This window comes from Stylophora pistillata, chromosome 6, assembly GCF_964205215.1.
Source record: "Stylophora pistillata chromosome 6, jaStyPist1.2, whole genome shotgun sequence".
NCBI lineage: Eukaryota > Metazoa > Cnidaria > Anthozoa > Scleractinia > Pocilloporidae > Stylophora > Stylophora pistillata.
The window spans coordinates 24,111,358-24,213,857 of record NC_142524.1 but is presented as its reverse complement, the minus strand read 5'-3'; the positions used below and the strand labels follow the sequence as shown (position 1 = coordinate 24,213,857).

At 38.3% G+C, this 102,500-nt stretch overlaps 3 protein-coding genes and 9 long non-coding RNA genes across 19 annotated transcripts; 7 read left to right on the top strand and 5 right to left on the bottom strand.

The window, feature by feature from the left end:
• Window positions 1-7,933: 7,933 nt before the first annotated feature.
• On the bottom strand, window positions 7,934-8,809 carry LOC148728913 (uncharacterized). The gene has a single exon (XM_088725054.1). It carries the CDS (start codon window positions 8,807-8,809, stop codon window positions 7,934-7,936), a length of 876 nt encoding a protein of 291 aa, XP_088581180.1.
• Window positions 8,810-11,964: 3,155 nt separating this feature from the next.
• Window positions 11,965-14,331, bottom strand: LOC111329833 (melatonin receptor type 1B-B-like). Its single transcript, XM_022934593.2, has one exon. It carries the CDS (start codon window positions 14,263-14,265, stop codon window positions 13,261-13,263), a length of 1,005 nt encoding a protein of 334 aa, XP_022790328.2. The 5' UTR covers window positions 14,266-14,331; the 3' UTR covers window positions 11,965-13,260.
• Window positions 14,332-15,939: 1,608 nt separating this feature from the next.
• LOC111329832 (uncharacterized) lies at window positions 15,940-17,481 on the bottom strand. The gene is made up of 3 exons (XR_002694750.2): window positions 17,327-17,481; window positions 17,061-17,231; window positions 15,940-16,271 (listed from the first exon to the last, which is right to left on the bottom strand). It is a non-coding gene; the product is annotated as an uncharacterized LOC111329832 (long non-coding RNA).
• Window positions 17,482-19,868: 2,387 nt separating this feature from the next.
• Window positions 19,869-25,399, top strand: LOC111329825 (uncharacterized). Its single transcript, XR_002694745.2, has 3 exons — window positions 19,869-19,973; window positions 20,050-20,214; window positions 25,116-25,399. It is a non-coding gene; the product is annotated as an uncharacterized LOC111329825 (long non-coding RNA).
• Window positions 25,400-31,366: 5,967 nt separating this feature from the next.
• Window positions 31,367-35,179, top strand: LOC148728912 (uncharacterized). 3 transcript variants are annotated; one of them, XR_015988753.1, is made up of 2 exons: window positions 31,367-31,554; window positions 34,838-35,179. It is a non-coding gene; the product is annotated as an uncharacterized LOC148728912 (long non-coding RNA). The 3 variants fall into 3 exon arrangements; XR_015988752.1 differs by lacking the exon at window positions 31,367-31,554 and adding an exon at window positions 32,310-32,479; XR_015988754.1 differs by lacking the exon at window positions 31,367-31,554 and adding an exon at window positions 33,262-33,601.
• Window positions 35,180-39,473: 4,294 nt separating this feature from the next.
• Window positions 39,474-42,866, bottom strand: LOC111319774 (uncharacterized). Of its 4 annotated transcripts, none has more exons than XR_015988783.1 (3): window positions 42,787-42,866; window positions 40,217-41,180; window positions 39,474-39,691 (listed from the first exon to the last, which is right to left on the bottom strand). It is a non-coding gene; the product is annotated as an uncharacterized LOC111319774 (long non-coding RNA). The 4 variants fall into 4 exon arrangements; XR_015988782.1 differs by having other exon boundaries at window positions 40,217-41,545; window positions 42,787-42,801; XR_015988784.1 differs by lacking the exon at window positions 42,787-42,866 and having other exon boundaries at window positions 40,217-40,699; window positions 40,971-41,817.
• LOC148728911 (uncharacterized) lies at window positions 40,695-50,688 on the top strand. 2 transcript variants are annotated; one of them, XR_015988756.1, is made up of 4 exons: window positions 40,715-40,729; window positions 46,439-46,566; window positions 48,510-48,744; window positions 50,439-50,688. XR_015988756.1 is itself a non-coding variant. In XM_088725499.1 (3 exons), the coding sequence occupies exons 1-3, from the start codon at window positions 40,710-40,712 to the stop codon at window positions 50,523-50,525; spliced, it is 342 nt and encodes a 113-aa protein (XP_088581625.1). In that variant the 5' UTR covers window positions 40,695-40,709; the 3' UTR covers window positions 50,526-50,688. The 2 variants fall into 2 exon arrangements, 1 of the variants encoding a protein (XP_088581625.1); XM_088725499.1 differs by lacking the exon at window positions 46,439-46,566 and having other exon boundaries at window positions 40,695-40,729.
• A 3,112-nt stretch (window positions 50,689-53,800) lies between these two features.
• On the bottom strand, window positions 53,801-55,393 carry LOC111329831 (uncharacterized). Of its 2 annotated transcripts, none has more exons than XR_015988771.1 (3): window positions 55,244-55,393; window positions 54,481-54,679; window positions 53,801-54,025 (listed from the first exon to the last, which is right to left on the bottom strand). It is a non-coding gene; the product is annotated as an uncharacterized LOC111329831 (long non-coding RNA). The 2 variants fall into 2 exon arrangements; XR_002694749.2 differs by having other exon boundaries at window positions 54,481-54,884; window positions 55,244-55,381.
• Window positions 55,394-61,931: 6,538 nt separating this feature from the next.
• On the top strand, window positions 61,932-63,250 carry LOC111329830 (uncharacterized). Its single transcript, XR_002694748.2, has 2 exons — window positions 61,932-62,169; window positions 63,078-63,250. It is a non-coding gene; the product is annotated as an uncharacterized LOC111329830 (long non-coding RNA).
• A 3,726-nt stretch (window positions 63,251-66,976) lies between these two features.
• On the top strand, window positions 66,977-68,368 carry LOC111345198 (uncharacterized). The gene is made up of 2 exons (XR_015988811.1): window positions 66,977-67,882; window positions 68,130-68,368. It is a non-coding gene; the product is annotated as an uncharacterized LOC111345198 (long non-coding RNA).
• A 2,506-nt stretch (window positions 68,369-70,874) lies between these two features.
• LOC111329828 (uncharacterized) lies at window positions 70,875-73,265 on the top strand. Its single transcript, XR_002694747.2, has 2 exons — window positions 70,875-72,782; window positions 73,027-73,265. It is a non-coding gene; the product is annotated as an uncharacterized LOC111329828 (long non-coding RNA).
• A 17,741-nt stretch (window positions 73,266-91,006) lies between these two features.
• LOC148728910 (uncharacterized) lies at window positions 91,007-92,745 on the top strand. Its single transcript, XR_015988807.1, has 2 exons — window positions 91,007-92,020; window positions 92,244-92,745. It is a non-coding gene; the product is annotated as an uncharacterized LOC148728910 (long non-coding RNA).
• Window positions 92,746-102,500: the final 9,755 nt, after the last annotated feature.

Genomic DNA, 102,500 nt, shown 5'->3' with positions numbered 1-102,500 from the left:
CAGGCAGTAATGTTACTGAGGTGCATGATAAGTTAATAGCAAGTGCCGAATTAGCCTCCAGATGGTATAGATCGAATTTCTTAAAAGGGAACTATGACAAGTATCAGACAATGACACTTGGGAATAAAAATAATGATATGGATAGTATTATAATTGATGACAATGAAGTTAAATCTACCAAGTGTTTAAAACTTCTTGGGGTATATATAGACAATAGGCTTCAATTTGATGAACACATTGCTAACATTTGTAAGAGGAGTAGCCAGCGTGTTGGAGTCCTGATGAGGCTCAGGAATATGATACCAACAGACACCAAGCTGAAGTTGTTTAAGGCAGCCATTCTTCCGTATTTAACATACAGCCATCTTGTCTGGCATTTTTGTAGGGCGAGTGATACTAGAAAATTGGAACGTATTCAAGAAAGGGCACTTAGGGCAGTTTACTGTGATAAGGGGAGTAGTTATGATAAATTATTAGACATGGCTAACCTAAGTACACTGCAGAACAGAAGACTACAGGATATAGCCATTCTTATGTATAAGGTAAAGAACAATTTATCTCCTAATTACATATGTAGCCTTTTTCAAATTCCACAACTTAGGTACACACTGCGTAATAATGATTTTGGTATACCTAGATTTAATACTGTCACTTTTGGAAAACATTCGCTTAGATATATGGGACCCAAAATATGGGCAATTGTACCAAGAAATGTAAGAGAACTGACATCCATATCATCTTTTAAATGTAACATACGTAGAATAGACCTTGTTTCTAAATTGACTGATAGTAAATGTGAAAACTGCCTTTTATGTAAGACTTAGGTTAGATTTTAAATTGTACATATATATTGTTTTATTTTTAAATTTCTCAAATTTTTAGGTAGTATTTAGTGTCCCCAGTTAGTGGTTGTATAACTGCTATTTTAGATTTGACACATAAATAAAGGTTGTTGTTGTTGTTGTTGTTGTAACAGATAGAAAGTGCGGTTTCTTGCCTTAATAGGCACATTATAGGCAGTGATAGGGCAGGCGATAGGGCTACTTAGTAATTTCACGTCGTTAGTAGCAACCAAAAAGGCATAAATGCAAAAAAGGTAACATTCAGTTGATGTTCCCTTTCGCTCTTGCTATCAGTCACTTGGGGTAGAAAGAAAAATCCGTTTTACGCTCGAGTAGTCTTCTTGATCCGCAACGTAGAACGCAATGTGTAAAACTTGGAAACATTCGTTCAAGTCACGGGAATTTAATGTCGGGCGTGCCTCAAGGATCCGTGCTGGGCCCTCACCTATTTATTTTTATACTTGCTGAGTTCATATCTGTAACTAAACACGTTTGTTGTTTAGAATGCTTAATAAAGACTTTATTATTATTATTATTATTATTATTATTATTATTATTATTATTATTATTATCATTATTATTATTATTATTATTATAAACGACATGTTCTACAATGTAAAGAAGGCAAAATTATCAGCCTGTGCCGATGACAAGCAACTTTATTTTAGTCATAGAGAAGCATTGACAGTACAATACACTCTAAATTTAGAATTAGCCGTTATGTCAAGCTGGATTAGTAACAACGGTCTCATTCTCAACGCCAAGAAATGCGAGTCCCTTCGAATGAAGAAGATATTAGTTTCTCGGTAAATGGGACAGTTATAAAGCCAAACATCAGTTTCAAGCTACTTGGTGTTCACATAGATGACAACCTGAACTTTAGTAAACATGTTACATCGTTATGTAAGAAAACAAGCAAAGAAATGGTGATCATAAACAGGTTTAAGAAGCTGTTGAGTACTAAAACAAAACTTTTGTTGTACAAAGCCTATATTCTACCTCATTTTACCTATTGCTCTACTGTATGGATGCATTGTGGCAAAACAGCAGTTGGCAAACTCGAAAAGCTAAACGAGCGTGCTATAAGATGTATTTTTAATGACAACATTAGCACCTATGACGAATTACTTGTAAAGGCAAATATGCGAAGCCTGCAAAATAGAAGGATTCAGGACATGTGTATACTTACATATAGAGCTTCTAGAGTGGGGTCGCACATTTTCAGAATTTTGAAGGTGTAAAAAGTTTTTGGTCAGTAGAGATTTAAAAATGGGAATATTTTCGGGGAAAAAGTTGGTCCCGTATCACCAAAAAGTGACCATCATTTCTTTTGTAAAATTGGCCATGCTCAGAATAGAATGAAATGGGGTAGGGGTTCTGAGAGGCCGGTAAAATTGACCCAAGTTTCCCCCACCCCCCCCCTTCCCCCTGCAAGTACGTTCGCAAAGTTTAATATGTAAGTAGACAGCCCCCTCTTACAGAAGAACTTCACATTGCTACAGTTACACAATAACAGAACTGTCTTATACCCGTGAAAAACAAATCGTGGCTTCTGTGACATGATGCATTCCTATTTTTTTCTATAATCAAAGCCATTTCATGTGTTATGTTTTCTTTTCTCTTTCTGGTAGAATGCCGTATACTCGTCCATCAAGTCTATCGAGTGCCTCTCCAGAGAGATCTTTTTTTTTTATTCCTCTTCATCAAAAGTGAAAGATGTGGTCCTGAAGAATTCTCGTTATCCTTTAAATGACATCGATTTCCTATTGATAATCAGAAAATTAAAGTATTTCTACAATCAACCCACTGGTGCTGTCTTAGAGCGACTTGCTACCCTTGTGCAAAGGTAAGTAACCTTACAACTACAGTCGTGCAGGTTTTGCGATGGTACAAAATAATTACCCCTCACCCACCACCCCAGCAATTTACATTTTTTCTTTGGATGGTGTGATGACAACTATTAATACTCCTGAGTGGAGGGGGGCATTTTGGGAGAACATAAATGTTTTTCCCAATTACCACTGCCAGAGCCTGAACCCAATAACCCAGAGAAGACACCTAGACAGAAGTATGATTCAAAAACCATATATTCCACCCCCCTCCCCCCTTCTCGTTGAAAATATTTATGAAATCATTTATAGCACTGACCGCGTTTTGAGGTACAAATGATGGCCTGACTATGCGTACATTGTCTTAATGCGAGCTAAAAATTCGGCTATGGACACTGCCATTTTGAATTTACCCAACAACCTGGCCGCGCAGCTCGCTCATGACTCAAGGAAATCTTTTTACTCGAGTACTTGGCGATTGGTTTAAACGAGAATAAACTTCAGATAAAGGTATCATTAATTAAAAAGAAGCAGTTAATCAGAGCACAGCTGTTGGTGAGCTGTTTAGTTCACCCTCAGGAATCTCAAACCGTAGCAAGAAGCAATTTTTTAAAAGTATTTTTAATGCTAAGGATAACATTTTCTAACCCACTGCTTCTCCGGTACTAACCTAGATTATCTTGTTCCTGTTCCATTCGTTTAATAGACATTCCAGTGATCCTGCCACAATTTCCAGTTGGAATGAGGTCGTTAAGAAGTTGACAGCTGACAAGAATTTGAGCACCGTGGCTGTTCACCGTTTTCTTCAAGAAACAGGTTGTCCTAAATGTTACGTGGAGAATGCTGAGTATCTTGAGAAATTTGACCCGCACGGAATTTACCCCACCACCATATATGGAAGATGCAGCGGCGAAGTTCTGGCTAAACCAGACGCATCAGTTGTCGCCATTACCTGTAGATATACTTTAACGACCACAGCAAAGATAGTCTATGATGTTCTGAACGCAACCAATCCAGAGCTGAGAGCTGTATACCAACCCATCGGAAGTCCTAACTCATTTGCCTTTTGTATCATTTACCTCATCCCCCATGGGTGGCTACATTGTCTATGTTTTCAAACAGTTTGACCTCGCGTACTTACACACATCCGATGAGTCAAACCCAACGAAAAGCCACGGTAATATCACAAGTAGTCTTTGAAAACCATGGTTGTCTTTTGCTTCTATCAAGAACGAGGTTGTCCTACATGTTAAATGGAAAATGCTTGGTATCTTAAGAAATTTGATCCACACGGAATTCACTTGGAAGATGCGGTGGCAAAGTTAAGGCCACTTAAGGTGGCTCGTACCGATTTTCATCTTTTTGATGGTTTGTAACTTTGAAAGAATACAACAGAAAAACTGACCAAGGCCAGTTGAACACTTTTACGGGGTTGATTTATATAGTCATTGGTTACCCAAAAATAGATGTCATTTCGTCACTAGCAGTTTCCATGGCAACGCTTTCATAGGCTTATTCAGACGCATTTTTTAGCTTGTGGCTTAAATAATTCGAAAACTAACCCGGTGACCCCATGATTTTTTTCAGTGATTGCTTTTGGCACTTGAAAAGGAAAATGCACAAAGATTTTTAAAAAATTCTACGGAGCGGAATTTCAGAAAATCTAGAAAAAAGGCAATTTTCAGACATCGCAAATTTCCTTCCGTAGATTTTTCTATTTCTTTTTCTGATGATTCCTTTGGAAGTTATTATCATATTGGAACACTAAAAAGAATGGGTCACCGGACTTGTTTTCATGCAATAGCTTTCGTGAGTTTAGCAATTTCCACGCGCGTTCTCGCGCATTTAAAAATCTGGATTATATAAGATCGATATTTGCTTATGATCTATTACAGCTACCGCTGACAATTGCGTGTGCTCGTGCGCGCGCCTATGATCTGATGTTTACAGACGTCTACTGCTAAGAAAATCATTAAACAGCTGTCAAAGACAGCCTCCCGGGCTCATCTTAAAAATCCTACACACGACTTCTGGCTATATCATATTATTTTCCTTTAAGTTTCAAAGTCTTCTTCCACTTCAGGTAGATTATCCTTCACTTGAGTTCTTCTTTTTTCGCCGTCGCAAGATTTCATATCGGTTGAATACTTCTTTTAAATGTGGAGTGAAGCAACCTTTACTTCTCCGAAAATCGTCTTCTTCATCTTAGTTTCTATCTCGTGCATTTACAGTGGCCGCTCAACGCATCAAATACAAGCTCTTAGGTAAACTTCTCACGCAAGTAGAAAAAAATTCCTCGCGCCGCCATCTTTGATTTTCGTCTTTTAATTAATCTCGCGCTTCTTTCGCACGTTTCTCCCGCGCGTGACGCATGAGTTATCTGTTCCCCGCGCGAGGAAACTAGTACGAGCCACCTTAACCGCCTCCCGGTTAGCTCAATTGGTTAGGGCGCCGAACTGTTGCGCGGGAGGTCGAGGGTTCGAGCCCTGGCCGAACCATCACTCAAGGTCTTAAAATAACTGAGAATGTGCTACCTTTCTATAATATCAAGAAATAACATTCTAGTCATCGCGGATAAGGACGAATAAACCGTAGGTCCCATCTCCTGCATCTATTAATTTGTTAATTTGGTTAGGCAGTGGACGTTAAAGAACCCACTCACGAGATTATTGTGATGTGGTAGAATGCTATAAACTTGTATTCGGGCTGATTGGCCTTCATTTTTGTGATTTTTTTCAGTTTGCTTCAAAACGTAGGGTCCAACCATAATTACAAACTGCAGGTTAAATTGGAAAAATGTAATTGTTATACTCTTTTTATTGTCAAAATCATTCGTGAATGGAATGACCTGTCCGCCAATGTCGTTGAGATAGGTAACTTAACACGTTTCAAAACAGCCTTTAAATTATACATGCGTATTTCTTAGGTTTTTACCCATCTTAGATTTTATTATATGCATACATTTTAAAACTTTATTTCTTTGGAAGTTTATTTACTTAGGGTTAACCTCTTAAACTTCCTTTTTAGGGTATTATTTGTGTTGTTTATTCTTTGATACCTTAGATAAAGTATGTATGTATGTATGTATGTATGTATGTATGTGGTCTGGCCTGGTTACTGGAAATTGGGGGGGGGGGGGCGGGGGGGGGGAGGGAGCATCATCATAAGTTTCCTTCCATTGATTGTAAACTGTAGATCCAGTCCGGCCAAAGTCCCCCGAAGAGTGTTTGATGCGCATTTGATGATGTCCATATGCTAATTAGCGCAATAGAAATGATAATTATTATATATTAACTACAGTTTTCGCACCAATCGCTTTTTATTTTTTTTTAGGACGTTTATTCTTTCCACAGACTAATCTCCAGGCCTTGTCTTTTTTCGATAACTAGATGCGTGGCAATCATTGATAAACACGTGGAAAAGATCTATGGTACAGCCATACAGACCTACTTTGATGAACACTCGATCCATCAAGCTGATCAAGCTTGTCACCCCCGCGGAGGAAATGGGCAAAGACATCACTAACTTGCAAGATGTCTTGGTGCAGCTGAAGGCAGTAGGTGTCAGATGAAATGAGCCTCTGTTGGTAGTCGGAAATGGTGTATTGCACGACGTTATTGCTTGTGCAGCCTCTCTGTACCATCGTAACACACCCTACGTAATGCTATACACAAGTGTCGAGGCCACCATCGACGCAGGATTATCACTACGCACAGGTTGCGGTGGATTCGGCTTCAAAAACCTCTTCGGCTCTTATCACCCCCTGTTTTGACGTTGACCGATAGAAGCTTTTTCCGCACGTTGAAGCTCTGCTGTATGCGTCATGGCATCGCTGAGATAGTCAAGATGTTGGTGGTTAAGGATGAAGACCGCTTTGGTCTGCTGGAGCAGAATGCCACTGTTATTTTGTCGACCAAACTTGGCACAGTGATGGAGGATTTTAAGTGAGATCACAAAGCTTTTCAAGATATTTGTGATCTCACTGTCGGCAAAGCTCTTGAAGAGTAAGTTTGGTTACAAATGTTCCAGTTTGTATGTGTCCACGATCAACTTAAGTCTTCTTCAAGGAGGGAAAGGAGGAAATTCACTGCAAATTATGTTGTACGATATCTTTTTGACACTATTGTAATCAGGAGAGTCGTCGTTGGTCTTAAAACATATAAATTTATTCAAAAATTTTTCTTCTGCGAATTTTCCCGGAAATGTTGATTTTAACTTAAAAGGAAACAATTATCTGAACTAGTTTCGATAACTGTTTTGCTGGCTCCTCAAAATTAACAGGCTGTTATCAAGAAACAAGGATAATACTATACTTACTGCATTTGTTGATTTGTTCAGTCATTTACTTACCTGTTTGATCATTAATTTTATTTTAAGTTACATGAGATCAGAGTACGGTAACATGTTTGAGACCCATTAGTGCCGACCACACCATTTATGGTCACACATGAAGTGCTGGTTATGAGCTTCCTGCTCGGATGCTTCATGGTCATGCTGTGGCCATTGGGATGGGCTTCGGCGCATATCTCTCCTTCTGTAACGGCTGGATCCCACAGCACGAGTTCCATCGGATTTTAAGGTTCCTCAGCGACCTTGAGCTGTCCTTGTCGCATCCCATCATGAAGGATACACAGCTGGTCTACAGAGGGCAGAAAACTATGATCCAAAAGCGCTGGTAACCTTGCTGCACCAGTACCCAGAGGGCTTGGAAAATGCGGCTTGTTACGGTAATATCCAAGCCGCCAGAAAGGTACAACTCGTACAACCCAACTACTCTACTGACTGACATAATAGGGTTACGGAGCGATACCAATAACTAGTATAAAAACTACCCTCTTCACTTAGCTACAGAGCGATATTAATACCAATACAATAACTATCCTCGTAACTTAGAGCCCTCCATAAATATTATAACTTCAATCTCAGCGCATACATACATACATACATACATCCTTTATTTGGTAAAGCAGGTTGAGGAAATGGCAGCTAATGCTGATGTGAACCTGCTATCTACTAATAAACAGCTAAAAATATATACGTCTCCTAGTATGAATAATCATACGTATCAATAATACATTATATATACGGGTAGGATAAGTAAGTAAATATATATATATATATATAAATATTAGTATCAGTCAAATTAACTCAAACAATGCATTTAAAGGAAAATAATTACAAAGATAAAATTTACATTAAAAAATTTTAGATAAATAATTATTGTAATAATAATAATAAGATAACAAGATGGCAAACTAGATATCAGTAGTACTTAAATTCGTCACTGATATTGTTGGTAGCAGTGGAGTTTGAGCCGAAATTAATTTGGTCAATGCATTTATAGAATTTCTTAATACTAGCCTTAAAAGAAGAGTAACTAGGCTTAGACTTTAACTGACTAGGTAGGCAATTCCAGACAATACTAGCGCGATGAGTGAAAGAATTGTGCAGGGCTTTGGATTTAGGACATTTAAGAGCAAATCTTAAGTTATCTCTTAAATTGTACGAGGTCTGGTGCTTTGTAAATAAACTGTTTATGTTATCAGGAGCTAGGTTGTGAAAGGCCTGGTATGCAATACAGGCAAGTCTTCTCTTATACATGTAATGTATAGATGTCCATTTTGCTATGCTAAGAACTTCATGTTTTGGGATATTTGTGCTGATCTTGTGAATCAGTCTGGCAGCACGGATGTGCGAATCCTCGAGGTCAGCCAACAAGTTGGAAGATCCCCACAAAGATATACAATAAGTTACGATTGGCAGAATACCTTTGAAGTAAATAGAATCCAGAGTGGATCGGTTGAAGGTCCTCATCTGTTTAAGCTTAGAAATCTTTGCATTGAAGTTTGAGTTTACCATTTTAATATGAGGAGACCAATTAAGCTTGTTGTCAAGTTTGACTCCTAAGCAAGATGAGCTGAAAACACAGTTGATTGGCTTATCGTCTATAGTGATTTGTCTAATTGGGCCGATGAATGGTATTTTTGAGATAAACATGACTTCAGACTTGGCTGGATGGATGAACATGGAATTTAATTTAGACCAGGTAAATAGTTGATGCAAGAGAATTTGAATTTGGGTTGAAATAGAGTCAATAGAGTTTCCAATGATGTAGGCAGTGGAGTCATCAGCAAACATTTCTATCTTTGAGTCAACAGACAAAGGTAGGTCATTTGTAAAGATGCTGAAAAGTCTTGGGCCCAATAAGGAGCCTTGGGGTATGCAAGAAGTTACTCTCATTTTATCAGAATTTGTACCATTAATAGTCACAAACTGGTGGCGGTTATTCAAGTAATTAACAATCCAGTGAAGTGAGTCCCCACATAGACCAGAGGCTTAAAGTTTATCAGGTAAAATTTGATGAGACACACAGTCAAATGCCTTTTGGAAGTCGATAAAGATTACACCAACTGATTTTCCTTCATCTAAGGCAAGCCTCCATTTTTCTGTCATGCTAAGAAGCAGCAACTCAGAGGACCTACCCTTCCTGAAGCCCCATTGGGAGGTAGTAACTAGTTTATGTTGGTTCAGAAAAGAGTCGAGTTGAAAGCAGGCAATACTTTCCAATAACTTACTTGGTATATTTAGAAGTGAAATTGGACGATAATTTCCACAATCCTGAGTATTACCTTTTTTGTGGATACAGTGGACTTGTGCTGTCTTCCATTGCGATGGGAAATTGCAATCATCAAAACTCTTCTTTGCAATGTTAAGAAAGTTATCAATGAAGGCATCACCCAGCATTTGTAGTTCTTTGCCAGAGATTTTGTCAGGGCCACAGGCTTTACCCACTTTAATGTGATGCTTGAAACAATAAGACAGGAGTTCTCTATTAGCGGTAAATGACTGTAAGGTAGGGGTAATTCTGTAGATGCGATTGGCTGGTTGAGTGGAAATGTCTCGAGGTGACGAACTGTTAGTATTTGGCAGAGTTGAACATATATTGGTAAAATAGGAGTTGAATTCATTTGCTTTTGAAATATTATCAGTTGGAAGTAAACCAGATTGGGATTTCACTGGGCCAATGGTAGAGCACTTGTTGACACCTTGAAAGGATCTGACTAAGCTCCAGAATTCTCCACTGGATTTAGCATTGGTAAGTTTGTTGTTCCAGTAAGAAATTTCAGCTGACCTTAACAATTTAGTGCAATAATTTCTTTGTTTCTTGTAAGCAAACCATTCAAGAGATCCTCTTGGTGTTTTTTGGGCTTTAAGAAGAAGATTGTATCTCTTGTTTAGCTCTTTTCTCAGAGGCGAAGACATCCAGGGCAGACTATTAGATCTAACTTTAGCCTTTCTAAGAGGAATATGTTCGTTAATGATGAACTTGTAAAGGGCTTCCCATGCCCAAACACAATCGTCGATATCATCAAAGATATCACAGATAAACCATGGGGCAGAAGCAAATTCATGCTGTAGGGCTTTGATGTCAACTCTTTTAAAATCCCGGACTAGCTTTAATTTAGGTTTCATAGAAATCCTTCTCAAGTTAACAGAAGCATAAACCAGGTGGTGATCAGATATTCCTGGATTGCAAGCACCATGACCAGAAATCTTGGAGGGAACAGAGGTAATAATCAAGTCAATCAGAGAAGATGAATCGCCGGTGATTCTGGTGGGAACATCAATAACATTCTTTAAGTTGAATTTACAAAGAAGGTTTGTAAATTTTCTTTTCAAGGAAGCATCACACGAGGACGATAAATTAACATTGAAGTCGCCTAATAGGATGATGTTGGAACGTTTCCGCCATAAATTTTCCATTACCACGGGAAACTCATTGAAGAAAGACGAACAGTCAGGAGGTCTGTAGATTGAACCGATCAACAGTCGCTGAGAATGAAAAGATAAATCGATCCAAGTAGCTTCCAAGCACGAATTAGAGGACAAATCACTTGAATCATAAGCATTTAGGACTTCAGAAAAATAAATCAAAGATCCTCCGCCTTTCCGACCATCCGACCTGTCACGTCTAGCGATTTTATAGCCAGGAATATAAATATCTACATCCTTAGTTTTGCATCGAAGATGAGTTTCGGAGATGGCCAAAACGTCCAGTTTTAAGGCGAGTAATAGTACCTTGACATCATGAATCTTGCTCAGAAGACCATTTACATTCAAGTGGCCTATTTTAAGGCCTTTGAAAGACGACAGTTCTCCATGTAGAATTGGGTAGAGTCGATCTGAGATATCTTTAGACTTTGCGGACTGAGACCTGGTAAGCGGGCCAGGATTTAATGAGATGTCGCCAGAAATAAATAGTCGAATCTGTTGGAAGCAGCTGGTAAAATTTGCATAGTATTGCAGCCTTGACGAGAAGAAGCCTTTTGCATGTGGAGAGGAAACAAGATGGCGGCCACAAGACCAAGGGCAATCGAACACATTATTTAACGAATCTTTTCCGGTGGCTGTCGAAATAGCCGTATAGAAGCTAGAATCATCATAGCAATGCTGTATCAAAGTTCCATCTGAACTCCAGAGATGATAAAACGCTAAAACTATAAAAATGTTAGACGAGCTAAAAAGCACACGTCCAAGTGTCATGCTGTCACGCTGTCACCCCCTGCGCACTACCGCACAACTCACAGTTCTCTTGAAAAACTCTTAAAACTTGTCGATGTCCACAATACTTTCTCCAGTAGCCTTCCGCACGGCTTACAATTCCAGTAAATAATTCCAACATCTCTATCCGGCTCTCGCTCCTCTGGGCTCTTCACAACAGCAACTCTAACTCACTAAAAAGGCCGCACTTTAACTGATCGCGACTCTTTATATACCTTTCACAAAAGTTCCCGAATATTCTAGATATCTGTAATACCGCTATTTTTAGTAACATTACACTACTATGACATCATAAATTTAAGCCGTTAGGCGTAAAATATAGTTGACCGTAAACGTTTTTTGTTCTGACTAATGCGTCATTTTGAAAGTGTCGGCTAAATAGACAGTTATGTCTTGTCTTGCGGTTTATGTGGTTACGACTGTTACGCTTTTTATCTTGGAGCTGAAAACAAAGAAACTTTGTTCAGGTCTCGCAGTCGTCATATTCTACGAAACGGAAGTGTCTGTGTCTACTAACTATGGTCTGCGTTTCGCACGCGAGATCTATTGACAGACATCGGACCACTTTTAGAATATTCAGTTTTTTCTTTCAGTGTGCTAATAATGGCGGTTAACTTGCATCGAGAGATTCCCTCCATCTTGCGCGCTCGCAGAGCTAAATAGGAAGTGCTCCTGATATTGATTAGCATTGTCAATAAATGACTTAAATCATTATCCGCGACAACAACATATTCAGGGGAACCAATAGGGGCTTTTTTAATAAAGGCTATTACAAACCTCGTGAAAGTAAGAAGCCGAAAGCTCTGAATCGTCTACATATCAGGCCCAGTCATAAAGTTATAAAAGAGTGTAACTGTTAGTTTAGCCAGAGTTAACTCTGGTTTAGCAAACAAAGTCGGTGCAATGGTTAAAGACGGTTCGCCGAAAATCTCATTTTTGTTTTCCGCACTGCTTTATCACATGCGACCGACTCAGCTTTATTGTTTGTTATTTCCATATCGAGGTCAATTCATTAAGTCACGAGGAGTTTGTTAGCTTAGCAAGCAAACTCAGTGCAGGTGGTTAAAGTGTTCGCGAACCGCCATTCTACATTTGTGTTCCGCTCTGCTGTATTGCGTTTGACCAGATCAGTTTTGCTACTGACACTTGCCTGGGTTTTTTTCTGGGTCTCTCTGTTTTTTCTCTTTTTTTTTCCTCTTTTTTTAAAAAAAAAATGAGATTGAACTACATAGAAATTTGAAGCTGATTTGGAGGTGTGCCGTAAATCTAAAATTTACTCAATGCGTATTTCAACTTAAACATTGTAAATTCTAGTGCTAGCTGACAATTTGCCCACCGTAACAAACTTGTAACATTGTTTCATAGCGGACTGGTTTTCACGTGTTACCGGAATAATCCGCCACACGATAAGGCATTATGTCTCTTGACTGTCCAAGATTTTTGTGATACAGGCATCGGTGTAAGAATCGTGAGAAGTTTGGCTTCTATTTTGGCGTCGATTCATCAATAACCAGTTGGCAAAAGGAAATTCGGTTTTGAAAACTTCTAGAATATTCTGATCTGACTTGCATAAAAAAATAGAGTTTACCCATCGCACCAATTACAGTCATTCAGTACGGATGATTGTGTTGTTGCAATTATTTTTCGGTTTCTTTGATCCTTAATGTTTTAAATGAATTGTTTGCTCCCTTCTTTCTCATCCATATAGGTTGTTTACAATGCAAGTTGTTCTATAACGCTAATTATATTTTGCAGAATTCCAATCTTATTATCATAAGCAATCTATGATTGGGGATGAAAGACAGGTGCTTCAAATATCTATTAATAGCGCTTCTATAGGTGACTCTTCAAGCTTTGAATTAGAACATCGCTTTTCTAAGCTTTGGGAGTTTACAACCGTATGCTCTGATCGTCCTTTGCAAATTGTCAGTTTCTTTTGTCTTCTTCTTTACCCACCATTAAGTAGGTAAAAAATTCAAGTTTCCTTGCCGATTTTAACCATTTAAGCTTAATTACAAATCGTAACTTCACACGGTTGAAACCGCCGTACTTGTTCGGTTTGTCTTTGAATGCAATGGTTCTACGACCACTTGCGAGCGACAGAAGGTGCAGTGAATAATTTTGAGATATTCCCTCCGAAAGTTCTTATTCATCACACCATAAATAATAGGGTTCAGCGCACTGCTAATTGTGCCTAAAAAGCTGTATGCCACATAAGCTTCTCGAGGAAGAGACCATCTCCCACGAATCGTGTCCAGAATGTCTATCAGCAAGATCGGGGTCCAACACAGATTAAAAAAGACAACGATTACAAACAGCGTGCGGGTGATCTTGATTTCTTCCACATTGACCGTGTTGCTTGACCCGTCTATGGTTTGGAAGTTGCTGTTATGGCTACGCACAGTTTGGAATATTCTAAGGTAGCAGAAGAATACCACACAAGTTGGCAATCCTACGTACACAGTTACTAAAAATATTGTAAAAGGACCGCTATCGATCTGAAGATAACAGAAGAACTTAGCAGGATGAAACACCATTCTGTAGCCTTTTAAGAGGTACGGCAATGGCGCCCACATGCAATAGAACCATGAAGCAAGAATCATGATTTGCGTTTTCTTCTCAGTGAAGTATCGACGATATTTTGCTGGGCTAACGATTCGAAAATATCGGTTCACTGCTGTCAATGCTAGCGTTTGTGTCGAAGTAACAGCTAAAGTTACCGCGACGTATCCTTGGTACTGACATATTGTGTCGTTGAAAGGCCACCGAGATTTCACCAATGTGGTAAGGGCTATAGGACACGCTGAAAGCGCCCCTAAGAGGAAGTCGGAAATGGCAAGAGACGCAACGAACATGTTTGGGATCGTCCTCATTCTGTGGTTTAATGCAATAACAAAGAGAGTTGCAAAGTTTCCAACGAACAACAACAATAAAATAAACGCATAAAGCCCAGACTCCAGCACAGCAGTGATTTGGCTTCTTGAATTGAATTCATTCAACATTTCTTGCAACTGTTGTTCTGCCAGATCCATTCTTAAAAGTAACTGTTTGGAGCGTCTCAGTATTCAATTTCTACTCGAACCTGAGCTCCCGTTGCCGGTAATTTATCTTACTTAGCCAATTTATACAACTGCATCGATTCTTGGCAGGTGATCACATACATATGCTTGTTACGTGGCAACATCAATCAAATTGTTCCAACCTTAATGGAACAGTTTTTGTTTCATTACCAAAACGCGATTGTTAGTATTTTGAGTAAACTATCGGGAAGATGGCCCCCGTGGTAAATACAATACAACATTTAGTCTCTATTTCTCAGTATCTAATTTGATTTTCTAAGCTTTATTGTTCTTAATCTTACGGCAAATGGAATTCCTTGGTGTAAACAAAGTGCGCTAACGCGCACCAATTAGATCTGACAAGGAAATAACACATTAAAGTAATTAATTAAGAAAAGCGTTTCTGGGCAAATGTATGTATCTTCGATGAAAAAAATTCATTCAAAAATTTCTTTTTGCAGTCAAATGGCGGTTAACGGGAGTGAAAAAAATGAGAAATAAAAAATAGGTGGAAAAAAAAAATTTGATAAAGGAAGAAACTAAAAAATAGAAAAAGGAAACGAGGCAATTTAGTTCATGGCTCTCTACTCTTACTGTTTGACGAAGCGACTGTTGGTAGATTAGGATCTTACCCACATACAGAAGGATTTGGATAACTACTGCCTTATACAAGTTGAATTTCATACGCAACTTAGGGCCTGATTACATGAGCCGAGCTGGCTCGGTTAGCCGGGCTGATTTCTTTTGTTTTCACGCTTTGGTGAACACCAAAACAAAAGAAATCAGCCCGGCTAACCGGGCCAGCCCGGCTCATGTAATCAGGCCCTTAGTGTCGTGTTCCTCACACACAATCTATGTCAAAAGATTCTTAACAACCTAGTCGCTTTTCTAAATGTCAGTTTTCGCCCTCCATTCTCTCTCGGTTATTTCTTTAAACAATTAACTACTCAGAAACGGTTTCTTGAGTAGAAGATTTTCTTTTTTGCGATAACCAGTCAAATGGTTATTCGTGAGCCGCGGGCCCACCAAAGAAGCCTTAAAAACTACAGTATTTTTCTTCAGTTTTTTAAAGGAAACGCTGGGCTGTAAAAACTTCCTCCCGTTAATCTCGGAGGAAACAACGAATAGCAATGACTAAGATTTGGATACTTGAGTGAAAAGAACACTCAGACCAAACTTTGTCGCGTGCAAACAATGCCAGCTTTTATATCAATTCCAAACGAAAATACAGTCCACTGGGAACAAAATCTCGCGCTGCAATAGGTTAGTGTTGCTAAAATAAATCAAATAAAGAAAAAATTAAAATTTACTCTTTTTAAATGAAACTTTCGAGGATGAAAATGTTCGAACTGCAGTCGGGAAACTTTTTTCTTCTTGCGACTGTCTTTTTCATGAAGCCCTCAGTGGCCTAACCGAGATGCCACATCGAACGTTCACGGACAGTTGTTGCAATGGCGAAACCATCTTGTTCATATTTCAACTGGGGTCTAGCATTTGTAACGTCTTTTGTACTCTAGTCTCCGTAATGGCTGATCCTAAACAAGGGGAATGCAATCACAGAGGTATGCCACGCGAACTTTAAAGCAAAATTTCGTTCAATTCTGAAGAAATACATTAGGCGTACATTAAAATACATTCTCTGCAGAGTTTCTTTCATTTTTAAGAATTAATTTTTTATTTTTAACAATACTTTGAGTCAAAAATGCATTTTTTTTGTAAGATCACAGTCATACCTGGCCGTTAAAGACCCAGGAATTACTCATAGAATGCATTGATCAAAGACAAAAGTCTAAGAATTTCAAAATATGCTCTATTATAAATATTTATGTCTGAGTTGTGTTGTGTCCCGTTTCTTTTCCCACTTTCTTTCAGATTTCTTCAGTGCCAAAGTCGGCCGGTATCTCTCGATTACTAACATCGTTTGGCACGTCACAGACAACCCTGGCGCGTGCGCATAACTCTCTCTTCTCGACGATCCTCTGAAACGGTAAGAAACAAGACAAGTATGATACTGTGCATTTCGAACGAGTGACGTAAATCCGAACCCAAAGAAATCACACCAACCAATTAGGAAAAAGGAAGATATTACAAGGAACCAATTAAAACCCAAAGTGGAAACAAGCACTCTGGCTGAATCGCGGGAAAATGCAGGTGACCAAATCATGATTTGGAATCTGATTGGTTGGAAAAGCTGCGCGAGTTTTCTTGACCTTGAGGTAGAACAACATCAGCCTCCCCACTCCCCCTCAGTTCGATACAAAAAACTTCCATAAGCTAAATGAAGATGAATGAATAAATATGACTGAATACCATTCAGTCTTGACTGAGTGTTAAGCTTCATTTTCTTATCTTCAATCCTTAGGACGGATACGAAATACATATTAATTCAGTATTATTCCACTACTACGTCATATTAGCAAATAAGGTCATGAGAACGCGAAAAAAATGTCATGGAAAACAGGGCAAAAATAAGGAGAACAAAATGGCCGCACTGAACGATCCAAACTTTGAACTTTGTGTTCAGTTTTTAGGCTTGACTTTTAAAGAAACAAACTATTAAGTGCAGCAGATACTTTTTGTTCACGTTCAAAAAAAGAAAGCACCTCAATGGTTTAGTTCGTGTTTTTTTCGACATTCGCGTAGTCCCTATGCGATCGATTCGATGCAAAAGTCAGAATCCGGCACTCGCAGCAATTGAGCTAACCGGAGGGGGGGGGGGAGGGGGGCGGTGTAGGGTGTTGGGAACAAAGCTCAAACAAATGAATTACCTTAGAGTTTCTTTTTCCAACCCGTCTTTGACTCGCATTAAACGGAGGATTTCCGGCGTCCATCATTGCAACAGCAAGCACCATCAGAAACAAAACACAAATCAGTTTTTTGTCCGCCATATTGACTGTTTGTACTCTGCTGGAAAGGACTCTTACCCCTTGTTCTTGGCTCTGCATGCAAAAAACGTTTTTGTGAAGAGCCGATCGTGAGCGCTGATATACAATTGCAAGCAACTCAAAAGTAGAACAAATTTGTTGCGACTTACAGTTTGACTTCTCTGACGAAGAACTTATTGGCTTAGCACTGAAAAAGCCTTTACTAAAACTGATGAAACTTCGCTGTTTTTATACCTGTTTAATAAAGCCAAGGGATTGATTATAACAAATCAGTACCCTTTTAAGACGTCAAGTTGGCGCCCACTAAGTTATCCATCCGTTAACTGTGATCAGGTCAACAACTTCAAGCAATCCACTAATACTGTTTTAAATTGTTTTCAAGTCAAACGCTAGCACACGCACAGCATTAATCAAGATCCATGGTTGCTTAGGTTACTTTCAGCTTCCTCAAACCAATCTTTTGCCTAACCACTTCCCAAAACTTGACCAACCTGGATGTATTTTGCTCGGATTGTGAAGTTCTGTCTGTCTGATCATTTAAATAGAGTTTAGCTTTTGTTTTACAAAACGCCATCCTATGTTAACTTCAATCTAAACCAAACATTTTACTAAAACGTTGAAATTTGTGAACAGTGTCCAGAGGGCTTGAAGAGGCAATCTATCTGATGTAAAATAAGTAATCTCCGATTACACAGCCGGCCTGAAAGTTTTTATTCAATCTACTCCTGTATCACACAAGAAAAAAAATAAATCAAGAGAAAATAAGAGAACATGAGATTCTTTGTAATCCTTTGCATTTTATTAAAAGAACTCTGTAACAAATAAACAACAATCAGTTTCTTCTTGGCCAAAAATAGCCTCATTTGCACCAATGCGTTTCTGCTACTTTTTCTTCTGAGTTAAACCAAATCGAAATTTCAACAACTAAGAAAACGAGAAACATGTATCTCAGCTCATTCCTTACTGATAGCGATGCCACCACTGAGAACAGCAAGATGCTATCACGGCACTTTTACGTCTGTTTCCATGCTTAGATTTATTTTAATGAAATTTAACGCTGCTCATTTCAAAATAAATATATCGTCACTAATCAATAAATTATTCAAATTTAATGTAAGTGAAATCATTAAGATCCCTGGTATCGCCGAATAGTCTCTTTTTGATTTTGCTTCTTTTTATTCTCAAACGGGTTCACCTGTCCACCTTGAGCAGCACAATGCTATCACGGCACTTTTACGTCTGTTTCCATGCTTAGATTTATTTTAATGAGATTTAACGCCGCTCATTTCAATATAAATATATCGTCTCTAATCAATAAATTATTCAAATTTAATGTAACTGAAATCATTAAGATCCCTGGTAGCGCCGAATAGTCTCTTTTTGATTTTGCTTCTTTTTATTCTCAAACGTGTTCACCTGTCCACCTTAGAAACCCAGCGTTCTAGAAACGACTCGTTTTCAAACACGGCTTCTTTGAACACCGTTTTCGTTACGGTTTTTATAAGCCTTTTCGGGTCTAGACGATGGACTGAAAAGAATAAACTTTTGTGGGTTTGTTAGCGAGTGTGCAGTAGTGTAGATGGAAAGGGCGAACACTTGTTTTTTTTTTTTTTTTTAGTTTTTCAACTCCTTTGCCGGTTCTCAGAGTGAACAAAGGAACCAGGCAAAGATATGATTCTTATTTTGAGTAATCAACAACAACGAAAAAGTAATTCGGAAAAAACTAATAATAGATCGAAAATTGTACTAGATAAAGAAAAAGTCCCGCGTTCCAATTTCTTCAATGAAGAAGTCTACATTTTTCCTTTTCGTCCTATACGAAAAAAAAAAAAAAAGAAAAAATTCCGTCGTTTTGCGAGGAGAGGGAGGACAATGAAAGGTTCCTTTCTCATTCCCCTTTCTTTTTAAAAAATGGCAGAAACAAAGATATCCTTCATTGGAAAATAAATACATTCTTGTGAGGACAGCTGAAAACGATACGAAACCGATGATGTTATTTTGTTCTCAAAGTTCAGGTTTGTTTAGCCTCAGCAAGTGTCAAAACGCATCAATGTTATTGAGTCCTTTTTCTATCATTGCCAAGAAGAAAAAAATGACTCACAATGATTGTGAAGATTCTTCTCTATATTAAATCATGATATTTGAAAATCTCCCGTTTTGTATTAAACCCAGTGTAAATGCTTTAGAAGCAATTTTGGCCCAGACTTTAGACAAAAAGGGGCCTTGAAATTTTTTTAATTGCTTGGAGAAGAACGAGTTAAGTTTTCCAGAATCAATCATCAGCTTCCTTGACCGTGATGTTCACTAATTTCAGCGTCTAGATAAAACGTTCGGCTAAATTAGAGATGTTTAAAAAAACGTCATGTTCAACGGCGAGATAGTTTAAATTTTGTTTGAATACAAGTATCTCTGAATTTCATGATCAAAGTTAAAAACTACTAATATATCCACTAACGTTTAAAGAAATGGTCAAAAGCTTAAGTTCAGATTAACGTAATCCGACATCTTTTTAATGACACGCGCTAGCGTTTAACTAAAGGACTATTGAAATCAGTATTAATAGTATGTTTGGCTTTGTAGTAATTTTTTTTTATGTCAATTATTATTTTTTTTTTAAATCCATGATAAACATGATCAAAATTATCGCATGAATTATTTTAGGGCGCCATCTGGGCCTTTAAAGTAGACTGATAGTTGTATCATTAATTTCGGGGCCTTTCAATAACATGTATAAATGCAGTGATCAGTCTCAACCTTAATACAAAATCGTTTGCTTTCTCGTCAAAGAAGTCATCTGTAAGTTGAAGAATTTCTTCATTCAATTTGACTCTCATGTTTCATAACTAAGTTCTTCACAAAACGCTTTTTGCAGAACAAAGAAGTTGGTCTTTGAATCATTTCAAACAGAACTGAAAACGCTGCAATGGACAAAAGAAAATTTTGCTTTGTGTTTGTGATGGTCCTTGTTATTGCAATGGCCGCTGCTAATCCGCCTCCGTCTAATCTTCATAGACGATTTGGGAAAAGGAATTCTAAGGTAATTCAGTTGAACCATTCTTTTAAAGTTAAATTGTGCATTATGTTATCGGGATTAACGATAAGCAAACAAAACGAAACAAAACAGCAACAAAACCAAATCCTTAAACCATTGCCAACAGCAACAGCTGACAATTATAGAGTACGATTATCACACAGCGATGGAATAAACAAACACGTAGTGTAAGAACGGCAAAAGGCTAGAGTGTTTGAATGACTTATCTGCTTTAACTTTGAGAGAATGGCAGAAGTAGGCGAAAGGCTTCAGCAATATTTTCCTGCTAATTCTAATCAGAAATCATGATCAATGACCACATGAATATCGCCAAACTAAGGGCACAATTCTAGTCGTAGGATTAAGGATATACACACGCACCCAAATTCAATCCAAAGCATTTTCCACAACAGATTTGAGAAGAGTGCGTGTGGTATCTGAGTTAGATAAGTGCGATCTAAGAACGGTAGATGACTTTATCTAATGACTCTAAGTTATAAACTATAACTGAAGTGATAGAAGACCTCATCGGCTGCTTTGAATTCGCTCTTTTAAGAAATTAATATAGCTAAGGCCACGTACAAGGTTAGAGCAATGTTTTCCTGTTAATCCTGATTACCATTAAATGGTGACGCTATCGTCGCCAGACAAAAGGCTTAATTATTGATATTGATTAAAGCATATTTTGATTGTGTTGCGTTGAACTGAAACCAGATAAAGTACAAATGCTATTCAGAAACAGTAGTAAAATTAACAGGAACCAATGAAAAGTGAAATTAAAAAACAGAAACTAGCAAAATACTAGACGCGTGGGAAATAGCCAGTGACTACTGAGCGATTGGCTTACGTTTCAAAACGATGGGCTGACGGGAAGGACTGTGTGTGTGTGTGTGTGTGTGTGTGTGTGTGCGTGTGTGTGTGTGTGTTTGTGTGTGTGTGTGTGTGTGTGTGTGTGTGTGTGTGTGTGTGTTTGAGGGGGGGGAGGGGGGTGGCAGAGTTTATCATCTCAATCAAAGAGAAAAGAAAACGATTCCTATTCCACACTAAATTGCAAATGTTTCTTGCACGTCATGATTTTAGTAAATCTTTGCGGAGAAGTCTTTTCGTAGTCGTGAGAAAATCAAGCGTCAAGTGATGACCTTACGGACTAATTTTGACCATTTTGCATTCTTTGCTATAAAAAACTTTTAACCGTAAACAACATTTGTCCGGGTCGGACATGTAAAGCGATCGTAACAGCGACAGAAACCAGTCTTTAAACGAACTCGATGAGTTTACTTGTACTTCAACATAACAAGCCTCAACCATAGATTACAAGCTGGCAAGCCGTAATAACCTGTTCACGATGAAAAAGTTAGAGTTACCCTACGGAACAAAATCCTGATCACGACAGAGCTAAATAACAAAAAGGAAAAACAATTTGACCGAATAATTGGGACGAGGCAGTATTAAAAATAGATACTTTATTATAAACACCTTGCAGCCATAGGCTGAATTACGGAATATTTTCAAATACAGATGATAAAAATATGAAATATTACAACTTCGTCATTAAGAAAGAAGGAAAATTATCTACATCTTATAAATATGGTTAAAAATAAAACTGTTTTTCCAGCGCTCGGTTTTGCATATGGGACGAGTGAAATAACTTTTGCGCCTCAGTGCGTATCTGCAACTCTTCCTTTGGGGGAGGAGGCTGTGGAGTCTATGGGTGGGGTTACGGACTATCTCGTCAAACAGATTGGTTGAAATCTTTTCTCTCCTCTCGTGAAGTTTCGGTAGGCCAGCTGTTTCTAGTGCTACACTATATGACAGGTTAGGATGGATGATTCTGAGTGCCCTTTTTGGATCCGTTCCAAATCTTCGCTGATGTAGTTTGGTAGAGAACGGTGGAATACAGGACTTACGTATTCCAAGACAGGCCTAATACATGTCACACAGAATTGCACAAGTTCGCTTGGTGCAACTCGGGATCTCTTGAGTTGTCTCAAAATTAAGTAAAGACGAGAGGAACATTTTCTACTTAGTTCAGAGGTGTGCATGTTCCACTTTGAATCGTGGCTAATGGTCACGGCTAGCAATTTGGCACTGGTGACTAATTCAAGGGGTTCGCCATTTAGGACTAGGGGTTCAAAATCGTGGTTGCTGTTAGAGAATCTAATTCGTAGTTCTTTGCACTAGGCCTCATTCAGTTGGAACCCATCGATGTTCGCTTGTCGTGAAAGGTCATCCGCAGCTTCTTGGAGTTTGCTCACACTGCCCTTAGTAACTATTTCGGAACAAAATGTGTCGTCCACGTATTTCCACAAGTCAGCTGGGGTGTCCAAATCATTAATCATGATGAGAAATAACCAGGGACCTAATTTTGCTCCCTGGGGGACGCCGGATGGCACAGAGCGCCATTCAGAGTGACAATCTTGAGCAAGTTTAACTCTTTGTTTCCGGTTCATCAAAAATTCGACAATCCAGCTTTTTGGCTTGACTCGAAATATCATATGTTGCTAGTTTTTGAACGAGAACACTATGGTTGATAAGGTCAAAAGCCTTACGGAAGTCAAGTAGGACTACTCTTGCCGTGGAACCATTTCCGTCGGTTTTAACAAGCCAATTATGCGTCATGTTGACCAGAGCATGTGTAGTAGACGATTTGGGAATAGATCCCAATTGACGAGGGTCGATACTTTGTAACACGGCTGGTTTAACATATTTCTCAACAATGTGGTCTTCAGCGAGTTTGGACAAGATAGGCGTGAGAGAAATGGGACGGAGGTGCTTGTTAATATCATTAATGGACCTTTGTTTTGGGACCGGGACTACATCAGCTTCTTTCCAAGAAGGTGGAAGGCGGGATTCGTAGAACGAGGAGTTAAGGATCACAGAGACTGGTCCCGCCAAGAGATCAGCGTTTTCTTTTAATAACCATACCGGGATGCCGTCTGGCCCTTGTGCTTTGGAGGGGTTGAGTGCGGACAGTTTCATAAAGGTTGAAAACTCCGATATCGTATTTACAGCATGACTTTCGTTGTTGATTAGTGGTGGATCAAAAGGACTATGGGTAAGAGGCTCAAAACTCTGCATTGGAGTCAGGAACGCTGAACTGATGTAATTCACCAGATCACCAGGTGAAAAACCTAGGTGTTGCAGTGATTTGCTGGTGTCATCACGCGTTTCTGAGGCAGGTGACATGCCGCTGAGCTTTTTGACCTCTTTCCACCACACAGATGGCTTGCACTCCCTCAAATAGCTAACCTTTGCTTCGTAGTACTTTGCCCGGCAGATCTTACGCTCGCGATTCACGCAATTTCTAGGCGTTCGAAAGGTGTCCATATTTCCTTTTGCAAGGGCACGCTGGCGTCGTTAGATCAAGTTCTTGAGTTTATCGTTCAACCACGGTGGCTCGCTTCGATGAATAGTTTTGGATCGCAGGGGAATAATAAAGTCTAGGCCCGTCTTAATACTATTTTCAAAAAGTGACACTTTCTCCGCGCAGGTCCCCACGGTGTGAAGGAGGCGTGGTACGTCAACATTTTCGAGGTACATTTGCATTGCGTGTCTTTTACTAGGTCTCAAACCCTCGAGATGATTGTTTTCTTTGATTGCGGTGATTTTGCTCGAAGCTTGGGCTAGATCTCCACTGAACTGTGATCCGAAAGGCCAATATTAGGTCACTCGATGGCTTTATCATAGAACTCATTCATGTTCGTTAGAATACGGTCCAAAAGACTTTTCCCTCTGGTTGGAAAGTGAACAATTTGTTTCAACGGATTGAAATTGGATTTGAGAATCGCTTCGTTTAGGTGGTTTAAATCGCCGACAAGAAGAATTCCACTGTTTGGATGTTGGGACTCAATTGATGTAAGGCATTTGAACAAATAATCTTGCATTTGCGAGTCAGAGGCTGACGGTGGATGGTATATAACTCAAGATATGATACTAGAAAAACCTCTAGGGAGTCGAGTTGGTCGCAGCTTTGCCCACAGGACTTCTAAGACCGGATTTTCGTCGACCTCGGAAAAATCGAGAACAGAAAAAGGGATAGTTTCCTTAATATACATACACACACCGCCGTGAGAAAGCAACGAGAAATCCCACCTGCGAAGAAAAAGCACGCTATTTGTTCCGGTTTTTGTAACCGGTTTTTTTACCGGAACAACTGGGGACAACTGTTGAGGAATGGCCTCAACGACATTATTTACTTGAAATTTCTATTTCGAAAATTGTTTCGGACTATATACCTCCCTCCCACCCAAAAAAAGAGAAGTATACCTCCCATGCACCTATTGCAACATAACTTCAACTCAGAGGAGTCCTCATTTCCCAACTGTTTCACTCCAGCTTTGCATCTGAAGCATTGTTACACACCTCCAAACTGAATTACATTCATTGATAAAATAAGGATTCCTCGCATACTCCCCTGGTGGTTTTTTTCCAGGTCTAAGATAACAAAATCTGTTGGCTCGGTCTCGAAATAAAATGGCCAACCTGGAAATTTTGTGCTTTTGTCCTATTTCATAAGAGAGCTTTCTCAAAACCCTTGAAAATAGGAATATTCATCAAATTATATGATTATTTTGATTTTGTTCTGAATCTGATGCTCCACTGAGTTGGAAAAAATGGGCAATACCACAAATATTGTGTTACAATAAAGTTTATCTGGTCCCTCATAGGGCTCTGTTAGATTCATATTATCCCTGTGATTGCCAGTTAATTGGCCGTCAATTTTTCATGGTTCCCCTTTATTATCTGTTGGCGACGACTTACACCCCTTCTTTTCCCCTTGAAAACCATGTCATACCCCCAAAATCCTCCGCCCCTCCGCCCCTCCGCCCCTTAGGCGACAAAATGAAAGACTGGCATCTTTCTAGTTGAAATGTATAACACCTTTGTCTTGTTTCGTCCCGTTTCAGGTTATCACTGAGAGGAGAGAGTTGTGTGCAAGGGCAAGGAGTGTGTGCGGCCCTGAAAACGATTACATCGATCAAACCGATCCGGTCGACCTTGGCAGTGAAAAATTTTGATAACGAAAAACCACCTTGACTTTCATCTTACCTCGTACCCAGGACACCAACGGCCAGGCATGAGTGTGCATGAGCTAGGGGCTAAATTAATTCTTGAGTTGAACTGTCGTTCCAAATAAAATAAGATATTTGGAGATAAAATGAAATATAAATGAAATATAAATGAAACATGAGGTTCTCAGTTGTATGAAATATTTGTTTCTACGTGCATGTAACTTTCTGGGCAAGTTGTTTAAAGAGCGGATAACAGTATACAACGAATAAATCGCTATTCAGCGGGTAAATGCTACCGAAACGTACCGCGATATCCACTGGATAAAGATTTTATTCAATGGATAGCGTTATCCAGCCTTCCAACAACCGAGGCAAGGACTATATCTTAGAGAGAGGGTCGTGAAGGGGGGTACCGAATCCCAGTTCCCAGCCTAAATTTGGCCCAAATCCCAGTTCCCAGGCTAAGTTTTGCCAAAATCCCAGTTACCAAATCTAAAATCCCATTACTAATGATTATTTACAAAATCATGCGCATAATTAAATTAAAAGCACTGATTGACGCTATTTGGATACACGTACCTTCACCTGGACTGAAGAAAATCTCTCATTCTGCTGGTGAACACTCTTTCTCTTCCAGCCCTTGTTGACATAACCATATGAAAACCAATTCTATCATCTGCACAATCCTCGTCTGACTCACTCTCTCCGCTTTCACTGCTGCTGTAGTCATCACGTTGATTGGTGCAGGTGATAACCTCCACAGGATGTTCATCAGTCTGACTTTCTTGACTTTCATCCGGTACTGAGCTTTGTGCATGAGGAAATACAAACTTACGTATATGTGCACGATCCTTCGCAGTAAAGCACTATTTAAGCAATAGTGAAAATCAGACCTGAAAAAAATTCAGGCCTGTACGGGATTCGAACCACTGACCTCTGCGATACTAGTGCAGCGCTCTACCAATTGAGCTAACAAGCCAACTGGGTCTGATTTTCACTATTGCTTAAATAGTGCTTTACTGCGAAGGATCGTGCACATATACGTTTCATAACCGCGGTTCATATATATGTATTTCATATGTTTGTTGAAATACAAACTGCAAATCTAATGGATTAAGTGATGTCTGTGTTTCGTTCAGATTCAAAGGCAGTGTACCAGCTCTGTCCATGGTATTGTCTTGTCGTACATTGCGCTGCCTTACACACTTGCCGAATCGTTTTTCCCACAATCTCATTTCTGCTTCTTCGTTTCTGGACAATCTTTCTCCAACTGGTTTGGGAATTTCAACACTTACCAACTGGCCAGCAGCAGAAGGTTCAGCAAGGTAGTATGAGCTGGGATGTGTGTAGTAATGTGCAGACCATGGTGTCACTCTTTTTACTCCTTCTTCAACGGATTAACCAACAAGGCTGTGTTTTTCGTGCAGGTCGAAGAGTCACAACAATTTGCATCTGTTGAGGTTGAAGATGAACTCTCGAACACAATGTTTACTGTACCTTTTTGAAACGATGCTACTAGCTGGATCGCTTTAACGAATAACGAATGTGACTCACTCGCTCTAAGCATTCCATATGTCTCATCCGTTCGCAGTATAAATGCTGCTTTCTTCTGGTTACCTGGTTCGACATGGTCCACATAGTACAACTCGATTGAATGGTCCGAAAAACCCCGCTTTGCAGCGGAATGTTCAATTTCACAACTGTTTACAACTGTTTTTTCTAATTCCTTTGGACTACAGTTTAATTCCAACAAAAGTTTAGAGTTTTCAGTGTTATTACGGCGTTATTTGCATCGACGTACTTGATTTTTAGTACCATTTTGCGAGAAACCTTTTCCGAAACAATTTTTATCTTCCCTTCACAATATCTTCCCGCCATATGCAAACTTGCAGAACTTCTCCGCTGACTAGGAAAACTGACAGAACGTAACTATGCAACCGTGTAAGCCTGGTAGCTAGACCGCGGGCGCAAAGGCGAAAAATACTGATTTCACGGTCTCTACTGAGGAGTGCAAGGTCTTTTGCTATGAAATTTTATTTTTCTATTTCAAAATATTGGAGCAAAGATCGCTGGAGAAAAGAAATCCCATTCCCATTTTATAATTGTTCATCCCATTCCCAGTGGCTAAATCCCAGTCCCAGTGAGTAACTCCCATTTTCCCAGTCCAAAATAAGGCTAATCCCAATTTCCATTTTACCCCTTCACGACCCTCTAGAGAAAGAGGACGGAAAAAGATTACTTCCCTCTGGATTAATCTGGTTTTACGAAAAACCGAGAATAGCAGCCAAATTCTAGCCAGAACTAGGACCCTGATGAGTTCTACTATGGCATTAGTTGTCTGTGAGCTGTAAAATGTGTTATTCCAAGTTGGCTAAGGAGAAATGGGGGGAGGGAGGGTGGGGGAGGAGGACCCACTGAAACACAAATAGTTCAGCTGGGATTTGGATCCAGCCTCTCTATCTTAGAAAGTCTCAGTTAGATGGAGAAGGTTTCACATTTATTTAAACTTTATTCAAGATTTCTTCGGGTACATTTGCTCGATGAATCAAACATACAACTCTAGAAGAATAGGACAAAAGTAAGATATTTGTCCTCAGGAAGCTGCACAGTCCTTTGGAATTGGCGATGAAGGGCGTCGTTTTCATGTGTCAAAGTTAATCCCAGTGTTCCGTCGATTGTCATCAGTTTTGAAGCCTCAGATTCTTTTTGTTCGATGAGCGCCCAAATCTTGGCCACTGGTATCCGTTGTTCCCTCCAGGGGTAGCGATAGGTAGCTTTGATAGCCTAATATTTCCTAGAAAAAGAAGAGGAAAATGACAACTATTATTTAAGTTTTGTTTACAGACAATTTTGAAAAATAAATTTAAGGTAGGAGATTCTGGGAATAGTAATTCTAAACATATGGCTAAGGAGCCCAAATTTTTAGAGAGAAGCTTATCAGCTGTCATTTTTTTGTACCAATTAAAGTGGATCCGAGCAAAAGAAGCGAAACGTCGATTCAGGAATGTTACTTTATGATAATTTTCCTGTTAACACCTGATCGGTCGCCGCTGACAGTTACTCAATGTTCTGCGAAGCCTTTCAGGAATGACAGCTATGTGTGTTACTCTGGGTCTGGTTACCGGATCAAAATTCATTTCCCTTCTGCACAACTTTAATTTCTTCCTGGCATTTCCTTGTCCAAGTGTCCGCTCTGCTTTGTCAGTATATGTAATAGGACTACTTGCTGTCTAATTTGGAAATAATTGGATGAAAAAGAATCTGAGGGTAGCCAAATTTGGCAGTCCTCAGTTTCTTTTAATTCAATTATATCCAAACTTGAGCAAGCGTGTCTTCCTCTTAGTTATTAATTACATAGCTAGTCAGTTGTAATTGAGCATTTCTTAGTCAAGTTTGTTACAAATTTTTGATTTTTTAAGACTGTCTAATTAAAGATTAATTTGGATAGTTTCAAAATATCCAAATTAATTCTTAAAGAATAATAGCTATGCTAACTTACCCATGATATCTTGCGAAGACAATAATATATTACACGACCTTCTGCAATGTTGCCATTACGACTTTGGAATTTCGAAGAAAACCCCTTTTTTAGCACTAAAGCTCGTTACCAATCTACAGGCATTGTAAAACATGGAATAAAATGATTTACCTATGTGTCGTTCCAGCAGTACATAGAGTCACCTTTCTCTGCGGTGAACTCGGACGAGTCAAGTGCCCTTTTCCCATATCGCAAAGCAGCAGCGAATGCAGCCGATTCTTTTACCAGGGTTAACGAAAAGATAAGAAAACAGATAACACTAGTAAAAATTCTATTCTGACCATTCTTTTGGTGTAAATTTGCCTTCTTGCTGGTGATTTTAGTGAACTGTTCTCTTGTGAATAGCGATAACTGGACACAACGATCACTTTTTAAGGGTCAGAAATACAAGCGGTTTTGTTTTAATAAGCACGAATTAATTTGAAAAGAGGTGAAAAAATCTTGAAAATCTGATCATACTTTAAGATTTTTCTTTTCTGCACTTCTCAGTTTGTCTAATTCAAGCTCAAAATAACTTTTGATTCGTTAGGATCAGATCGGATCACTTTATCAACTGGGTCAATGAATCTTTTTCACTCCAAAGATCAAAACATTACTATGCTATCAAACGAGTGATGATATTAAAGAAAGAAAATATCATGTTTCACCCTTCAAGGGCAGAAAAGTGAAAGAAAATGATCTGCGATAAATGACCACAAAAAATTGGAGAACAGTTGCAGGCTTTGAAATAACTAAATCACAAAACAAACTGTCTCTCCTCACAAGAGTGTGCTTGGGTGTACTATAATCATGATCCAGATGCTTTAATGAACGCATGCGCCGTGAACTGTAGCGACGCTTTCAAAGATTGCTCATGTTGTTAAGAAAGAAAAAAAATGGAATTAAAATCATATCTTTCTTCGGTGGCATAAACTGATTTCTTTGACATGTACTCAGTTTTATCTGTCTCAAGATGGATAAAAGTTCAAAGCTGACCGAGCGATTTCGACGCGTTGCGGTAATTTCCATGTGGGGTATATAATTCCTTCAAGCAAGCCGACAAGGGTATTATAAATGATAAGCAGATCTGCAAACGTCTTTCTGGTAGCAACGTATTGCAAGATACGTCAGACCTTTTTACTGAGGTGTGAGGCAGGGAGAAACTCATGAAAATACGAAGTTTACCGTCCGTGCTTACCAACTTGTTCTGGAAGAGATCAAAGTATCATTCGGGAAATATCTCGTATTATCCAATCAACAAGGAAACCAAAAAAGCAGTTAAGAGGGTCAGTTAAGGTGAACTAGTTTTGTATTGGTTCGTAACGCGTGCGTTAAGTATTTAAAAAAAAAAACTGTTTCTTTATTTTATCTCTGTGTAACTCAGGATATTCCTCTCCAAGAACAGTCACCGTGCAATAATCTCCTTATTTAATAAATGTCCTAGATGACAAAGATAAACCTACGTGGTACGAATGGTTCTTGATGAGGGAAGGTGTTCTTTGGTAAAAGAGGGCGGCACTGCGGCAAAAGTTTCATAACCCCGTCCGGATGTTGCGGAAAAAATAAATCGTTTTCAAGGTGGTTGATGAGATTATCTTATGCAAATATAAGATTACACTGAGAAACAGAAATAGTTTAATTTCCTACCTAGTTAAAAGGATTTTAGATAAATCCAGCATGTTGTATTTGAAAACTTTTTCTGTCCAATTCAACCTTTAAGAAACGTCACAACGTCCAGACAAGCGGTTCAAGGGTCATCGTGAAAGGAACACGCTCAATAATCTGGAACTTCTTAAAAAAATAAATAAAAGGATCGTAAGATTAATCTGTGCACCATGTTACTTGTTAGGATAAACTCTTATTAATCTATTTATCTCAACGATAATTGTCTTTCACATTGAATGAAATATTTATGAGATTAAGAAACCTCTCTAGCCATGCAATGTAAATCGTAATTCACATATCCTTCAGATTTGAGCTAAATTCGGCTTTATTAAATTGATTTAGTTTTGCCAGTCTTAAAAAATGTATTTTCCCATCAGGATAATTTGAGCCTCAGGGAAAAGAAACTTTCATAAAAGTGGTTGGGCAGCAGCTGCCGCTAAAGCCCTTAGGCATCAAAATTAAACAAAACCGTAATTTTTTCCTAAAGATTTCGTAAGACCGCTTTTAGGTTGCTTATATTCTAGACTATACGATTAGTTTTTTCCTGACGTTTAAAAAAAAACTTTACAGTTTTATTTTAAAGTGTAGCAAAGAGAGATAAAATAACAAAGCTTAAATTAAAAATTTTCAGCTGAGATGAGCTTAAGAGGTGAAATACATTTTTGTTCCTTTGATTCTTCTCGATACATCCAGGATGACTTTCCATGACTTCCGTGAGCTGTATCATAAATTCATGACTGAGTACCGTAGGTGGCTGACGTCGCCATTGGTGGGTCACTACAGGAGCATCATCTCACACGAAGTTGTAAGCATCTAGTACTGTGGGCGGATATACCAAAATAAATTAAGCGGCTTCTTTAATGCTATCAAATGGTGGTAAAATTAACCTCTGTTTCTTATCAAAAATGTGACCCTATTCGGAACTACGAGAGCCTGCGGCAAATGGGCAAAAAGCTTTAAGAAAGAGTTGAATAAGTTTCAGTTCGTCACACAGTGAAAGCATCTGCTGATTGGAAAGTAAAATCGCGTTGGCAACATTTTACCAAAATGGGAGGAAAATGCGTGAACTTGATTTTCTTCATTTTGTTTTTATCTCCAGCGGTGGCATATTTAGGGAGCTACCGGTTTGGCAAACGCAACATGGTGGAAAAGGTAGCTTTTACAGATTAACGTTATGTGAATCCGTTCTAATATTGATGCGTGATGTAAATCATCTTTAAAATCAGCTCTAATGCCCTTACATCCTTCCTTATACAGTAATCCGATTTGATTCTTGCAAATCGCGAGACTTTGAGCAATATCGTGGTGTCTTGTTTAGAACGAAAACGAAGCAACATCATGGGAAAGGATTGAATTCTCCCTGCTGGGTGAACAAGAGGGTAGACTCCGGCTAGACTCAGGAAAACTCAGCAGGTTCGATAAAAAACTGGAGCTTAACGCTATTGTCGATTCCCTTACATCCAACATCCCGTTGGGCCTAATCATAAAGGTTTATAAAGGAAGATTGGAATTCAATTTCTTACAAATTTGCTTTACATCCCAGTAGTCAAACAAGCAAAAGGATGAGAAAGAAAAAGAATAGAAAAGATGGAACAAACGTGTACAGTGCAGTCTTCTTTCCAACCCACTCCAACAAATCTTTAGCTAGCTTTTTTGCCACCAAGTAATAACCCATTCAATTAAGTCAGTTTATTTTTTAAATATTCATTGGATGATGTTAAGACACAGCTGTCTGTTAGGAGGTATTTAGCAATACGAAGGCTGAGTTGAAACCTCCCCTTTGACTCAATCAAGCCACGTGTAATTAAATTAAACACTTTCCCTTATCGAAAAGTCCCCGCTCTCTCAGCTTGAGACTCGTAAAGCCTGCGGCGAAGAGGAAAGAAGGTTTAAAATGGGTCGTATATGCTTGTGTTCGCCACATGGTGAATGTGCTTCTATTTACGATCTAGTTGGCAAGAGTGTCTTAAACATGTCTACAAAACTACCTAGTTTGATTTTACTTGTCCTGTTTTTATCGTTAACTATGGCATTTTTACCGAGCATACGGCATGGTAAACGCGGTCTGCTACAAGAGGTATTTACTGGCATTTAGGGCTTAATTTAACGTCCAGTTCTCGATTGTTTTCAATTTGTGAGTGCATAGCTTCGTAATCTTTGCTGCGGCGACATGTTTACCAAAGGTAACCTCATCACTTAATGAAACACTTCATCACTGTCGAAAGGTGATTTTGCGAAACCGTCATCTGCGTTAATTGTGAATTAGAGGAAATTTAACTCGTTTAAGGATTCTGAAGAATGATTTAAAGCTTAATGATTTGTAACAAAATGTTTGTTTTCTTCGCCGACTATTAGATTAGACAGATCTGTCTTCATAAAGTGACGTTCAAATTTAACAAAATAAGAAATTTAATTTTTTTGGACACAGTCAAAATTAGTTTGTTTGTATTCTCAATATTGCTGTGTTCACTTTTTTTTCTAACACACATACTTTTAATCTTCAATTGAATGAAACAAAACATAAAAAAAAAAAATCACGATAGACCATTTTTCTATTAGCAAATATAACTTCTCTTTGGTGGAGAGATTCCAAGCGTATTCCTAGCATTTGTGTACTTTGAAAGATTTTCGTTGTCTATGTTTGACTTGCGCTGACTCTGACAAATTCGTTTCATACCATCATTAATGTTGATAATTCTATCCAGGAAGAATACACAATTAATTTAATCCTTTTTGAAGCGAAGAAATTACGAAAGAGCCAAAAGAGCGAATTCAGTTAGCGTTGTTTTGGTGGAAAAGAAACGTTCATTTGATATGATCCGTTTCTCGTTTTTCATGCGCATTGGATTAGCTCGATGAAAAGGATTATGAATTTTAATACGCGTGAGATGATTCAAGCTATCCTTTTAAATTCAGTTTAATCAATAGCTACCGTGTCATATTCCTCTTCTAACTGATAACGCTGATTTTGAGCCTCAGAAGTCCTTCAACAAACAGGGGGAAAACTCAACGAACGGTCGAAAGAGTTGTCTTCCTCAGCGATACAGTAATCGCATTTGGCTGATATCAAAATCGTTTTGGAAAAAATATTAACATGGATACAAAATGTTTGCCTTTGATTTTTATTCTCCTGTTTTTGACGTCAACTATGGCATTTTTATCAAACGTTCGCCATGGGAAACGAGATTCAATACGAGAGGTACTTACTGCGAAGTAAAACTGTACGTTAAGTTAATCAAAGTGGCACCATCGCATTTGATAAGCAATTTTAATGATATTTTGGTTTAGAATTAAAGGAGGAGGCTCTTTGTATCTTCAGGGACGGTTTCTCACAAAGATATTTCGTGTAACTCAACATCCTCAAAGACAGTTGATGTTTGTACAAGCACCATTTTGTCTGCGTTTCTGTGTTTACTTCTAAATTTCGCTTTAAAAATTTAAGTAACTATGAATCGATAAACGCATCAATCACACCAAGCAATTCTAGTATTCCTGCCGTCAAAGCAATCTATGTTGATTACTACGCAATGCGCTGTTGGTTCGAACTTCAAGGTTTGTTTTATGAAAAATTAAATTTGCTCTGCATTGGGTATATAAGATCGCTTCGTGTTTTCCCTTGCTCTCCATTCTTATAGGCCACTTAGTTTCAATTCTGTCAAAACATCAGGTGTGCACAATTTCATTTTCTGAACGCCAGGTGATAATCTCTCTACAGGAAACTGCAAATTTGCTTGTTTTTGTTCCTGTTAGAACTTGCGTTAATTTGTTTGTTTTTACTTTTCGATGAATTTCTTTATTCGGTCACACTACGCAGCTTTACGCTTTAAATCATATTTTCTTAAAATAAATTTTCTTAAATTAATCAGTAATAGTGAAAAAGATACACGTAATGAAAAAACGCAAAGAAAAAAAAAATAGAAACCGTTTTATCGAAGTGGAATCATTGGCATCTACTATTACAAAGAATTATTTTGGTTTATTTTTGGTGATTGCCGTTGCCTCACTCGTCTTTCTTAATCTTTCTACAGCCTGACATCAGTATGCATATTCTCCATACTGTTCTCTATACATTTCTTATGGTGCTGACAAGGAGAATTTGTTTAACAATCAGGAGCTTCTTTAGTTGATGATCATTTCCTTTATTCCCTTGCTGTTAATGTTTGTTGATCATCTCTATTAGGGCTCAAAAGGGTTTAACTCGTTGAAAACTGATCAAGTGGATTTACCCTTTTTGTTCACAAGGGATAAATGAATATGTTGGAAAATATTTCAACGAGGCAATGTTTCAAAGGAAAAAACAAAGGTTCCTTTTGTATTAAATCTGAAAGAAATATTCCAGAGGGTTCACATTGCGTCAAAGTCACCGTATGTCAAATCATACATAAATGCCATTAAAGTTTTTGACCTCCCTTCTTTCAATCTTTTTATTTTTAAGATCAATGCACAAGATGACTTCAAGCAATTTTGTCAATTAGCCGAGAAGCTCTGTCACCAAAACAGTGACTCCATATCCGTGGCAAATAAACCAACAGGAGGAAGGCATCATTTACCAATTATTGAAAAGAAACATGCCAGCGATAAAGACCTATTTGGATCAGCGGCAGAGAGGCAATGAGGACACGCGATGACGTCAGTCGCTTTCGATCTGAAGGAAGCTGACAAACCCTAAAACAACATGACATTACCATATTTTGATTTTTGATTTTAAATTTAATTAGATCTATTACTGGTACACGAACGATGTTCAAATAAATCAGCCTTTATTTCAAAAAGGAAATTGGACCGGTGTGGCTTAGAGTTATATCAAATTTCTCGGTGCGCTGCACGAAAAATCAGATCCTCGATAAAAAAGAGCGCCAAACTTCATCCAGAATAAGATATATATACTAGTTTTAATTTTTGACCATGAATTTTTTTTTTCGTTCTAGTTTTGTGGTGGTTCTCTTTCTCTCTAAAATGAATTTGGATTAACGCATTTAAACATACATTGTTTTATGGAAAAGAATCCAAAATGCTTTTTAATTCAAGGAGAAAGGACAAGTGAAATTCTTTGACGTTTTTATCTTCCGAGGAGGAGCAGTTCCACCTGTGTCACTACTATTAAAGGGGCTTACCTTAAAAACCGAAGCCAACACGCAATTATTATACTGAAACAAAGCACTTTGTTAATTGTCTTTAACCAGAGAATACCGGTGTGTGGGTCAGTAGGAGAGATTAGATGACTTGACATCATGAAAAGATGCAGGCATTTCATAGCTGCAGGACAACAGGAAAATTGTTAGTGTTGGAGGATGATCCTAAATTTTCCGTTACGTTGCGAGATAGATTAATGCTTAATTGTAGTTCAAGCAGGGAACAACTTTCATTGCCTAATGAGACGAAATTCCGCCTGAAGCTTCTCGCAAATAACCGATCATGGCACGAACTACGAACTAATTATTTTTTTTTAAGTGACTACGCGACACGGTAACGTGGACTTTTCACTAAGTGGCTGGGGAAATGCTCGTAAGTCGCACAATCTGTAGTACACTTGCCTAATGTGGAAAAATGTTGCAAATAAACCTTCTTGACTCCTGAAATGCCTAAAAAAAATCATATTGGTGGGTTGCCACTCAGTAGCTGCTCTCAAGACGTTTCCTATTTTTCATCTTTTCGCCAATTAACCAAAGTGTGACTAGCAATTATTGTTTCCAATCTCTCAAATTGAACCCTCCATACGGAGGCTCGAAATGGTTTTAATGTCCAGCGGAGAGTGGATTCAAATGAATGTATATCACGCGCGAACCTCCCGTGAAATTTCTTGGTGCGAATTGTAAACAATAATGGCGGCCGCAAAGAAGATTTCGCCAACGAATCCACTCGTATCCGGATATTTATTAATCCACAACAAAAAAGTTGCGGATTAGCTTACCGTCGACACGCATCCGGCGAATACGGTCGATGAATCCGCAACTTTTTGAAGACACTTCCCAGGGTGAAGTTTTGTAAATACTCATTGAAAACGGCATCGTGTGGAGAGCCGAGTCCGATACTAGATCCAGTCTTTCTCGCGCGGATAATGCTTGCCAATGGGCGAGGCATAGGATATTGCTCAAGAAAGAGGTTCAAAATATCAGAGTACTTTGTTTTACATGATTCCCAGTCAACTTTTTTGATGGTCTTTGCCGCTCTGTACCTCGTTATGATTTTAAGCATTTACTCGACTTCATCGTCTATCCAATAAAGGACTCTGTATTGCCTTTTGTTTGTTTTTGACCTGAGTGTAACATGTAGTATAGTCAGCCAGTCTTTAAGACTTCCAAGGGACAGGTGTTTCAACTTTAAGTAAACAATCACAAAGCCTCCAATCAGATTTTTCGCAGGTTAAAGTTTCTTGATAGAGCGCATGCTCTATTGAAGGAAGCATTGAGATATCTGCATACGTATCGGATACGTGTGGACGGACTAAAACGATTCAAATGGGATACTTGTGGACGCGATTTTTTTAAATCCGCCTCGGGAAAGTTGCAGATTAAAAAATATTTGAATACTAGTGTACAGGGCCTAACATCGCCGGACTTCATTTGTTTTAAAAGATGAATATGGCCAATTACCTTTTTCCTCCTCCATCGGGAAATTTTGCACACAATAAGTGCGTCGGGAAAGGTATAGGCGTCGCAATGACAAAACTCAGACACGAAAAAAAAAAAAAAAAAAACCAAAGAAATGGAGAGCGAAATCTTAACGATGGTGCTATACTCGCTATCGCTGATGTTTTAAGAAAGTTACTCCACAATTGGTGACCTAGTTAGAACTGAAAAATAAAAAAATGAAAAACAAAGTTATCATGCTAAAGCTCCCGAATCCCGAGTCTGAATCCCGAGTCCGGAGTCCTGAAGCTCTTTTTTCTTTGAATGTCGCATGCTTATGTCAGGCGGAGGTACTAATTCATGAATGAGGGAAAACATGAAATCGATGTTACCCAAACGTTACCTAAAAAACAGCTTATCCGAAACGAATCGCATCGCCTCAGTTTAATGGGCCAGTAGGAACTTTTAGCTACGAAAAGCTTGTGTTCCCCAAATTTTTTCGCTTGCCTTCTCTTGGGAAATAGTTTGGATATATCAACAAAGTTGAAATGGCAAATTGGCCACCGTAACGATTACAAAAGCTGACGTTTCGAGCCTTAGCCCTTCGTCGGAGCGAATAGAGGAATTGTGGGTTGTGTGTGTTTTTAAAGGCAGAAAATGGAGCTACGTTATTGGTGGGAACATGGCAACGAGAAAAACATGAATAAATTAGTGGAATGAAAAGCGTTCGTTGATCCCTGTGGGATTTAGACTGCCGGTTTGAAAGATGAGCTTTTGTTCAAGATTTTTACGGCTTTCTGTGCTACCTAAGTGCAAGGAAAGACCGCAGATTGCCATATGTTGCTTAGAATGATTAGGTAAATTAAAATGTCTAGCGACTGGTTTCAATGTGTCCTTGTCATTCCTTTCCACGTCTCGAAGGTGTTCTCGGAATGGGTCACCTAGTCTTCTGCCTGTTTCGCCGATGTATATCTTTTTGCAATAAGTGCAAGTTATGCAATAGATTACATTGGCGGAGGTGCACGTGAAGTGATCGGTGATCTTAATGTATCGTTTAGGTCCCGATATTTTATCAGTGTTGTGAATGAAAGGACACGTTTTGCATCGTGCACGAGCGCATTTAAAAGTGCCTGGTTGGTCATTAGTCTCAAAAGAACTTCTGACCAAAAAATTGCCTATGTTTTTGTCGCGTTTGATTGAAATGAGCGGAGGCTGCGAAAAGATAGTGCTTGTCTCTGGATCGTTTTGAAGTAATTTAAAGTTTTTAAGAATGATGGATTTAACTGAGTGGTTGTGAGGGTGAAACGTGAGAGTGAATGGAATGCGGTCGGAATCTCCCTTATGCGACGTTTGTAGTGCTGAATGTCGATCAATAAGTTGAGCGCGGTGGTAACCCGCTTGAACGACAGAAACAGGGTAACCACGTTTATCGAAGAACTGGCACATTGACTCTGATTTGTGGTGGAAATTAGAGTCATCACTAAATAAACGACGAAGTCTTAGAAACTGAGAAAAAGGAATGGATTTCTTAACGTGAAATGGATGCGAAGACGAACATAACAAGTAATTATGCGAGTCTGTAGGTTTGTAATACACACTAGTGCATAAACCGTTACCTTCAATTGAAACTTTGATGTCTAAAAAGGATAAAGTATTGTCAGAAATTTCTCAGGTATATTTCAGAACAGGGTGAAAAGAATTGACTGCGGTTATGAATTGAGTGAGCTCCTCTCTGGTAGAGGAGGTAGCGCCGATACAGTCGTCGATGTAGCGACCGTAGAGTTCAGGTTTGGACCCGTTGTATTGGCTGAAAAATTGATGTTGGACAAGACCTACAAAAAGATTGGCATGGCTAGGTCCCATTTTGGTGCCCATGGCTACACCATGGGAAAGCCTATTTGAGGTCTTATGTTTTCTCATCGCTTGTATTTATGCGCCCCGTTAAAACCTACCTTATTGCCTAAAACCAAACTCTGCAATATGCAGTTCTTACAATTTTCAGTGGGCCTAGTTGGTTTTCTGAAGCAATATCTTAGTTTCGGAGTCTCCGACATTCCCCGGATGTTTTCCGAGTCTCAACATGATTTTCAGTTGGTAAACCTCCTCGAGTATGGACAGAATGTAAATATGGCAGATTACCACAGGTCGGCCTGGGTACAGTTGTATCAAAGCGAGGCTAGTCAGTCCTTCGTATTGACGAATTGCATTAATCTACTCACGGTTTTCTCCTCATTTGCGAACGTAGAAACTTAAAAAAAGAAACCTTCTTTCTTATGAAAGATTTTCCTCCCTTTTGTCGGCGTCCAGGAACACGTAATAGAACAGAATATATCGACAAAGAGATTAATTCTCAAGAGACGTGTTTTCAAAACAAACCCTAAAGCTTGGCTGACCTCGTTTTCGTAAAACTCAACCCGGGCTTACTGAGTAGTCAGCCCTATTTGCAGTCGGTCTATGCCCCTTTAAAAACAGAGATGACCCAAACATAATGAGACGACCACGTGACGTATGAGGAATGATTTATTGAAGAGATAACTTTACAATTCTGTTTGCATATCACAACTATTTGAGTTAAAAGAATTTGACATTGCAATTGTTTTGATTTGCACTCGTATTTATTCGCTCTCAAAAGCTGGTAGTGCGGGTTCATCTTGAAGTTCTTCTGCAGAATTACAAATCATCCTGGCGCGAACACAGTACTCCCTCTTCCTGATCAGACTCTGTGTTAAAAAAAAAAAAGATAGAAATAGGTAAAATCATGAAGGTATGTAATAAAAGGTACAGGATGCTAAAAAAGTGAAAAAAAAAAAAAACTAGTAAGGTATCGTCGTGAATCTAAGAATTTCTCTTGAAAAAAGAAACGGAAAGGTTTAAATTGGGTCTTTTTTGGAAGGAATTATCATGCGAAGAGCTCCTCATACTACAATAAAGAATATTTTATACCATTTGCCTGGATCAGCAAACAAAGAATATGGAATGTGTTACCAAATGAAATTAAACGTTGGCTCTCAGTTTTAGGGATATTTTTGAAATGATGAGGAGGCAAGTCTAGATATGATGTTCATTTTACCGCAGCGTTGTTATCATTAAGCCATTTAGACAGAAGGAAAAAGTTGGCGTCGGCTACGACTGAAATTTTTATGAGTTGTTACTGACCAAATGTTAACGTCCATATCTCTTTATCAAAAATATTGTGTCTTTAAAAATGACAGAAAAATAGCGTAAAAATACGAATAACGAATTACCATTGAGTCCGTTCTCTTTCCATGGCGATTAGGTTGACCCGGTCCCGCGGCACTGACCATTGATACAACCAGCATCGCTAGAAGAAAAACACAAACTGCTTTTCTATTCATTCTCGTCGATCTTGTGTAATCTTTTTTCCGCAAGGAACTTGGTACATGAAGAGTGACCTCTAAACTTTTCAGTCTCAGACCGATCCTTTTAACAGGGAACAATTCTGTTGTAATTCAAACCACTCGGTCGGAACTCCCTTATTATTACACGATCCACAAAGGCCGAAAAGTAATTACGCAGCAATTATGGAAGGTCAAAAGTGTTTATCTAGCGCCTTGAAAATTGCAATGTCGATTGCTTTTGTGTTCATCACCGCATGCAAAACAGATTCTAATTGTCCTTGATAACCGCTTCGCTGCCGACCACGCTAAAAGATGGAGAACGACGCCATCTGAAACAGGACGGATCCTTAACATTTCCCTTGACTGAGGCTGTCAGTCAATGGATAATCAAGTTCAAAGGTACTAAATGAAATAACAGAAAAAGAAGAGAAAAAAAAGTTAGATTATAATTTTGATCTTTAAAAAAAAAAAAAGAAATGTTTTTGATGTTGCGAACAGGTGGTAGGTACACTAAAGATCGATGACTAAACAGCAAGATATTTTGTTTCCATAGTGTTATTTGTTTTGAGGTCAGTCGTGAGTTCATGCGTTTGATGCAATGTGTTCTCAAAAAATTAGGAAAAGTAAACAAACTGAGCACCTGTATTGGTGGGAGTGGATGAAGTTCATCCAACTTGAAAGTTGGCGTACTCTGAGCTGCTTCTCGGCTGGCCATAAATGCATGTAGAGCTTTCTTTGAGAAAATTGATTGTCAGATGCCCACAGATCTTCTGCTCGTATTTTGCTCAGAACAGCGGTTTATCCATTGTATATCGAATATTCTCAACTGCTTTTCGGTTCATACAAAAAGCTAAAACAAAGGATATAAGATAAAGGATGTTTTCGCTCACAAAGTATTTTCGAGCTTTGAGCAGTACATGGTGTAAGGCAGTTTTTTGCCAACTACTCAGCTAAGCTGGAAATCTCTGAGTTTCTCGTGACTCTATCCTATTTTCAATGAGTGTATTATTATGTTTTTTTTTTTCCGAAATTTCGTTCAAGAGAATTTTTGTGAGCACAGTCCAACACAGGTTCAGATTTTCTCACTCTTCACGGTTCAGGATGTAATTTTGGTGTTGAAGTTTCGGCGCGGCCATTTGATCAGACGACTCTTCTTCTTCTTTTTTTTTCCGGAAATTTTTCTCGGTGATAATGACTTCTGGCAGAATACTATTCCTGAAAGTAGAGAGTGATTATAGTCAAAATTCTGTCAACAAAGTGGTTTCAAGTCCACCCCTAACGGAGCAATTTCTTTAGATTGGTCAATCGTGTTTGATAGTGTTTTGAGCATGCTGCGTGAAACGACCTCTCGTGAATAAAGTCTAATCCAAGCTGGAAAATGTTATATTTGATTGCAAAGGAAAGGCCACCCCTGGTGAGATAATTTCTTTCGTTTTAAGCTGTTGTAAATGATAGTCTTTGAAAACACCGTACCTGGCAATGCTTTGTGAACTATGTCAAGTCTGAGGGCGTAATGCTTCAGTAAATGGAACTCTAAAGAACTCAAACACAGAAATATAATAATTCATTTGGTTCTTTGGTACCATCTCAATCTATTTCGAGTTTATTTCCTTCGTGAATCTGCTATGAGCAGATGATGACAAACACAGTGCTCATGAATTAATTACGATGAATTGACTTCTTCATTTGTTTTTGCGTTCACCATATGATTCCAGAAGGCTCTAGAGCACGAGGTATCTTTCGATCATGTAACCGCAAGCACGTTACTGACGGTTAAATCACCTTAAATCGAAATTCAAAATTTGACCCATTATTGAAACGTTTTGTCGAGACGAGCGGAAGCATTTTTAAATGTCGTAAAAACCAATAGACTGTATTCATTCAAGCTTTCAAACGGCATCATATTTAATTTGATATGAAATCTCTCTTTCACGCTCAATAGAGTAGATTTGGCGGCGGTTGTCTCAATGATCATAGAATATAAAATAAAACTACAAATTAAAGCTCGTGATGTATGGCTGTTGACATAAGTAATTTGTCCTCTTCCTAGTCTTAAATTGAAAGACTGTTTCAGCCGTGTCTAAGACGATAAAAATCAAAAGACAATTGGTGGTCGATTAAGACTTTCTTCTTAAATACGCTGTTCAACATTGTTTGGGTCTACTAGCTGCGTACATACAACGGGCTAAAACAGTGTTTCTATAAAAGGAAAAGTTTGATTTTAATTTCTCTCTGATTCTGCCGCTTTTCAGCCGAATAGAAGAGACACTTTTTTTTAAGCAATAACACAGTTACGCAACATTTAGTTGATATGCCATTCATCTTTAAGCGATTGATATTCTCTCTTTTATCAAAAAGGATTTCTTTTTTCCATTAAAAAGACCAGTGAAGACTTTATAACTAAACTGTAGTCAACACAAGGAATATCTAAATTTCCTTTGATAGTAAAAATTTACCGCTTCATTTCGTAGCAGCTCCGAAAACTTCGAAAAGCCGCTTGCACCCTGCAACTCAGTTATCATCCTCCGCAAAGCGCCGATGTCGGCGAACGATAAAGCGATGAAAGCGCTTTTATAAAGCACACAGCCTATTTTTCTGCTATAATTCAAATCATTTTCAATATCACCTTGTGGCGGTGTAATTAAGATGATGGTCTTGGCCTAATTTAGCTTTGTCACCTGGTACATGATTCCAAATTAACGTTCTAACGACTTCACAAAATAAACAGGAAGCAGCGGTAAGCGAGTTTGATTGGAAGTCACGAACTTTTCCGGTTATTTTGGACAATTTATTGAAGAAAGGGTCGTAATCAAGATTAACTAACCTCCAGAATATGCACATAAAATACTAACGTTAATAGTTTCTATTGTTGAAAGAGTCGGTCCATTGTCTTAACTGAAAGATTATTGAGGGAAGGAAAGAGAGGGAAATAATAGATCGAGCCGAACACATATCACAAGAATTCACAGAATCCCACCGACAAAGTTTGAATGGAATACGGATTTAAAGTAAAATTTTCCCCAACGGTCAACGACAAGAGTTGAAGAAATGATACTTGCCTCTTTGCAAGCAAATTGTGAAGATATCTGTTTTATTGCTCTGAAGAGGTGAATAACTGGAGAAAGAAAAAGCTTTGTTCGTGTAAATCTGGTGGGGATGACTGTTCCTCCCTTCTCTTCCCCTGAAAACCGTTTTTTAAAGTCAGGCCTTTAAAAATTTCATGCCATTTGTTAGAGTTGAATTCTCAAAGTTGCACTTGGTTTGCGTATCCATCGCGGTTTTTGAAGCGAAATTCAGTTTCGCCTCGGTGCTCATGTCAAGAATGAGAGAAATTAAATTTAAAAAATCTGCTCACAAATGATAGATTTAGGTTCCTTCTCTTTTCGAGCTACGACGCATTATGGAAGTTTAAATTGTAACCTAACAGAAAACCAGTAATTAAATAAACTTCTTGATCGTGAGGTCGCAAGTTTTCTTTGTCATACTTTAGCTTCTTTTCGCAAATTATCAGTATAAACGTTTCAATTTATTTTTGCAAATTTTGCGTTAGAGCGGTTGTTTTTAAAAATTCCCATTGAAATTTTGCGGGGGAAATTGGGGTACGATGGGCTAAAATTGACCCAGATGCGCATGCCCAGGCTACGTTTGACCGCTGTAATCGTTAGCGTACTGTAGTGTGGCTTCCTAAATCTACCTCCTAAACTTACCTTAAGTATACGGGCTCGCAGAAGGTTCGCAAACAAAAAAAAAAAAAACCGGAGAATTTATGAAAACTATTTAACGTACTTATATGTCCTCTCACCTGTTAGCTGTAAAAATAAGGAACATTCTTCAAGTCAATAAAACTCTCTCTGCAGTAAATGGTTTGAACCCGGGGGTAACATGTGAAAGTGTAGTGAGATCGTCTGGATGAGTGTAATCCTGAGAAGGACTGTTGTCGGTGGTGGTGACTGGCGTTTCACTTGACTCTGATGATGACTTCCGCACAAGTTGTCGAAACTTCAGTCACCACCACCGAAAACAGTCTTTCTCAGGGCTACACTCCCCCGGACGATCACAGTACACTTACACAAAACTCTCTCTATAAATATTTAGGGTCAATGATTTGAGTCTCACCAAGGTTCATCTTTTTCATAGTACACCTGTTGCAAAAAGTTTACATTTAACCGAAAAAAAAAAAAAAAAAAAAAAAAAACACTAGACGCTCGAGGAGTGTTCACTCGGGCTTCGTATCGAACGTTTTACTTGAGCATTCCCCACGCGTAGAATTTCTACGAAACTACATCCGGGACCTGGGTGCGGAATTTTCGATATCGGTCACTCCAGTGCCACTTGTTGACGGTTATTTGTGCCAACAGTCGGTTTAATTACTCGTGTGAAGAACGACATTTTATTAGCCTGTGTACAGCCGCTCCCTCCCCTCCCCGCCAAAAAATCGGGACGTCTCTCTCCTCGATTTTTTTTAGCAGAGGGAGGAGCTCAGTGTACACACGCTATAATTTCGGCTCCACTACGCAGTACATCATGAATTAGAAAAAAATCATTAGGTTTATTTCGGCTTTTTCGGCCGAGCACCGCACATATAACAATACGTTATACAGCAACCTCTATTACATTCAAACATGTGGTGGAAAAACTATAAAACAGAGCTGAGCGACAGTTTACACAGATTACTGTCAGAACAGAGACCAGAAAAAACCTGTCGGAAAAACCTCAATGGGGAATAAAACTTGGTAGGAAATCTGGTTAGGATCCCATGACTCATGCTCTGAAAAGCCCATCCTACGAAGGCTACACGGCTGGAAGGTCTTTGCCCTTATTTACTAAACATGTAGTCCAAAAGAGCACGGAAAACTCTAAATAATTTTAGGAAACGCAAACAAGCTAGGAAGCCCCTGCGAAATTCGAACTGTCAATAGTAAATAAAATATATACTAAAAAATAAAAAAATAAATAAAAAATTACGTGAGCAAGACGAGGTGTCGGCCTAGAATGCTATCCGGCCACTTGATAAGCATCCCTATTATAGCACTCCATTCTAATGCCGCGCTTCAACTGCCCCAGTAACAACTGCTCCCGTGCCGCAGAAATGTTTAGTTTCCGGCTAATTCGTATCCACTCAAACGCCTGAAATCCATTTCTATTCACTCGCTGGGGTCATTCGTAAAATTTGTTATAAATCAGTACGCTCTTAGGTGAGTGCGACACCACGCAAGTTTGGACGTCAAAACTTTGACGTTTCCGATGACAACGGGAATGTATCAAATGGAAACAAAGCGCGCAAAGACTCGACTCGGCACTTAAACGGCGCGTTTTGGCTCGGTTGTGCTTTCGAAGTTTTCTACTTTTCTGAGAGAGACGTTTTAACATCTTCACTGGTACTCTACTTGGTTCACGATCACGTTGATAGCCATAGCCTTCACACAAAACAAGACTGAGTACAATTATAATATACATCGCAATTTAAATAATATCAACTAATTTAAAATTGTAAATTAGCCACGTTTGGAGCATTAGCCCTTCATCATTCGTTCTGACGAAAAGCTAACGCACAAAATGTCAGCTTTTTAACTATTTACGGTGGCCAATTTACAATTTCAGCTCAGTTGATATTGCCAAAGTACCTTGTTACCGACGGAGCACCACAGTTTCTTCAGAAACTTACCTCCTTCATAATATACATACTTTGTATAACGAGATCTGAATTATTGTACTTTTATCGACACTGTGGCATCATTAATGTTCATGTACATTAGTCATACTGACAACTTTTTCTAGTAGATCACATCCATTAAGAGTATTGATCATGTCTTCTACTAAGTACCTACAACTCCATGCGAAGAGCAAACCAACATTCATGGTCACTTGTACAATTGCTGGGGGTTTTACAACTCGCTCGGCCCCAACACTCGCTCGGCCGAATTAACGGGAGGTACCAAGGCTCTTCTCTTTATTTTATTCTTTTCCAAACGAGTTGACTACCACTACAGCGACGCTTCCTTTCTCTCCTAACTAGCGAGGAGTACTAATATTTTAAATAGGAAAACCATAGACGTATTTTGGTTAGCTGACCGTGAGAGTTTCCATAGTGTATCCGTTATTTTGCAGAGGGGGAAACTGGGTGGCTTGCTCCGAAGTACTTGGCGAGCACCAAGAAACCAATTAAACGCCAATGATCAAGCTGCGCACGAGAATCGTACCCACAAACAGGATCTTCAGTGAGAGCAAAACCCAAGGTCAGTTTTACCAACCCAAACATGACCACCTATGACCAATTATTCTCAACCATCATCCCAAGCGATTAAAATTTCTGACACGGTAAGAAGGAAATCCGCGACCTGAGCCTAGTTCAAGCACACACTAAAAATAAAAGATCAAAACTATAAATCTACCAAAACAACACGTAGGCGCAAAAGCAATGCTTAACAAAACGAAAAGCTAAACTGAAAAAGTCTTAAAATAGCAACTTCTAATTTACCTCACAACACAGTAATAATAATGATTATGTATGAAACAACAAATCGTACTTTACAAGTATTGAACCCAATAAAAACCAATAAGAGAAACTGGATATTTAACGGAAAAGCTAAGCTTAGATATTTAACCTCGCTATTCAAGTCTGTCAGTACCCTCATCCAATTCGCTGTTATTAGCGCCACCTTCGAAGTTGTGTTCACGAACATTCTGGTTTTTTTCAGCAAGTGAGGTGTTCGTCCCAGCATCATAGTTTGTTGTTAAATCGGCTGTCACAGTTTTGCTAGTATTTTCGTAGTTTGAACTCACCTATGGCTCATTTGTTATCTCGTGAGAATTAACTAGTACGAACTTTGCACATTTGGACTTTCAAGCAGTATAGTTCGTGGACCTGCCCATTCCGAAAACGCTCGACATCATTTAGAGTGGGCCTACCATGGACGGCGTGCGCGTTTGCATGTGAGATGAGCGTATAAGACGGGAATCTTTGCAAAGTGGTCTTCAAAAAACACAGCATTCTGTAAATTATGCTTTTTTGCGAAGAGCGAGCACATGATAACACAAGTTGTTGCACTCATTCTCAGTTTCCGCTGTTTACGTAAGGAACGCCTGTGACCATGACCCCCCCAGTTGGCGACCAAGAACGGCTTGCATTTTAAGACTCTGGCTTTCCTATGAAAGCCCGGGTAATAGGAAAAAAAAAACATTTGCACATGAGTGTTCTCAAATTGAAACTAATTAGAAAGCTTAAATTTCCGATATGGTTGTAAGGGTTTTTATTGTAACATTAACTATTTAATAAGTCGGCTCTTCTAAGCCCAAAATGGTCAGCTAAAGAATGAATGAAACCACCAGTAAATCCATTAGCAAACTAAAACAGCAAAGCTTATATTTCCGAATGAAGAAGAAAAGGACTGAGTGATCCATTTCCTTTGTTGCTTTGTTATTTGTTTTAGCCCTGCGTGATACGACTCGATCGCGAGGTGTGCCTTCATTTACAAGAACAACTAGGTTTCTTCTGACCTATTTTCATTTAAAATAAAGGCTGGCCATACGCCCAAACCTGTACGAAAAGCGAGCTTGAGTTAATTTTTCCGCTAGATTTTTTGGCCCGTTAAATCGTCAAACTACATGGGTACCGCCGTCACGTGGATCAACAAAAATTTCGTGACCATTCACGGTATTTGTTGAATTGAAAGGAATTTTAAGTGGTATCGAAATGGTTTGCATTTTGCATTATGATGCAAGGAATATTGACAAATGGGACAAAAAGTGGCAACGTTCAGATTTAGGTTTGGAAGATTACCTTAGCGTTTTTATATATGAATGGTCAGATAGGCGTAATGGGATCCTTGTGCTTAGACGAGAAAGCCATGCCATTTGACTCAAATAAATTAAATCAAAGTCTTATCAGACTGTTAATGAAATCTTCATCGTAATTAAAAGATAACGGCTTGAGCTGAAGCGCAGCGATGCGTTGGCGCCTTGCGTTCTGAAATTTCTTCAGTAGAGTCTGTCGCTTTGATTTTTTCTTTACTGATGACAGATTGTAAAAAAAAAATTGTTAAATTGCTCAATTAACTGAACAGAGAGAGTAACTCAAGAAGCGTTGGTATCGCCGCTGGTGGTTTATTTGTAAAACTTCCTGAAAATAAACAAAAGCATGTGTTCCGCTACTTATTTAAATACGTAATTGTTCCTAAAGGAACACTTTCAGATTCGAGGGGAGTGGAGAAAAAGCAAGTACGCCTGAGATCATGGAGTCAAGATATGTTCTCGTTCTTTTGTTGGTTTGGTTCATTTTTAGCACCATCTTGCTGGATCGAATTGAATCCTATCATATTAGAAGGAAAGCAAGAAGACGACGCAGAAGTGGCAGAAAAAGCGTTATTCCTTCGTTCTCTACTGAAGAAAGCCAAACAATAGCGCCTTGGAAATGGGTAAGTGTACCTACGAGTTTAAAACAGAGCAAATACTTACTTGTGCTTAAAGCTGAAAAAGATAGGATTGATGCATGCCCAGCTGTCTTGGCAATAATTTGTCGTTATATGTAGAAATAACGCCCTCGTGTTATTTCCTGCCAACATGAATCGTAGACAAACGTGTATCGGTGTTTTAAAGTAAACCAATTAAGTGATGTATCTGAAAAGGAAACCTCCAATAATTGGCCTCTCTCACAAAATCCCGACCAACTTGATATGTGCTTTGGACTAATTTTGGTTTCACGACAGTAGAAGAAAGAGAGAGTTTACTATTTGGCGTACTAAGATGAAACATAATTTTCCTGCTTTCCAAGTTTTAATTAGCACTTTAAGGAAATTTCACGGTTGCCTAAACATTCTATAGCCTGAGGCAAAACGGAAGTTTTAATGGGCAAGAATTCAAAGTTACGTGGCTTTCGAGAAAACATGCACTTCCACCGAAAGTGGTTATATGATCGAAGTTTGTCAAGTCAGTGACGTGCTACCCGTGTTAATTCACTCAATCTCCTGGCTTACTCTGCAGAATCTTTTTTATTTGTCATATATTCAGGCAGAATAAGTAGTTTAATCATGTACCAGTATTCATACGACATTTCCATCGCATGTCAACCACAAATGCGAAATTCATTAAACTAGCCTCGTTCACTTTTCGATTTTATAGCGTATAATGGTTCAAAAAGTGGATCAGCGTTGCCAAGAACAATAATGTTCGCCGGCAAGTGTTCACACTGGTAATGAGTTCTATATATATTTCAACTATCGGTACATAGTTCTTACTAGGAGCGTGTACTCAATGCTAACGTGGCCTGCGCATTTTGAGTGATTGCGTAGTAAGGATGCGTAGTAATAATGGACACGCGTGTTTCTTTTAGTCGTAATTAAGAATTTAGAAGGCGAAAAAGCATCAAGTCTTCTCATTGGAACATTTCTTCCTTTAAAAAATGGAAGGAACTCGATCTCCTATTGGCTTAAAGCCGCCAGAGGTCTTTCTAGAAGTAAACTGAGATATGAATAACAGTGGGGAATGGATTGTAATTAAACTTTTATGCCCTTAAGAGAAACTTGGCAGAAATATTACAAGGAAATTGTTCAGCGCGGTACGTCCATTCTGATTGGTGGTATGAATGAATAAGGTGCTCAAGACATCGAACGAATGAACCTTTCGTTCTTTTGCCACAAGAAGAGTCTTTAAAACAGTGGATCCTAGAAAGTAGTTAGTTGAAAAAGAGCATTGAGCCCTGCCTTACGAACATCTTGGATCCTGAGAGGACTAAGTGCATAGATCATATTTAGCCACATATCGCTTCTGAGCTGGATGGGAAAAGGTGGTATTTAATTTCAAAGAAAACATGAAAGCAAAAACAATTAGGATTTTCGATCTTAGAAATAAGCAAAATTTTGTGATTTCGCAGAAGGCTGCTACGAACAAAAAGCAACTTAGGAAAATTCTCGCCCAAAACTGTATATCTGCCTCTTAAATATTGTTTCCTTTCGTTCTCATTGCCGTCATTTTTTCCCACTTCAATTAGGAAATTTGGATGAAATCAAAGATAAATACGGAACACATTTGTCATTATTTCATTATAAGATTACAATGTTTCTCTGTTTTTAATCTTTCAGTTATTTCCTTTCTTTCCTTTTCGATTTTATAGCGTTTAACGGTTCAAAAAGTGGATCAGAACAAGGATGTTAAGGAGGCTACCGAAAGAATCCCCCAGGGATTCGAACCTAGAGGATAATGTCTTAGCGTGAGGAAGTGGATCTCTTATACCAAAGTAAGACTGCTATGGAACTATACACCCATCTAACTTTATACCATCAAGATAGAACAAATGCTGATGTAAAATAAACAAATTTGTTAACCTGCACTAAAGAAGAAATAAAAAGGGCCAGTTGAAATTGATATGATCTATCTTAGTCCTTTCTCTGACCCATACGTTAAAAATTTCACTATTCTTAAGACAATGATATAGAGCTGATAAAACTTATCAAGTTGAGAAAAAACAGTCTTATATTCAAGCTCAGTAGCCAAAATTTTACTATGACGTAGTTGTCGATATCTGAATTTATGATCCAGTTTGGGCTGTTTGCCCAGATGACGCGGAAATAAAACACAGTCTTCTATCAACAACAGCACTAATAGTGTAAACAAAAGTCGAATTAAACAAAAGTAACAATTTTAGACAACTCCCCTGCAGGGCTAACCGGACTCATTGATACCAATTTGGTGTCGAAGGGATAAGGGAATTTCTAAGAATTTGATTCACACCAGTATGGGGTAAAATGTGACTCCTGCTGTTCGGCTCAAAGCCACATAGTAGAACCCCGCTAATTCAGACTCCTAAGGAAAACGAAAAATAATTGGATTCGTTGTTGAATTTCAATTATCCTGTTAATAATTTGTAAGGAATTATGTTTTTACGATTCTTGCATGATCGACATTCATTCTCGTACATTCAGGTTATTTTATACATGGGAACTTTTCTTGTAAGAACGTTTAGTCTGAAAATATTGACAAATTTATTATCCAACTACACTTAGATAAGTACAAATAACGCCATAGACGAGTACAAATATCACGCGGTATTTGTACTCGTCTATTGTAGAGTACCGGTTAAACAGGTTTTCTCGCATCGTGCAAGCGAAGAATTGAATTATAGTTACGAAAAGAAAAAGTGGCGGACAATTTGAATCATATTTCCGACGACGAAGAGTCAGAATGGCTGGCAAATATAGATCAAAGTTTATTAGATGAATCGAAGAAAGAAAAACAGCTTGACGACCAGAAAATTTCTTCATTTAATGAAGAAAGTAGCAACACAACGCGCCGATTCCGTTCCGCTTCGCATACTTCTGTCACGCACTCCTCGTAAATAAACATCCGCGAAATTCGCCCGCACTGAAATAACAGTTTGGCGTGTTGGATAATAAGGCCCTGTTTACAAGCAAGGAGGGTAACCCTTGTGCTAGGGTTACCCTAGCAGGCGGGTCAAAGATAGCCCGGGTTTACAAGCAAAATTTCACAGGAAGGGTTACCCCAACACCCCGGACAACTTACCTATGCTTGGTAACCGCACGCATTGTTATCAATGTTCAAAGGGTCTGGAAACAAGTAAAAAGTTGTCCCGGGTAGGCGAGTTATCCCCAGCAGAGCGTTTACAAGGCAGCTAGGGTAACCCTAGCTACCTTGTAAACACGTCGATGAAAAAAGGAAGAAATGTAGGAGCGTTAGGGTAACCCTCCTGCCATGGTAACCCTAGCACTAGGGTTACCCTACCTGCTTGTAAACAGGGCCTAAATAACTTATTGGACGTTTTGTTGTGTAGTATCGCTGAGTATTTTTACTCGTTATTTGCATTTTGACTCGTCCTACGGGCTCGTCAAAATACGGCACAACTCGTAAAAATACTCAGCGATACTACACAAAAAAACGTCTAATAAGATATATGTAATACTTCTTCATAAATATTGCGATTAAAGATTGGGACATGTCAATGAGCGATATTCTGACACTTTGACGTTTATGGACCGACGCTTTTACATAAAGTTCGAGTCATCATGGTAAATTTGAGCCAAGGGAAAGTAACATTAGTTCGAGTTAACAGGGAGTTCGAGTTTACCGATATCTGGTTAGCTACTAGCCAATGACTAAAAATGTGGGGTGAAATCCGAGGAAAATGAGTTTTTGTTCGAGTTCGAGTTGGCGGGAGTTTACAGTAGAAGCATTACAGTTTGAAATATTACACCTTTTGTAATTTTTGTGTTATTATTAGGCATGGCTGTGCGCATGAAGACGAAATTATATCGTCGCCAATATACCTGACACCAAAGTTGTCGTTAACATGCACTTTGTACTTAGCATTCGATTGAATTTTCCAGCCAAATTCCTCTTTATTTTCAGTTCCTTTTTTTAAGAACGAAGAAAATTGATCGTTAAATGGTTTCCTTAAATTATCTCTCTTTTTTTTTAACTCATTAGCTATTTACTTTACAAACTTTTTTCTTTAAAATTGGTCTTCCGTTGTTGCAACAGGGGCGCCACGGATCAGTTGCTGTCAAGTTAGGATGTTTTCTTTAATTGAAACGCAGCTGTGAGAGTTTGTACGTCTGACTGAGACAAACTCCTAAGATGCGAATATCAAGCAAAGCGGAAACAAAGATGTTGGAAGAAAAACATGAACCGTAGGTGAACATACTGAAAAGAATAATGTTTCAAGATGAGCACACCTTACATTGGCCATTTCTTTACCTAACTCTTTGAAGAGCTATTTATGACTGAACAAAAGCAAAAGAAATAAAAAATTGTCGGAAAATATCGTCATTAACATAGTGCCCCAACACTTAACACATCTGAGAATTATTTTTAGCGCCTGTGTACGTCATCCTTCTGTTGTTTCTGTTAATGGCATCGAGTTAAAGACTGGAACATATTTTGTTCCCACATCGTGGTAGACTTGAACAATATGCAAGCAATATAAATTCTCGAGTTATGATCTTTAGTTTCCTTTTATCAACAACAAATTTAAAATGGAAAAACTGTTCTGGAAACATGAGATGCTATGCGAAGAGAGGGGAGTTACTCGTGATGGCTGTTTTAAACACCTGTCTGATGAAAGTAGACAAGTCGAAATTTCGCCGGATCATTTTCATCTTCCTCAGAGTAAATTTTTTCTTACCTGCTTACTTTCTTGAAATTAGCTCAGTTTTTTTTCTCGGGTCGATAGAAAGTTGAGAACTCAAAAAATGTACAAAAGGAAGGTTGTTTTTCAATTCTTATTTTTTATTTTACCTTTTCTGCACTCAGCTTGTCTGTCCGGGATAATTTTTTCCTCGTCGGCCTCTTTATGTAAGTTAAACACGGCTTCTGACGCGCCTCTAGTTTTATGATAAAGCATCGTTTTATGAAATATTGAACGTAAAAAAGGGAACAAAAAGTAAAAAATTATAACCATGATAGTAAGATAATGAAAAAAAACAAAAAAACAAAAAACAAAAACCAAAAACAACCGAGAAATAGGCTTCAACATTTTTTATTATTTTTCTTTTTTAAGTTATGTTTACCCGTGAATACTAGTATAGGTCACACTATACGGCAATATTGATGGTATCTATCGTGATCGCGAGTACGTTAAGAGTTAACTTAGATGATGTTTCTGTGTTCTTCTGGTTAAAACTGTCCTTGTGACCGGCTTTCTTCTACTAACGGTGCATCGTCCTCCGCAATGCCTGTCTCATATATCTATCCATAAATTACAAAAAACAAAAGAAACAAAAAAACTAACAGTCATCATAAATCATAATTATGAAGAAACATAATGGTAACCTGTTCAAAGTAATGTTCTCCTCCCTTTAATTGTTTTCCCTCTGGTAAAGACATTAAGTCTGAAATTTTTCATTGTATTTGGAAATATTTAAGAACTGTTCTAAATTTTTCGCCAGAGATATGAAAACTTCCAGTATTTTTCGGTTTCAGTCTATTTGTACGTCTCAGGATAGAAAGTTCCTCTTTGCCTACTTTTTTAATGTAAGGAAACGCGTCCACATTTAAAAACGGTCGCCTACCGGCGCCGAGTGGATTTTAGAAGAGAAAATAATTTCAATTACAACACATTTCGGTGCTTTTTGAGGCTTTGAAAATACTTTGGTAGCTATGAATTTTTCAAAGATATTCTTTTATTTTTAATCAGATGTTACCTTCAGTATTTCTTCTCTTCGCTTTAGGTTGTCTAAGGGATGGATTTCATTCCTCTCTACCCATAAATTCCTCTTTCCACTTGATCTCCTTCTTCCAGTTCTCTGATGAAAAGCTTCCACTCCTTCTTCAAGGCAAGTACTTATAATTACGCAGATCCCTACCCAAAGCAAAACTCTTCGCCAATCCATTCTTTCCCTTCTGTAAAGGCGAACGTGCGTAGATGAACTGATCAGTGGTTCTATGCACTTTTGTGCTATGTTATCAGCTTTTATTTCCAATCACAAATGCAGCCAACTGGGCCTCTTAGCTCCGTATTTGTTTTTTATAATGAAGGCTTATGAATGAGTGCGTGATAATAAAAGCTACTTCTTCCTGCCAACAGCTGTTCTCTGTCACAAAGATGCTGGGTCAAGATAGAATCATATACGAATTCTTATTAAAATCTATATAAAAATGGACATTATAGTTCCGCGTTCACAAGGCCTTCGTAAAATCAACATTTATTCACCGCAAATAAAGGGAAAAGCGTTATGAAAATAAAAGAATATTACAGCTAGAATAAGGACGATTGAAAACTGTCATAACACTTTCTTATTAGATTGATGATCAGTTATTCATCATAGCTCCCATGACTTACAACGTTTTAGATCTTTTAATTGTTCAAACGGAATCCGAACTTTTATGAGTTGTGCTTAATTCAGTTTCCGTCACCACAGTTACTTCGCTGAAACGGCTCTAAGTACTCAATGTCGTGATACTTACCAATGGCAGTAACTCCAAAACAGTTTTGCATTTAAAAACAAGCCAGCCGTAACAAACTATTTGCCAATTTGACCTCTTCCGAGGATTCTACGCGCGAGTTAAAACGGAAACACCGCTATCTCTCTTTCCTGTTGCTATAGAACTCGAACCGAAAATTAAGTTCCTCAGAGGAAAGCGGGGCGTTTGTACTCCTAGATCGCTCAATTTAATAACGATCCCCCACTGGCGTCCATTTCTGAGCGTCAAGGCTTCCCACGGGCGTAATCTCCGAACGTGTGTACATCTATTAGGCAAAACGGCAATTGAGTGAAAAATAATCGGTGTATTATTCGCTTACCAATGCAATAAAATAAGGCAGACTGTTGTATTACTAAATCCTTCATTTTATAGAGACGGACGTACTATATAACACTTATTTTTGACAAATTGTCAAGATGGCGTGCGTTCATGAAATATTACTGACATTAACTACTATAAAATAATTATATTTCCTTGTTCACATAATTTGCGCCATGGATGTTTTAAAGCAAGATTCACCTCGTGGCATGAATTTAAATTCCGCTCAGATCTCGAAGATCTCGAGATCTCCAGGGCCAGTTTGTTACCGAGTGTTCATTTACTATTTAAACACTTTCGAACGTCAAATAACCAACTCTGAAGAGATGGAATATTTCCTTAGTTTCACTTTAAATGAAATAATGTTTCCACTCTCTTAAAAGATCCACGGTTCATTGGTCAACAAATTATAATATAGCTATAGTAAAAAAAAAATAAAAGTTGAATTGGAATTAATAAGCCATAACGTAAACTTCATGGTTAAAATTCAATAATTCTCGCATAGTCTTAGATGTCAGTGTGTCAGGAGCTATTACGATCCTAAGCTGTCGGAACGGCAACACTGAAGAAGACATCAATTAAAAACTAAATTTATATCTTAAGTTCGGATTTCGGAATTGAATGTGAGCAGAAGTGAGTTCCAAATAGAAACTTAAGTAATTTGCGGTCGGGGTTTCCGTTATCCGACCACGCAAATTCTGGTGATCTGTCATCGTTCTGCTCATTACATCTTTTCCTTTGCCACCTCCTCGTCGCCGTCGTCTTCGTGGATTGCTTAAGGTTCCTATTTATATTTCTTCCGCGAAAATTGCTTTGAAATCATTGACTTGAAAGCAACGTTTATTCACTATACATTTCTACAAGCTGTCTTATTTTGCTATTATATATGTATTAAATGATTTTATTCATTGAGACGGACTTCTGTGCATTTTCTCGAAGGAGGAAGCAGAAAAGGGGAAAATTCAATAGTTAATTCTAGTTCTAGTTTTCTATTTTAAACAAATTTTATGATTTACCCAGTGTCTGAATTTTGAAGCAACAGCTTATGGCGGTGATGTTCAGAAACATGGGCTAAAAGAATGATTTATTGCTTCTAATTGAACTTTGGAGAATCTGTCTTACCTACATCTCGAAGCCTTGTTGTTCTGGTGTGAAGCAAAACTGAAGGAAACAAAATGCTACATAAAACCTCTGCTAAGCTATACCACGAAATAAGAGATTTCCATCAACCTTTGGTCAGCTTAATCGTATTTTGATCAACACGCACCGTTCTATGATTTCTTTCCTCTGAATTTGCTATAATTAGACCATTTTCGCTTGGCATCAGGTCCGGTCAATTGTTAGAGCGAACAAGTTGAGCCTTGCCTCCTAGCAGCTCAGCTCATCTTTAAGATTTTTAAGTAGCGTAAAATCGGTATCTACGTTGAAAGCATAGTCAACACCTCTCTCTGAATTCCTTTCTTAGAGCTACCTTTCTGTAATTACGCTGCCGATTCGATATTACCCATACAGGCAGAAGGTTGAAATTAATGAAGGGGATGAGAAATCAAGACATGCGTCTCGTCTAGAACTGGCTTGACCATTACGATCATTTGCTTCAGTGAAGGGATCTAGAGTAGTTAAGTTTGGGAACACAGCGTTCAAACGTCTGCACATGTGCGAACGTTGTTATCACTAGCCTGTTTTCAGGCTGTAAAAACGAAGATCTCACACGACTTACAAGCAACAACACAAGCGAGTAAGCCACGATGTTTTACAAGCGTGTAACTTTTTTGATAATTAAAAGCTCGAGACAGAATGGTAAATCAACAGAACACCTGTACTTGAATACGCTTTGTGTTTGAGGCGTCTCGAGATTTTATTTTCGCCGCTTTTGTTTGTTTACGGATTCTTATGAACATTTCAATTTTCTTATGTCTATTTGCAAGACAGCTGTTGTTTCTTTCGTTTACCTTCGAAATTTTGCGCGGGAAAATGGTGCGCAGGCGCCCAAAATTCACTCCCTTGCGCATGTCCTACGTGTTGGTTTGGCTGACCAACGTTATGAGCCCGCGCTCCTACCCCCCCTCCCCCACGATGTAGTGCACTCGGTCGCCATGTTCGTTGCTGTGTAAAACTGTAATAGTTAGCTGATTGATTAAAGCCCATACTACCGCAATTAAATACACACTCCGCGGGGAGGGGAAGGGAACAGGATAGATCAACCATCCCAGCCCTCATACTTTGATGAAAATGAAAAGCAACCCTTTGTCAGAGTGCTAAGTCATGACGTTCTTCTCTTCTCGCAACTTTCCGCGACTTTATTTCAACGGATAATTATTTAGGTGCGTGAACAACTCATGTGGTGTCGGGTGATTTTGGAGGATCACATGATTTTTAGAAGGAATGGAGGGGAGATCAGTTGTCGCCAACAGAACATAAAAGAGTCCTATGGAAAAATCACCCGTATTCAGGGTGGGGGAGAAGGGGTCGTTAGAGTACTACAGAGCCTTGGGGGAGGATCAAAGTAAATTCTACTGTGACATAACCAAACTATTCAGACCCTTCGACAAATGAAGACCGGACCCCACGGGAAAAAGATGATAACGTCTGCAAAGCTGTATTTCAAAATATAAATCAACGAAATATCAGTGCAGTTTATTTTCTTAAAAGCCGATCCAATCTGTAATTTTCCATATATATGTTTTTTGTTGTATGAATTCTAAAACTGAATAGGAGAGTGATCTTCCCAGTGATGAACACCACTCAAGGTTACCGTGCACCTTCAGGGGTGTCTCGCGTGCAAGCGATGTAGCGCGTCCAATTTAAACTGTAGATATCTAAACCCCATATCAAGTTAAAGCTTATAGGACTGGCTATCAAACTATAACAAAAATTTTGAAAAAAATGAATTGCAGAATTTTTCATGACTTCTAAATGCGAGCGCCCGAATCACCTTTTGAACGTTACAGGTCGAAGCGAATTTTGTTTTTCGCTTATTTAATGTGTTCTCCGTTTCCGGGGCCAAAGAGCTAAAAAAACGTGTCTGCGATTTGCCAAATCAATTTCAGTGAAAAGTTACAAAACATTTTTGAAATAGGATTGAAAAAATTTGGAGTGATCGTACAAAAATCGATCTTGAAAAAAAAGTGTTTAGAAATAAAAAATTCGGAGACATGTTTTTGTTGTTTATATGCAAAACTAGCTACTGTCAAAATTTGAGAGCAATCGAACAAATTCCCTTTGACTTGTAGCTCCTAAAAGGTGATTCGGGTGGTCGCATTTAGCAGTCGTGAAAAATTCGACAATTGATTTTTTTTCCAAATTTTTGGTATATTCTGATAGCCAGTCTTATAAGCTTTAATTTGATATAGGGGTTCAGATATCTACAGTTTAAACCGGACGCGCTACATCGCTTGCACGCGAGACACCCCTGGAGGCGCACGGTAACCTTAAGCAGTTGTGAAAATAATGCCTAAAAAAAGAAAAATAAATTCAGGCCTGTACAAGATTTGAACCCATGACTTCTGCGATACCGGTGCAGTTCGAAAATTATTGGTATCCTGCCCTTGAGTGATTTTTTCCTTACAATATCACTTCCGAATCACACAATAAGGTCACCAGAATAAAAGAAATGATCGCCAGCTAGAATAAGCTCTTCAGTTGTTAAACAAATTCTTCTTGTCAGCACCTTCCCATCATCATCTTTATTTGCCTTATTTTAAGAATACATTTATTTCCAGCGATAACAGCAAGAAAGTGAGGAGTCCCAAGAAGCCACCGGACTTATGGAAGAGCCACCTCACTTACAATAATAAATCAAGTAGAGAAAAAGTGCTGCGAATGTGCGGCTAGGCCAATCCAGTGATTATGTAAGCAAAAACTCTTGCATTTTCGTCTTAAAGCTAAGGTTTGACGAACGAGTCACTGAAATAGGGAGAGAGTTCCAAATTTTTAAAAACCTTGGTAGAGAATTGTAAATTGCTTGAGATTTGTGCGGCACAAACGCGTTCGATGATTTCTGGCCTTTCTGGTACCATAGTTTTGAATTTGGCTATTCGTTACAAAAAGATTGAGAAGCAATGGGGGCTATAAGTTATTTTTAAAATCAAATATAAATTTGGCGATTTCATACGAATTAACTTGGAAAATATCTAAAGTCCTAGTTTGGAGAATAAAGGAGCGGAGTGGGCTCGATAGTCTGAGTTGGTGATAGCCCGCGCAGCACACTTTACGAAAGTATAGAAAACAGAATGGAGAATATGCATACTGATGTAAGGGATTAACTGATGCGAAGGATTAACACGTAATATATTTTAAAAGTATTCCCTATTCTCTCACGCTTTCATAAAGCAAAGAGGATTTCATTTCTTCCTACAAGTTTCTTCGCTAACAACAACTTCGCTTCATAATCGTCTAATATTCCTTATGAGAAATTTTCCAAAGGGTTTAAAAGTTTTGCTTGGTAGACCTTTATGAGTTAGTGTTTACTCACGATTAAGAATCCCTTGGATTAAGTCTCTGGTCAAATTAGAGGGAAAAAAGTTGCTCTTTAAAAATACAGTGGAACAGAAGAGAGACTGTGGATATTATGCTGAATTCAAGTGGAAAACATGTTCCATATGAGATCGTAACAAACATAGAGACACCTGTCATATTATTATTGTTAAGCGACAAGTTGATTGTCAGACCCGATTTATGCTGTCAGTGATAATAGCCCAGCAGCTAATAAAAGACTCGCACAGAAACGCATATGACAATTTTGAGCCATTAAACGTTTACCTTTCTACCAGTTGTAACAAATTGCTTTCGCTAAAGGTTACTTATATCACTTAAAACACACTCAACTGGATTTGTATGACTATTCTCCGAGTCACGTTTTTGCTGGGTTATATACTGAGGCTAATTACTACTGAAAAAATTGTAACTAATGCGCCATTCACATCAGCAAAACCATTTTTAGTAAAATCAGCTTTCACGGAATAAAAATCAGCGATAGCAAACTGAAAAAAATTAATTTCAGATTGGGTTCAAGTAATCACGAACTTTCATTTTCGTAAGTGAGCTGAATTTGAACAAACAAACACCGGTGTAGCTTCTATCAAGAAAAGCAGTTCGAACCGTACCATATTTGACAGAATAGTTTTAAAACGTGTTTTAGCTTTGGCGTCAATAAAAAAGAAAATTAAAAAAGAAAACGGACCAAGAGATAAAAAATTAAAAAAACGTCTAGTATAGTTTAGATAAGTAGTATCAGCGAAGGGAAAACAATAGGATTTTAATGAAGCTTTTAAACTGATACACACTTTTAGAAAACCCAATGATGGACTCACATTTTAAAGCTTTTAGAAAGCAATTGATTAATGTTTAATGAGTAAATATTTAACGTATTAATTCTCAATTAAACTGTCGCCAGTTTTAAAACGTTTTCTGTTTTATTAAAGGCGTAGAAAAGATGCAGTTTTTATTCAATAACGAAACGAAAATCTTTTATTCAAATTATTAAAGGAAAAATAAAAGTCGTAAATTCTCCTCAAGTTTAGAAATCAAAACTGAATTGGAAACATTACAGGATGTTAGCGATAATATTAGGAGTAACAGCCAAAACGATTCAATCCTACATTTGGGACTTAATGTCCAGCTTATCGTGTCTAGCACAACGAAATGAGTTTTAAAATTAAAAAGGTGATCGCCTCCAAACGCTGTTAAATTGCTTCATTAAAAATAAGCTTTTTTTTTTTTTTTCATCATTAGTGTTTTTGCAGAATCCTACCGGTCTAATCCACATCGTGGTAAAAAAAATCAGTGCAACTCTAGTCCTCTGGATATACACTGAAAAAAAAAAAAAAAAAAAAAAGAAAGACTTATGATTTATGTTAAGTTTTGAGCGAAAACTATCGATGAATTAGCCATATTACCACTCACAGATATCTCTATATGCCTTTTTTTGGTATGTTCGGCTTCCATTTCCGCTTGGCATAGCTAAAGGAAGAATTCGATAATAGCTCTATCGCACTAAAGGGAGTTTCTTCATTCTTTTGAATATTTCACAGTCATTTGATAACTCTTTGGCAAACAAGCTGACTAAAAATGGATTGAAATGTTATACTTTAGAGGTTTGGCTGAGGATTCAGGATGCAATGTTGGCAACACACATATCTTTTTCCAAAAATATAACTTTGTAAAGGAAAGGTTAATTGATTCCGAGGTCATACTTCTGCTTGCCGCCTAAAGCCTAATTTGATATTTTTTACTTGCGTAAAACTGCTTTTTTCAGCGATTAAAAACACATTAGAAACTAACATTTTAAACATTTCCATAAGAGCTTCGTGTCGACCATTAACTTTGCTAATAATGATAATAACCTTTTCCGTGATGCAGGTATATAAAGCATATTTGCAGATATTTTTTTCCAAAGCACACAAGTTCTATAAAAACTCTGACACGACTTCGATCGGATCATTTCAGCGATGACAAAGTTCTCCTGTTTTTTGGTTCTGTTGTGCGGTTTTGCCGTCTCATTCTTGCTGTTGGCTTGTAATCCAGAAGTGGAAGCTCTAGCGCCCATGCCCCCAGGCTCCATAAACATGGCCAGAAGATCAAGACCAGAGGTAAACTGGCGCATTTTTGTGACCAAATATCGCCTTTTGATTTGTTGAACGACGGTAACCAGGGGTAACCAACGGCAAACCAAAGCTTACCTTTTCACTCTTCACGTAAAATGGCGTGAATCTTGCTGCTTTGGCTTCGCGTGAGCACACGTCATGGTGGATCTGAAGGCGCCCTTGCATGATTTACAAAGAATATTTTCGGTGCCCCTTTTCCGGCAATTTAATTCTACTCTGTGAGAGGAAAAGTTTCACGTGAACGCGGTACTAAACCTTTCTAATATAAGCCAGTTACCGGAAGTCTTTCACAGCTCGTAAGATCTCTTACTGCCGTCTGTTGAGCCTACGAGCAGGCTTTTGTGTTTGGGTTTCACTTTTACGCCTTTTTGGGCCCAGTATCCTTTCCTACCATTGACAGCCGCTCGCGGAAAAAGTTATTGAAACTCCTGCTGTAGCTAGAATAGAAAAGAATGACCAGAGTTGTTCAGTATTGAATTAGTGGCCAATAATACGGCTTCGATGACAAAAAAATTAGCTAGTATTTGTACACCCGCCCACAAACTTTTTATAATCTTAGATTTTGTTCTGTAGAAAACGACCTTCTACGCATACATTTGTTTAATATCAATGTAAACATTTGAGTTGAAATCTATCTCAGCTTTCTTAATGGAGTTTAATATGATGACATGCAAAAAAACGGCTAACTTAAATTTATAGTTTTCATTTTTACAGGTGCCAATAAACCTGGTGTAAACGCCCTCGCCATTAGGAAAAAAAGTTTAAACTCTACGTGAACCCAAAAACATCGGTTTTTTTCATAAACCCCTTCAAGTAATGGTAACAGAAGGCGCTTATTCCATAAATACAACACAACTGAACTCATACTATATACTCTTATTTCCTATTTCCAGTTTCTTCATTCCCGAAGAAGCATCTGTGAGGCAGCTCGTGCTCTGAATTGCCTGAGAGACGACTCATAGTAAGAGCAGCTGAAAACACGAAGGGACTTATGCACTGAAAGAAAAAAAAAAATCGAGCGCCTTGATCTAAATTGTCAATAAAGTGAATGAAAGCTTAATGAGAACCTTACTCTGACGTTTTTATCCTTGGCCGTGCCATCTCTCAGTTTTCACAGCAGATTTATAAGGGTTCATGAAACAGCACACCCACGTGGGCTTTACGTACTCTAAGCAGTGCACCCACGCTAGCCTATTTATCTTCAACCCTGTTTAAGGTGGCTCGTACCGGTTTTCATCTATTTGATGGTTTGTAACTTTGAAAGAATACAACAGAAAGACTGACCAAGGCCAGTTGAACACTTTTACGGGGTTGAATTACATAATCATTGGTTACCATAAAATAAGTGTCATTTCGTCACTAGCAGTTTCCATGGCAACGCTTTCATAGACTTATTCAAACGCATTTTTTAGCTTGTGGCTGAAATAATTAAAAAACTAACCCGGTGCCCCCCTAATCTTTTTCAGTGATTGCTTTTGGCACTTGAAAAGGAAAATGCACATAGATTTTTAAAAAATTCTACGGAGCGGAATTTCAGAAAACCTACAAAAATGGCAATTTCCACACATCACAAATTTCCTTTCGTAGAATTTTCTATTTTTTTTTCTGATGATTCCTTTGGACGTTATTATCATATTGGAACAATAAAAAGAAGGGGTCACCGGACTTGTTTTCATGCAATAGCTTTCGTGAGTTTGGCAATTTCCACGCGCGTTCTCGCGCATTTAAAAATCTGGATTCTATAAGATCGACATTTGCTCATGATCTGTTTTAGCTACCGCTGACAATTGCGTGTGCGCGAGCACCTACGATCTGATGTTTACAGACGTTTACTGCTAAGAAAATCATTAAACAGCCGTCAAAGACAGCCTCCGGAGCTCATCTTAAAAATCCTACACATGACTTCTGGCTATATCATATTATTTTCCTTTAAGTTTCAAAGTCTTCTTCCACTTAAGGTAGATTATCCTTCACTCGAGTTCTTCTTTTTTCGCCGTCGCAAGATTTCATATCGGTTGAATATTTCTTTTAATTGTGAAGTGAAGCAACCTTTACTTCTCCAAAAATCGTCTTCGTTATCTTAGTTTCTATCTCCTGCATTCACAGCGGCCGCTCAACACATCAAATACAAGCTCTTAGGTAAACTTCTCACAAAAGTAGAAAAAATTCCAATCGCCGCCATCTTTGTTTTGAATATTCATCTTTTGATCTCGCGCTTCTTTCGCACGTTCCTCTCACACGCGTCACGCAAGAGTGACCTGTTCCCCGCGCGAGGAAACTGGTACGAGCCACCTTAATTCCATCAAAAATAGCCAGAACTGGCACAGTTTGCCGCAACATCCCCATTTCATTTACCATCAATTGAGGCTTTGTCTAAAAGCCACGAAACAACCGCGCTTTTTGTCGCAATTTTTAGGTGACTTTTCAGCTGTCTTCAAAGGTGTTACTCCAAGATATCTGCATCTGATAACGTCTTTCTCAGAATTAAAAACTAAATATCTCAAGTAGAAAATTCCCTCGAGGAAAAGGAAATGCCCTATTGTTTATTATCCTCCCCATGGTAATTGGGTTTGAAAACGTAGATTATTCCTATTAGGCGTTTTGGTGTGTGGTATCTCTGAGTGATTTAACGAGCTCTGCCGTGTTTTTGATAAGCCCGCCGGGCGACTCAAAATACAAATAACGAGTAACTGTTTTATTTTGTGCGAATTTCTTACTGAAAGATGGGAATAACGAAGCAAACGGAGAGGCGTAGCAAGCGCAGCCAACCGGTTAAATAGGTACAAAAAAATAAACATTACAAGATAACGAACTGTCCAAATATCACGTGATATTTGTTCTTGATTCGCGCGTTATTTGTTCTTCACTTTGTGCATTAAATAATGAAGTTGCTTTATTGGATTCAACGCCTTTGCTACAGTCAAAGCACGAAGCATGCGGTTGTTCGTTGTGGCCTAAAAACCGAGGAGTTCGGGGAAGTCAAAAGTCGATTGAGACTAATCCTAAACATCTGAGTTACCAGTAACATTTTAGACACAGTAATTCTCATGTTATCTTAGTTGTTTCTATTCTCATTCGTTTGTAGAATCCACTCTTGCAGTCACTGTGAAACCTCTATAGAAGATATTATTAATAAGTCGAACTCTTACACCTAACTGTTTGTTCAAATTGTGATAGAGTAGTGTTCGTAACAACTTGACCCATACTGAAGGTGTGCGCATGGACGAAAATACATTGAAATAAAAATTGTTGAAATTGTTATATGAATATCATCTTCCTGTTCCTTGGGAGTTTATTAGGATGACTTCCGTGCTTGAAACCTTCCTCCACCTGTTTTTCCCAAAGAAGAACCTCTTTGGTCAATTTATGCGACATACTCGGTCAGCTTTTATCTTCCTCTACACCTGATTAACCTTTCTCGCGACAAAAGCATGATTTCAATTTCTCTTCAGGTGCCTCAAATCGGGTTAATTAACAACTATTCACCGAAGTGGAGGTGGTTAGTGGTGGATATTTACCGAGCCGCTTTGCGGCTCGGTAAATATACACCGCTAACCACCGACACTGAGGTGAATAGTTGTTTTAGCATATACTAAAACAGTGGGATAATATACACCACCAAAAATTGATTTTAATTCATACGATTCCAAAATTTCAACATTTTCCCGCGAGTAACGATCCAACGCGGCTCGGATCGCGGTAAGTGATTTTTTTGTCGTAAAAACTGCCGTCTCGTTTTTTTAGCTGACAGATAAAATTTCTGAAGACATTTTGTTTAGCTCTGGTGGCGACATTTCTTCAAATGGTGTTGCAAACTCTTTTTGTATTTGAAAAAATTATGTAAAAAAATACCATTCAACTTTGATTTTCAAGTAAACAAGTGAGGTTACGCAAGATTAATTTGCATTTGTAAACAAAACCTTTTTCACTGGTTTTTATCGATAAACTCCCGGTTACCATTACATTTAAACACAGCCAAACCAAATTTAGTCGCTTTCTCTGTGTTTTCAGGGACTGCTTCGTTGTTATTTGAGTGATTTATTCGCTTGTCACGGATGCAAACCGGCACGCCACTTTTTCTCGAGTTGCTCGGAGGTAAGTAGCAAAGGATATTCGGAGTTTGACTAGCCAATCAGAGCGCGCCTTCAACGCTATCCACTGTTTTAGTATATACTAATAACAGATATTCATTTTTTATCGACGGGGAGGGGAGTCGGAGAGTTTTATGGGCGGGGGATTACATCGCCTTCATGGGAAACGAGGGAGGGATCAATCGTCGCTTGTAGAATATCAAAAAATTGAGTTTTTCTTAGAACAATCATTTTTCTATACAGCCCCACCCCTCCATAATGCACTCTGTGATAAGTTTCACTGCCTTTTCTCTCCTCTCTTGTCACCTTCACGAACCTGGAGGCTTCGGTTTTCTGATGGGGTTAATTATTGGAACAAGTTATATTTTTGCCTTGTTCGCGTTTTAGCGCGGAATGTCCCGGTCGACAAAACCCACGCGAGATCATAATGTGATAATTTATGCTTTTTTCTTTTTGTGAACGGATACAACGGGAACGAAAATAAGTATGGGAGCGCTGTCAGGAGACTAATTCTTGCTAACTGCGATATTAGCAAACATCACTTTTGAATTATTTAGCACGCGCCAACCGAGGTTCATAGAGGGATGTGTCGGAAAACGGTATTTGCGGTTAATTGCTTTTTGACAACTTCGATCTTTAACGAAGTTGTTTGCGTAAGTAGTGATCATGAATAAATTAAATTGCAGTACCTTGACAAAAAAGCAAAAGGCAGGTGAAATCGTCTTTAACAGGTGACATGCAGCAGTTTACAGAGGAAGCTTGCTTCATCCAACTTACCAGAGAAGCGATAGGCGAGAGGAAAGTTATAAAACGCTAGTTTGCTCTCTCTTCGAAAGGGAAAAAAAGCTGGCAAATCGTTGCTGGAAAAAGTCACACTGTTTTAAGGACTCGTCCTTCCACAGTTAGAATGCAAACGAGCTGATCGCTAAATTTGACTAAGTACATTGACGTATATAGATAATTATTGCAGTTTTGTGCATTTAGAAAATATGCAAAACCACTCCTGGTCTCTGTGGCTTCTCTCACGTTTAGATTGATTTATGGGTTCGAGAGAAGAGGGTTAACTTAAATTCAAGACAAGAACTGTTTCGTAAAAGTCCAATCTGCACGATAAAGGGAAGTGTCAGAGACTAAAACAACTACGAGCGGCTGGAAGTGTTGAATCATTATGACTTGCCTAGCGTTAAACTCAATTAATAAGTCAGAAAATTGTTGTAAACGGAAATTTACTGAAGACAAACACACAGGTGTTTCAATTAAAACTAATGGCTTTTTCTTAACACTTCCCTTTGGCTACTTTCTCGTATTTACTTAAAACCTAATATCATGCGAGGAAAAATGATCCCATAAATATCATGGTGGGCGGCTCACGACAAATGCGAGACAAACATTCAATGAGCCAAAATGTATAAATGAGGCTCATACCTCTCTTTGTATCGTAACCAAAGTGACTCCACCGCAACGTTGTTTATTTCTATTAGGAAGGTAACAAGGAGATGGAAGCAAAAATGGCACTCAACATTCTTTTCCTGCTCTCAATCCTTCTCATCCAGGGATGCTATGTGGAAGGAATCGCACACGCGTGCACTACAAACGACAATAGGCCGGTAAATAACCTTATTTGTTTCGATAAAAGATAATGATGCGATTCTTTCCAAATGAGACCAGCGTGTGTAGAAAGCGAGAACTAGGAAAAGAAACAACAACAACAACAAAAAAAAAAAACAAACAAACATTATCTCCGATCATTATTTGTATAGCAAATTCGCCTTTTCTTGAGCATGGAAATGCATTTCCAATTTGTAGGACCACACGTTATCAGTTACGTCAGCAATTTTCTTTCTTTCTTTGTAGAGGTGCAAAGGGGTCAAAGCAAAAATCATGAAAAAGGATGCGCGGCGAATCTGTTCCGCCGCTCGAAGGCTGAGTTGTGATCAAATGCTACAGCACGACTACCCCGACTTCGAGAGCCAGAAATAAGGGATTTACTAAGCTTAGAAGATGTTTTAAACTTTAAAATCGTAAAACGTTGTTTAGATCTTTCAAAATCTACCAGTAAAGTAAGTCCACAAAAAGAAAAGCATTGTCAGTTATTTTTGTTTTTGATTTTTGTCTTTGTTCTACTTTCACTTATCATTTCGTACAACTCAATGCTATAATGTCCAGTAACTGCCCGCGGATAAATACCTCATAACGAAAGAGAACCGGCGTTTGCATCGTACCCTTCTCAGTTTACCCTTCTACTTTGGAGGGACAAGAAAAAACTATTAGGCAAAAGAAAAAGATCAGAAACCTTAAGTACGAAATCAAACTTCGAATAAAAAAAAGAGAAAAAATGTACTTAGAAATATTTTTTGCATTTTTTTTTTGGCAAAGGCCGACAAGTCGATCCCAAACAGACGCAAGCCGTTGTAAATTTATTCAAGCTAAAGCAAGTCTATGTATTATCTTTATGAGCTAAATCAGAAAATCCACGTTATAAAGGAGAAATTGCATAGATTCAACTCTCTCCTGTTACGGTTGCTCCCATAAAATTTTAATTTTCCAAAAGCAGAGGCCATTTTCCCATGATATCACAGTGGCCTCGTTGGTTACCATCAACCAACTCAGATTTAAACTATTTTCTTATGCAGAACAGTTTCTTTGCTCCAACAAATTTACATAGGTACATACTGGAGCCCATTACGGGTTCCTAGTGCATACCGAGTGATTCAAGTCGCCCTTATGAAAATACTAAAATTTTACTCTGTCTCATCATTAACGATCCCAGAATTCACGTGCTGCACGGCAGTAATAAATACTCTTTCTTGCAGTTAGAAAATATGCAAAACGACTGTTTCTGTCATTTAATTTTTCGATCGACTCATTTGAATTTCAAAATGTGTCCTAATAAGTAAAAAATCCTTCTGCCTGGTCAAGGAGAGTGTCACTGATTAACAAATAAGAGTGGTTAAAGGGATGGAATAGTTATAACTTAAAGTCAGAGGAAATGTATTTGATATTTAAGAGACAACAGGTTTTTAAAGCGTCATTTCCAAAAGCAGCTCAAGCAGGAAGCTTGCAGATCCCACTGTATTGATCTCTACAGCTATCGAAGAAAAAAACGTATTCCATCAAAAATAGCCAGAAGTGGCACAGTTTGCCGCAACATCCCCATTTCATTAACCATCAATTGAGGCTTTGTCTAAAAGCCACGAAACAACCGCGCTTTTTGTGGCAATTTTTAGGTGACTTTTCAGCTGTCTTCAAAGGTGTTACTCCAAGATATCTGCATCTGATAACGTCTTTCTCAAAATTAAAAACTAAATATCTCACGAAGAAAATTCCCTCGAGGAAAAGGAAATGCCATATTGTTTATTATCCTCCCCATGGTAATTGGGTTTGAAAACGTAGATTATTCCTATTAGGCGTTTTGGTGTGTGGTATCTCTGAGTACTTTAACGAGCTCTGCCGTGTTTTTAATGAGCCCGCCGGGCGACTCAAAATACAAATAACGAGTAACTGTTTTATTTTATGCGAATTTCTTACTGAAAGATGGGAATAACGAAGCAGACGGAGAGGCGTAGCAAGCGCAGCCAACCGGTTAAATAGGTACAAAAAAATAGACATTGCAAGATAACGAACTGTCCAAATATCACGTGATATTTGTTCTTGATTCGCGCGTCATTTGTTCTTCACTTTGTGCCTTAAATAATGAAGTTGCTTTATTGGATTCAACGCCTTTGCTACAGTCAAAGCACGAAGCATGCGGTTGTCCGTTGTGGCCTAAAAACCGAGGAGTTCGGGGAAGTCAAAAGTCGATTGAGGCTAATCCTAAACATCTGAGTTACCAGTAACATTTTAGACACAGTAATTCTCATGTTATCTTAGTTGTTTCTATTCTCATTCATTTGTAGAATCCACTCTTGCAGTCACTATGAAACCTCAATAGAAGATATTATTAATAAGTCGAACTCTTACACCTAACTGTTTGTTCAAATTGGTGATAGAGTAGTGTTCGTAACAACTTGACCCATACTGAAGGTGTGCGCATGGACGAAAATACATTGAAATAAAAATTGTTTAAATTGTTATATGAATATCATCTTCCTGTTCCTTGGGAATTTATTAGGATGACTTCCGTGCTTGAAACCTTCCTCCACCTGTTTTTCCCAAAGAAGAACCTCTTTGGTCAATTTATGCAACATACTCGGTCAGCTTTTATCTTCCTCTACACCTGATTAACCTTTCTCGCGACAAAAGCATGGTTTCAATTTCTCTTCAGGTGCCTCAAATCGGGTTAATTAACAACTATCCACCGAAGTGGAGGTGGTTAGTGGGGGATATTTACCGAGCCGCTTTGCGGCTCGGTAAATATACACCGCTAACCACCGACACTGAGGTGAATAGTTGTTTTAGTATATACTAAAACAGTGGGATAATATACACCACCAAAAATTGATTTTAATTCATACGATTCCAAAATTTCAACATTTTCCCGCGAGTAACGATCCAACGCGGCTCGGATCGCGGTAAGTGATTTTTTTGTCGTAAAAACTGCCGTCTCGTTTTTTTAGCTGACAGATAAAATTTCTGAAGACATTTTGTTTAGCTCTGGTGGCGACATTTCTTCAAATGGTGTTGCAAACTCTTTTTGTATTTGAAACCATTCTGTAAAAAATACCATTCAACTTTGATTTTCAAGTAAACAAGTGAGGTTACGCAAGATTAATTTGCATTTGTAAACAAAACCTTTTTCACTGGTTTTTATCGATAAACTCCCGGTTACCATTACATTTAAACACAGCCAAACCAAATTTAGTCGCTTTCTCTGTGTTTTCAGGGACTGCTTCGTTGTTATTTGAGTGATTTATTCGCTTGTCACGGATGCAAACCGGCACGCCACTTTTTCTCGAGTTGCTCGGAGGTAAATAGCAAAGGATATTCGGAGTTTGACTAGCCAATCAGAGCGCGCCTTCAACGCTATCCACTGTTTTAGTATATACTAATAACAGATATTCATTTTTTATCGACGGGGAGGGGAGTCGGAGAGTTTTATGGGCGGGGGATTACATCGCCTTCATGGGAAACGAGGGAGGGATCAATCGTCGCTTGTAGAATATCAAAAAATTGAGTTTTTCTTAGAACAATCATTTTTCTATACAGCCCCACCCCTCCATAATGCACTCTGTGATAAGTTTCACTGCCTTTTCTCTCCTCTCTTGTCACCTTCACGAACCTGGAGGCTTCGGTTTTCTGATGGGGTTAATTATTGGAACAAGTTATATTTTTGCCTTGTTCGCGTTTTAGCGCGGAATGTCCCGGTCGACAAAACCCACGCGAGATCATAATGTGATAATTTATGCTTTTTTCTTTTTGTGAACGGATACAACGGGAACGAAAATAAGTATGGGAGCGCTGTCAGGAGACTAATTCTTGCTAACTGCGATATTAGCAAACATCACTTTTGAATTATTTAGCACGCGCCAAACGAGGTTCATAGAGGGATGTGTCGGAAAACGGTATTTGCGGTTAATTGCTTTTTGACAACTTCGATCTTTAACGAAGTTGTTTGCGTAAGTAGTGATCATGAATAAATTAAATTGCAGTACCTTGACAAAAAAGCAAAAGGCAGGTGAAATCGTCTTTAACAGGTGACATGCAGCAGTTTACAGAGGAAGCTGGCTTCATCCAACTTACCAGAGAAGCGCTAGGCGAGAGGAAAGTTATAAAACGCTAGTTTGCTCTCTCTTCGAAAGGGAAAAAAAGCTGGCAAATCGTTGCTGGAAAAAGTCACACTGTTTTAAGGACTCGTCCTTCCACAGTTAGAATGCAAACGAGCTGATCGCTAAATTTGACTAAGTACATTGACGTATATAGATAATTATTGCAGTTTTGTGCATTTAGAAAATATGCAAAACCACTCCTGGTCTCTGTGGCTTCTCTCACGTTTAGATTGATTTATGGGTTCGAGAGAAGAGGGTTAACTTAAATTCAAGACAAGAACTGTTTCGTAAAAGTCCAATCTGCACGATAAAGGGAAGTGTCAGAGACTAAAACAACTACGAGCGGCTGGAAGTGTTGAATCATTATGACTTGCCTAGCGTTTAACTCATTTAATAAGTCAGAAAATTGTTGTAAACGGAAATTTACTGAAGACAAACACACAGGTGTTTCAATTAAAACTAATGGCTTTTTCTTAACACTTCCCTTTGGCTACTTTCTCGTATTTACTTAAAACCTAATATCATGCGAGGAAAAATGATCCCATAAATATCATGGTGGGCGGCTCACGACAAATGCGAGACAAACATTCAATGAGCCAAAATGTATAAATGAGGCTCATACCTCTCTGTATCGTAACCAAAGTGACTCCACCGCAACGTTGTTTATTTCTATTAGGAAGGTAACAAGGAGATGGAAGCAAAAATGGCACTCAACATTCTTTTCCTGCTCTCAATCCTTCTCATCCAGGGATGCTATGTGGAAGGAATCGCACACGCGTGCGCTACAAACGACAAAAGGCCAGTAAATAACCTTATTTGTTTCGATAAAAGATAATGATGCGATTCTTTCCAAATGAGACCAGCGTGTGTAGAAAGCGAGAACTAGGAAAAGAAACAACAACAACAAAAAAAAAAAACAAACAAACATTATCTCCGATCATTATTTGTATAGCAAATTCGCCTTTTCTTGAGCATGGAAATGCATTTCCAGTTTGTAGGACCACACGTTATCAGTTACGTCAGCAATTTTCTTTCTTTCTTTGTAGGTGTGCAAAGCGGTCAAAGCAAAAATCATGAAAAAGGATGCGCGGCGAATCTGTTCCGCCGCTCGAAGGCTGAGTTGTGATCAAATGCTACAGCACGACTACCCCGACTTCGAGAGCCAGAAATAAGGGATTTACTAAGCTTAGAAGATGTTTTAAACTTTAAAATCGTAAAACGTTGTTTAGATCTTTCAAAATCTACCAGTAAAGTAAGTCCACAAAAAGAAAAGCATTGTCAGTTATTTTTGTTTTTGATTTTTGTCTTTGTTCTACTTTAACTTATTATTTCGTACAACTCAATGCTATAATGTCCAGTAACTGCCCGCGGATAAATGCCTCATAACGAACGAGAACCGGCGTTTGCATCGAACCCTTCTCAATTTACCCTTCTAATTTGGAGGGACAAGAAAAAACTATTAGGTAAAAGAAAAAGATCAGAAACTTTAAGTACGAAATCAAACTTTGATTAAAAAGAAAAAAAAAAAAAGGAAAGAGAAGAAACAGTACTTAGAAATATTTTTTTGCATTTGATTTTGGCAAAGGACGACAGATCGATCTTAAAAAGAGTGATAGTTTCGAAAAAAACTGTTTGGGCTGCGTCGGTGGGGGTAACGAAATAATTTGGATATATCAACAAAGTTGAAATGGTAAATTGGCCACCGTAACGATTACAAAAGCTGACGTTTTAAGCGTTAGTCCTTCGTCGGAGCGAATAGAGGAATTGTGGGTTGTGTGTGCTTTAAAGGCAGGAAAATAGAGCTACGTTATTGGTGGGAACATGGCAACCTGAAAAACAAGAATAAATTAGTGGAATGAAAAGCGTTCGAAAAAAAAGACACAAGCCCTTGTAAATTTATTCAGGCTGAAGCAAGTCTATGTATTATCTTAATGAGCTAAATCAGAAAATCCACGCAGTAAAGGAGAAATTGCATAGATTCAACTCTCTCCTGTTGCTGCCGCCCTGGGTAAAATTTTAATCCGCCTAAAGCAACGACCATTTTCGCATGACGTCACGATGGCCTTGTTGGTTACCATTAACCAATTCAGATTTTAACTATTTTCTTATGCCGAACAGTTTCTTTGCTCGAATAAATTTTCGTAGGTGCATACAGGAGCCCATTACGGGTTCCTGATACATACCAACTGATTGAAATCGCCCTTACGGAAATACTAAGATTCTACTCTGTCTCATCATTAATGATCCCTTGACTATGGTAGAATTCACGTGCAGTTTCTCGACAGGGTAAGCGATTGGTCCAGTGCATAATGGATTCCACCACTCTCCCCTCCCCTACTATAACGTTGAAATGCTCCATTGCCTTTGTTCAATCTTATTGTAAAACAGCCTTCTCAAGAATAAATTTTTTTACTAAGAGACTGACCATTGGCAACCAAAAATGGTCGTTTCATCAGTAAGACCATTATACAAATCTATTATACTCTGTCTCATCATTAACGATCCCAGAATGCACGTGCTGCACCGCAGTAATAAATACTTTTCTTGCAGTTAGAAAATATGCAAAACGACTGTTTCTGTCACTTAATTTTTCGATCGACTCATTTGAATTTCAAAATGTGTCCTACTAAGTAAAAAATCCTTCTGCCTGGTCAAGGAGAGTGTCACTGATTAACAAATAAGAGTGGTTAAAGGGATGGAATAGTTATAACTTAAAGTCAGAGGAAATGTGTTTGATATTTAAGAGACAACAGGTTTTTAAAGCATCATTTCCAAAAGCAGCTCAAGCAGGAAGTTTGCAGATCCCACTGTATTGATCTCTACTGCTATCGAAGAAAAAAAAAGCTTTAAGAGAAATGAGAGATGAATCGATTGAACACAACCTCGTCGTTGTGTCATGGCGTAGGTGAAACTCATATGGTGCGTCAGAAAATTTCATGCGAACTGAAATTTACGGAAGACAAGCATTCAGGTGTTTCAATTTGAACTAATGGTTTCTTTGGCTCCTTTACTTAAAACCTGATATGATGCGAGCGAAAACAATCTCACCAATATCGTCATACATATCACAACAAGCTGTAAAAAGAAAAAAAGCATTCAAAGAACCTCTTCTCATGAACTAGGCTCATTGCGCTTTCTATCCTCATCAAACTGACTCCGGCGTTAAGCTAACTGTTTCTATAGGAAAAGCAGCAAGGAGATGTGGGCGCTGAGCATCCTGGTCCTGCTCTCATTTCTTTTGATCCAAAGATCCTACGTTGAAGAAATTACTAGTAAAGTAAATATTAAAAAAAAAAAACTGATATTTTTTTCCCTTTGTTCTCCTTTCCCTTATCATTTCTTACAAATTAATCCTGTAATAATATACAAGAAGAAATGATCTGACGCGCTTCTGACGAGTGTAAAACACAAATAAAACGCGCACGCTGTCAAAAGTTTGTCTGTCTTGATTTCTGTGATGCATTATCCATGTGAATTATTTACAAGTAGCGACATAATTTTGGGTGCGATTTGGTGAAAATAGGCACTTGTAAACTTTTGAAGACTACAAATTGTAATCGCCCCGCGGGCTCGTGCAATTTTGTTTTCTTATACCAAATTGCACTCGAAATCATGCTATTAGCTGTCCATTAACTGTCAGCGGAAAAATGCCCCATAACGACTGACGTTTGAATCAAGCGCTATTCAAATTACCCTTCTCAATTCGAGAGAGAGGAAGAACCGTTCTGACAAAAAACGTAAGATCAGTGACTTGATCAAATCTGAGATGAAAATAGAAAACATTTGAAAACAACTTTTTACCTTAATTTTTTTGCAATTATTTTTCTTGAAACAAGTCTATCTTAAATAGACCCGAGCCGATACAAAGCTTTTCATTAAAGAGTTAGGCAATGTATTTTCTTTAGAAAATAAATCAGGAAATCTACGCAGGACAGGTGAAATTTTGTAGGTTTACCCTTTCCTTTTACTGAGTTGGTGCCCCAATCAACATATTAATCCACCACAATTAAAGATCGTTCTCATGTGACGCCATGGCGGCTATGTTTGTTTTCGAATCAGTCTTATGAGAGTTGAACTCTCCTTTTTATGAAAGGGCATTTGTTTTGTTCCAGTAAATTTACATATCTGCATGATTGAAAACCGCCTTTAGGGATAGTTAGGAAGACTACGAGTTTCTCCGTCTCATCAATGAATATATCTCGACTGAGCAGACTTTAAGGGTTGATTCTCGACTTGTAGGAATTTATTTGAATAACTATTTTACTAAAGCTTTCACACTTAAACACTGAACAACGGACCTCACAAGGAACATTCTGAAAAACTTTGACACTTCCCTGCGTCTATTGGAAAAGCTGAGGGGAGCAGGAGTTTATTTCCTGGGACATGGGAATTAGAGACGAATGGGAGATCATCATTCCAGAGAGTTCCAAATCCCGTTATTTAATCATGATTCACTACTACCGACCTTCTGCGTTTTCAGGAGTACTTCGCACGAACTACGAAACAACATGGTCAAATTAAAAGGACTTCTTTCCGTCTGTAAACGGGTGAATATCACTCAGAATTGAATACTTTACAACTCGCTAACAAGGAAAACTTACGGAGTGTTCAATATAATGAAATGTCCAAATTTGTTTGATTTCAAAACTGAAAAGTTGGAGACGAGTAACACAGCATCTGCTAGTAGTTGTAGGCGATTAAAAAATAAACTAAAGCACTCTTTGCAGTGCAGTACGGCTGTTTTCATTTTATTCATTGTTGAAAGCTTTTCACAAATGATCTACATCAAATTCAGGTCCATGTCTACTGAGTTTCAAAGGTTGCATCATCCTCAGGCTGGTCACGTAGAAATTTTTCACAGTCCACGCGCCTGGCAATCGAACATATCTGTCTTTTGGCCAGACTTTTCTTACAGTTCTGTGAAATGAGATATGTCACATAAAAAACGCGAATACTCTCTATAACTTAAATAAGGGATAAGAAAGAACCACCTTTGAATCAGATGACGAAATTTTTAAAAGGCTGGTGTAACAAGCTGTTTGCTAATCTTACGATATCAATGATTCAATGGTTGTTGGTGCTTCCACAAAACCTGATTTTAAGGACAGAGAGAGAGAGGCATTTTTTCCCAAATAAGACTCGAACTTGATCATAAATATGAGATAGAACTGGTTTACTTAACTGGTAATTCCGATAAAGCAGAATAGGTACTTTACAAACGATAAAACAGAGAAACTTTACTGGTCTTGGATCGTTTTTAGCGCAAAACATTTTAATTCCAAAGCTGTTGTTAATGAGAAGAAGAGACAAAATAAGTATTCCAAAAAACATTCTCCTGTGCATCATGTCGACCTTCAGGACGTTGGCCAGGTTTGTTTGTTGAGCCAGGAGAACGAAGCAGGTTTTTATTACCACCAGATCAGAAAATATTTCAGGTGTTTCTTCTTTGTTCTACAACACCCGCTGTTTCCAAATTGCAAAGAGGACGGTCGGAGCCACCATACAGGCGTTTTTTCAACAATATATTGATTATTGCTAATGGTGAAGATTGACGACTGCGCAAGAATAACAGCATGACTCCCTTACGCTTGGAGCGAGTTATTGACTAATGAAAGGCTGTCTGCAGAGGAAGACGGGAATTAGTAGGCCGAAGCTCAAGAAAACTTTTGTTTAGTCTGGAGTCTATTCACAGTCAATTCAAACGTCCTCGTGTGACGATTTCGTTTAAAATGTCTGTGTCGGCTAATTTTTTAGAAAAACACATGACGCTACGCTGACAGGGTTTTGAGCGCCGTGAAGATTTACCTGTGACAGTAACTTTGAAATAAGATGCGAATAAATCACATGCGGAAAATAGACATAATGGAATGGTGACGATGGTGAAAAAGAACTTGAAATGTTGTAGGCTAACTTTTTTTGAATAGACAAACTATGAGGTGACACCTCAGCAACCGACTGTTTACCGTACGATCGTTTAACCATAGTTGAATTAAGTTAAGGGGGTTTTCATAGACTGGTGAAACCGTTGGAAACTCATATAATCCCATAAAAATGGCGCGTTTGGGTGGAAAGGAAGGAAGAGACAAATTGTCTATGAAGTCTTTTTTAAAGGCCGAATTCTTTAATTGCTTTGTTATGATGATTCGAGCGACTGGGCGAATAAAAAGACCTTAATTTGAATTGTAAGAGTTTTTAGATCATGCCTTTTTTTTTTTTTTTTAATTTTAATTAACTTAAATAACCTTCTTGGGTTTTCCTCGTTAATCTAACTGAATAAATAGAATATTTCGAATTTTGCCGGTAGAGTTCATTTCTTCGTTTGTTTGTTTGTTTGTTTGACTTTGATGCTACTCCTTTCCTAACTCTCTCTACCCGTTATGATGATCGTACCTTTCTAATCGATACAGATGAATTAATCAATTTCGTTTTTCCTGAAACTTTCTCGCAATTTTTTCTTTGAACAGTCACCATCTACGTCGCATAAAGAATAACAATGAAGCTTATACTTTGGGTGACAAGTTTTCAGCTGTTTAATTTGAAAACGCGTCTGTTAATGGCAAGTAAAATGTCTTTAAAAAATTGATGATCTACTTCGGAAATTAAGTATGAATTTCCTCGAGTGATATATTCCAAGTATGGATCATCATTTCAAACGAATAAAAAGTAAAACGCACCAAAAAAAAAAAAAAAAAAAAAAATGGGAAGTCCAAATCAGAAATAAGGAGTGGAGAGATATTTTAAGATAGGCCTTTTTCTTAGCAAGAGCGCTACGAACAAATACAAATGCAGGCTTTAATGAACTGAAAATTGACAAGCGCCAATTCATCCAATGTATGAATGGATTGAGTGATAGGTATAGTTATCATGAATTCATCATAATCCAGTAATTCGGCGTCTTTACTAAAAGGTAAACATGGTAAATAGTCTATGAGCCATAGGAGGTTCTCGGTACCACTCAGGGGCAGGAAATGTGAGTGTTATCTGATGAAAAGTGATAGGAAAGACTTTGTAAATTCACTCGATAGCAATCGTGAAAGAGTAGTTCACAATTTTCAGGGTACTCCTTTATTGGATAAAAATACTGCTTACAGGAGATCATCCGAGAACAATAACCTGTGCATAATGCTCTTAAACCAATGACACTAGAGCTCATGACGAGATGATAAAAAATTTCGATTTCATCTGCAACTTGCCAGCGTTTCAAATGAACTTTGACGGTGTTCCAAAGTATTTAGCATGAATGAAACAGCGCGAACTATACTGTATGCCTAGCGAAAGTCTTTTACATGCTTTCTCAACCTGCGTCTTTAGGCTTCGCACTTTTTTCTCTGATATATCCAATTATATATCCAAGAAAATCCTCAAAATTATCGTCTGTAGATTTTAAATATTCGATAGGTAAGCATTAATGAATAATATTAATAAATAATATGCATCATATCGACACATTCAATTGATATTTTGTCAAAGGGCGATTAAATTCTTGGCTTCCAACATAGTCATTTATTGTTTTGTCTTTTTTGGGGGTGGGGTGGGGGGTGGGGGAGAGTTATCCAGCGTCATCGTCAGTTACTGATGATTGTTTTCAGGATGGAGGCCTTCAGCCTCCAAAATGAGAAAAAAACAATCAATGAACTGACCTCGCGAAAGTCCAATAAAACTGTTATTAATGAGATGGAATATAATGAGATAAATTCTGGAAATCAATCAGATATAGCAGAAATGCTAAACTCATTTTTCACAGAAATTGGACCAAGCCTTAGTAGAGACGTGACAGAAGTTGATAAATCCTTGGAAGAATTTCTTCCTGAAACTGATAAAAATTTTGTTTTTGAAAAAAACAACACCAACACGGCATGTTTTTGCACTACTATCAAGGCTCTGCAAGTCAAAAACGACTGGAATGGATAATATTTCTGCGAAACTTGTAAGGGAATGTTCTGATGTAAGACTTAGTTTTGAAGCAAAAAACTTGTACTTTGTTTGATATGGTTGGACAGAAGCACAAACATAAATTTTGTAATCAGCGCATCGTCTTAGATCTTTCTAGCGGGAATTTACAAACTGTAATCAGTCTTCTAATTTATTTTGCGAATGTTATTAGGTGTTGTTCTGGCCATTGATGCAACGAGTTCTTGTTAAATTTTAAAGAAGGCTATTGTTGTCAAAAGAGCAAAGAATGCACTGATTGTCTTAAATCACCGGCTGTAATGGAAGATACGAGAGAGCCGATCGGTTGAGAAATCCTCCGGCTTGAAATGTACCATATTTATTTTCCCAGAAGCTGAGCGATTTTTGCACGAAAATACACTGAGAACTAATCAAACGTTAACAAGACTGGGGGTTCGGCTTACGGCCGAGTATTTCTTTAAAAAACAAAATTCCTACTAAAGAATACCGTAAATCTAATGTAAATTCCGCTAAGAGCCGCGAGATCATCAACCTACACAAATTACTATTCTTACGCAAAATCATAGCTACCCGATTACTTTTATTTGAATGGAGCCGTTGTGTTAAGTGATAACTTCAAGAATGAGTGATAATTCGTCGTCTTCTTTGCTGTCTGGTCAAGACCATCCTGTCGTCCGCTAGTTCGGGCAATTTCACCCGTGTGAATGTTATCATCTTCTGTGCCGTTGAGCACGTTCGAAATCCCGCATATGCATGTTATAGATCATTTCTCCATCATCTCCTCTGGAATTTCTTCTCAAGCCCGCTTCACTTTGAATCGCTGTTTACCTTTAGCCATAGAATTTATCCGTTAAGAATGAATAAAAGTGAGATTTATAGTAAACTGCTTTGACTTGTTTTGATAACATCCACAACTGGCCAATCAGAAACAGCAGTATGGTGGCCCATGCGTGCCACAGGAAAAAGCTGCAGAGCCACCGTGAATTAATTTATTTTTTCCAAAAATTTTTATTTTATTGATCAGTTATCTTTATTTTTAATATCATATTTATTTATTCATATTTTTTTATTTATATATTTTATTAATTTTTTATTTATTTATTAATTTTTTATTGTTAATTGTTTTCTATTTTTTTTAGTTTCTTTTTTATTTCTTTTCTTTTTATATTTTGTTTGGATAATTTTAATTTTTTTTTAATTAGTTATCTTTACATACACAGCTGTTCATCTGACAGAAATCAGCTGAGGCTTTGCTTCCCAACATTGCATTTTATCCTGACTACTCTGCCCAGAAAAGGGGAAAACTACTTCAGAAGTGTTTGATCTAATACAGGATACTTTGAATACAGCTCGTTTTGCTGACATTTTAAGCTCATTATTCGTCTCGGTTAACAACTCGCGTGGACCTTTTTACAATATTTCAACAAAAGTTTTGGTCTCGGCTTATAGACGGCACCATCCTCGGAGACCCATGGGCTGTGAGTCGATTTCAAGTTAAGGGCAGAAGAGCCCCTGGGGACATTGTCTTACAAGACTAGTTCCAAACGGTCGCAGTCGGTCTGGCATTTGATTGGTGCCAGAAAATCTTTGTGTTTTTCTGCCCAATCAGAGTGAAGTGGCCTTTGGAGTCCTTTCGTGTGTTTTAACACGCACATATACAACAAGCTCTGTTGCTCGCTAAGCTTGTTTGGGCCGTGCGACGAAGCTTTGCCCGAGTTGAAAAGTTTCAGTTTCAGCACTCAATGTAAGAGAAATCGATCAGATTGTCCGCCAAATCTTAGCGGAAATTATACTGAATACTTTCGCAGGTATCACAAGAGAACGTGTTTAAAAGTTTGCGAGGTTCGTATAAAACATAACGATTGCAAGCATTGATATGTCGCTTTAAACGTTAGATGAGATGTAAGTCTAAATCTCTCAAGATTTCAGTTTGTATAATTTGCTGTAACTGAAACTGTTCCAATCCCGTGAAGCTATTTCGTCGCTCGGTCCACGCATGTATGTCGAGCAACTGGCACTTACGCAACTTTAAAAAAAAAAAAAAAAGTCTTTTTATAGGATTTGATCAGCAGGGATTTGCTAAAGCAAAGGCATAGAAAAAACCAGGAAAGATTTATTACTCGACGTTTCGGGGTCATCGTGACTCCATTATCAAGAGACTAGTTTAAAAACATGCAAATAAGGAAAGGTACAAGAATAGCATAAATTAGACTGAACGGCTTAAACAAACACCTTGGCGCGGATGGAATCCGTTTGCACGTTCAGTGTTGGCTTACGCATGCGAATATACAACATTTCATTAACAAGGCAATCAAATTTGCCGTTACATTTCGTGATGACGTTGAATTGCTCGATCAAGCGTTCAGGCATTTCACTATTGTGCTGGAGGTGGTAGTGTTTGTAGATAGAAGATGATTTCCTTGTGTGCCCTTCTACGCGCTCGTGTAAGTGACCACGAGTATAGCCCACATACCCTGCATCACACAGGTTACATTTAAATTCATAAACGACACATTGTTGGTTAACAATAGGGGGCTTAATTTCGTGTTGCTTAAGCTGTTGATCGAGCTTAGGGCTAACGAACACTGGTTGGACAGTCACGCTTAACTTCGAGCTTAGACTGTTCAGTTGTTGTTTAACATGATTAGCTGACGACTGGTCCTTGAAGGGTAACACTAATCTCACAGTCTCCGATGGTACGTCTGGTGATGGACAGGGTTCTGCAGATGAAATCCTTCTCTCAACGAACCGCTTGATTGTAGTTTCAACCAGTGGCTTTGGGTATTTCAAGTTATGAAAAACCCCTCTAAGGCGGTCACATTCCTCGGAGAAGAAAGACCAGTTAGAAGATAATCGATAAGCGCGATCCACCATGGTGTTGACTAGGCTGCGCTTGTACTTAATGTCAACATGACTCTGGAAATGCAGAAGGAGACCCGTGTTGGTTCTTTTGATGTAGACCTTACTCTCAATCTTTGGTGCACGGTTAAGCACCGTGCACCGTTGGACCGTTGCTGGCTAACGTCTTCATGTGCTCGATTGAGGAAAACCTCGAACGACACGGTCAACTTCCGCGCTATTACCGGAGGTACGTCGATGACACCCTGACCGTAATGCCTGATAGGGTGACCGCTGGCCAGTTTCTAGACACCCTTAACTCTACCCATCCCTCCCTCCAGTTTACCATGGAAGTCGAACGGGAAGGAACCCTTCCCTTTCTAGGAATTGAACTGCTTAACCGTGCACCAAAGATTGAGAGTAAGGTCTACATCAAAAGAACCAACACGGGTCTCCTTCTGCATTTCCAGAGTCATGTTGACATTAAGTACAAGCGCAGCCTAGTCAACACCATGGTGGATCGCGCTTATCGATTATCTTCTAACTGGTCTTTCTTCTCCGAGGAATGTGACCGCCTTAGAGGGGTTTTTCATAACTTGAAATACCCAAAGCCACTGGTTGAAACTACAATCAAGCGGTTCGTTGAGAGAAGGATTTCATCTGCAGAACCCTGTCCATCACCAGACGTACCATCGGAGACTGTGAGATTAGTGTTACCCTTCAAGGACCAGTCGTCAGCTAATCATGTTAAACAACAACTGAACAGTCTAAGCTCGAAGTTAAGCGTGACTGTCCAACCAGTGTTCGTTAGCCCTAAGCTCGATCAACAGCTTAAGCAACACGAAATTAAGCCCCCTATTGTTAACCAACAATGTGTCGTTTATGAATTTAAATGTAACCTGTGTGATGCAGGGTATGTGGGCTATACTCGTGGTCACTTACACGAGCGCGTAGAAGGGCACACAAGGAAATCATCTTCTATCTACAAACACTACCACCTCCAGCACAATAGTGAAATGCCTGAACGCTTGATCGAGCAATTCAACGTCATCACGAAATGTAACGGCAAATTTGATTGCCTTGTTAATGAAATGTTGTATATTCGCATGCGTAAGCCAACACTGAACGTGCAAACGGATTCCATCCGCGCCAAGGTGTTTGTTTAAGCCGTTCAGTCTAATTTATGCTATTCTTGTACCTTTCCTTATTTGCATGTTTTTAAACTAGTCTCTTGATAATGGAGTCACGATGACCCCGAAACGTCGAGTAATAAATCTTTCCTGGTTTTTTTTATAGGATTACACAATTACTGGTGAACCAGTAGTTTCCACTGTGGTCCTTGCAAACAAATGAAACAAAGGGTCTAAATTAAACATAACATCATTAAGAACCCCAACTGGCTGGAGGCAAACCAGTTGGCTATTTACAAGCGTGGCCAAGGATCTGAACTCGGAACTACCGTGAAACAAATCCAGCGGCGGATTACGAGTCCGACACTCTAACCACTCGGCCACACTGCCTCCTTTTTACTTTTTGTGCACGCCCGTCCAAAATATAATGTAATCTTCGCTTAAAAAAAAAAAAAAAAAAGCTAAACGTGGAAACTTTCGTTTATTAGATGTGGGTAGATAACCCTGTACTAAGCTGACATTTACAATAAAGCAAGCCCGCCCTTCCCATCCAATAATTCTTGATCTTTGGTTTTGTTTTCCCCAATGAAAGCAGCATCGATTCCCAATGATCAAAAGATATTTAACTTGGTCTTCAACAATCGACAAAAGAGGTGAAACGACAATGACCAAGTGACTAGAAGAGAATCCGTGGCCTTTCGAGCTCAAGAATTTGAACACTCTACACAGCAGTTGAAAGATTAAACTTTTCCCAAACCCCTTCGGTAACTGTCCGAAAACATATCTCCTTTCCACGATGTTCTCGATGATTAGTTTATGTTTAGATTTTAATTAGCTAACCGGAAACTTAGCTAAGCTTTCTTTAAGGGCTTTCTGGAGGTCGTCCACGTACTTAACGTTCTCTGCAACCAAGACTTTACTACAAAACAACGATTAGAATTTGGCGCGCACAGAAAGCTAAGTAAGCGTAAGCGCAAGTTGCTTGATATACCTGCGTGGCCCGTGCGACGAAATAACTCCACGGGATTGGAAAAGTTTTAGTCACAACAAATTGTACAAAAAATCTTGAAAGATTTAGGCTTACATCTCATCTAACGTTTAAAGCGACATATCAATGCCTGCAACCATTATGTTTTACACGAACCTCGCAAACTTTTAAACACGTTCTCTTGTGATACCTGCGAAAGTATTCAGTATAATTTCTGCTAAGACTTGGAGGACAATCTGATCGATTTCTCTTACATTGTATGCTGAAACTGAAACTTTTCAACTCGGGCAAAGCTTCGTCGCACGGCCCAAATAAGCATAGCGAGCAACAGAGCTTGTTGTATATATGTGCGTGTTAAAACACACGAAAGGACTCCAAAGGCCACTTCACTCTGATTGGGCGGAAAAACACAAAGATTTTCTGGCCCCAATCAAATGCAAGACCGACTGCGACCGTTTGGAACTAGTCTTGTAAGACAATGTCCCCAGGGGCTCTTCTGCCCTTAACTTGAAATCGACTCACAGCCCCTCAGTCTCCGAGGATGAAACTGCATTGGCTTAGAAGCAAATGAGTTCAGTATTGAACATATGCGTGAATTTGAAGTCGGTGTCCACTTGTGGCTTATTTTTCATAAAAATCCAACAGCTTCTGAAAGCTAAAAGTTTAGTACCTCGGCTTGTAGCCAGGATCGGCTTATAAATAAATAATTACGGTATTTAATATATGCGTGAATTCACAGTCGGTGTCCAGTGATATAGCGCACTACGCTCATAAACTGAATCCACCTCTTTCGCCTTTTCATAGCCTCTGGTCTTTGATCGCCCTCGAAAGGAATCTCGTGGAGCGAAATATTCTTTTTCGAGTCAGGGGTATTCGAACAACCCAAAACTACACATCTAAATGACACTTTTTTTTTGTTAAGAGATCGTAAACAATAGATTCCTCACTCACTTTGCTTCTCTGATTTAATTATCTTGGTCTCACTACCCTGACTTTACGAATATTTGCGTACCAGGACTCTTTCACGCGGCCAAATAGCTACGGGGAGCCTAAGTTCGATACAATTTCGGACTTTTATCGCCTCGTAATATAACATGAAGACGCATCAGAATTACTAACAAATCTTACCAGACACCCTCTACATGCTTCTATTTTTAGAATTTCATGCAAAAAAATAGGTGTCATACACACTTTAAAAAATAATAATACTAAAATTAAAAGAAATGATAAAAAAAAAAAAAAAATTACAAAAAAGAAAATTAATAACTATAAAAAAAAATCCCGTTACGCAGTTTCTCGTTACGCCGTTACGTCGTTACTCGTTACGCCATATATTACTATTACTATATTGTTCTTACCAGGGCAGGTAAAGGTAACAACATTTCTCACGCTTTCTTATTGATTCTGTAGACGTTACGTAGTGTATAAAAATAAGATAACTCGAAAAGGTACCGAACGATGGTTTTTGAAGGCCTTGTACATATAGTTTTGCTTCAGTTTCTTTTTCCGAGTTATATTTTCCGCATTAATTAATAAAAGTGTGAGAAAATTAGGTTGTTGACTGTAGTGACGACAGCGGATAGAGACTTGCTTTTAGTTATCACAAGCATTTTCATCCGTAAGTCCCCCAAAAAGCGTTGAAGTTTAATTCAACGTTCCCAAAGAAATAATTGGTAGCTCTTGCAATTGTGGCTCATGCAGGACTTGTGGGTCTGCCTGTCACTCAATTCTTACTGAACAATTCGAGACAGCGGAGGGCAGTTTACGTCAGCGAATACACAATCAATATTTGGCGCTGACGCACGGTAGGTACAAATTTATAAACAATCCTCAAATCAAAGTGCTAATGTGACAAACATATTTATTTTACGGTTTGTATCCGTGCCTGGCCGCTTCGAACTGGACGATGTTGCAGTTTGGCTTGTTTTGTTTCGAAAATAACTGCTGTGGGTTATAATTTTAAATCTCAGTTAACTTGAGCGACAGAAACGACGAATGTTGATCAAAATTAACTTTTTATTCACATTGATAACGATATTTCGCTCCCAAAGCGGTTTGTTATCTTTTCCACAAGCGCATTGTTGATTTTTCACCTCCAATTGCATGACAAGGAGTGGCTCGTTTTGACCTCTGAGTCACTTTTGTTTGGGGTCCTAAAATCTCGTAGTTAACGTTTGAGTAGCCCAAAAATTTTATTAAAGTTATTTGAAGAAGAAAATTTGTTCTTTCGCTGGATTAACTTGATATAACTCCTTGCCAAGGGTGCGATCTTACCCTCTCAATTTTGCCATTTTTTGTCCGCCAAAATGAGTGAAATATTGGAAAAAAAAAACAAAAATTCCCCAAAAATTTAGATTGCAACGGAATCGAATAAAGAACACTTCAGACTGTTTGTAAGTAAGTGATCTTTTCATTAGGAAAATATTTGGTCACATTTACTGTTTTTTTTATTTTCAAGAGACGTTCAAATAATGGTTGTCTAAACCTCGTGAAGCTGACGTGAGAGCCACAAAACCGATTTTTCCGCCGTTCGCGAAAAATAAAAATGCAATTGAACTCAAAGTATTTTTTCTAGAAATAGTTCATCAAGTCCTATATTCTGGTAAAGTTTGGGGATTTTCGATTTTCTCATATTGCACACCTCCGGGCGATATTTACGGAAGGCCCCTCTTAAAACCTGATATCATGCGGGGGAAAATGATCTCATCAATGTCATCGTGGGCGGCTCACATGAAATGCGAAACAAGCATTCGATGACTTGACTCCAGCGCAACGTTATTTATTTCCTCGAGAAAGGTAACAAGGACATGGAAGCAAAAATGGCAAAAAGGTTCTGTGTAAAACGACCATCTACGCATACATTTTTGTTTAATGTCAATGTAAACATTTGAGTTGAAATTTATCTCAGCTTTATCAATGGAGTTTAATCTGAAGACATGCATAAAAACGGCTTCCTTAAATTAATAGTTTTCATTTCTACAGGTGCCAATAAACCTTGTGTAAACGTCCTCGCCATCAGGATAAAAATTTTAAACTCCCACATGAACCTAAAAACATTGTTTTTTGTTTTCATAAACCCTTTCAAGTAATGGAAACAGAAGGCACTTATCCCATATATGCAACACAACTAAACTCATACTATATACTCTAATGACTTGTTTTCTATTTCCAGTTTCTTTATTCCCGAAGGAGCATCTGTGAGGAAGCTCGTGCTCTGAATTGCCTGAGAGACGACTCATAGTAAGAACAGCTGAAAACACGAAGTGACTTATGCACTGGGAAAAAATCGAGCAACTTGGTCTAAATTTTCATTGAAGTAAATGAATGCTTAATGAGAAGGTTATTCTGACGTTTTCAGTTATCCTTGGCTGTGCTACCTGTCGGTTTTCACAGCGAATTTAAAAGGGTTCATGAAACAGCACACCCACGAAAGCTTTACGTACTTTAAACAGTGCACCCACGCTAGCTTATTTACCTTCAAACCTGTTTGATTCCATCAAAAACAGCCAGAACTGGCATAGTTTGCCGCAACGTCCCAATTCCATTAACCATCAATTGAGGCTTTGTCTCAAAGCCACGAAACAACCGCGCTTTTTGTCACAATTTTTAGGTGACTTTTCAGCTGTCTTCAAAGGTGTTCTTCCAAGATATCTGCATCTGATAAAGTTTTCCCCAGAATTAAAAACTAAATATTTCAAGAAAACTCACTCGGGGAAAAGGAAACGCCATACTGTTTATTATCCTCCCAATGGTAACTGGGTATGAAAATGTAGATTTATCTTATTAGGCGTTTTGGTGTGTGGTATCGCTGAGTATTTTTTAAAGGCTCTGCCGTGATTTTATGAGCCCGTCGGGCGACTCAAAATACAAATAACGAGTAACTGTTTTATTTTATGTGCATTTCTCACTGAAAGGTGGGGATAGCGAAGCAGATAGAGAGGAGTAGCAAGCGCAGCCAAGCGGTTAAATAGATACAAAAAAATAAACATTACAAAATAACCAAGTGTCCAAATATCACGTGATACTTGTTAACGTTCTTGATTGGGGCGTTATCTGTCCTCCACTTTGTGAATTAGATAATGAAGTTGCTTTATTGGATTCAACGCCTCTGCTACAGTCAAAGCACCAAACATGTGGTTGGTGGTTGTGGCCTAAAAGGTGAGGAGTTCAGGGAAGTCAAAAGTCGATTGGGGCTGGTCTTAAACATCTGAGTTACTAGTAACGTTGTAGACACAGTAATTCTCATGGTATTTTTGTTGTTTCTATTCTCATTCGTTTGTAGAATCCACTCTTGCAGTCACTATGAAACCTCAATAGAAGATATTATTAATAGGTCGTATTAGTAAAACGAACTCTTACACCTGTTTGTTCAAATTGGCGATAGAGTAGTGTTCATAACAACTTGACCCGTACTGAAGGTGTGCACATGGACTGAAATACATCGAAATGAAAATTGTTAAAATTGTTATATGAATATCATCTTCCAGTTCCTCGGGAGTTTGTCATGATGACTTAGTTCCATGCTTAAAACCTTCCTCCAGCTGTTTTTTCCCAAAGAAGAACCTCTTTGGTCAATTTATGCGACATACCCGGCCAGCTTTTAACCTCCTTTACACCTGATGAACCTTTCTCGCGACAAAAGCATGGTTTCAATTTCTCTTCAGGTGCCTCAAATCGGGTTAACAACGGATATTCATTTTTTATCGCCGGGGAGGAGAGTCGGAGAATTCTATGGGCGGGGGATTACGTGGCTTTCATGGGCTACGAAAGGGGGATCAATCGTCGCTTGTAGAGTATTAGAAAATTGGGTTTTCCTAGAACAATCAGTTTCCCCTAAATACGCTCTGTGATAAGTTTCTATTCGCTGCCTTTCCTCTCCTCTCTTTCCTCCTTTAAGAATCTGGGGGCTTCGGTTTTCTGATAGGGCTAATTATTGGAAGAAGTTATTTTTTTGTCTTGTTCGCGTTTTAGCGCGGAATGTCCTAGTCGGCAAAAGCCACGCGAGATCATAACTTTATTAAAGAGGAGATGTACGTGACAATTTATACTTTTTTCTTTTTGTGAATGGGTACAGCGGGAAGGACAATAACTATGGAAGCGCTGTCAGGAGACCAATTCTTGCTAACTGCGATATTAGTAAACATCACTTTTGAATTCTTTAGCACGCGCCAACCAAGGTTCATAGGGGGAAGTGTCGGAAAACGGTATTGGTGGTTAATTGCTTTTTGACAACTTCGATCTTTAACGAAATTGTTTGCGTAAGTAGTGATCATAAATATATTAAATTACAGTTCCTTGACAAAAAGCACTAGGCAGGTGAAATCGTCTTTAACAGGTGATATACAGCAGTTTACAGAGGAAGCTTGCTTCATCCAACTTACCAGAAAAGCGCTATGCGAGAAGAAAGTTATAAAACGCTGGTTTGCTCTCTTCGAAAGGGAAAAAAGCTGGCAAATCAGTGCAGGAAAAAGTCACTGTTTCAAAGACTCTTCTTTCCACAATTAGAATGCAAACGAGCTGATCGCTAAATTTGATTAAGTACATTGACGTATATGGATAATCAGTTGCAGTTTCATGCATTTAGAAAATATGCGAAACACTGCAGTAAGTAAGTGAGACCATTATTTAAGTGTCAATGTGTTTAGCCTAAGAAGACTAAAAGGGGACACTAAAATTAAAATACACTTATAAAAATTATATATATACACGAAAACGATTAAAATTTAAAGTTTAGAAAGCTAAATATTCCTAGTGACTACAAAGATTACAGCAATTTCTGTTATTTATTGCAATCTCGTCTAGGTTCAGTTTTCTTATTTTGTTTATAAAAACACATAAACTTGGCGAATCCCTTTGATTTTTAGTGAGTTTTACCACAAAAACGGCCCGAGATATCTGACAGAGTGCTTGGCATAGCAAATAGTTTCAAAACGTGGTAATACAAAGTCACTATTCCGTAGCGAATGTGTAGAGCTTTTGCGAACAAATAATTCAGAAACGCAGTCGGGTACAAGACCATGTTTGACTTCGTACATAAGTACTGTGATATCCTGAAGCAGTCTATTATATAAAGAGGCTATATCAGCACGCCTTAGGAGTTCTTCATACGTAGCAGAGTGGGATTTATAAATAACCCTTAGGACTCGTTCTCGTAATCGTGTTAACTTTCTTTTGTCCGACGATTTGCAAAAATGTCACGTTCAGTTAGATGGCAGTAAGTTAGATATAGCAGTATAAAAGATTTATACAATAGTAGCTTGGTTTTGCAGAGTATTAAGTTCCGAAAACGTGAGAGTACTCCAACTTTCTGGCTTGCCTTGGTACATAATTTGCTAATATGTTCAGTGAAGTTGACATTTTCATCTGTCTGAACTCCTGGTGGTTTGATTGGCTCTGTGTTCGCATTAGCTAGATCGTTTATACTCAGCGTTTTCAATGTCGCTCTTATCTTTATCGAGTTTTCGTGGATTGATGTTTAAAGACTGAAACTTGTCTGGATTGGCCAGTAGAAAATTGTTGGAATACCATGACAGTGCTTTCTGGCCCTGCGTTTTGACTCTGCCGGTGTCTGGGGCTTCTTTTAGTTTTAGATTGATTTAAGTCAGTTGTAAGAAGAGGGTTAACTTGAATTCAAGACGAAAACTGTTTCGTAAAAGTCCAATCTGCATGATATAGGGAAGTGTCAGAGACTAAAACAACTACGAGCGGCTGGAAGTTTTAAATCATTATAAATTGCCGAGGGTTAAACTCATTTAATAAGTCAGAAAATTGTTGTGAACGGAAATTTACTGAAGACAAGCACACAGGTGTTTCAATTAGAACTAATGGTTTTTTTTTATTAACACTTCCATTTGGCTAATTTCTCGTATTTGCTTAAAACCTAATATCATGCGAGGAAAAATGATCCCATCGATGTCATTTTGGGCAGCTCACGAGAAATGCGAGACAAACATTCAATGAGTCGCATATGTATAAATGAGGCTCACACCTCTTTGTCTCCTAACCAAACTGACCCCAGCGCAACGTTATTTATTTCTACGAGAAAGGTAACAAGCTAAGGAGATGGAAGCAAAAATGGCACTCAACATCCTTTTCCTGCTCTCAATTCTTCTCATCCAGGGATCCTACGTTGAAGGACTCGCACATGCGTGCACTGATAATGACACAAGGCCCGTAAGTAACATTATTTGTTTTGGTAACAGCTAATGTAATTCTTCCCAAATGAGACCAGCGTGAGTAGAAAGCGAGAACCAGAAAAGGAAACAAACAAAAAAAAATTATCTCCGACCATTATCTGTATACCAAATTCGCCTTTTCTTGAGTATGGAAATGCATTTCCAATTCGTAGGACCACACGTTATCAATTACGTCAGCAATTTTCTTTCTTCCTTTGTAGGTGTGCAAAGCGGTCAAAGCAAAAATCATGAAAAAGCATGCGCGGCGAATCTGTTCCGCCGCTCGAAGCCTGAGTTGTGATCAAATCCTACAGCACGACTACCCCGACTTCGAGAGCCAGAAATAAGGGATTTACTAAGCTGAGAAGATGTTTTAAACTTTAAAATCGTAAAACGTTCTTTAGATCTCTCAAAATCTACCAGTAAAGCAAGTCCACAAAAAGAAAAGGATTGTCAGTTATTTTTGTTTTTAATTTTCGTCTTTGTTCTACTTTAACTTATTATTTCGTACAACTCAATGCTATAATGTCCAGTAACTGCCCGCGGATAAATGTCTCATAACGAACGAGAACCGGCGTTTCCATCGAACCCTTCTCAATTTACCCTTCTAATTTGGAGGGACAAGAAAAAATTGTTAGGCAAAAGAAAAAGATCAGAAACTTTAAGTACGAAATCAAACTTTGATTAAAAAGAAAAAAATAAAAGGAAAGAGAAGAAACAGTACTTAGAAATATCTTTTTGCATTTGATTTTGGCAAAGGACGACAGGTCGATCTTAAAAAGACTGATAGTTTCGAAAAAAACTGTTTGGGCTGCGTCGGTGGGGGTAACGAAATAATTTGGATATATCAACAAAGTTGAAATGGTAAATTGGCCACCGTAACGATTACAAAAGCTGACGTTTTAAGCGTTAGTCCTTCGTCGGAGCGAATAGAGGAATTGTGGGTTGTGTGTGCTTTTAAAGGCAGGAAAATAGAGCTACGTTATTGGTGGGAACATGGCAACGAGAAAAACAAGAATAAATTAGTGGAATGAAAAGCGTTCGAAAAAAAAGACACAAGCCCTTGTAAATTTATTCAGGCTGAAGCAAGTCTATGTATTATCTTAATGAGCTAAATCAGAAAATCCACGCAGTAAAGGAGAAATTGCATAGATTCAACTCTCTCCTGTTGCTGCCGCCCTGGGTAAAATTTTAATCCGCCTAAAGCAACGATCATTTTCCCATGACGTCACGATGGCCTCGTTGGTTACCATTGACCAATTCAGATTTTAACTATTTTCTTATGCCGAACAGTTTCTTTGCTCGAATAAATTTACGTAGGTGCATACAGGAGCCCATTACGGGTTCCTGATACATACCAACTGATTGAAATCGCCCTTACGGAAATACTAAGATTTTACTCCGTCTCATCATTAATGATCCCTTGACTATGGTAGAATTCACGTGCAGTTTCTCGACAGGGTAAGCGATTGGTCCAGCGCATAATGGATTCCACCACTCTCCCCTCCCCTACTATAACGTTTAAATGCTCCATTACCTTTGTTCAATCTTATTGTAAAACAGCCTTCTCAAGTTAAATTTTTTTACTAAGAGACTGACCATTGGCAACTAAAAATGGTCGTTTGATCAGTAAGACCATTATACAAATCAGATATAACCTTATCCTAGTTCAAACCCTTCCCCGAAGTCACCTTAGCCAAAATGTAAGCGACCTGAACTCCACATTCATTTGAGTTCATCATCGATCACGGCAGTAATAAATACTCTTTCTTGCAGATAGAAAATATGCAAAATGACTGTTTCCGTCACTTAATTTTTCGATTGACTCATTTGAATTTCAAAATGTGTAAGTAAGTAAACAAATACCCTGCATGGTCAAGGGGAGTGTCACTGATTAACAAATAAGAGGGGTTAAAGGGATGGAATCGTTATACCTTTAGGTGAGAGGAAATGTGTTTGATATTTAAGAGACAACACAGGTGTTTTACAGCGTCATTTTCCAAACCAGGTCAAGCAGGAAGTTTCCAGGTCCCGCTGTATTGTTCTCTACAGCTATGGAAGAAGAAAAAGCTTAAAGAGAAATGAGAGATGAATCGATTGACCACACCTCTTCATTCCCGCGTTCGTCATGGCGTAGGCGAAACTCGTATGGTGCGTCAGAAAATTTATGAAAACTGATATTTACGGAAGACAAGCACGCAGGTGTCTCGATTTGAACTAATGGTTTCTTTGGCTCCTTTACTTAAAACCTGATATGATTCGAGGGAAAACGATCTCACCAATATCGTCTTACATATCACAACAAACTGAAAAAAGAAAAAACATTCAAAGAACCTCTTCTAATTAATTAGGCTCATTGCACTTTCTATCCTCATCAAACTGACTCCAGCGCTAAGCAAACTGTTTCTATAAGAAAAGCAACAAGGAGATGGAAGCAAAAATCGCGTGCTGAGTATCCTGTTGCTGTTCTCATTTCTTTTAATCCAAAGATCCTACGTTGAAGAAATTAATTAGTAAATTAAATACAGAAGAAACTGGTATTTTTGTCTGTTTGGTCTCCTTTCACTTATCATTTCTTACAAATTAATCCTGTAATAATATATACAGGAAAAAATGACGCGCTTCTGATTGGCTGAAAACGAGTGTAGATCACAAATAGCATGGGCACGCTGTCAAAATTTTGCCTGTCTTGACTTTCTGTGATACTTTATCCATGTGAATTATTTACAATTAACGACATGATTTTGCGCGCAATTGATAAAAACAAGCACATGTTAATTTTTGAAGGCTACAAATTGTAATCGGCCCACGGGTTCGGGCAATTTTGTGTTCTAATACCAAATTGCACTCGAAATCATGCTATTACCTATCCAATAACTGTCAGCGGAAAAATGCCCTGAAACGAATGATGAACGGACGTTTGAATCAAGCTCCATTTAATTTACCCTTCTCAATTAGAGAGAGAAGAAGAATCCTTCTTTAAAAAAAACCTAAGATCAGTGACTTGATCAAATCTTAAATCAAATTTAAACAACTTGAAAACAATTTTTATACCTTTATTTTTTTGGAATTATTTTTCTTGAAACAAGTCTATCTTAAATAGACCCAAGCCGATACAAAACTATTCATGAAAGAGTTAGGTAATGTATTTCCTTTACAAAATAAATTAGGAAATCTTCACAGGATAGGTAAAATTGTATAGGTTCACCCTTCCCTTATAATTGGTGCCCCAATCAACATATTAGGGAGGTTATGATACAGACGTTTTCGGGACGACGGCGACATGGAGACCGATTTAAATCGGGGCAAGATTGACTGCGCATGCGGCCCCGCCGTCGCCCTCACGTCGGCGACGTGAGATCAGTGAGTTTGCCATCGGGGTGAAAACGTGAGTTGATCTTGTTTGTTTTTTTTTAATATACTGCCAATTTTTTCACTTGTATTAAAGTGATTGCATTATCACATTTCGCACAAGTCATCACACGATGTCTCGGCCAACTCTAGAGACCTTTCGTTTTCTCTTTTGTTTAAAATGACCAAAGCAACAGTGAAGTCCAAATCGTCGGAGGTAATTTTTGGGCACGTACGCGTACTGTACTTGAATTCTTACCATAAAAGGGGATTATTGCTTGCTGCCATTCCCTTTATGAATTCGTAGATGCACCTCGCAAACGTACACCTCAGATCTATGGAGGTTTTTTTAGCTTAGTGCGTAGTCTTGGACTGAAACGTGGTATACTTAAATAAAGTTCTTATCGCATCGGACTTTCCTTATGTACCTAAAGGCTGGCTTCTTCGGTAGTGTAGGAGCTCACGTAAGTTGAGTATCTCTGAAGGCATCTAACTGTATTAATTCAGTGGAACTGAGTTCTTGTAACGACTCCAATTGATATTAGAACGAGCTGTTGCTGTTTGTACATCTCCCAAATTTCAAATTATAAGATCTTAAAGCCATAGGACATTGATGTTCTTATCATAATGTAGCTCTATGAAAACTGTCTTTAATTCTTGTTTCCAAATTAATTATAACTCTGACTCCTTTTTTTCAGCACAATGGAATGGACAAACCAGCTTGACATATTTTTTAGCGTCGTAGTAAAGGACGAGGAGATGGCGGAATTCTTCAAAAGTAGCCATGCTACGACAAAAAAGCCTTAATTTATAAAGCGCAATAAATAAACTCGACGAAGTCACAGAAGTCGCAAAGGCCGGCCGTCATCAGAATCTTAACAACTTAAATTATGGGGCGAAAACGGCAACCTCTGACCCAGTCTTCCTGGGTTGTCACGTCGCCGTCGCCCCCAAAACGTCTGTATTTCAAGCTCCCTATTGATCCACCGCAACTGACGGATCGTTCTAATGTGACGCCATGGCGGCCATGTTTGTTTTCGAATCAGTCTTATGGGAGTTGAACTCTCCTTTTTATGAAAAGGGAGTTTGTTTTGTTCAAATAAAATTACATACCTGTTTATTACAAGATTGAAAATCCCATTTGTGGATAGATAGGAAGACTACGAGTTTCTCCGTCTAATCAATGAATATATCTCGACTGAGCAGACTTCAAGCGTTGATTCTCGACTTGTAGATATTTATTTGAATAACTATTTTTCTAAAGCTTTCACACTTAAACACTGGACAACGGACCTCACAAGGAACATTTTAAAAAATTTTGACACTTCCCTCCGTCTATTGGTAAAGTAGGGGAGCAGCCGTTTATTTCCTGGGAGGTGGGAGTTAGAGACGAAGGGGAGATCATTATTCCAGCGAGCTTCAAATCCCGTTATTGAATCATCATTCACTACTACCGACCTTCTTCGTTTTCAGGAGTACTTCGCACGAACTAGGAAACAACATGATCAATTTAAAAGGACTTCTTTCCGTCTGTAAGCGGGTGAATGTCACTCAGAATTAAATACTTTACAACTCGCTAACAAGGACAACTTACGGAGTGTTCAATATAATGGAATGTCTAAATTTGTTTGATTTCAAAACAAAAGTTGGAGACGAGTAATACAGCATCTGCTAGTAGTTGTGGGCGATTAAAAAATAACTAAAGCCCTCTTGGCAGTGCAGTAGCTGTTTTCGTTTTATTCATTGTTTAAAGCTTTTCGCAAACGATCTACATCAACGTCAGGTCCATGTCTGCTGAGTTGCTAAGGTTGCATCATCAGGCTGGTCACTTAGAAATTTTTCACAGTCCACGCGCCTGGCAATCGAACCGTATCTGTCTTTCGGCCAGACTTTTCTTACAGTTCTGTGATGGACGAAATGAGATATGTCACTTAAAAAACGCGAATACTCTATAGAACTTAAATAAAGGATAAGAAATAATTTTTTCTTTGAACAATCAGCATCTACGTAACATAAAGAACAACAATGAAGCTGACGCTTTGGGTGACCAGTTTTCAGCTGTTTAATTTGAAAACGCGTCTCTCAATGGCAAGAAAAATGTCTTTAAAAAATTGATGATCTGCTTCGGCAATTAAGTATCTATTTCCTCGAGTGATATGTTCCTTGTATGGATCATCGTTTCAAACGAACAAAAAGTAAAACGTACAAAATAAAAAATAAAAATAATGGGAAGTCCAAATCAGAAATAAAGAGTGGAGGGATATTTTAAGATAGGTCTTTTTCTTAGCAAGAGTGCTACGAACAAATACAAATGCAGGCGTGAATGAACGGAAAATTGACAAGCGCCAACTGTCTTCTATGGGAGAATCTCTCCTCATCCAATGGATGGATGGATTGAGTGATAGGTATAGTTATTATGAATTTATCAGTATCAAGTAATTTGGCGTCTTTACTAAAATGTAAACATGGTAAATAGTCCATAATAAATAATAATAATAAAATATTTATATAGCGCCTATCCTTGTCAGTGCTAAGCATTTTACAATGCTTTAAAAAGGACCAAAATCGTATACCTATATATATATATATATATATATATATATATATATATTGTGGGAGGAAAAAGACAAGTAAACTACAAGTTCATCCCTACAAGCCTGTTTCGTGGTCGCCCACTCATCAGGGGATTATATACTTCGCTCTACTTCTATGTATTGAGCACTGTCCTACGAAAATCAAGTCACACTTTATATATATATATATAGACATAATAACAAAATTACAAAATGGAGAACCTAGGATAGTTTATAAACTTGCTTAAAAAGAAAGGTCTTCAATCTAGATTCGAACTTGTTTACATCGTCGCCATGAGCCATAGGAGATTCTCGGTACCACTCAGGGGCAGGAAATGTGAGTGTTATCTGATGAAAAGTGATAGGAAAGACTTGATAGATTCACTCGATAGCAATCGTGAAAGAGTAGTTTTCACAATTTTCAGGGTACTCCATTACTGGGTAAAAATACCGCTTACAGGAGATCATTCGAGAACAATATTTTGCGCACACTGCTCTTAAACCAATGACACTAGAGCTCATGACGAGATGATAAAAATTTCGATTTCATCTGCAACATGCCAGCGTTTCGAGTTAACTTTGGCGGTTTTCCAAAGTATTTAGCATGAAGGAAACAGCGCGAACTATACTGCATGCCTGGCGAAAGTCGTTTATGTTGCCGATTACTCAAGTATTACATATCCCGATATTGTAAACTACCTTGTCATCCAAACCTCGTGGAAAACCGGGAAAGAAATGAAGGCTTGGAAGTCAATGGATGCTTATAGTTTTTTTCATATCGGGATGGGTAAATATTATACTGAACAAGCCGGATGTGGAAGTAACTAGCAAAGTTGTGGTAACTGCTCGAGTCAACCACTCTCAACGTTCACGTGAAACCCCGTTGAAGACTTGGCTCCTTACGGAAAAAGACGGCAATGTTTGCGCTGCTCATTGCACTTGTCTTAAATTGAAATGAAGACAGTTGTTGATTCTTCATTTCACTAAGTTGTAGTTGTAATCCTGCATATACCGTGACTTATTCTGCATGTTCAATAATTCACCAGTTATATCTGTCTGGCACTGTTGGTCCACAAAATGAGGTTCTGACGTGTTCACTAGTAAGCAATAAAAAGTGAATTTATTATAATGTATTATTTATTTCTTGCTATTGAGTGCGCATACCATGTCGATGAGGAGTTTTAACAGGAAATACTCAAGTAGAAAGTAAGTTATAATTTTACTTAATTTGCCTTTTGTTTCAGTTAAATAATAATATGAACTGTTGGTAATTTTGATTTATTTCATGAACATAGTGTAAGCACTCTATAATTGAAACACTCAAAAATAACTCAGAGACCAAGAAAATCAGAAATATCGAATTAAGAATATAACTTAATAGTAAATAAATAAGAGGAAAGATATTGTAAATTCAGCTGAATTGAAAATCCTAACTTACCAGATACTTCAGAGGCACTGTTTTGTTCTGATTGAACCTTTTTAGCCTCAAGTCTTTCAGCATCTAGTCTTTCAGCTTCAAGTCTTCCCGCTTCTTTTCTAGCAGCCAAAGCCTCTGCTTCTTCTTGGATTTTCCTTTCTTTGTCTCTCGATGTTCCGCCCGATCATTACGTACGATTGCTTTTACAATGGCCTTTTCAGTTACATTGTTAGGTCCCAGTTTTAACGATGGTGTCCAATCTGGGTCTGTAGTAGACTTAAAATAAGCTGTTTCCCCTACAGCAAGGAATGTAATTTGACATGTTTAGAACAAACGGCGCGAACGCATGCTGCCGTGGAATATGGCGGAGATTCCGCGGCCGTAATTTTTCATAAAATATAGTCATAATTGACCAAAACATAATTCTAACCTAATGCCTGGAAATCTAAATATTCGATACATTCCTTTGTCCCTGATACTGTTGTGATAACAGTTCTTAACTGCACAAATATATCCCATTGAAAAAGCACTTTTAAAAAAGAACAAAGAATATTACTGACCCCTAACTCGGCGCTTTGTTTCGTCCACCAGAAGATCGTACGGTGGCTCATAAGGGACACATGTATTTTCTCGTCGCAAGTTACTAGTTTGCGATGACGTAACTTGCGATCGCAACTTATAACTTGCGATCGAAACTTATAACTTGCGATCGCGACTTATAACTTACGATCGCGACCTTATAACTTGCGATCGCGATCGCAAGTTATAAGACGCTGTACTTCACATGAACTTAATTCCGGCGTTAAGTTCGATTCAACTCGGCTGAAATACGGCGTCTGAACTGGGCCTTAGAGACTAAAACAACTACGAGCGGTTGGAAGGTTTGAATCACTATAACTTGCCGAGGATCAACCTCATTTGATGAGTCGGAAAATTTTTGTGAGCGAAAATTTACCGAAGACAAGCACGCAATTGTTACGCTGCAAAATGTAATAATCGCCGGAAAATGTAATACTGACGCAAAATGAAATAACAATCGCCGCAAAATGTAACACTAAAGCAAAATGTGATAACATTGTCGCAAAATGTAATAAATCACTCAGCTCAAAATGTAATAGCTTTTTAAGGCGAAATGTAATAACTTTTTTATTGCATTATGTAATAACGCGAAATGTAATAGCTCTTTGATAACTTGCATGCTCATCTAAGATTACGTGAATCGAATAAAAGATTATCAGGTTTACTGGTTAACTGTAAGGGCAGGGTTCCCTCGCTTGTGAATTACTGTTGAAGCGTCTTCCAATTCGTTTACTATATTGACTCTCGCCTTCTCTTTTTCAAGAGAATACCCTGCAAACATTATTCTGCTCACATCGTTTTCGTTATACGTATACTGTTTAGGTGTGAGAATATAGATTGTTACGGTTTATGACGCTATTTTGGCGGGTAGGGAAATTCGATTGAAAACGAAGTGTTGAGTAGTTGCCATAAGACTTCACTACCGACAATCACATCGCAGAGTACGTTCCACTTTCGAAATCTTTCGTGGTATCGCTTTTTAATTTTTTCAAGTTCATTAATTCTATTATAGACTGTTAAGTCTGGAGGTAGCTGTTTTGCAAAGGGTTATTAGACAATCCGAATTCATGTCTAGGAAACTTAGCATAATTTTCGAGCTTCCGAGAGCAAGACACTTTTAGGTGAGGTTAACACGTCCAAACACTCAATTGTTTCGACAGAATCTGTCATATTTTGTTATCTAACCGATTTGGGTTTGGAGCGTGAACATGTCAAGTTTTGACAATTTTGCCGTGTGTTTCGGCACTTCAGTAAAACATATATTTTTTAACACATTGACTGCTTTTCATCTATTACTTAGTGAATTTCAGTCAATCCTCTTTTTGCGCGTTTTAAGGGTAGGAACACATAGGGGGGACTGTAAAACTTGACGTGTTCACGTTCGAACTTTAATCGGTTTGATTAAAAACGCGACGGTTTGTCACGATATACTGGAATGTTCTTGAGATATAAAAAAAACCGTGTTCTTCGATTATCCTTAAAGAAAATAACGCCAAACGCATTATCGCAGCAAACACAGTTTATTTTCGAACGCTTAAGAGCCAGTCAGTAAAAATCAGATATGATTATCAAAATCGCGGACACAGCCAAAAATCGATTTCGCTCATACTTTCTATATTGATAGACCCTTGTACCAAAGTAACCAAAACAGGGTTAGTTTTTTCTTTTTTTTTTTTTTTTTCGAGAGTAATTAAATAAAAACGGTCGAGTGCGGATCGAGCCAAATTTTGATATTCGAAATGGCGAAATTCTGTCATATTCATGGCTTGCCAGCGTAAGTCGAAAATTATCTGTGAATTTTCCGTTGCACCAACATTATAGTTAGGGTCTTGAAAAATTCATTGATGACATGATTAGCAGATATGTTCTCGTTATAAATATTTTATGAATTTTCTTCTCGATGACACCCTACAGCTGTTTTTCAATAGCTCTACGGTACCCTAAAACAACTGCCAAAAACGCTTGTTGGTACGCAAAGAAGAACCCAATAGCTATATTGCAGATACAGTTTAAGGATAGACGTTTTCAGATATACTTTCAGTTTTTTGGGATAATTTTTGGTTTTGCAGTAACCCTTGTTTGAAGTTTGCTTATTTTCGAGATTTGCTGCAGCCGCCATATTGAAGTTTCGACTAGCTTGACCATCAAGAAACAAATGATCGCTTGTCGAAAAGTACCTTTAAAGTTAAAACATGATAAGTTAAATTAAGATAAGACTTGGTTTCTGTTTCTTATCTAGAAAATTAATTAAATTGGTTGTAGACTGTCAGTTTGTTTACACAAGATATTTGGTGACTACTGTACCAAAAAGTTGCGTTTTGTTGATACCTTCGGTTTCGGTTGCAAATCTACTTTCTGGGCCTTGCAGCTATTAGTTTTACTTTTCAGAATGTACAATCTACGAAATCTCCGGCTTTTTCATGTCAAACACTGATAAAATTATAAATAATTTAAACTATGTATCGTGTTAAACAACCTGTGTATATAATGTATCCGTCGGCAGACTGTCGGCACGCATGTTTGATGACAGAGCTACCGATATTCGATTGAACATTATA

What these genes read in the sequence shown, in the direction of transcription:
- LOC111329833 (XM_022934593.2), bottom strand. Translation starts at nt 14,265, where the DNA reads ATGGATCTGGCAGAACAACAGTTGCAAGAAATGTTGAATGAATTCAAT.
- LOC148728911 (XM_088725499.1), top strand. Translation starts at nt 40,710, where the DNA reads ATGGATAATCAAGTTCAAAG. An exon ending in ATGGATAATCAAGTTCAAAG is followed by an intron (nt 40,730 to 48,509) that starts GTACTAAATGAA and finishes TTGTTCCTAAAG; the next exon opens with GAACACTTTCAGATTCGAGG. An exon ending in CAATAGCGCCTTGGAAATGG is followed by an intron (nt 48,745 to 50,438) that starts GTAAGTGTACCT and finishes TCGATTTTATAG; the next exon opens with CGTTTAACGGTTCAAAAAGT.
- LOC148728913 (XM_088725054.1), bottom strand. Translation starts at nt 8,809, where the DNA reads ATGTTTGCTGATGACTCCACTGCCTACATCATTGGAAACTCTATTGAC.